At 42.8% G+C, this 143,475-nt stretch overlaps 4 protein-coding genes across 7 annotated transcripts; 2 read left to right on the top strand and 2 right to left on the bottom strand.

The window, feature by feature from the left end:
• The first annotated feature begins 64,097 nt into the window (after positions 1–64,097).
• On the top strand, positions 64,098–80,629 carry IVNS1ABP (influenza virus NS1A binding protein). 2 transcript variants are annotated; one of them, XM_062497871.1, is made up of 15 exons: positions 64,098–64,267; positions 69,773–70,000; positions 71,191–71,313; positions 71,608–71,777; positions 71,864–71,939; positions 72,676–72,849; positions 73,201–73,326; positions 74,704–74,811; positions 76,852–76,978; positions 77,514–77,738; positions 77,816–77,937; positions 78,107–78,233; positions 78,315–78,446; positions 78,584–78,757; positions 79,185–80,629. In XM_062497871.1, the coding sequence occupies exons 3-15, from the start codon at positions 71,203–71,205 to the stop codon at positions 79,436–79,438; spliced, it is 1,926 nt and encodes a 641-aa protein (XP_062353855.1). In that variant the 5' UTR covers positions 64,098–64,267; positions 69,773–70,000; positions 71,191–71,202; the 3' UTR covers positions 79,439–80,629. The 2 variants fall into 2 exon arrangements, with proteins under 2 accessions (XP_062353855.1, XP_062353854.1); XM_062497870.1 differs by having other exon boundaries at positions 71,187–71,313.
• A 776-nt stretch (positions 80,630–81,405) lies between these two features.
• Positions 81,406–108,047, bottom strand: SWT1 (SWT1 RNA endoribonuclease homolog). 2 transcript variants are annotated; one of them, XM_062497869.1, is made up of 19 exons: positions 108,025–108,047; positions 107,037–107,111; positions 104,854–104,912; positions 102,896–103,634; positions 101,824–101,895; positions 101,628–101,684; positions 100,902–101,031; positions 100,681–100,782; positions 98,946–99,134; positions 98,505–98,598; positions 97,192–97,328; positions 96,371–96,519; positions 94,989–95,127; positions 94,014–94,159; positions 92,704–92,912; positions 91,663–91,791; positions 84,460–84,526; positions 83,719–83,783; positions 81,406–82,448 (listed from the first exon to the last, which is right to left on the bottom strand). In XM_062497869.1, the coding sequence occupies exons 2-19, from the start codon at positions 107,100–107,102 to the stop codon at positions 82,343–82,345; spliced, it is 2,655 nt and encodes an 884-aa protein (XP_062353853.1). In that variant the 5' UTR covers positions 107,103–107,111; positions 108,025–108,047; the 3' UTR covers positions 81,406–82,342. The 2 variants fall into 2 exon arrangements, 1 of the variants encoding a protein (XP_062353853.1); XR_009933393.1 differs by lacking the exons at positions 81,406–82,448; positions 83,719–83,783; positions 84,460–84,526 and having other exon boundaries at positions 91,671–91,791; positions 92,704–92,860; positions 108,025–108,040.
• A 148-nt stretch (positions 108,048–108,195) lies between these two features.
• On the top strand, positions 108,196–122,468 carry TRMT1L (tRNA methyltransferase 1 like). 2 transcript variants are annotated; one of them, XM_062497868.1, is made up of 16 exons: positions 108,196–108,337; positions 110,763–110,915; positions 111,769–111,831; positions 112,631–112,744; positions 113,704–113,768; positions 114,091–114,220; positions 115,689–115,812; positions 116,237–116,316; positions 116,569–116,815; positions 117,457–117,669; positions 118,433–118,623; positions 119,904–119,982; positions 120,625–120,791; positions 120,989–121,048; positions 121,397–121,523; positions 121,646–122,468. In XM_062497868.1, the coding sequence occupies exons 1-16, from the start codon at positions 108,196–108,198 to the stop codon at positions 121,959–121,961; spliced, it is 2,271 nt and encodes a 756-aa protein (XP_062353852.1). In that variant the 3' UTR covers positions 121,962–122,468. The 2 variants fall into 2 exon arrangements, with proteins under 2 accessions (XP_062353852.1, XP_062353851.1); XM_062497867.1 differs by having other exon boundaries at positions 111,769–111,879.
• Positions 122,469–126,960: 4,492 nt separating this feature from the next.
• Positions 126,961–131,783, bottom strand: RNF2 (ring finger protein 2). The gene is made up of 6 exons (XM_062497671.1): positions 131,697–131,783; positions 130,929–131,089; positions 129,548–129,763; positions 128,517–128,789; positions 127,494–127,665; positions 126,961–127,062 (listed from the first exon to the last, which is right to left on the bottom strand). Exons 1-6 carry the CDS (start codon positions 131,781–131,783, stop codon positions 126,961–126,963), a joined length of 1,011 nt encoding a protein of 336 aa, XP_062353655.1.
• Positions 131,784–143,475: the final 11,692 nt, after the last annotated feature.

Here is a 143,475-nt window from a genome sequence, read left to right as displayed (position 1 = left end):
CCATTGCAGCTATAAGAGTTACAGCCTTACTCCTACCAGTGCTTTCAACCCTGGCTTACACAAACACCAGTACAATTCCACAACCCTCCAGGTACACTTCACCCCTCAAAAAGATCAGAGATTAATTTGGAGCTCCAAGACCAGAGGCAGATGTTGTTTGAGAGCATGTACATATAATACAAGGACAATCGGTGCTACAGAAATAGTCCTCAGAGCTTGTAGATTCATTTTCAAGAGTAGAGTAATGCTCCAGGTCACTGGCTTTATATCCAAAGATGGGCTATGTTTTAACTCCACAGCCTGTGGTAAACACCCAGCCAACACTCCCTGGGAAGACACTGCAAGCACAAAACTAAAACAGGGTAAACCCTGGTTTCAGTTCTCTGCTAAGCCATAGAGATATACATTGTGATGAGAAGATGCATTTAATAGCCTAGACCTTCCAAAAGTACATATCCAGATATCCACCTCAAGAAAACGATAGCCTAAAACATGAAAAATAGGACTCATTTACCCTGGGCAGGAAACATATACCTCTCTGGTGGAAGATGTCTCTGCCCATGGCAGGGGGCTGGAACAAGATGATCTTTAGGGTTCCTTACAGCTCAAATCAGTCTCTGATTCTGTGGTTTTATTAACACTGCGGATATAATCTTGAGGGACTCTGAGCTCAGGGACACTGGGACAGCTCTGACTTAGGCTGACTCCTTCCATTTCTGCTAAAAGGCTTTATTATGAGCACTTGGCTAATAAAATCATTTTGTATGATCTCAAAAAAAATTCCTAATTTGTTATTAGGTCAATGTCTTTGACCAGGTGTCTGCCAAGGAAAGCGGGAACTCCTCTTGGAATGGAGAACATGACACACACCCCCCCCCCCCCACTATTATAACTTTGAAATTAAGGGGCTTTCAGCCAAAGATATGGGAAAACGAATAACAGTTCTTTACTAGTATGCATGTGCACAATAAGGCAAACAAACAGCAACAATGGAAACAACAACAAACAAAATAAAGAGTAAACTCAGTGACCAGTCTCTTGCCACTCTTTAAGGAATTCCCTCCGGTGCAGTTCCGGTCCCAGCCAGCAGGGGCGCTGCTGGCTCCCGGCCGGGCAGGGCAGGTGCGATGGTTCCCCCGCGCCTGCAGGGGGCGCTGTGGCGATGGCGGCTGTGTCTGAGACGGGAGGGGATGGAAAAGAGAGGATTTGCTCCGTAAACCACTGGGGCAGGGTCGGTCCCGGTGCTCCAGCAGGACTCTTGGAAACAGCACACTGGAATGGCAGGAACGAGCAAAATCCCGGGGTGGTAGAGGGGATGTACCAGAAACTCCACGGCTGTGGCTGGAACCATCCTGGCAGGCAGAGGGTGCATGGCTACAGTGCAGTGAAAAACTCACAGCAGCAGCAGAGGAGGGACAAGGCCATCTGGGCAGCCACAGCCCAGTTCTGAACAGGGCAGAGAGAGGAGAGACTCCCTGAGAGGGGGAAGGGGCTTGGGGATGACAGGGTTTGCCCTGAGCCGCCCTGGCAGGTGGTGCAGGGTTCTTTGTTTGGTGTTTGCAAGTCCCCAGGGCAATGGCTGCCCTTAGGAGCAGAGCTCCATTCACGGCAGGAGGCAGCAGGTCACAGAACCCTGCAGCTGTGGTAAATTCTTCCCACAGAGTCTGCAGCCTCCTTCCCCTCCCAACGCTGAGAGCACAAGAGAAAAAGCTAGCAGCTGCCTAAGCCCCTTTTTTCCCAGCCCAATTCTCGAGGTATCTCTGAGAGAAACCCTCAGATAACAGAAGTGCAGCCAGAGGCCCTCCTCCCCTCACTTGGGCAACTTTTTTTTGTCTCTTAATTACGTGCGTGATCATTATTGTCTTCTAGCAACACTGGGAGAAAATTCCCTAAGAGAAAGAAAAAAAAGGAAGAATCTTCAATCCCAACAGTCACTAAAAGGAGAGAATTAGACCACTGGGTCCCAATTACCTTAACTGGTATCCAAGCAAATATCTCTTGAGTTATTTCATAAGTGGGTGTAGAATGGCTTCAGGTCACCTGAAAGCCAAGTTTGCAAACTTGTCCTGCACTCCCCCCCACTGACATCATGCCAACACTCAAGAGCTCAAAGCTGTGCCTCAAGCCATCCTTACTCAGCCCTTGAGTTGGGAGACAGTGGCAGCACAGAGGGAATTTCTCCAGACAAGGACTGGGGATGAAGTACTCAAGAGCATCTCCCAAGGGTTTCTCTGTTTCCCACAGGGAGCAGTTTTGCAGTTACTATTTTGTAAAAGCATTCAGGTTTTTCACCGGAGTGCTGAGTTCTTTATCTAACATTCTTTCTACAACCAGAATACAGAGAGCCACAGAGCAGAGGTTTTTACCCTGGCAGGACTGTTCAGCTGTGTTGGCTGTACCACACAGCCTCTCTCTCTCTTGCTCTCAGCAAGATACCAAGTCTTTCTCTTCCCCTTGAGTATCTCAACACCCTCCCCCTCACACCCTACAAGCAGTATTACAACACCCCAGTGTTATTACACCTTCTAGCTGCTGAAGACTTTCTTGCTTTTCACTTGTTTCCAGCTTTTTGAATACAGAATCTCTATTTTCATTGAAAAAAAAAAACCAAAAAACACATCAAAACCAACTGTAACTACATTGTTGAAAACCTGAGCTTTAAAATAAGAACATAAGATACAGGACTTAACACTGATGTTGACAGCAGCCAGCTCTCATTAAGCATCAGCACTGGGCTGCAGAAGTCCTTCTCTTCCATGTAGGGAATTGGCGATTGCAACTGCAAGAAGACCTTTTTCTGTGGTCATCCTTTAAAAAGAGTGAAAGTGAGAATGGGTGTGATAATTGCAAATGGCTTAAACCACTTTCAATTCTGGGCTGCAAAAGAAGGCATGTACCCACTTATGCTAACTTTTGTCCTCAAAGCAGGCCCAGGTCAGTAGATCCACCTGTCAACTACCAGAGAAAAACAAAGAAGAATTTTCCAGCCAGATTAACTGCGTCACCTGGCTGGCAGTGAAAGCAGCTAATAGTGCTGCTGACTCAAGGAGAGGCATAACCAGCAACTTTAGAGAGAACAGACCTAATAAGGTAATTGAAGGTGAGGCTCTTACTGTGCTTGAGCTTTGCTTGAAGAGTACAGAAAGAAACTGATCTCCCTCCCTTGAAAAATCAAGATATGTATTACCAGCATTGATGTCTCTGTGTGCCACTTGGAGATACAGGGGCAGGGAGTAGCTGGAAATAAGAAACTAAATATGACATGAACTAGAGAGAGAAGTGGGAGGAGAGGCCTTTGACCAGAGCCACAAAAGACCAATAAAGATTATGCCAAGAGAGAAAAACATCTGAAAACAGGCCCAGCAAAGACACTGGATAGAAAAGTGCTGTCCATGTAAGAGTATACTCCACCTCTCCTAATTAATTTCATTATGTAATTCTCACTTACTGCTTGAGAACACCTCATTCAATTTGAAAATGGCCTTTACCTGTCTTGGACTGAAATTGTCCACTCAAGCAACAAAAACATTTTATATCCTGTACAATTCTATTCTGTTTGTATTCTAGAACATGTCTTGGCCTCCCTTACAGGAGCACAGATTTCAGAAATACGCAGGCACAGCCCATATCCTGAGAAAACAAATAACAGTATTTTCCAGCATATATAGTGAGTATTACTGCCTGCCCTACAAACTCTGCTTTCTGCAACTTTAAAAAAACCCAACAGGCATGACACAAAATAGGAAAAAACAGAGGAAACCATAACTACACATAAACAGCCTGAACTTCCTCCTCCTTCCTCAGCAAGAGAGCTTTGTTTTTCCCCTCACAGCTGTTCAGATGTTAGGAGAGGTCACTTGAGTGCTCAGGCAGCTGAGGGTGATGAAACTCACTGCTCCTCTCTGTGTTAGGGACCAGGGAACTCCCTCTTTTTCAATCTGAATTTCACAAACCACAAAAATTGGGTGCTGAGAGCCTGAAGAGCTCTAGGCATGGTCCTTGTAGGTCAGGAGAAAACCTCCAGCTAGTTTCACTGGAGAAAGCTGTATCCAGAACAGTTTCATGTTCGCACCGTATTGCACGAGTGATGGTTTGGCTCAAAGCTGCCTTGTCCTCAGGAAGGGCAGCCAGAGCCATGGGCAGAGCTGAGTGAAGAAAACAGAAATCCTTGGGGGTGAGCAGGAAGGGGAGAAACAATTTCAAGTTACAGATTAGACAGGGAGAAAGAAATCCAGTGTATGATGTGTGCAGCTGTGACCATGTCCCATGTGACTGGTAGCACAGACCCCACACGTGACTGACAGGAGCTGTGGTTGTTCTTCTCCTTACCTTTTGTTACCTGTGCACACAGTAAATCCAGCTCAGAAGCAGAACTAAAAAAGAGTGCTACTGTATTTAAAAACAGTTTAATAACAGGCAGGCAACACCATAAGCATAAGCAAGATACAGTGGCAAATCTAGCTCTCTGTTGGAAAAGATTCCAAGCCCTTTCAAGGCTGGCATGTGTAACACTTGTCCTTGTCTTGCCATTGGTGCAAGGCACCCATAAATACTTGTGCAGGAGTAGCTGGGGGAAATAAATGTCAGAAAGCCCTGCAGGCCTCTGTGAGTCTGTTTGCAGATCTAAAGCTTGGGGGTGAGCTCTGTTGGGGACATGGATACAAGTGTTCATATCCAGAATCATGTCACACCTGTTGTGTGCAAGGCTGAGACGTACATGACAGAGGGAAGGGGCTGTGGAAGAAAAGCTTTGGGAATGAGGAGCTGAAGCCCTACACAGCCACAGATTGCCTGCAGTGTGACCTGAACAAGTGGCTGAACAGTGAGTTATGGATCAGTAAAACCATCTGAAAGAACGAACAAGCCAAGAAAATGAACCTCCAGTACTCTGGAATATGGGATTTTTATATACCTGGATGCAACCTTGCTACTGCATAATACAAGAATACAAAATACATGAGACTTGCTGGTCCACAGTATGTAATTTTATCACAAATCTCTCTAGACACATCAGCTAATTTGCAGGACCCCAAGCCCTGTCACTCACGCACACTCCACTGCATCAGTTCTACCTGTAGGACTTGAAGCATTGCAAACACCAGTATAGGTGCACTGATATGAGTAGGAACATTTAGCTGATTCTTCAGAGCCTGGTGCTTGTAGAAGTTCTTATCATGCTAAAAATACTGAATGTTTCACCTGCTTATACAGAAACACTGCAAGTAAATTAAATCAGCAGCAGGTGAGCAACACTTTCATTTCACCAACATAACCAACCCTCACCAAATTATGGATTTCTTGACCTGGGAAGCTGTATGGGCATAGCTAGGCCTGACACCCAGCTGCAGAGGATATATACAGATATATATCCCAGTAAAAACCAAGCCCACATGTCAGATGATTCCATCGCTTTTTCAGGATGCACAGAAACCTTTCAACACATTATGAACCAATATTTCTAATTTTGCATCAGAACAATGGGGGCACTGAGTTTGCCTACAGCAACTGATGATCCCCAGAGATTCCTGTGTGTGCAGAGCCTGTTCTTGCATTGTCCAAACACAGAGGGAAAACAGCCTGATGTGATTCCAGGCCCTGTCCCTTTCATCCCCAACCTAGAGTTCTTTGTGTATCCAAAGGAAGAGCATACAACGTGCACTCAACCAGACAGAGCCGAACTGCCTGCAGCCAAAATACAAAAGATTGGATATCTGACCTTTTTTTTTTTTTCTTTTTTGTAATATAATCATTCTGTCATGTATAATGGATGCACAGGCAGACTTTGGGCTTTTGAAAACCTAGAGCAAAGCTTTACTTTATTCCTGTAAATCTCATGGGCTTCAAATTGAAGCATTCTCTCCTGTCAGCAGCACAATGCTTAGCAATGAAAGTGCATGGTTCCAATAGGACACTGAGGATTTAATTACACTTGGAAAATAGAATGCTACCAATGGGTTTGCTATTTTGGGGACCTATAAGATTCATGAGCCTTAATAAAGCTGTAAACCCACCCATAAAGGGTGTGGGATGGAAGGGACCAAACAGATTACCCCAAAATTCTGTTTTCTTCACTTAAGACTGAAGATTACTGGAGGTCTCAAAGTGGAGGAAGCTAAAGGTTTTGCGGGTGTGGGTGGGAAGGGTCCAAACTTTTTGATGGGGAAGAAATTGGTGGGTATATTCTCCAGCCCTAAGGAATTAATTAGGCAATCCTCATCAGTCTGCTCCAGGAAAGAAGCAGTGAAAGGATGGAGAGTTGGGGCTTTTTGCTTAGTAGAGGTTGGAGAGGTGGGGGGACAGCACAGAGGTTACAAGATGGGATACTGTGAACCCTCCCTAACCAGAGCAAGCAAAATTAAGGTAACAAATATTTCATATGGAAATTTTTGCTTCTCTGTCTGACAAAGCTCTCAAAGGCTCATAATGCCAGACATAAAATTACCCCAGCTATGTTGCTCCATCTCTGGAAATGTCCAAGGCCAGGTTAGACAGGGCTTGGAAGAACCTGGGATACAGGACAATGACCCTGCCCGTGGCAGGGGATGGAATGGGAGGGGCTTTAAAGTCACTCCCAACCCAAACCATTCCATGATTCTATGATTTTACGTGGTTTCATTTTCCTCCCAGGATATCAGAAATGTCACCCGCCTTGTTTTACAGAAGGAGAGAGCAGATGATGTGCCTGGAATCAGACAGGGGCAGGAACAGGGCTGTGCCCTGTTTTCCATAGTGATGAGTCCGAGCTGCAGAGCCCAGATCGTGATCAAAGGTTTGGATGCCTGGCATGTAGGGCATTCAAGCCATTATTGCAGTGTGACTCATGCCAGTGGAAAAGGCTGGATCCAGATTTTCCGGTTTTGACATGGTCAGCACTGAAATGCTGTTCCTGAAAGCCCCTGCTCAGACTTGGTCAGGTACCCTTTGTGTTACCACAACCTCCATGCAGCTGATAACAACCCACAGAAACCCCAGGTGCCCCCAAAGCCCCTGTTGCTCACTGTGCCTCCCTGCTCCTGTTTGGGGCACCACAAAACAGGAGCAGTACTGTAACTTCAGCCCTGCCAGGCTTCTAGTCCCAGGGAGGAAATTCCACCAGCACAAGCACTTTGAGCTATCCAGAAGAGGGAGTGCACAGCATGCACACACGGGCATCAGGGGCTGCTATGCTGTCCTCACTGCCCAGCACAGGGGATGTGGGAATGTCCTGCCCCCATGAAACTGCTACCCACTCAGGGATCACCCCCTGCCTCTGCACAGCTCATCCACAGATACTGCTCCTCCTGGACGTGTGTCTGCTTGAGATTGTTGCTGGAAGGGATGGTGGGGGATGGTATAAGAAGTGTATTTTTGCTCTTTGATAAGCTTGCTTTACATATCATCTCTCTAGTCAAAATTAATTAAGTACATTTGGTTCCAAGTCCCTTGCTCCCTGATTTGATAAGTAACTTCTAGGCAATGTTGCAGAATGTAAACTCAGAGCTAATTTCTCAGACTTAGTCAAGAGTGAAGTTTAAAAATTCCCTTTCCATGAGCAAAAGAGTTTTTCCAAGTGGAACTTCCACTTGTGTTTACCTGGGTTTAAAGCAACAGCCCGAAACGGTGCCTGGACACTGCTGTAGGTGCCCTTGACAATTAAAATGCAGTCAAGTACAGGAACAAAGCCACAGGCAACCACCATGTGCAGTGTTTAACCAGTCACACTTACATTACGAAAAGGAAGCAAGAAATAGGCAGCAAGTTTATAAAGAAAATAATTCTGATAATGTTTCCATGTTTTTCTCCTTTCTCCACTGACACATCCTATTCCTACCCCAGCACATGCTATTCACTCTCCTGCTGAGTTACCTTCTTTTATGTTGGCCTAAATCACAGACCATAGTTTGACTTTTTTCCACTTTGCTTATCTTTGTCCTTCACTCTAGTTAAGAAAAACCCCACAAGACTTAGCTTTGAAAGGTTTGAAAGGCAATATTAACTCTGTTTAGCTCCCAGTAACAGTTTAAACAGAAATACCATTATTCTTTAATGATTGTTACCTGATTTTATGTGCCTTCCTTACCTAACGTTTCTCTTTTTTGTTTTTTTGATGTCTCTTACAGATTATCAAGAGCCAGTATTCTGTTGACTTTTGTTATTCATTAAAAATTAAGTTCAAGGTCAACTTATAAATACATGTTGGTATTACAGTTTTGAAAACAAATAACATCCATTGCAATGCAGTTAGAAAGATTTTGAAAAGGAAAAAAAAAAGGAAAGAAACTTCCTATCTGTGCTGCATTATTATGCAATTCTAAGTGGGTTAAAAAGAAATGCACCAATGTAATTTGAATTATCAGTACAATGCACTGCTTTATCTTGCTCAACTTGTACCATCTTTCTGCAGAAAAGTCAAAATAGTAAGTTCAGGTAATAACCTCTGGTTATCTCCAGCAAGGTAAATACCTGAGAAAGTAATTGGCATTAACTTGCAGTTTCTTAACAGTGGTTCAGCTCTGTTATCAAGCCCTGAAGAGGGTAAGGTCCAAGTGCAGCCCAGGCTCGCCTGATCCCTGACTGTGTGAGCAGCAAAGGCAGCCTGAGGAAGGCACAATCTGGGCAGCAGCAGAGCAGAGGCAGATCCTGTAATGGCCCTCAGTGCATGAGGCTAGGCTGGACAGGATTTGGGGCACCCTGGTTCAGTGGAAGGTGTCCCTGCCCATGGCAGGGGCTGGCACTGGGTGGGTTTGAAGTTCTGTCCCATCCCAGCCCATTCCATGAGAAGGGACAGCAATGGCTTCCCCTCTCCCCCACACCATGTGCCCTGGGAGGGATGCTGGCTGCACTGCTGCCAGCCTTGGGCAAAGGCTCCCTTGGCACAGGGCAGGGAGGTGCCTGCCTGCTGGGAGCCTGAAGGTCTCTGGCTGCCAGGGGCTGCAGGGCAATGCTCACAGCCCGACACAGGTGAGCACCAAGGGATAAGGAATTGAAACCACACTGGGGTTATTTCACAGCTCAGGCCCTGCAGGAACCAGCAAGATGTCCATGGACACCTGGAGAGCAGGAGATAAATGCCACTGTGTGCTCCTGTCCCTGCCCTTTATCAGGCCCAAGGCAGGGGCTGTGAGACCCTCCAAGGTGCCCTTTAGGAGCCAGACTGAGCCGTTCTGCTTACTGGTACAATGGGCATTCTGCCTTCTTTCCACAAAACTCCCAAGGCTTTTCCAGCATAAGGATGACTGGGCACACACAACAACTTGCACTACAAGGCTTGGCAAAGACACCAGCTTTTGTTTAGCAGGATGCAAACAATTAATAAACCACTTAATGATTTGGGTTCAAACACTAAGCAGAATTATTGACAGCAGCAGTCGGTGTTGGGGCTCCAGCAGTGGCTCAGCCCTTGGCTGGGCTGGGAGTTCAAAGCCTGGCTGTCAATAAGGGCTAGAAAAGATCTACTCCCTTATTTACGTGCATAGTTACTGGAACAAAAGAAGGAATGGCAGCAAATGACACCAGTGAACAACCAGGATCAATAAGAACAGTCACGGAGAGTGGAAAGTTATGACAGAGCTTAACTTGAGTGGAACAGAGTGCAATGGATTACCCTCACCTGACTTTGGTTTCTTCCAACCATGAGGGTATGTTGTTCCTTTCACGCCCTGCCCCAAGGACTGGTTGGTTGATTTTTTAGCAGCTGAACCTGTTTCCAAAAAACAAACAAACAAACAAACAAACAAAAGTTAATATTCTTATTTTACTTAGTGCTTGAGCTGTAAAAAACACCCCAAACATAAAATCTATGCCATGGTGGAACCCAGTGCTAGCTTTCCTATGGGAGCAGAAAAATTAGGAGAAAACAAATCCCTATTTATTGATCACACTTCTGGACTGAAGTACAGGAAGAACAAAACACCACAGAACATTTTGTTGGACAAACCAGCCATTCTTAGCTTAACACAGGAGCTGAAGCTCTCTGTATAATCATTCCAACCTTCTGAGTTACCCAAAGCATCCACATAGAGACTTCTCTCTGTCTACTGAGCCCAAAGGGTGTCCTTGTTCACAGGTTACAGCAATACCTTCCACAAATACTTATAAAATAGTTCTTTAGAACACCCTACAGTTCTGACCTCCTTTAGTTTCTTTACTCCTTGAGTTTTTGCAGGGATTTGCATAACCATGCTAAAAGCACGACTATTCACCTGCTTGATCTGATAAGAAAACTAATTTCCTGCTAGAGTAGGAATTTTATTTATTTTTAAACACAAATGCATGGTACTGGCAGAGTAGCCATCAAAGATAAGGAAGTATCCAGAAATTCGGAGCTGCTGACTTTAACCAGCAAGAAAATACTAACACTGACAGTCTGTATCTGTTGTTTTCAAAGTTGTCTAATAAATTTAATGTTTGCAAGGAGTTTAACAGCATACCTAGTGTCCTACAGGTTGTTTGAAAACAAAATTTCAATGTAACTTTTTTTTCCCTTTATAGTCTCCAAATAAGCACTACACAGAGAGGTAAATCCATTACAGGGAAGAAAGAAAATCAACAGAAATTCACATCATCTGCAAAATTGCCGTCCTACATGTTAAAGACCACAAATATTGGGTCAAATGAAGACAACAGGAAGCACTGCAAACTCCGGCAGCTTAAACACAAAACACAAATTAAAAATAAAACATTAAGGCAGGCCACAAGTAAGGTTTTGAAAAACAATTTGAAAAGGGCAAAGAAGCAGTTATTGACAAAGACAAAAATGAACTGTGACATGACACAAGGATCGTGTTCATCCACAGCCTGGGGGCAGATTCTGAAGTATTTTGGTGATCCATCCAGAGGACCTGAAGTCTTTTAGAAGTCAGTGTAAGGCACAAGGCTGCTGTGGTCCCACTGCTCTTGTGGTTTCACTCCAACATGGATGACTGGATTGAAACAGATAGGGTTTTTTGCTATTTTCTGGGAATTGCTCTCCTCTACAGCAATTTTACAGTACAGTCTCTATATGACAAGGGCATAAATTACTTTGAGTAGCTTGCTGGTCTCTGAAATAAAGAGTATTTTCTTCTTCTCCTTTCACTCAGCCTGCCAGTGTTACAGGTATTGACTTCAATGTTTGATTTTGGTGGCTTTAAGGTGACCACATACCAGAGCCATTCAGAGGGTTCATGTTTCTCCAGTTACTTTGGAATATCTATGGTTATGGGTTTGTTCTCTTCTTTCAAGAATTAAGCTCCTTCAGTACTGACACATGCATTCTGCCCCAGAACATTATTCAGAATTAGTTCTTCAAAATAGTTCTTCATGATTTGTGATGTGTAGAGCAACCAAATACCCTTAAAGAACCAGTATATTTCGCCTCCAATTTATCCTGGTTGGAGTCTTTTTCCCACAAGTTATAAGAAAGCATGGGGTCTTGTTCTGCCCTTTCTTCCAGCCAGGGTGACTGTAATCACCCAGAGAAAAGTCTCAAATCATCTCATACTGTTCCAGTGAAAGTATCCATCTGAATGTTACCAGCACAGTCTTAGACATTGTCCTGGGACCAAGGCCACTCAATAGTTATGTTGCAAATGCAGGCATAGTTATGTTATAACTATGCAGGCATAGTTATGTTATAACAACATAACTAAATAGTTATGTTGCACCCCCAGGCTGACACAGGCTGTCTGTAAACCAGATTCCTGCACAACAGAGACTGATCCAACTTCAGCAAGGCCTTCTCTGGTCCTTGGTTTAAAATTCACACCAAAACTGCTCCACAAAGGTCCCTTTGTAATTTTCCCGTCCTTATTAGTAGATCTTAGACATCAAGATGAGATCCCTCTCATTTATTCTGTCTAGTTACACTTGAGTTCTCTTGATTTCATATGGATGAACTGCAGTTAGTTTTGAGATGGAGAAAAAAGGACATAAACTTATTCAACAAGAAGTTCAGTTTTGCTCCATCCAGGATGTCGAGAGCACTTGGGGCCGTTGTCCCTGAGATCGTGTGCTTTTATGGAATGGTTTTAACAGTTGTTATCATTTAACAGCTCTTATAATATTGTAATTATATATATTTCACCTGCTATGTTGACCAAAATGGGTGTGGAAGCAGAAGTACAGGGTAAGTTACTCTTAATATTTGAAAATAATTTTTAAAAAGAAAGAAACAAACAAACAAAAAACTGAGAGAGACATTAAAGTAAATGTACAAACCCTTAGTCCTGTGAGTAATCCTTTCCCCTGCAAATCATCCACTGACGTCAGGTGACGTTCCGTATGTGAGACAGGATTATTTACTTGTCCAAGGGCTTGTGAGATTATGTCTGAACACTAGCCCAGAAAGAGTCCTCAGAGGTCTCCAGCATTATCTTCATTATTCTGCCCTCTGTAAAGCAGCCATTCAACTGAAATTCCCTCCAATAAATGCAATTTCTTCTCTGGGCTTTCTGTTACCTTTGTGTTGGGTTTTAGTTGTTTTCCTGCAGTCACAGTGACTGGAACAGTGTTCTAAGGCTGAATTTGGCAATGTAAGGCACTGCTGTTGCAGGAATAGTTTAGACTGGACTTCTGGTATAAAGTCTGGTTTTAGTTCATTACTATGAAGAGTCAGCGTTCATACACTGAAATATAAATATAATAGATACTGATACATACCCAGTCTTTCACTGAGTTCAAGCAATGCCAGTACACTACTGTTTCCTTTGAACTGCTTGATAGAAGATTCCAGTGTCAAATTACCTCATGATAGATGCAGAAACCTGGCTGATACAAAGCTTTAAAGCTTTTACTATACAAATGACAAAAAAGTCACCTTTTGCCATTTATTTTCATCTGTGTGACTCCACAGTAAAAAAGATGGTCTATACTGTAGTACATATTAGTAATGTATCATCACAATAAAGTCACATATCAGATTCATCCTTGTTCTAGTGAATTTTTAGTCTTGCTCCAATCCAACACTGTTTCATTAAGTTATATAGCAGCATATTTGGAATATCACCACCACAATCTAAGCTCAATAGTATCTATGGTTTTTATTACGCATCATGAAAAAAAAAAGAGTTTTTTTAGTTCAGAAGCTATCATCTGTGGCACGTTGAAATTGAATTGGCCCTTAAAATTGACTGTATTAAAATATTAATGTATCAGAATACTGTAAGGGAGAATGACATTGCTTCTTTTGTGGCACTTTGAATCTCTTCTCTTACGCAATACAGGGATCTGGACATGGCTCTGTGTTCCCATCTAGATCTGGACATGGAACACATGGATGAGCACATTTGTACCCTGTGCTGAGCACTCAAATGCACAGATTTTCCCAGAAATGGGGCAGTTTTCAGCTCTTCTGCCTCCTGCTGTAGTCCCAGCACTCAATCAAGTTCTGCACTGCTGGGTTTAAGATGAAGAGAAAACAGGAGCTCCTGCTCTGTGAGAGAGCAGAAGTGTGAAGTGTTCCCAGAGCCAGCGAGAAAGCATGGAAACAGGAAGTCCTGCTTAGGTGGGTCTTTAGAACACACTTCATGTGGCCTCAAAACAGAGAAGGCAGCAGAAGGTGGCCTTTAAGGGCCATTTTGTTTTAGCTTTGATACAGAAGTGTGTTCTGGCACTTAAGTCATTATGTGCTGTCCATTATCCCCCAGGGCCATACAAAAACTGTGGATCAAGTTTAGGATAAAGACAACCCTATCCAATTTCCAGAACAGCACCAATGGCAGGACTGATACAATTTAGGGTTGCAGGAGAGAAACTCAGACCAATCTGTGGGATAGATCTGAAGTCCAGATTTGCAAGATTACTGGAAGTAATTATGGTTATTAGGCTATACCTAACACTGTTTCTAGATTCAACATGCACACAGAGGTTCAGGAAAATCCTGCTGTTGTGGAAGTATTATACTGAGGAGGATTCAGCCTCCAGAGTTTTGTGGTGTCTATTGAAAGGGACAGAATTTGATCCATGGTTTTGGCCAATGGCCCATCAATCATTCCCACAAGGACTAAAGAACAGTTGATGCTGCACAGTCCTACCCAAGGGCAAAAAGGGATGAGTAACAGGGCATGTGACATCATTTTATTTTTCCTGAGGAATTTGAATTTAGAAGGAATTAATCTGGCACAAATTCTCATCAAATAAGTTTATAATTTATTGTACTACAACAATAATTATAAATTATTATAAATTATTGTTAATTACAAGTTTTCACCATGACAACACTGGATTGTAGCCTCAGCACAAGCAGCAGGAAAACCGTTCTCAATTCAGAGTCCATTCCCATATTAGCTTGTGCAATTGCAGGTTAACTTGGTGTCCTTAAACCAGATGGGATCCATAGCTTGATGGAACAGCTAGTTACCACTGTGTTGTGATGCTCAGATTCCGATTCTAGTGATTTTTTTTTTTTTAAAAAAAGATCCACTTTCTAAACAATTATTAGACTCTGTAACAGAGTTTCATGTACTCACAGCCTATCCATTTATAACTGGTGAAACACTGGTCTTAGTAGTGAAACATTTGCCTTAGTAGTAAAACTAAGATGTAGATGTCCAAGTGAGGAAGAGGCCCCTTAAAATGTAGGGATTTTTAATGGTTAGGAGGGGACAAAGAAATTCCCTCTTGCCCAGAATGCATCATGAAGGATCGTGGCACAGTTCATGGGCAGAGGATGGGGAGCAGGTGCAGAAGTCCTGCCCAACAAGCACCTCTGCCCAGCCCAGTCACTCTGCTGCAGGACTTATTTCTCCTGAGAACAGCAAAGCACCAGTACTGCCATTTTCCCCTGATGGGCTTCCCCTGAGAAACAGAGTGGAAGTGAGAGCTGCAGTTCTACTGAAGCATCCAGAACCACCTGCTTGACAGGAAGTGTTTTTATTCCTCGGATTCCTGCCACTGCCCTCTTCTCCAAAGATGGACTTCAGTGATAAGACCATAAACCATGACTCACATTTACACAAACCACTGTGTAACCACTGTGAACCCTAAAGGGAACACAACACAGCCCTTTGGGACAGTTAATGAATGTCACAGAATAAGCCTGCAAAGAAGCCAAAATTCAGGAGTATCACTTCCAATCTTAATGGGACTTGATTTCATTTTTTAGAGAATCATAGAATTATAGAATTTTTAAGGTTGAAAAAGACCTTTAACATCACCAAGTCCAACTGCCAGGCAGTACCACACCCTTGTCCAAAACTAAATCTTGTCCCCAGGTGCCACATGCATATGGTTTTTGAACAACTCCAGGGATGGGGACTCCACCACTGCCCTGGACAGCCTGTGCTGGGCTTTATGGTGGGGTTTTGGTCTTGTCTTGGTTTTTAAAGTACTAAAAGCTGTAATTCTGATCCAAATCACAACACTCTAGATGTGGATGAGAGGGGGGAAAATACCACCACAGGTTTAGGGACACTGAAATCCATTCTGTAACACTGCTGGAGTAGCTGGCCAAATAATCGAGCTATTGCATTTTAGCATGAGTCATTTGTTTGTTGTCAGCTTTAGCAGATGAATCAGTGACCCGGTGTGTCAAAGTCTCTAACGTTGATTTGTTTTGATATTTTCCTAAAATGTTAAATTGAACCATCTATTCCATTTGCCAGGTAATCTTGCAAATTATTAACGCTGCAATCCATAATAAAATAAATCATCAACAACAAAACAGAAAGGTCTTACCAGGACAAAAACAATCATATAATAAAGCCCTAGGCACTAAACATTAAATTATTTCTTTCTAATTTGAGTTGCTTGTATTGCTAGTTCAGAAAATGCAATTCCAAATGAAAAGCTCTCCTGGAAAAGATCAGCAGCAGCCTGCTCTCTAGCCAGCATCTTTAAAGTTTGAGCTTCTCTGGAAACTGCAAACTCCTACTGCAGGAAGAAGAGAGAAGAGCAGGACAACAAATCTCCCCCAAATCTGTGCTGTGTATATCCTCTCATCTCTAAGTAACTGATAGACAATGAATCACAATGTTCTTTGCCCTCCTCCCTCAATAACAGTGTTTAAATTCAACTAACATCTGTGGAGAGAAACTTCATAGACAATGTTTCTGGACCTGTACTTTAACTGCACTAAAAATTGGTCCCCAAAGCCAGCCTACTCTGTCTTATCAGCAGAGTAATTCCTTGAGAGATTGAACTGCACTGTTCTAAGAGAAACCATCAGACTCTTAAAATACTTTCCTTCTGGGACAAACATGGTCATTTATATCAATATAACAAAGAAAACATTTACTGTGAGAAAAAGCCTTCACTATATTATGAACAAAATAAATCAGGGCTGTTTGCTTGGGATTGTAGTTTCATTTAGGCCTCTAAAACAAACGGGCAAACATTTGCCTGAGCTCTATTTGTTCTTCCTCTGAGAACATTAGTGCTGTAAGATCTAAAACACCCACACATACCTCTGTTTCTTTCTATTTACCCTTTAAAAGTAGAAAAGGTCTGATCAGGAATGGCCTATGCTGGCCTTCCTCACTTTGTCAAGCTCCTTAGGGACAGACAAAAATCTTAAAAAGTCAAGATAAGGCTGCACACAGGATTTAAGTCCATGGTAGTTTTGATGCTGACTTCGGATCAAACACATCAAACAGATACTGTCAGTATCAAACAGATACTGACATCCAAGCCTCTTCTACCCTTTTTTAAAAAGTGCAGGCTTTTAAAATGAGATTTTCATCTGCCTCTGCTCAAAGTAGGTGCATAAATGCCACATTGTGCCATTTCAGTGGCACTGCTGCCAGGCTTAGACTGAATTTTCAGGCTCAAGGAATGCCCCAAAGGAGTGGGCCCCAAAACCCTTCCTTTTTGTTCTGTGAGGACTCACTTCCAATGTGGCCATTTGCATCCTGAGCTTGGTCTGCAGGAGAAGCCCATTGGAATTGTCAGTGTCTTGACTCCAAGTGAGTTCCTGACAGTGGTCTGCCTGATCCTCACTCCAGCCCCAGGCCAGGGCTCATTACCAGCATCTCTGCAGGCTAAGGCTGCCAGTAAATAGGAAATGTCTGGTACTGAGAATGAGTAGGATTCTTGGCAACAGGTCCAGAGGCTTTTAGGCCATCCTGCCCTACAAACCCTCAGGAAACACACACCAAGGCTGCTTTTCCATCTGTAGGACCACTGGCTATCAATGCCCACTGCCATGGGTTTGAACTCATGTCCAGCTGTGTCTCAGAAAGGGGAACAGTGAAGAAAACTTTTCATTAGGTGTTGTTAACATTTATGTACCACCAATGGAGATTTACTGTCAATGGATTTCCGTAACAGCTAAAACTGTCACCATGGTAAAGGCTCCATCTGCCAATTAAGGGATTTCCTCTATAAGGCTTAGAGTACTTTAGATTTGTACTTATTTAGTAAAAGGAATATCTTTATATAACCAGTTACATTTATATTTTTGCAACAGTTCACTTCCCCTCACAGAAATGAAAAGTTTTCTGAGTTGCTTTTCTTTAGCATGATGAATATTGCTGTATTTAATCAGCCTGAAATTCTCGTGTGTTTTGTCCTCCTGCCTTATCAGACTTGTACATGTGGCCTATATAATGTGTCATGTACTTTACAAAAGTAAATTTTTAATCCACTGCAGTCTAGGTGACCTCCTTTGGAGCATTCAAAGTACAATTCAGGCCTGGTTTACATATTGATAGCCACTCCAGAACATGATCAGTGAGCCACGGAGGTGTTTCCACATGAACTATGCTGGCAGCAGTTGGTCATACTAAAAGCCACCCTAAGCACACCAGCTAATGACTCCATGTCCTGGCAGAGCCTGGCACAGACCCCTCTGGTGCAGGCAGAGCCAGCTGAGCCTCACATGATTTTCTCTGTATCCAGCCTGACTCCGGTGCCTGCTCCTTCTCAAAGGATTTTCAGGCATGCCTGAACACAAGCCTCTTGTCCAAGAGCATTCTATAGATTATCTACTTGTAGTCAACTATAGGCTCCCAAAAAACGAGGGCTAAAACACCTCCACTGTACAGTAACAGACATGAAAATGCTGCTGACCTCTCCAGGCACCTGGCAGCAGGTGGGGTCATTGTTCCCAGTGGTATTACTTTGTCCTAGTAGATTTACTGATGTACATGAGGTACAGGTGAAAATGTTGGTGGAGCGGCTGCCTCACCTCCTGCCATCCCAAGAGGTGTGAAACACCAAGGAAGGGCAGTCAGGCTGTGGGACTGAAGGGAAGGAGGCAGGCAGAGAATATTCCAGGCAGCAGTGACACGCAGCACCATTTCCCAGCCCTGAGAAGCAGGAAGTTTCCGGGATAGCTGGAAATTGTTGCTTTTTGGCAGCCTGGAAGCCAGAACTGAGTGGCCCTAGGGACACTCCACAGCCCTCAGTGGGGAGAGGCTGCCTGGCTTGTCCTTAGGGAACTGTACCCTGGGGAGAAATGGAGAAGCCACACATACGAAAAGCATATAATAAACCCCATAAAAACACCTACATATTATAGCAAGCAGTGCTGTTAAATCAAGTGAGTAAGCATAAACAGATCTACACAAAGACAAGGGGGAATATGAGCACAGACTCCTCAGAGGAAAACAGACTTTTTCTCTTTCTGAGCAAATAGATTATCCCTGTTGCATACTTCTGTCTTGAGTGCAGCCTAAGCAGAAACATGGTCTCTTCTGTTTATTGGAAGAGCTTCCCCAAATCACTGGCCAGTTTATTTTATTTTATAGAAGTTTATATAAAGCTGCTGTCTAGGTAGGTAGAGTTATGTATGGAAATCTTGCATTTCCATGTTTTTAGGCAGTTTGTTGTTAGCTACTTGCAAAGTGTCCTGAAAATCTGATGAATGGAAAAAAATCTGGAGTACTAATTAAAATTGGATCTGCTTCAATGCCAGTTGCCCTGTGCTACCTACCTCCAGTTGTTTTGTATACAATAGATAAATAGAACCAAGAGTTTGGGGGTGTTACTAAGGGCTTGATTTTGTGACCCTTCTCAAGACTGCACAGAGTGTTCTCTCAGCCTCACACTTCACCTACTCCTTGTGCTAATATTGTGTTGATGTTTTTAACCACCTGAAATTGACTTGTTTGAATGACCCACATCCCGATGTCAACCTGGCTACAAAATCAGCAAGTTCCTAAGAAACTGGACAGAGAAGGTAGGAGTCCACAGACAGGAATTTCTGTCTCAGTGGCAGGCTTCCAGGGAGAGGTGGCTGTGTCTTGTTGACACAGAGCTGAGCAGAAACCTGTCCTCTGGAACAGAGTCAGGAGGACACCCAAACACTACCCTTCCTCCTCAGGATTTGTTTCCAGTCTGAATCAGGATTACATCCAGATGCACTCCCAGGACATACAAATACTCGTATTTCCTTTTAAATACTTACAGCAGAACAGGTTTTACTGCCTTTGCCTCAAAAGTGTGCACAACCACTGTGCAGTTACAACATTAGTGCAGTTTTTGACTCAGCTCCTTCCCACCTGGGACCTTTCTGAACCATTCCCTTATTTCATCAATCCAACCCAGTACAGCATGTGTTGTGTCCCTTCAGGGACATGGGCTGTTTACTTAAGCTTGATAAAACAGGATTTGACCTGCAGCATGCTGAGGAAATACACCACTGTCTTTAAAAAGAAAAGGTAGAAGGAAATCTGAGGTAATGTATTCCTCATTCACCCTTAATCCCTTGGAAGTTCATGCACAAATATGAGACAAGGCAGCAAGTTATGTCAAAGCCACGCATGTGCTTGGTGGGGCAAGTGGCCCAGCAGCAGGAGGAGAAGCCACAGAGGTTTCTTCCCTTCCCTTGGTGAGGCACATTGCCACAGGACATTCTGAGAATGAGCTATCACCTGGAGTGTAGCTACCAAATCACAAATGTGCGACTTCCTGGAAAAATTCCTCTCCAAATGCAGCCATCAGGAAAAGATTTACTGTCAGACCCCAAGGGTGTTGCAAGTGGTGGTGTATATTTAAGGTGAGCCTAATGGTTACATCTTAATGCAGTGACTGAATGAGAACAGAGAAACTCCATTTGCAAAATATGCAAAGCAATTGCAGATGCTCTGGAAGCCAGGATCAAAACTCAAAGTTGTCTTGACAAAATTAAACTTAGGTCAAAAAGCAAAGAAACAGGACCCTTGAGAGACTATCTTACCTACCCTCTGACCATAGGATCAGTTCTGTCAATAAAATTGCATCCAGTAACCTCCAAACATACTCTTAAAATCCTCTAGTGGTATTCCATGTGCTCCCTCTGTGTTTTGGGTTTGTTTCCAAGGTGCAAGTACATTTACTGCTTTTCTAAAATCAACCCGAATCTCCCTTAATGTAATTAGTCTTTTTTTTCATCTTGACCACTGTGGACATAGAAGACATACTGCTTTCTTTTTGCAGCAGCTCTTTAAGACCTTAAAATCTATGTCCCACTCTCCTTCTTTCACTTGCTTTTAAACAGAGAGAACTGGGGTTGTTTTAACCTTTCCCTGAGAACCATATTTTTTAGATCTCTGAGCACCTTCAGTGCTTTCCTCCCAGTGCTCTCATCAGCCCAAGTGTCTTCTGAAATGTAGCATCCAAAGATAGACCAGGTCCTACTAATGCTGACTAGAGCAAACACATTATGCTTTTTCAAATAATGCTCCTTCTTGCACACCCTCACATGATATTTACCTTCTCGGCCCCAGCAGACCATTATTGATCAGCACTTGATTATTAGGTTGGTGATTCTCTCTCCCATCCTCAATTCCTTCTCCTGAGAAGAGCTGCCTTGGGGCACAGGATCAAACTAAACCTCTTGGAATCAAAAAGAAGCCGAGGCTCCAAAGCCAGATATCCATGTCTCCATTTTTCCAGGGAAAGGCGAAATGACAGGGAAGTTATGAGTATGGCTGGTGGCACAGTTTGGATGTTTTACAGGATTAACAAATACTGTTGGGTTTTGGATGACAGTAGGCAGAACAAGTTCTATACTCATGGATCCATCACTGTGACATGGAGTTGATTTCCCAAAATACAGACAGTGCAAGACCAGCAAGATGCCCCCTCCCATCACCTTCTTGTGCCTGACATTTCCTTCTAGCACCTGCAGAAATGTGACTGATCTTGTTCCTTTTGAAATCAAAGTGACAAGTGACACTCTGCTCCCAAAGAACTTGAGTCAAACCCAATATGTCATCTCACTGCAGTCCACAACCTGTCTCCTGGGGTCCTGTAAGGGAGACCTTTGTGTAGGCAGTGCTTCCTTTAATCCCTGAGCTCTGGGCTTTGGCAAACCAGCTGTGTCACTGGGTCATCTGAGGTGATCTGAACCTTTAGATCTTCTTTGCTGTTGTTTACAAGAGCATTGTTTAGGAGGCTCCTTTTTAGGCACTGCACTGCTGGCTGGGACATTTCCTCCCTTTGCCCAGGCCCTGAGCAAGAAAGGAAATGCACAAGATGTTTCTCCCTACTTTGTCTTCCTTTTCTGTACTTCAATTCCTCTTTTCTACTCATCTCTCTCACTTTCTTCCTCTTTCCCTCTTCCTTCCTACACACACAATAATAGAACAGTTTTGGTTGGAAGGGACCTTAAAGAGAATCTCATTCCATCCCTGCCATGGTCAGGGACGCCTTCCACTATCCCAGCTTGCTCCAAACCCTGTCCAGCCTGGCCTTGGACACATCCAGGGATCCAGGCACAGCCACAGCTTCTCTGGGAACCTGTGGCCTCCCCATCCTCTCAGGGAACAATTCCTTCCTATGCACCGTGCCCATTTCCAGCACACATCCCAGCTACAGCTAACAATCCTAAACCCAGCCCATTAAAGACTCAATTATTCAGATATTCTCCATGCACCACAGCAAGCCAGCATGCATCCTGTTCCCAGTTTTCAGTGATGTCAGCAAGTCAATGCTTTTAAAGCCCACAGGCACTCTCAGTAAATACCATAATCCCATTACAGATGGTATTTCTATTTAATTGGAAATAAATAAGCAGGCGAAATAGCCCAACAGCCCTCCCCTACCCCCAAGCCACGCTGTCACCCACCACTATTCCAGTTTAAAATCCATATCCATTATTGAAGACACTTGGCAAGTGTGACCATGCAGGGCTCCAATCCTGCATTTATCCATGGCAAGGCGATGTGTAGGAACAAAACCTTTTCCTCATTGCTCTGCTATGATCACAGGTAGAGGAGCAAGCCAACCCCTGTCAGCTGGAGGTGACTGATAATTTGTCAGGGAGAGCACTAAAGGCAGTGCCAATGCTGCTGGAGAAGGAAGGCTGGGATCAGTCACTCCCAGTAATCTCCACTGAGCTCTGCTGGGCTGATGTCTATCATACTAAGCACTGATGGCTGAGGAGATGGAAATCATGCTGAAGCACCCATGGATGGGAACTCTGTCCAGCTGCCAAAGTGGAGAGAAAATAGCTTATGTAAACCACAGAAATAGCTGCTTCAGCTGGAAGCTTTCCAACAGAAAAGCAGGATTCCAGACACTGCGAAATACACTAAGTTTTGCATCAAATAAGATGTTAGCAAATCTTCTATTTAAACCTTTTCTTGCCCTCAAAGATAATAAAAATGTCAGTTTGCCACTTTTTCATTTCCCTCTCTATTCCAAAAAAGTCATTTTCCAACTGTCTTTCCAATACTTTCTGTAAAAGTAATGATGTCAAAAGGAAAACATGCAAAGGAAAATATGTAAAGGAGCTAAACATCATCCTGCAAGCCTCATCCAAAACAAATCAAAACAAAACAAATTAGAGGGAAGGCTAGGACAAATGCAAGAATGCAAGAAATGTAATATTTTAAAAGTCAGATATATGAATATAAGACACATAAGACAATCCAGTTCATTTTCACAGAGTTGTTTTATCATAGAAAACTACGCAGGAGAGTAAAAGATTCCACCAGGAGCACTTCATCCACACTTCTGCAGAAGGTTTTTCAGGCACCCTTAGCCACAAACTGCAATGTCCAAGAAGAGTACACATAATATATCCTCTCATCTTACTCCATCAAACACAATAAAGGTTTGAATTTGTTTCTTGGAAGCTTCCAGATCAGAATAGTTCTGCTTCTAATTGCAGAACTGCTATTGCTCAGGTTGAGTTACACAATCTGAAATCAACAGCAAACAGCCAGAAGCACTATTGTTTTTTTTAGATCTTCCTCTTTATTATAAGAAATCAGACAGTAAATAGAGCCTATAAAAGTCAAGCCAGGAGAATTCTGCAATTCTGTTTCACCTGAAGAAAGTCAGGGGCATCAGCTCACAGAGCATGTCACAGAAAACTTAGGGAAGAGTTGGGAGAGTAGTCAGAAAGCACAAATTGAGAAGCAGTTTTATAGCAACCTCCTTGCCAAATCTTTCACTTCCCCTTAAGTCTTTAGGCACTGGATCCTCTTTTCATCTATTTTATGATGCTCTTTTGGAACAGACCTAGTTTATTTAAGGAAAATGGGGACAGAAGCTGATTTTAGTCTTGGAACAGTCATTAAAATGACTAAAAATACTCTAGGAAAGGTTAAAAACAAACCAAAGGTTAAAATCAAACAAACAAAAATCATGAGATTATCTTAAACTGCAGATCAGCAAGTACTTGCCAAAGGTAAAATGTTTACAGGAGCTGAAATGGCAACAGTTCTAGAAGCCTTTGTTATTTTTACTAACTGACCAGGACTCACAAATATATTAGTTTAAAGTTGTATAAAAACTACTTACATATACGTGTATGTGTATAAAAACAAAACAAGTAGGACCTTTAGCAAGACCCTTATTACTGAGATGAGGAATAAGCAACAACGAAGACATCCTCTTCCTCAGCCTTTTGGTATTCTTATAATTAGAGCTTAAAATACTGTGAACCTGTCAAAAGACAAATATTTTGGGCAGTCATTTGAATTGCCTATCTATAATAAGAATACATTCAAACAACAGAACTGGTATTCTGCTAAGTGCATCTAGATTCCCATGAGAACTCAGCCCTTGCTCATGGGCAGCTTTCTCTGTGCTAGAATCAAACTACCTAAGGAATGGTTAAGAGTATCCACGTGGTAAATTATTTGTCTTACTGCTGAGTAACTTCCCACCTAGGCTTCACTTTGTTTATTCTTCCCTGTGTGAGTGGTTTCAGTGGGGCCTGAAAAGGTAACTGGAAGAAAAAACTGGTTTGTTTTATTTTATTGCTTGAGAATAGTTAAGATTTTGCTAGGGCAATTTATCCCTTGAATACATCTAACTCATTTTCTAAGCATGGCAGCTACTCTTTTCCTTATCTGTGTTGCCTTGGAAACACAGGCAAAGGTTAATTTTCTTAAGCACCCCATTAATTTCCTCTCCTGACTATACTTCCCCTATATCACAGCTACAAGAGATATGCTCTAGTGAAACTGAAAGCTTGCCTCAATGTCATCAAAACACTTGGTAGCAGTAGGTGCTACTGGTAGGATTCTTCCCTTCCTATGCTTCATCCATGCCTGGAATATTAGAACTAATTCTAATATTAGAATATTATAAAAATTTTAAATTAGAAAATTAGAAAAATATTTTTCTAATATTAGAATATTATAAAAAAAGAGCAATATACACATCCAAATCTTCACAAATTTGGGGGAAAGAATGCAGCTGAAAGAATTCAACTTCTTGATCCAGCCAGAATTTGCTGTTCCATTTGCCTTTTGCACTTTCTTCCTCTAAAACATACTATGAACATGAAAAATAGAACTATCCAACATTCAAGATTAAACTCCACACGGAGTTGACTGAATTGGATACTGAATCTGACCCAGCACAAGGAAGCAATTTGTGGATGACACTGACTATTTCGATTTGCAACAGAAGGAGTGAAAAGCCTGGAAAAGACCAATATTTCTAGTTTCTCAAGTACGTGCAAACAAAAGGTTCTTGTATGTTACCAGGTCAGCAAACATGACTGAGCAACAGCATTTCAGAAACCCTGATATCCATTCTCTGACTGCTGACAACTGGCCTGAAAAGGATTCCCAGGGTGTCTGCTCAGTGCAGTCCAGAGAAAAACCTCTGTGAAAAAGATGAGCATCTACATAAAACATCTGAACAACATCAGCATTTGTTCCTCCTCAGCACACTCAAGCCAGCAGAGTTAACCAAAAATTTGCACTGAAAATTTCCCAAAGATCACATCTTTAATTTCACAGGGCTTGCAGCAAAGAATCACAAAATCTGTTCATTGTATGCTCACAGCAAATACTGGGGACTAAAGACGAAAAAATGCTCTAGGAAAATGACTGAGACTTAGCCCCTAAGGGGCCAAAGAACACATGGAGTGCATGCAATCAAAATACAAACATTTTGCTACTGATTTAGGGAGAGTAATGTACAGATTTATATATATAGATTAAATATATAAATGTATAGATTTACACCAAGACCTGTGTGCAACCTATGTCTGATCAGGGATGCCTACAAGAATGAAGAGAAGCAAGGCAAACAAATAAACCCCACTGCAAATCTAGACCTATAATCTCGTAAAATGCAGGTTTAAGCCCATCAGTGGAGCTCAGGAAGTTCTAAGTCAGTTTGCTATTTTTAACCATCCAACACTAAACAGTGATAAGAGACAGCATTTCAAGGAAGGGTTTATCCATGGTAATAATTTCTCATGGAACCACTGACAATTTAGTAGGAAATAACAGTGCTATAGATACCTATGTGTTCACTCATTGCTCACCAGCAGGGACTCTAAGGGAAGCAAAGCAAAAATTGAAAATCATTGTGACATTATCAAATGGAATCAATGATTCTCTGATTTTTAAAACATATTAAACTCTGTGATTTTTGTGGGTCCCTTCCAACTCAGGATATTCTGTGATTATAAAATCCTTATATTAATGTGATACTCATTTAATGGTGACTGGTGTTTAACTGTAAAGGCACATGGAGAAACAGTGCTGCATTTTGGGCAAATAGGACTTCAGTCATCCAAGGGAGTTTCTTATGAATGGTATTAGGCACTTTGAGAATTAATCTACTCCAGGTCGCTGTTCATCCCCTGAACACACCCCATGCTCTGTACCAGCTCCCAGTATAGTTCCTGACATGACAGGCTCTCCAAGCCCCACGATGCCCCAGGGAACAGGGACACGGAAAATACCAGCGTGTTTTTATTGATTTAGAGTCAGCAGTGGCAAACCAGCATTGACAGCTGGAGATAAACGTAACCTACATCGGAAAAACAGAAGAAGTGGGACAACAAAAGGCCAATCTCAATTAGCTTTTATTGACCCTGTTGTATAAACAGGCCACACAGCAGCCTCAGTGCAGAGGTCTAGGTGCATTTTTTCCCTTCGGTTGTTTTCCAAAAGATCCAAGGATATTCCATTCTAACTAAATGTGGAGCACAGCACAGAGCCAACCTTAACACATTTGAACACAGAGCAGCCCAGAAAGTAGCTGAGTAACAGTCTGGCCACAGGGTTGAGCAACTTCTGGGGAAAAACAACAGCTACATACTCACAAAGTAATCAAGGGAGAAAAGTTTTCATCAGTTCCACAGTATTTTAGAACATAAATTCTATTTTTACCATGTGTTTCTTTACTATGCTTGCCAAAGTGAGAGTCCACCAACAATTCTGCTGACAATAAAAATGGCATTTCTAAGCTGTTCTGGGGACTATAGCAAATATTTTCTTTCAGAAGAGACTTACAAAAAATGGGTTTTAAAAGGCACAGAGAAGAGGCTGACATTCATAGAATCACAGAATCCTGGAACTATGGAATGGTTTGGGTTGGAAGGAACCATCTCATGTCCCCCTGCCATGAGCAGGGACATTTTCTACTACCCCAGCTTGCTCCAAGCCCCATCCAGCCTGGCCTTGGACACTTCCAGGGATCCGGGGACAGCCACAGCTCCTCTGGTCAACCTGTGCCAGGGTTTCCCCACCCTCATACAGAAGAACTTCTTCCCAGTATCCAATCTAACCCTGCCTTCTGGCAGTGAGAAGCCATTTCCCTTTGCCCTGGCTCTCCAGGCCCTTGTCCCAAGTTTCTGTCCAGCTCTCCTGGAGCCCCTCTAGGTACTGGAGGGATGCTAATTAAAACACTCGTAATTAAAAATAGCCCAAGAGGAGATGCAAACAGTGACTGGATGCTAAACTTATCATTATCTGAGCAAAAATTTCATGACCAGCACAGAGACACCATCAATTAATTTTACTGAGTGAGGGAATGATCATTAGTCAAAATTCATGCCAAACTGTCATCGAGACCCTCATCTGGCTAGGTTAAAAAGCCAGGTTAGTGAAAAAGCCAAGAGAAGAATGGGTGATGGTATTTACGGTTCTAAGTAGTGTCTGTAACAGATATTAAATAATAAAGCTTAACATGGAGGCCAGCAAGCAGAGCAGGGAAGAGCCATTGCCACTACCTTACAGACTTTCTGTTCCATTTATGGAGAGAGCAGCACCCTTCACCTTGTCCACAAGTTCTTTGAGGACACGAATTTTGCTTTTTAATTTTTTTAAGCATTCTTTTCCTGACCTTCCCCTCATATTTCATAGTGTTTTCACCCTGCTGGTAGGAGGTGCCTTTCTGCTGATGTCCATTCTGACTCATCCATCCCTGACTGTTACAGCACTGGCCATGTTTTAGCTCAGGCACAAAGCTTAAGGTGAGGTGTGTCACGTGTCCTGCAGCTTTTCCCAAGGAGAAACAGCCATTCCCAAAGTGCATTTTAAAGGACACCTCTTTTTCCAGCCTGGCAAGGAATACTCTTTGAAGCCAAGTTTTAAAAGAAAGATAAATTTTAGCCACATGACTATGGAAAATAAACATCTTTAGTAAACACACCTCACTGTTCTGACTGAGTTAAACCTGCCAACCAGCCTTTCATGGAGCTGCAGCACTGTCAGAACTTTGCTTCAGACAAAAGCTGGCCAATTCTACTTCCTTAATCATCTTAACTGAGATACTTCAAGCCTGAAGCACTGTTTTCTTGGCAATATTAGAATTTCTAGGCAATTACAGTAATGGGTATTTGGAAATCAAATACAGACTCACACTATATAGGAAGCAATTCTAGAGCATGATTTTGATGTTGTAGCAATAAAAATTATTCTGCTAATAACTCTTTAATGCTATTGACTGCTGGAGAACTGTAAATGACACACACAAAGGACAAGATCAGAATTTGAATCAATTTCATGATCAGCTGTAAGAAAATCACGTGTGTAGCAGAAAGGTGATGTTTTGGCTCTCTAAAGTGCTTGACATACACATTAGATAACAAATATCATCATCCTGTAAGCAGTAGGAGCATTGTCCATCATATATTACAAGTGTAGAAAACAAATTCAGCAGCAGAACCAAAGTTTACCCCAAAGTTTACTGGGATGGGAGAAGGGAAGCCAGTATTGGATGTCTGTGACCATCCAACTCTGGAAGACCCAGCTTTCCCAAATAAGAGCAAGTATAGAAACTAAAAGGCAAAACAAGTATAAAAAAAAGAGAGGGGGTTCCTCACAAGTACTGTGGTTATTATGCACCTGCTTACACATTGGGAAATGTCTTCCTGACTACCCCAGTTGCACAAAACCCAGGAAGATCTCTGTGGAACTTCCACAGATTCTTACAGAACTTTCCTTTTTTCAGTAGGCATTTCAGAAAAGGTCATAGTAAGATTTGTACTTGTACATCCAGTGTAGTAAGACACCAGATTAAGCTGTGCATTAATGCAATGTAGATGATGTGTGTCCATTGTTACAGCCAAAGAGGAACTGTGACATGCCCCACACATTTTTCTGCTGTGTGTCTCTGCCATAACATTAGAGGGGTTCATTAAGAGCCCATTTAAAAGCACATCACTTTCCATTAAACTCCTTGATTCTCACAGAAGCTCAATTGTTTCATCCTTATTAAATTCTTGAGATCTTGTCTGTGAGAGTATTCAAACAGAGACTGACAAACTGTCACGATTTCAAAGATATTCTAAGCATTAGATTATTTACATCCTTAAGAACACACGGCTCCAGATAGTGAAATTAATTCAAGCTGGCTTGCCCTAAATTTTTTCCAGTTCCTCAAGAGATTTTGCTACTGGGTTTAATAATATCAAGCTGGTAAAGAACAAAGTACCGCAAGATTTGAAATATAATCTGTAAATCGCATCTAGAATAAAAGTTCATGGAATTAGATCTTTTTTGAATTAAAGGAATTATAATTCAAACAATAAAGTGGAATAAAGAGTGATGTTCTTTCCACACAGTTAGTCCAGATATGTAATTGGGTTTTTTCTCTACAAAATATCTTTGGAAAGTATTATTTGACTATTTTTGCTAGCTACAGGTAAGGCTGGGAAAGAATATAGCAAAGAACACTCATACTCAAAATTGGATTGGCTTCACCCAGCATTTGCTATTGAAAGCCTGCAGAAGGGTGCCACAATATCAAATACATTTTAAATTTGCTGCTTTTTCACTAGGAAGAGCATATCAAAACTCTTTGACAGTGAGAGCTTCTCCTGGAGCAGCAGCAGCAGTCCTGGAGCCACAATTGCCACTGCAAGAACTAACAGGGTGTTAGTTCAGTTTCTGGAAGACAAGAGTATTCCAGGTGTGCTGAGCTCCCTACTGCACTTCTGACTCTCCAGCTGCTGCCTGGCCTCATAACAGGAATAGCAGACCTTTCTTTGCAGACCTCTGTGGTGAAGACATGGCAGTTGCCCAGAAAATCTGCTGCAAACTCATTTTATCATGAAATACACTACCCATTTCATTGACAGGGAAAACAAGGTAGTATCTTTGCCCTTACCACAGGTTTTTTGTCCTTAAAAACTTAGGTTCTTCTTCAGCCTCTTTTTCCATAAGCAACAGAATTTTCATGCTTTTCATCACAGAAAGGGTTGTAAAACATGGGCACAGGCTGCCCTGGGCAGTGGTGAAGTCCCCATACCTCAAGGTGTTCAAAAACCACGTGGATGTGGCACCTGGAGACAATGTTTAGTGGTAAACACAGTGGTGGTGCTGGGCTGATGGTTGACGATCTTAAAGGTTCATTTCCACCTTTAACAATTCCCTGATGCCTCAGACGCCTTTTTTTCTATATCCCTGATAACTCCCACCACTCACTTGGGGACTGCTGGCATCAGTCCTCCTCCATCTCATTCTTGCAAGGCACATTTCAAACATTGAAAACTGAACAACTTCCTTGACTGAAGGCCTTGCCAAAGACAAAAGCTCCTTCCTTGAGACCACAAAGGAAGATTTTGCTATGGGAAAAAGAGACTCAGACCTTTGGTTAGTGAGGCTGAAGTAAAGGTATTATGGTCAATTCTGTAGTGAGAGAATGACAAAAAAAAATGGTAATGTAGCATTTCAGCTGCAGATTTTGATGTTTAGTTGTAAGTGTATGAAGATGTTTTCAGTACTTGAAGGAACCTCGTTGATTATCCATTACAAAGCATATGGAAGTGCAGATGGCACAGCTCTGTTTCACATATTGTGGTACACAACTACGATTGGAGTGACCCCAAACTGCCACAACAAGACATGTTACCCTCACTTCAGGCCAAATGTAAAAAAGACATTCAGATGCCTAAAGATGCAGATTGAAATTACTCAAATGATTAAAGCTAATTAAATTCAGCATTCATATACAAGTATGATCTTGTAAATAGTTGTAATGAAAATAGCGTTCATTAGTTTGGGAGTTATTAAATCAACATTTTGAATAGCTTCAGGAAAACAGGCACAGCAAGAACTGGGCTTAGATGAAGACTTACATAAAATCATCACCTCAGTGGTTGGCAGCTGTCGAAAAGTAAAGTCTCAGAAATTGTTACAAAAGCAGTACAGCATGAAACAGGCAAGATTATACTATTACATACATCCATGGATCTTTCATACTGACTACTCTGGGAAGCTTTGGTGAAATACAAAACATGCAAAGTGGAAAAGGGTCAAAAGAGAACAAAGACAATGATGAAATGTATGGACTGACTTCCATATGGAGATTGACTGAGTGGAAACCCTGCAGCACAGGAAAGGTTTAACTTACAGGAGATATTTTAGAAGACTATGTATTCTTGAATAGCCTTGTGGAGGTGAGTAAAAATCAACTATCCCTCTCATGCACCAGTTTTTGTGCTGGAAGAGGAAGAGAAGTTAGCAGAAGTTGGGTTCTGAACAAACCAGGGCTGTTGGTCTTTCCAAAGCACTTGTTCAGCTCTTCCAAAATCCTGTAAATTTTGTGCATGTACAGCATCCTTTGGTGAAGAGCTGTTACAAGTCTGCCACAAGCTATATCTGTCCCTCTTTGTGTTTTGGCTGTGGAGTTCTGCCCATCACACCTCACATGGATGTTCTGCACCTTTATTGTCCTTTCAATTTACTGCCTTTTCCATTTTTAATAAGCAAAAAGCTTTCATGAGCTCCCAAAGCAACTGGACAAATGCTTAGCAAGAACTGTAGTTGGAATTATAAAAGTGACAAATCCCATCAGTCCTGCCTAAAAAAATGAGTTCACATGGGAATAGTCAGAGAGAAGAAAGAGAGAGGGAAAGGTATGATACACACCCTATTTTTACTTTTTTCTTGACATCCATCCCCTTCTGGCCACTTGTGTCAGAGTCAAAGCAGGGGCCAACTTGGTCCCAGTCAGCATGTGCATTCCTATGGTGGCTAAAATCAGAGTGAAATTTAAAAAACAAAATAATCTAATGGGCTTTTATCCAATAAAAAACTGAACCGTATTTGTTGTTCTGCCTTGAGCTATTTTTGGAGCACCATCAGCTAGGATTAATTAGTAGCAACTGGTAAACCCTTACTGTGAATCTTGCTGTAGAGTTTATGGCTTATCAAGATGTCTCATGATGATGTATTCTTATGACTCAGATGTGAGGATAATGTTTTCCTTCAGGACTCCTGCAGGTTCCCTGCCATGACTCTGTTATTTATTCTCCATGCTAAGGGAACAGCTGGAACAAGTGACCAGACTGATCTCATCATAACCAAAACCAGAGGAGATGGATGGCTTCAACCTCTCACAGTTTTAATGCTATCACACAAACTGCCCCTAAACTGAGCTGAAAGACACAAACAAGTCACTCCATATTTTGGAGTATGTCCAGCATTCTGAACACAGATGTTGTGAAAACATCTTACTCCTTATCTTTGATAGGGCAGATGCCAGAAATCTGTGATTTTGTGTTGCAAAAAGATGATAAGCACACACAGATGCTTCCTGCTTGATATTGCAGGGCTCAGCAGAGCCCTCAGTATCAGCAGACATTGGCAAACAAACTCTTTTATCTCTGTTGGTATTTTGAGTCCTTTGATGCTCTTATTTCAAATCTGGATCCAAAAATTCCCAATTTATCTTTATTTTAGCCTCCTGAGAGAGAAAACAATCCTTTTAAACCCATCAAACTCCTGAGTAGCGATGCAATAGTGTATTTTGAAAACATTTTTTAGTTCCAGCAGCATTCTTAGGGCAAGGCTGGGCTCAAGAACAGGACTACTGTTTCTAAAGAAGAGGTGGTTCTATATTGTATCAATACAGGCTCAAAGCTTGTTGATCTTTTTTACTTCCTTCCCTATGCAGAGAATGTTCACTTCAAGCACTAGGCAAACCTTGGGGCCCCCTGTTCACATTTACTCTGCCATTTACACACCAAAAATATCCACCTTCAAAAGAGGAGCATGAACCAGTGCTTTGGTGTTTTTCTATCAGGCACCTAAATAAAAGAAATTAGTGCTTATATTGGCAAAATCATTTGCTACATCAGATTACAACACAACATGCTTCATTTACAAATTCCTTTGCCTGGCAATATTTGGGGAGCAGCAGGAAGAAAACTTTCAGTAGACAAACAAGTGTGTAATCAGGAAATTGTAAACCCTGTTGTGGAACAGCAGCGTGAGCTGCATAGCACTTCTACATTTCATGACTGACAAACAAAACAGAATTCCTAGATTTAAAAAGGGAACAACTAACAGATCAAAGTGAAAGAAAAATGCATTTTCTGCCTGCCTTTTGGAAGTTCCCTGCCTGTGAGCCTGCAGGCACAGCCACCTGTGATCACACACAGCCAGCCAGGTGCCACTATGGACCAGGCAATGGCAGCACCTCAAAAACTGAGTAATTAAAATCTTACAAGGCTTCACAGATTCCTTTATTCATAAGGAGACTAAAGGAACTGAACCAAGCCTTAAACCCATGAGCAGCAAGACCTTATTTGGAGTATAAACATCAGTGAGTGACATCACGGAGAAGAGACTTCACCTTCAATCCAATTGTCTGATCTGCTCCAGAGACAAACGCTCTTAATTCCTGCAGGGTAACCTCGGAGCAGTTTCTCAGGCTGATCAGCTTCCTTTTGTAGGCCAGGCCAGCTCTGCTAGCCCCAGAGCTGTGATACTGACCTTAGCTGGGCATTTGGATCTCTCATGGTGATTTCACACACAGGAGCCCCACTGCAGCTCTCTCACAGGAGAGGAGCTGTAAAGCCTCTATGAAGGGCACTCAGTACTGAAGCTAGGCTGGCAACAGAACAGGCCTTAGCAGGAAAATTAATTGGATGGGTTGAGATTTTTTTCACAGAATGCATGAGTCTTTTTTTTCTCCTTTTTCCCCCCCCCCCCAAGTGCCATGTGCTATTATAGAACCGTTAAACCTTAAATCTGATTTTTTCCTGACCTGCAAACACATCATTTCCCCACCCTCTTTATTCAAACCACTCTAATCAAAACTGTCACTTGCTGTGGTCAGACACTTAGGAAACACAGCAATTCCCAAAAGTCTGTGGAAAAGTTTATTTTTTCTTTGTCTACTCAGACAGTATTTCCTTTTAGCCCTGTCATACTGCTCATTCCACCAGATGGTTTGCTGGTTCCTATTCTAGCTAAGAGGGATTTAACCAGCTTGAATTAATCCTTACAGTTGTCATCGACTAAGTGTTAATGCTCTGACACTGCTTTAATCCTTAGGGATTTCTTTTCCCTCTGCCCCCACCCTGGCGTATGGAAAAGGAGGGAGGGAGAAGGGCACTCAGGATGTTGAGCTGACAGAACAACCCCGTGCTCCAGTTCAGCAACAAGGTTACAGGCACTCACCTGGATAATCCATCCTGGGACATTCATATGGGAGATAAACGACCGCCAAGAAACTTCTGTTACTGAAGGAAAACTCGCTAATTTCAGTGATTATGTGTGAAGCAGGAGCACGTACACATTTAAGATTTGATTGTCACTTTTTAGCTTACTCAGGGTATTTTATGTCTTGCACACTGCCCAGTTTTTTAAATTTTCTGCTTTAATGTAGTCCCTGTTTTCTGAAAAGTAGAATCTGATATCAAGTAGCTTTCACCCTTGGGGGAGGTTTCCTTCTCGAGTCCGTATTTCCCGTTGTACTGCTAAACTCATGAACGCAGCACACCTGCATGCCCTCTGTGTGCATTCGGAACACCTCCTGGAATTTGGATCATTAGCATATCGCCAATCTCCACAAACTCATTATTATGCCCACACCTAATTCTCACTGACCTTTTCACCCAGCTGCACCAATGACAGACGTCCACTTTCCCCTTCCCGCTGTCCCTCAGGAAAGCAGGAATTACTGGGAGGTACAGGGATCACCTGGCAGGCATTTACCATTCTGGAAGACATGGCAACGTTTGTCATTTGTTTAGAAATAGAAGCAAATATTCTGGGGGAAAATTAATTCAACTGGAATTTAAGAAGTCTCTTTGCTGCTGCTGGAGCTCCTCTGTGGCAAACTTTGTCTCCAGGAAACATCTGAGCTGCTTCTGCAGGGCTACAGACAGCAATCTGGGAGGCATCCATTAAAAGCTGGCTGGTTATTCAAGGGGCACTGTTCCCACTGTCCTTGCAGGAAAGCTACACGTAACAAAGAAATTCTTTGGACTATTACATCAGAAACCATTTACTAGAGGAGAGATTTTAAACCACAAAGCATCAGGTCTGTTTAATTGCGACAAAACACACAGTCAGCCTGCCACCCCTAGATTTGAAAGCAGCTGTGTTTGAATTCTTTTGAAAAAATGCTTTGAGAGGCTTATAAATTGTCTCAGCAGCAACCAGACAGCCCTAGACATGCTACCTTCGGTAAACTAAATATGAAGTAATTAAGCAAAACTTAGACCATGATCTCACATCCATTGAGCTTAATAACCATTCACAAGTATCAAATTAATACCTTTAGATGTTTGCAGGAAAATGGTTTTAAATAAACATTTCCAGGTAGTGGATGACCAATTTCAAAACAAAATATTTCTTCCCTGGTTATGGCTGGGATCCCAAAGGGGCCATTCACAGTTACAATTTTGTCTTTTCTGTCAGCTGGTTTTCCACTTTTTGCATTAGCATTTTAAGGAGCGTAACCAAAGTGTTTTTACAATAGAAGTGTATATTTATTCTGCTTTATTCTACTTTTCTGCAGTGCTTTCAAGAAGCAGCAAAGGAATTTTTGCTCAGGTTTTCTAAGTTTATTCTTCAAGCAGCAACCTGGTATGCAGGAGTTCTACCCAAAAATGAAGCAGGTGGAAACATGTTGGTCTAATGGAAACCTTAGCAAGGTTGCAGCTGGCACAACCAGCCTCCAGTGTTAGAGTTTGGGTTATATTTATATTTCTCTGTGTATATAATTTCCAAAGTGCTTTCCTACTCCTCCACGTGTTTATACTCCTTGTGCATTCCCTTTTTGCCATATGCCCAGCTTTACCCAGACCACTTTTCTTCCCCACTGCACACCTGGGCTCTGGCCTCTCAATCCTTCCACAGAGAAGAAAATGAACAAACACAACTATTCAATCCAATTCTGTGAATTGTGGCTCCAGAATTTATACCGCACGTTAATTTTAAGCAAACGCTTGAACAGGGATACTGGAAGATGAAATTATATGTAAAATGCAATTAGAAATGGGGGAAGGTTTAGTGTGCTGGGACAGCTTTTATTATCCATTTTCACACTACACCAAAGCTTGTTGTGTACTTTTAACTGACTGGTTTTTTTTGTTCCTCCTGTTTCTCTGTTCCACATAATGATAGAAACAAGGAATTATAGAAAGGTTTGGCTTGGAAGGGGCCTTAAAGCTCATCTCTTTCCACCAACCTGGCCATGGACACTTCCAGGGATGGGGCAGCCACTGCTTCTCTAGGCACCCTGTGCCAGTGTCCCACCATAATATATAATTACATATATTATTAAATATGCTATAATATATGCAAATATCTACAAAAGTACAAGGGTCCCAGCACAGCAAAGCAGGGCTGATGACTGATATTAGTGTCTCAGAAGGCTCAGTTTAATCTGATTCACAGCACTGTGGGATGTCTGCGGTGTCTGCAAGAGGCATAGAAGTCTTGAGTCACCACCACTGCCCCTCCTCTCATCTCACTGATCCCCCTTTCCTAAAACTGAAAGTATAAATTGAAACATTAAAGGGGAGATTGGGGTTTCAGTCTGCCCTCGAATTTACACACACACAGAGTTCCCACTGTCCTGGGGACAGCATTGGCACTGCAGCACTGCCCGTCCTCACCTGCCTGCAGCAAGAAACCTTGTTTGACTCAAGATACTGCAAACTGATCCCAAGAAGGGAACCTTGTCCTTGGTATCAGGGCAGCCAGGCAAAGGAGTCCTGCTTTGGATCAGTTTAAAAACATTGCCATTCTGCTTGGACAAAGACACAGGGCCATGTGGGAATGTGAGTTTCACAGATATTCACTGTAGCTCCTGCCACAGTCCCTTCCCCTTGTCCATTAAACACTGTAAGACTCTAAATAAAAACTGAACAGTAGCAAATAATCACATTGTAAATAATCACAAGTATTGGCGCTCCAAAAGTTATCATTTCTGCATGAAACTCTTTTTAGAGGTCCCCAGCCAGCCAAAAAAAATCACAGGTAAAATTAAATGTGTGCTTATTCTATATCCCAATGCAGAAAGCCAGCTCAAGTCTTGGTGGCAATAGTTGTGTCTGATAAAAGTGTTGAACTACTGACTGATTTATGAGGATCTAATATTTAGGATTTCTCCAAAGTGGTGATGGGAAGACCTCCCATTTAGGAGGATTGTCCTTTTCTAAAAAGGACCCATCTCCTCAGGCTGAGTTCCTGACCCTTGTTCGTCTCTGCTGTGCTCCAGAGGTTGAGCAGATTTATTTTGATTATGTAAAATACCTTTGCTCACTTTCAAAATTATGGCCATGATTCTTATCCCCTAAAGATAGTTAATTTAAAAAAATCTGTTCATGGCAACATTATTTTGCATGATGTCAGTGATTACCTCTGCTCTTACTCAGGACAACATCTTGTGCAAACCTGTGCCCCACAATTAGTAAAGACAGTACTCCTGGTCAAAAAAAAAAAAAAGAAAAAAAAGGGGGGGGGAGGCAACAATTGTTTTAATCACATCCTTCAGTGAATTCAGTGAATTTAAGCCCTGACACGTACACCTGCTCATGCTAAATACCTCTGGTTATTGTCTCTCCTCAATTTAAGTATGAATGTCTGTTACTCTAACCAAACACAAAACTCTGAGTAGAACAACACGTAGCAATGAAGATTCTTGGTCATGTTGTGACCTGTAATGATGAGTCTGGTTTAATGTTTGCTTTGATGAATATTTTCCCCTCTGCTCACCAGTTAAAACATCAGGAGAGCTCCCCTGGCCCAGCCGGTGCACGTGGTCCGCACATTGCCTGTATTCCATGGAGAATTCCTGAATTCCATGGAGAGGCAAGAACAGGGACAAGGAAGCACACAGCAGGGCTGTTCTACAAAGAAAAGCTATTCCCCCGTGCTGCAGCCTCCCCATCGAGCAACCTCTGACAGACGGGAGGAGGAAAGGCTTCACAGAGCAGCTCCCTCCCCTGCAGAGACCACAGGGATAAAGCAAAAGCAGCAGCAGAGCTATTCTTGCTTGCACTGAGGGGACTTAAAGCCTGTTCCTCTCAGCTGGAATCTTGTAAATGAAAGTTCTGGAGGAGATAAGGGACAGCTGATGTCTTCTCCACTTAACCCACCAGCCTGACCTTTACATATTGATTTAATGGATGCTAGCAGAAAGGAAACAGGAATTCTGCACTTGGTATCATACACCCCTGTCTGGAAAATCCCTGTGCCTGGAGTTGCTGGCAGAGCTCCAGAGCAGCCCAGCACACCATCCCCTTCTGCTCAAAAAATTCCAGTGGACTTGGCCAATACTGTTTGATTCAAACCCTTCCCCAGACCTCTGTCCTTTCTCCTAAGGTTTCAAGGTCTCACAGCCCCAGGGTCTTGTTTGGGCTGGCAAGTCCCACCTGGCTCTGGACTAACCAGCCACAACTACCTAGAGCTCTTTTTGGAGGTCCCCAGCAAAAAAAAAAAAAAAAAAAAAAAAAAAAAAAAAAAAAAAAAAAAAAAATAAAATTTATATATATATATATATATATATAGGTAAATTAAAATGTATGGTTATTCTATATCCTACTGCAGGTACTGCTGGAGAACTGGAAATTTAATCTGGTTAAATGTGCTGCCATGAAATGCTACCAGATTCCTTGTTCTGTCAAGTTCATAACAATCCTTTCCATCCATGGCTGCTTTATTGCAGGAATTCAGAGCTCTGCTTTCAAAGGAAATAGGTTTAGGCTGCATCACATGTTTTACCTCCATATGGGGAATAGATATAAAACTATTTTTTTCAACAGATCCAGGAAAACTGAGTTGCTGTCAAGGCTGATATAGCAGTTTGCTTTATCTCCTCAGTGAATGAGCAGACTAAAATAGCCTTTTCCTCACAGAATGCTAACACAGTTTGGTTTCTATATATAATCCCATAGATTTATTGCAAATCTACTGATAAAACTAGCACTACAATAACTTATGCAGACTACTCTTTTCCTCTTTAGAAAATCTGAATACATTAGTATTTTTAAATTTCATTTTAAATCTTTTAAAAAGTTGCTTCAGGAAGACAACTTTATTTCAGTGCATTTCCTAATTTGACAAGCACCTCAGAAAGCAGACATGAACCAAGCAATGCTAACTCATGTCTTTGGGCTGCTGCCTCTGTCTTGGAAGGGACTTTGAAGGTAATCTCATCCCACCCCCCTTTATCACACCTTCCACCAGAGCAGGTGAAATTAAATATATGTCTTAATTTATCAAGTGTCTATAGAAATATTGTGGCCTGATGAATTCCAGCTTTGTCGGCAGTGGTAATGTCTGACCCTGCCTGCTCAGATCCGACCTGGTGGCCAGTTACTGGGAGGCTGCATTCCACTGCCAGTCACATGCACCCTGCCAGCTCCCAAACACCTTCCTGTCCTTTATGGTTTTGCCTGAAGCATTAGGAATTCTTCCCTTTAGATAAATGTTCTCTATACTGTTAGTAGCTGATGGTATGCCAGCCCCCTTCTCATCTATTTCCAGTTCTCCAAACAAACACTTATGCAAATCTTTTTTAGTAGCCTGAAAATGACCTTAAAGGTGTTTTCCACCATTGTGTGGAGTAGGTATATGAAACAAAAAAAGAAAACAAAATTGTTTTTTTAGGGTAAGCATTCAGCAGTTTTTCTTACACTTCCAAACTTCTTTCTCTCTGCTGTAGTTACTGGCAGGTTCCAAGTACTTGTGGATTGAAGTTCAAGACCTGATGTAATTCTGACAACAATAGACCACACCTTTTTAAGGTTTCTAACAAAGGTGTGGTCTAGACAGTTTCTAAACTGTGGTAACTATTTATGTGTCTTGTGCTCGGAGGAATGGGTAAAGGTGTGAAAGGCAGCTGCACTGGGAAGTGCTATTATATAATGCACCCAGCTTGAGCTCCAATTACTCAGTAATGCAGCTATTTTTTGTTTTCCTAAAGTTTCTCTTTTTTCTGCTGTTCAATCAACATGGGCTTTAAATGTGAGAGTTTTCCTTTAACACTTTTCAGCAACTGGTTTCCATCTCCTGGTAATTAGTAAGTGCTGGCCTAGATATGCCAGAGCTATAGGAGAACAAAGGAGAGAGAATCCTTGGATGAAGCCAGAGGGGAGCGGGGACTGGCTCTTTTATTCTAATGCAACAGCTTGTTCATGGTGCTCCCTTTTTTGCAGTTTCTAAGGGGGATTTAGGGCCCGTATTATTGTTCTTTTAATGACTTGATTTTCCCTAAATGTAGACGATCATGCAATGATATCCCATTGACAGGCAGCTATGCTGGCCATCAGCTCTCTATGCTCACAGCAGGTGTAAGCCTGCACAGAAATCCCGGGTGACCCAGACATCTGGAGCAGATGGAAATCCAGGGGGAGGTGGGGCGGGCAGGGTCACATCTGATACAGTGACACTTGCATCCTTCTTTATTACTCACTCACTGACTGTCTAGAAATCCTTTGTAAATGCAATAATTATACTGCTCTTCAGCTCTGGTGTTATCATTTAAATGCTATGTCTTGCTCACCTCCATTTACTGAGATGTCACTGTTTTTTTAAGAAGGGAAGTTAAAAAAGCTGTCACAGAAACTGAGGCACCCAGGAAAGTTCAAAATATTCCCTCCCCAGGAAACATGAAGCAGAACAAAAATGAAGAACAGATCTCGCAGCACAGTTTGTATTTCCCATTTCCATTATTATTATTTGCATTCTCTGTGTATTGGGTATTGCAAGGGAAAATAAACAGCTCTGAAACCTCTCTTCATTGCTCCTGAACAGTCTAGTTGGTTTCATTAGTCAGCCATACACTCCTACTATTTTCACCTCCTTGCTTTGTTTACCTATGATAGCATGATTGAATACATTTCTCCCTTACCATGCAAGTAAGGTGTTAAAATTTATGATTTGTTTTCTTAAATAACCTCCTACAACACACTCTTTCCTCTTCAAAATACGATCTCCTCTACACTTCTATTTTTTCACAGGCACTATCTGAGGTACCACTCACGTTGTTATTGCTGTAACCCCTGAAGTCTAATCCCAACACAAGAAGATGTGGACCCGTTGGAATGAGTCCAAAGCAGGCCACAAAGTTGATCCCAGGCCTGGAGCCCCTTTGCTCTGGAGCCAGGCTGGGAGAGCTGGGGGAGTTCACTGGAGAAGGCTCTGGGGAAAACTGCAAGCCCCTTCCAGAGCATAAAAGGGCTCCAAGAGAACAGGGGAGGGTCCTGGGACAAGGGATGGAGGGACAGAACACAGGACTTCCCACTTGATTTTCCCTTCCACTTCTCACTTCCAGAAGGCAGGGTCAGATGGGACACTGGGAAGGAATCCTTCCCTGTGAAGGTGCTGAGGCCCTGGGACAAGGTGCCCAGAGAAGCTGTGGCTGTCCTTGGATCCCTGAAGTGACCAAGGCCAGGTTGGACAGGGCTTGGAGCAACCCAGGATAGTGGAAGGTGTCCCAGCCCATGGCAGGAAGTGACACTGGATAGGTTTTAATGTCCCTTCCAACCCAAACCATCTTGTGATTCTGTGATTCCATCTATAAGTGAAGCAGCCTTGCTAGAACTGGGCAGGACTTACTCAGGACTCACTGAGAGTTGCCTGTCAGTCACAACACTGATATAACAAGCAGATTGAGGGGCTGTGGGGAGACAGGAAGAGTTCAGTCTTCAAACTCCTTCAACCCTTGTCCTTTTTATTGAACCTTTTGGGAGAAGAAATCCTTGTCTGTCTGGAATAGAACAGAAATCACATCTGTCTGCCAGCCCAAATTGTATGGTTTTTAGCCCATTCCAAACCTGAGTGTGCACTGACAAGTTTATATTTGAAAATAACAAAATTCATCCTTCAAATCAATGATTCTTTACCACTGAATGCTACATAGAATTAAATCCTTGTGTTCTGTACATATCTGCCCACATCAACTTCAGGTTGTAGCACTAATGCTGATCCATGATTCTACTGTTTTGCAAGTCAAAATTACAAAAAACTTCATTATACAGTACAAGAATTTCCAAACCAGCTAGAAATTATGGACCTTTGTAGAAGAAAAATGTTACTTCAAAAAAAAAAAAAAAAAAAGAAAAGAAAGAAAAAAGAAAAACAACAAAACTACTTTCTAGAGAATTAGGTCTGAATAAAGCAGAGTAAATAGAGGAGGCCCAGTACACCATATGGACTATTAGATACACACTCCTCAATCAGGTCTGCTATTTCCCAAATACATGGATAGTATTTACATTACAGATTAACTATCCTTGGAGTGAAAACATTATGAAACCTTGTCACTAGGTAAATATCTTTAAGCTAAATGTTCAAGTTAAATTTCAAACTCCTTTGTCCAGTTAATTATGTCCTACTGGGCAATGCTTTTCTGTTAAATATCTTTTTGAATTGGTTTTGCTCTGGTTCATTATTCCTAAACAATCTCTTGAGGAAGTTCATAGGATAAAGACTTAGCATGTCTTTCCAAATACAAATGCCTCTCTTAAACTGTGCTGTCATAACAGTCACAAGGTCTCCCAGCCCTGTTAGTGTGCATGTGGTGAGAAACAAGAAAAATATTGTACTTAAAAGTTTTGGAGCTAAAAAATAGAAGCACAGCTGATCACAGGCTTTCCTAATTCAATTACCTCACACAGTCTGCCTAGAAAGGACCTGCTCTGCCACAGGAAAGGGCAGTGACCTCTGTCAGAAGCAGACATAAAGTACCTTTAGTTTCCTTCATCTTCAGGTGAAGTCACTTGACCTCCTCAAGAGGCCATTTAATATTCCTTGTGTATAAAATATGCTCAGGTTTACATGGAGTTTGCTGTCTTGTAACATAGCCTCTTGAATGCATTCAGGGAATGAAGAAAATGTTGCCATAATAAGGCAGAATTCTTTTCCTCTAATAGAAAGATCTGGCAAGTTTAAATTGCTTCATCGATATAAGATACCCTGGACTCAGCTCAAACTTTTGTAACTCAATCTACTTTCATGGGGTTTCTTTGTCCTGAAATCTGACCCCTTCAGCCTGTCACAGAGCTGTTTTATCAACATAAAATGCCATTAATAATTAAATACCTCAGTCCTCCGACCATGGAAACTAAATTATGTGTTCCACATAACATCCTTATTTCTTCAGAAATCTTTTAATCTGTGTTAGTTATCTTTTCATCACTGTCATTATAAAAATGGATATGGATTTGAAAATGGGTCATGAACAAAGAAAATATTCCAGAAATGATGCTCAAGACATAATCAGAACCCTTACATCTTTATATTTCAGTGGGTTCGGTGGAGCTACAGTGACTTAAGTAATTCTTTTCATGGTGGCCAGTGATCAGAAAATACTTCTGCACATTCAGTAATGCTTCATCACTCATTCTTTACACACTATAGTAGTTTATTTTTCAATTTATACTTGCGAGTTTGGTCTCAGGAGGTTAGTGGTACTTTCATATCTTCATATAAGCTCTCAGTTTCATTAATGTAGTGTCATGTATAATTGTCATCATTCAAGAGGAATGTAAAGCCTACCAAGATTTATTTTAAAAAACTGAATACCCCTTACCTCACACCAGGGATTTCTTGGTTTTAAGTGTCTCCAATTAATTACTGCTGCCTTGTAGATTCATTAGCTATCAAATATTTCCTGGAGAGACATAGAGGCAAATTCCTTCATAGAAGCACATTCAGAAAATATCACTCTCTCACTAAAGAGAATGCTCCCAACTGACTGTGCTAACAGCTAATGTTTCCTACATCTTCAAAAGCTACAGTCTTGAAAATATTTACAACTTTTTTATCTTCCCTTCCTTCCCCCCCCTCCCCTTTCTCACGGTGTCATATGAGATCTGACTGTATATCATTAACTTTTTGAAATGTCCTGGATATCATTTGGAGCTGGGCTGTTCTCATGTGAAATCATTTAAATTGAATTTGAGTAAGAAGCTCTTACTCCATCTACTAAATCTGTTTTGTTTTAAGTTTCAGCTTTCAAGCTGCCCAAATGCACGATGTCTCCCAAAAACTTACAGTGTATATACTATGAGGTGATACCCAACTTAGTTCATGCTACGGAACTCTGATCAGTTCCCATAGAAATAAATTTAAAACATTGTGTTGACTCAGTGAAAACTGAATTTGACCCTAGAAGGGTGACACTCTGCTTATATGAACAGAGAGAATGAGGTATTTCTTTCACTGTTTAAAGAGAGAATGAAAATTCAGGAATCTCTTATTAGAGAGGAGAGAGATAAAGACATAATTCCAGTGAAGTCAGCAAAGATAAACTGATAAAACCACTTTCAGATGAAATCTGATGAATGATGCAAAACCAGAGTAGCTGTTACAGCCTCAGGTTAAAACCAAGACACAAAATAGAGATGTTTCACAAGATAGAGACACTGCTGTGTTTATGAACATAAGGACATATATTCAGCTCAGCATTTTCATCTTTTTCTTTTCATACTTGCATTTATGATCTCATCTGGGTTTCCTGCCCTTGATTTCTCAGCAGTCATAATCTGCAGTACTCTGAGTTTAGGGACTCTGAGTTGCTCTGGATGTGCTTGGAGAGAATACGTTTCCAGACCTCTGGGGCACTGCAGAAGCACTGTCACTTACACTTTTTAAACTCTTATGTTACAGCTTTCATATTTTCAAACCATACTTCATGTAGGGCTAAAGAGTTCCCTGAAAAACAAACTTGTCCACCTCAGTTGAGATTCAGAGGTCCTCCTGTGCTCTGCATAGTCTTCCTGATGCTTGGGCTACTTTGGATCTTCCACAGGGAAGGACAGCAGCTGAAAAAGCTGAATTAGTCTATGTGTGACTGGGCATTTTGGGGCTCCTGCAATGAGCTCTGAAACCGTTTCTGGAGTCTTTCACACAGCAGAGACCAGGCTGAAGCTGTTACCACCCGGTGCATCTGAAGTGAAGGGGCACCTCACTTACAGAGTAAGGTGCCCTTATCAAAAACTCCTTATCCCTCCTTATCTAACACTTGGTAGTATTCATCTCTAGTAGGATAATTCCTGTGTATCTACACCAGCCCTGGAACAGAGCTGGGCCTTCAGATGTGACAAATCACCACCGATAAAATGCTGAACTAGCATTTTTAAAAGCTTTAAATTCTTTTATACTTAAAAAAGAGCTATAAACTCATGCAGAATCTGGATTTTTGGAAAATTATAGTCATAGAGTGGTTTGTGTTGGAAGGTCACATCATTCCAGCCCCTGCCATGGGCAGGGACACATTCCATTATCACAGGTTGCTCTAAACCCTGTCTAATTTGGCCTGGGACACTTCCAGAGTTCCAGGGGCAGCCACAACTTCTCTGGTCAACCTGTAATTGTGCTTAAAGATGAGTAACCTCCACTACTGAAAATAAAGTTGCTGGCTCTCCAACCAGGTTAAATGCTTTGTCTGTTTAATTGATCTGGTTTTGCAAGTGAAAAAGTGTATTGGATGTTAAAGCCCAGCTGCTTTTTGGTGGAACAGCTTTCATAACTGGGAACAACAAAGAAAGAAAAAAATAAAGAATCCCAAGTTCATTTCAACTTGAGGTTCTTCATTAAAACAGAAAATACATTAAGCATGGAATATAAATATTAACTTTAGAAGAAAGGGCAAGTGAGGTACTGTTAGTAAAGACAGTAAGGAAACAAGCTGAGATGGATTTAATTAATGCATTAGGAATAACAAAATAACCCAAGCAATGTTCAGTTTCCCAGCATTAAGTAACCCTAATTACTTTCTACTTCTCTAATACATGTTTGCCATAGGGCATCTATCCACCATGTGGAACAGTAAATTTATGTATTTCTTTATGTAAGTTCCAGCCTCTTTTAAAAATCAAAGTTAAGGTCATGCAATGTTCTATATTTACAGTCTACAGCCCACTGGAGCCAGATTAAGTCTTCCACTGAATCCCCAGCCACCAGCCTGAGACTGGTTAATGTGAGATTCTTTTCCCCTGAGGAATGCAATTGTTGTCTGGTCTGTCTGCCACCCACTGAAACAGTGCCTTTACCACTTGCTTTAGGTGAGAAAGTGAGCACCAAAATTATTACTCACGGTCTCTACCAGGTTTTACAGCTGTATGTATTTTTATTTATGAATTTTACCTGCATTTTCCATGGGCAGGCAGTGATAGAATGAGGGATAATGACTTCAAACTGAATGAAGTAGATTTATATTGAATTCTTCCCTCTGAGTTTGGTGAGGCCCTGGCACAGGGTGCCCAGAGAAGCTGTGGCTGCACCCTGGATCCCTGGAAGTGTCCCAGGCCAGGTTGAACAGGGCTTGGAGCAATCTGGGCTAGTGGAAGGTGTCCCTGTCCATGGCAGGACGGGACTGGATGGGCCATAAGATCCCTTCCCACTCAAACCATTCTGGGATTCTGTGACATTGCCAGGAGAGAGAGTGGAGAGCAGCACTGACGAGGCAAGATTTGCTGCTGCCCAACTCTCATCAGTACAATCTCAGCCAAACCTGAAGCAAGGACAAAGTGCTCTGAATTCCCCCCCTTGCCTACGGCTGGCAATGATTTTTGTGCCTGTGGATGTCATGTGCAGAGCAGCCAAGGGCTGCACTGGTGCTCCCCAGCTGTGCTGTGTCTTTTCCCCCTTCCCAGGAGAAGGGTGGCCAGCCCAACACTGCTGTCAGAGCTTCTGCCATGGCTCTTTAGACACAGCCTTCTGCCAGGCAGCCAAAGACCCCTGAATGAACTCTGAAAGGATAAAGAAGAATAAAGAGTTAACATGAAACATCTGCAATCCCATCCCCCTATTTTCAAATTCTCCATGTATTTTTTTCAGTGTAAATTACCTGTGGATGGAAAGAGACAATGGCTGTTTATAGAAGTGGCACTATTTGTTATCACTATGAAATAAGAGCAAATTCTGAAAAAAGTAAAATTATCTAAATTATGAGATAGGTAGTTAAGCCTCACAGTGGTGACATTTCAAACTGTAAATATTGGAATGAAGCAAGCAAGTGAATATTCCCTTTCCATAAAGCATTGCTCATAATAGCTGACATTTACCAGGCCCTATTTTAGCACCTTGCTGTATGTCAAATACTACTGCCACATTAAAATATAAATTCCAACTTTGAAATGTTATGGAAATAACTCCTCACTAACCTGAGGAAGGATGTCACTGTCAAATCAAACCAAACTAATTCACTAGCATAAACCAGCTTGTCTTCTTGTATGAATGGACTGCAAAGAAATAAGATGACATTTGTACAGAGACAAACAGAATTGGAGTAGGGGGCCAGAGTAGCTTTCTGGAGGAATCTGATGGATTATTATTTTACATTAGATTTTGTCCATGTTGTATTGAGCCTATCAACTGCTGTGCATCCAGTTTTGGCCAGGGAACATCTGAGTTTTATTCATCAGAAGCACTTTCAATATTTACTCTGCGACAACCAAAAGCAATTTTGCATTTCAAAGGGATTCCTTGTATTTATTCCCTCATTAAACAACCTATTTTTCAGCTGGAGACACGTTTCATATAGTGAAGTGTTAATATTTAAAATTAACATCTTTTCATGTTGAGGATGTTACCTACTGATTAAACCAGGGATTCAGCTCAGCTGAGCAAGTTACTTCACATTTCTGAGATGTCAGGACTCATGGGATCAGATTGATAGCTGTCTCCTCCGTGGGAAGATGGGGCAAGGTTTATTAGTGTTTTGTAAAGTTTAAATCAAGAATATTGATCCTGAGATGTGAGGAAGATCTTGCTCTTCTTCCCTACTCAGCATAAAATTTAGGTTTCACAGTCTGAGCCTGGGGTGGCTGGGCTGTGGCCTATTGAGGCACTGATAAGCAGCATGTAGGTGATCATTTAAACATCAAACCCCTGACTGGGAAATGTGAGATGATCCAGGTTAAGCAGCTTCCATTAAGTTTAGCTTTTGGGCTGCACAATGCCCCTTACATATGAGACACAGCAGCTCAGTTGGGAGTTTGGGAGTAAAGGGTGGCTCCCTTCAGTCTGACACCGTGCTGAAAGTCAAGGTCCTGCTACTCTGATGCTTTTAGGGCCTAGGAGAATATTTTATTTTTACATTTCTTCTCAGGAAGTATTTGCACAGAAGTTCATGAGATGGAAGTGTACAAGATATGTCTGGATGTTGCACTCAGTGCTCTTGGCTGGTGACATGGTCGGGGATCAGTCGCAGATTGGACTCAATAACTTTGGAGGCCTTTTCCAACCTGAATGATTCTAGGATTCTGTGTTGTTTTCCACAGATGAGGTGTGTGAGTTTATTCTCACATTGTTTTGAACCTGGGAGACCTTTTCCTGCTCAACAGTTATATCTGAGCTACATTCCTGATCCCAAGCTCAAGCAGAACAAGCTAATTGCTAAGAGACTTGCTGTACAGAGAGGTACTAATTGCAATTAGAGTATAACACACAAGAAGGCTGACATTAAGTTTTGCCATCTGGCCTCCATCAGCTCACATGGACTGGGGTTGTACACTTGGTTTCCCATCACATCACTTTCCTGTGTATTCCATGGTAGTCAGCCCTGAAAGACACCAGTTATAATCTACAAGCCCCATTAAATTTTCAGAAATATTCAGCATTGGTGGTGATCTCCTGAACACCCTGTACTTGATGTTGTCTTACACTAGGGAATCATTTCTCTTGATAAACATTGATGAAAATGCAGCCAAAGTTAATTGATACCATTTCCATTTTTCACTCTGAGCATAGTTACTCTCAGGTTTGCTCTGTTTGCACATGACAAGGATCAGTTGTCTTAGAGAGGGACTTACTATGCCTGAGTGACTACAGCATGTTTCCACAGGCATTTGTGTGACAGTCTCCTCCAGTCAGCCAGAAGTCTTTTACCAGCCATTTTCAGACTCAAGGACAGCACCAATCTCGTGCTGGGAAACCTTATGAAACTGAAAGCTGCTGTCACCATCAGCAAACCAGACACCCTCCCTCCCTTTCACACATCTCCCTGAAGAGATGCTTCCCAGAAAACAGATGTTTCTGTTTGAACCAGAATTATTTTTAAAAGGTACTGTTTAAAAGTTTAATTTCTCTTTTAGGAGCAGTGGTATCAGGATGTCTCCTAAAGGGAACAGACAGCACTGAACAGCCTCTAACCAAAGCCCACTTGATATTTAGTGACAAAACCACCTTAACTTGCTTAAAAATGAGAGCACAAATTAGTCAAGGTTTTTACAACATTTGATATCATTACTTCAAAACAGGAAGATAAACAGCAAATGTAGATGTGGTTTTTTTATTGCCTGTTGCTTCTGATGGCAACAGAGTTGTCTAGTGTCTTCAGAGTGCTTTCTGCAGACATGCCTTCAGCTTACAGATCATTTCTTTGCTCAAAGCCCTCCAAAGATTAGTGACTATGTCAACATGGGTTTGTACAAGAGCAGCCTTCAGGGCCACAGCAGGACAGTTGCAAAGCTGGAAATGCTACAGCAAAAATGCCTTCAACATATGAACATGTCCCTCTGTTCTTAGTGGAAGTTAACAAGTACCATCATTATATTAAAAATTCCAAATGTTTTCTGTTCCCTGCTGTTTTACAGGAGAATCATCACCTAGCTCCTAAAGACTCAGCAATTTCCAAAAGCTTCTCTGCAAAATTTCCTGTTTTGTTATTGTCCATTTGCCAGGTACCTTTCCTGTTTCCCTTTTCCTGCTCTTGCTGTAGCTGGAGGAGCCAGCCCAGTTGCATTTACTTTGCATGAACAGGACTGTGCAGAGGTAATCAGACACACAAACCTGCTGGGGAGTGGGCAGAGTCAGAGAGAATCAGGAAGATCTGAGAATTCAGTCACCTGATCTCATTTTCCAGCTCATGGATTGCTGCAAGGCCAGCTCTGCTGAGCTCCTCCTGCTTTGGGAATTAGGATGTCTGGGCGCCCCATATCATTGGGCTCATCATGTGTAGCTTACCTGTGATCAAACTGTAAGGGAAATCATCCCTGAGGCACATAAATAAAAATAAATAAAAAAGACAAATAAATAAATTTTATTTGGGAAAATAAAATAAAAGGGAAATAAAAAGACAGTTTATCTTTTCATTCTTGTTACTGGAATTATACAGCAAACTAATCCATTCCCTATTCTCTGTTGTGAGTCTGGTGAGACCCCAGCACAGGGTGCCCAGAGAAGCTGTGGCTGCCCCTGGATCCCTGGAAGTGTCCAAGGCCAGGCTGGACATGGCTTGGAGCAACCTGAGATAGTAGAAGGTGTCCCTGCCCATGGCAGGGCAGCTGGGTGAGGTGATGTTTAAGATCCCTTCCAACCCAAACCAGTTTTGGATTCTGTGATTCTATTGATGGGATTTCAAAGCAGAGTCACAATTTTAGCATCCAAAATTGATTTATTTACAATTAAATCCTTAATACCAGGTGTTTGGAAGTACATAAGCCTTGAACAAAAGGAAAAGGTTCAGATGCTTGTGAAAGGACTCTGTTTTTCACAAATTGTCTATCAGCCTTTTTCATTGGAAAAGGCACAGAGTTCAGTCTCTTTGCCCTAAAATTTCCAGATCAGGATATGTTAATAGTGGGGTTTGGCTGTCTTGTTCATCATCTGGGGAGAACTTATGCTACTTTACATGGATAGTGGGCCAAGATGAGGTATATTACACTCAAAAAATATAGAGAGATGCATAAAGATCAGTCCCTAGGGATTCACCCCACAAACAGATTGAGATGTCAGTTAGATGCCTAATGGGATTTTCAAAACTACCTTCATAGGTTCAGCATCCAGTTGTGCTGAGATTTAAGCACCTCATTTTCTTTTCATTAGATTTTCCCTTGAAAATGTGATGACTAAGAGCCAGCTGCATTTCTAGGGACACAATGATTTCTGGAAACTGGGCTTTAAGCAATTTGCCAGGCAGCATATGGTATGTCAGTAAGCAATTACAAGAGCTCTCCAGGCTGCTAGCTGTGGCTCTGTCTAAAGCTCATCCTTGGCCATTAATGACATTTCAATACATGAGGACATCTGACTGACATGAAAAATTCCTGTGAATAAAGATACTGAAATATAACCTTATAGAGATATATTATGAAATAAATGTATATATATATATAATATAGATATACTGAAAAATATATTCCTGACCTCTCCATACCACATTAAGTTTTATGGAAGAAATAACATGTATTTGTAATTTCACCCATGGAGGAAAAAATAGGAAAATTTTAAAACAACTTAAATTTTGTCTCTAAAAGACTTAATTATTTTATATCTTCTGCAGATCTTATTTGTTTCCTATAGTGGCTGAACTCTTCCTGTGCATCATATTATTCCCTATTTACTTATTTTTAAATCCCTCCTTTAGGGCTCTGTGTCCTACACTCTCTCTTATTTTTCATGGAAATTTTTACCATGAAATAAGAGGAGCAGACAGAGTTAGGGTAAAGAATACTTTATTTAACTTGGCCTCTTCCTGGACCTACATATTTGTTTGTGATTTGCAAGGTTCCTGCTTTCATCCAGGCAGAAAATAGTTGCTAAGCAGCAGCATTGCTATATAAAAGGCAGAGCCAGGGCTTGATCCTGCCCTGACTTGTGCTTGTGACTACTCCCTCCCCAAGGGTGAGCTCTACCTCCCACCTATGCACTAATCTATGTCTCTGTACAGCTCACAGTGTCCTGGTTTGGGCTTTATCTCTGTATATACATGTGTGTGTATATATATATATATATATACACAGAGATAAAAAGAAATTATATTTGTGTTGTTGTGTGTATTTCTGGGTGCACTGGTACAAATCAACTTAAAACTTAGTGTCTGCCTTCTTAAATGCATGAATTTACCTAAACTGTGCTGGTGGTATGCACTGCTGGTCCACTGATTTTTTGCCTTGGAAAAATCCATCTTAAAAACCTTGCATCAGATTTTTTAGTTTCTTGCCAGATCTCAAACACAAAAGTGAAAAGCTTTGAAACAAAGCAGAGAGGTTTCTAATATATGCAAAAACTGCCAAGTCATGTCTCAGCTTTTCTTGTATTGTCATGCCTCTGCCATTATTTTTACTAGAAACAACTCTTTAGTTAAAATTTATACAAGTGTGTGAGGTGCATAAAACTCTGGAAATGTTTGGAGGTTTTGTTCATTAACTCTCACTGTATTTTTATATTTGCTCTTGGACACAGCAGCCAGTAGGTAGCTTGCTGCTTTTCAGCTCCTAAAACAGACCAAAATCCTTAGAGGAGATGAGTGCAAATATACCGAGTTTATACATTTATCATACAAATGTAATAGGATATGAAATGTGCATATCATCTAATCAGTGATGTGACTTCAGCAAATCCAATCTAAACTGCTGTAAAGCCACCATCCCACATAGACCCAGAACTTAGACTCACAGAATCCTTCAGGCTGGAAAAGCCTTTTAAGATCATCATTCCCCCAGCACAAAGCCACCACTAACCCGTGTCCCCATACACCACATTCACACATGTTCTGAACTCTCCCAGGGACAGTGACTCCACCACTTCCCAGGGCAGCCTGTTACAACACTTGATCAGCCTTTCCAGGAAGGAATTTTTCCTAAACTGGAGTGCTCTTACTCTTCAGAGCACTTTATACACATTACCTGATTCCCAGTATTGCTCCTGAAACAGTCCAGTACCTGGCTGGTGGAACCACATGTGGGAAGCCACCCAAAGCAGTGCAGTGGCTTCTTTAAATCCATAAGGGTGAGTTGGATTGAGGAGAGGTGCCATAAATTCCTGACTTGATAAGCCTGACGGTAAATAGGCTGGACTTCAACCCCTAAAACTAACTCCTGAAATTCCTCAGGTATGGCACAGATTGCCAGGTGACTTGGGGCAGTTTGCAGGGATTCTCCACACTGTGTGTGTTAATGCAGAGGTCTGGCTCCGCGGGGAGATGCTGCGATCACGAACGGGACAATACACACGTGCCCAACTGCCCCTCCCTGGGATCACGGCTGAGATCCAGGACAGGAATGAGAGGATGTTACTTCAGGAGAGCACAGAGTTCCCTTTGGAGGCACAGCCAGGCCAGGCTAGATCCCTGGCACCACAGTCAGAGCAAAAGAGAAGTCAGAGCAAGGTTCAAAAGCAAGTACATGGAGACCAGGTTGTTACAGTTCTGAAACACCACCGAGGGGCCGAGGAAAAACTGGATTTAGTCATCAGAGGTTGTTTTGCTGATCCAGCTGGGATTACACAAGGTACTTCAACAAGAATTTCAGTTGCACCCTCTACCTGTATTTATTATTTTTTTGGCTTACCCACTTTCATAGGCCTTAATATTTAATTGACTATAAATGAACACTGTGGTAAAAAAAGTGAGAGTGTAGCCTGCATTTCTCAATTTTTCCTACTGCTGCTAACATTAATTTGTTTCACTGTTGCTGAAATAAGACAATTCTAGTACCTTCAACATGAACTTTAGATGTATATAATCAGATATACATCTCCCATATTCTGTAACATCATGTCAGTACAGAGCTTCTCATGTCAATATAAAACTTTTCAGCACAACTTTCTTAGCATATGAAGACTTAATGTTTTGCCCAAATTTCCAGTTCTCATGAAAACTTACTGCTTTTTCTCTTTGGTGTTGAAAAGCAAAACTGATTGAAAGTGTATTTTTAAAAAGCCAGTGGGAAGTTAAAAAGACAAGTCACACGAATGACTCGTGGTCCTGGAAACAGCTGTGCTGCTTTTGGTGACAAAGGGCTGGGTTTAAGCCTTATATAACTCCAGGAAAATCAATATGCAGCAAACGTACTGAGCCAGAGAGGAATCTGAGCCTAAATTTTAAAAATCATACAGACTGTCTCCTCTCATCTTTAAATGGGGTTCTTTGTCCCACAAATACCTTATTTGCTGTCATGAGTGATGTGTTGGCAGTAGGTTGGGTCATTTGCAGGTGACAGGTTCAACATTAATCACTGCTGTATCTTGAATGCTTAATAAAATGAGGAGTATGTCGATCCGTAAAAGATTGCCAAAATCCAAGCTGCACTCTGCCTAACTGCAGGCATCTTTGGAAGAGATGAAAAGGGCTGCATGGTATAGCTGTACCATTCCCCTGGAAAGTCAGTCTCCAGAGATCTCTGCAAGTCCTCACAAAACTGTACCTCACCACACCTCAGAAACACCCAGGAAACCAGAGCAGAAATCCTGGCTGACTCTTTAAGGCACAAATTCTATTTTATACCAAAAATTCTGGACATTGAAAGAGTAAACTCCTCCTCAGCACGTACTTGAAATGGATATTGTTGTGCCTGGCTGTTTGTTTCCCAATATTCCTGACAATGTTTTGTCTGGCATTTATGTTCACAGTAGTCTATTCACAGATTTTTGTTTATGTACTACTCAAAGGTAAAGTAAATCCAAATGTTTCGAAACCCCAGGCCTATTTATATAGTGTCCTTAGGGCACTGGTCCACCTCACAGACAACTGAGAACAGAAAATGCTGTCTCAGGCACGCCCATGAGCCACTTCCTGTGGCCTCTCCTAATGCCCCCAGTGAGAGGATATATCTCTGTATCACTGCACAGAGCACTGTGGTCCTCACCCCACGGCCCATTGTCTGTTGGCTCTAGTAGCAAATGTAGGTGAAAGAATCACCATTCCCATGCAAAACCAATTTGCTGAATGCTTCAGGATGAAAGCAAGAAGACCTCCTCAGAAAGTTGATTCCTAGGTTAGGAGATTTCATTGTGTATTAGAGTATGTCCCAGCACATAACTGCAGTGGTGCAAGGGGTGATAAAAAGCATGGTGGAGCTGTAGCGGTTGCTCTTCCCAAACCTTTGTTTCTTCAGCTGGATTTGCAGAACTACAGTGAGAGTGTTAACATGTAGTGTCTGTCATATTTCTATTTTCATAGAAACAGATGTAGATCCCCCTGGAAAACTCTCTCCCTCTCTTTGTTATGAACAGAATTACAGGTGACTGTAGAATACATCCACTTTGCTCCCTTTGTACCCTAATTTGCAGAACCCTGTAAATCTGTGTCTAACTGAGGTGTGTGTTGAAATGCTTGTCTCATCAACCTTACAAAGTGCCTGCAGGTTTTGGATTTTTTTTCTCTGGTTCGGTTGGCTTGGCCTTTTCATTCTGAAATTCAAAATCCTGGAAAGCTTGAGAATGTTTCCTTCTTTCATTTGCTTCACCATACTTTTCATTATTACCATGCCATTACCCACTCTTTCCCCAAATATACAGTTTTCCTGTCCCAACATTGAATTTTTCAAAGAGGTGTCCAGGAAATATAGGAAGATACCTGCACAGAAATACCTGCAGCCAGCCAGTTATTTTGGCCTTCAGCTTCTATTGATGACTTTAAAAAGCTCAAGTTTTTAATCTTATCTAAATTATCATAATCTTTCTGGATATTTCCTCCCTAAGATCATATAGTAGATCATATGGTTAACCATACTCATAAAGTGGTCATCTTCTAAAGGGTCATGCAGAAAAGACATGTTACAGGCATAAGTCATATTGTTCTTTCCTTCACAACAGAAGAACTTTAGGGTGAAAATGTTAATACAGGACTTGGATGATTCCAATTTTAATTCACAGTTTTGCTCCATTCTTCCTCTGTAACTCAAATCAATGATGTGGCCTTTTTGAGCCTCAGCTTCTCAAGATGCAAAATGAGGCTTATAAATCTCTCCAAGTTGCTGCAGGACTACAATCATTCATTTTGGTGATGGGATCAGAGATTACAGTGGGGAAAACTTAAAAAAAGTAACTGTAGTAGAATTCCAAATAACAACAGGGCATAATCCTGATTCATTCAGAAAAAGAAAGCGACCACAAAACCATCAGGGATTCAGGTTTCACTTAGAGATTTTAAACTGGAGTTTATAAATGGTTCAACCATTTCCCCTTTCCCATCAAACACATTCAGATACCCTTCATGTATATGCAAAAGGAAAGATAAGGCATCCCACAAAAGTATCACAAGGCAAAGACACTGCAGATTTTTCTATCTACTGAAGAGTCAGTAATTTATCACCTTGGGGTTTGCTAAGTGGCATAAAAGCAGGCAATGGAAATTACTGAAGAGAGGACATTGAGAAGACAAGCCATAAATGAATCAGAGGCAAAAATTCAAGAGATTAATTCTTCATCCCTTGAATTTTCTCTCTTCATCTTCAAGACAGGAAGAGAGATTATCAATTTTGGGGGAAAGCAAGTCAACATTCTCAGTTTCTTATTAAAACTTTGTGTCTCAGCAATACAAAGTAGACTGATATAAAATGAGCAGCTGTTTTGTGTGCTCTAGTGCCTACCAGAATTGATAAAAGATGAATACATACTCTGTTTTTTGGAGTGGCTGTGTGACTTTTTGGGTCAGTATGTATTATCTGAACACAGTTGGTAGAAAACCCCTAATGGCTTTTTCTCTTCTCCCTAAATATATATCATTCCTAATATTGGAGACCTGCATGGTAATTAAGATTGTAAAACTGTAAGTAAAACATGCCGCAATTAGCTGAGAAATTTGGTTCAAATCAACTCAGAGATGAATGAAGTAAATGCTCCTGCAGTCAATTATTTCCCACAGCTCCACACTGGGCCAGGTCTTGCTCCAGCCAATTTCAAAAGTAAACATGCCTTTAACTCTGACAGGAGTAGGAACTTGCTGTTGAGTGGTAGGGATGGATGGCTGCAGAGCTTTGAAGCTGGAACACAACACTATCACACACCAGTAATTGTCTTGGCACCACAAACATTTACATATCAGCATGTTACACACCCTTCATTTTATGTGTGACAGTAAAATAATGGAGATCTTCATGTGAGGGTCAATGTAGAGTATTTCAGCTTATTAAAAATTGAGCTTATTGTTTAACTTCTTCTCCTGACTCTCCTGATATCTACAACATATTAGAAGGGCACAGTGAAATGCACAGATACATATATATATTTAAAGAAATAAGCTGGACATTTCCCCACAGTGTTTGGACAGCTAACAGCACTATTAATACTCCAGTGTAACACGAGGCAGTCTGTTGTGGTTCTCCCTCTCTATGCTAAAAGGATGGAGCCAGAAAGTGAGATGCATGACCTTATAGTGGAATTTGCAGTCCTCAGGAGAGCAGATGACATTGCATGTGTGTCAAATACTCTTGTTGCATCTAGTCCATCCCCACTGCCAGCCATCATGCTGAAATTTTAAATCTCTCCAGCCTTTTTGTCCCCTCTCAAGGCTGGGCAGTAATTCAAATACTGGAAGGGACACTGGTGCTGCAGGAAAAGTATTTCCCACTTCAAATGTGTTCCTTTACACTTCCCCCCTGTGCTGCCCTACCTTCCATAACCCTTCCAATGCCCATCCTGTTTGCACTCATGTGCATATCTTCAAAGTGCACAGCATCTTCATGAAGATGTTCTGTGACTGCATTACAAGGTGTTGCAACTTGGGGTTGCTTTTGTGCAATAACTGATTCCTAATGATACAAAATTATGCACAGACTAGCTCTTAAATAAAACTACTTTGTTCCTGTTTACTTGAATTTAAGTTTCTCCTTGTTAAGGAGAAACTTGCAATTACTCCTATCCTTTTATTTTAATGATGATGATATCCTCAGTATAAACAGGTCATACGACAGATATTATACATGAACCATTCCCACTTAAATTGCTCGAATTAGCATTGCAACCAGAAGCTCCCAGCAGAATATGAAACAGGAGCTGGAAGCAGCGACGTGCTCTGTTTTCAAAGCCAGCATGCACACAGAGCAGCCTCAGCTGCCCCAGCTCTCCTTTTACCCAACCATTAAAGTGAATCCTGCTGCAATAAGGAGTAAAATAAAGTTGTTCTCACATTCCTTACACAGCCCCTGTCCCCCATATCCCTTCTGGTAAGCCCTAGACTCTTCCAGGCTCCAAGAAGAGCAGGCACAGGCAGTTACCTCCCTGCACCGAGGGGGAGAGGCAGGCACTGAAGATCCAGCCCCCATACAGATTTTGTGAGGGAGCACTTGAGTTGAAGCAGTTCAGCTAAAAATCTGGTAATTCTGTAACCTGCCCTTGAGTAGCATTCACATTATATGCTTTCTGCTGCACCTCTGTCTCTTTACTCCCTCCCAGGTATCATGGATCATCCCACATATCAGACCATATACTACACTTGCAAAGTCCCCCAAAAATTCTGCTAAGTGCAGACTGCCCTAATCTTCCTTTTGCTGTATTCTCTCTAAATTCAAGAGCTGGAAACTTTATACCTGTCAGCAATGCCAGTCCTTGCACTTGGGTGGTGTTGGTCAGGTAAGACAGCTCTCTCCATGCAGTCCACTCAGCCGAGGAAATAAACACCACTGAAAACTGAAAAATAAATACGAAATAGCTATCTTCTCCTAAGCATTTCTATGCTGCAAAATTAATTTACATATAGCACTGAGGTCTTCAAACAGAAAGTGTTACAGAAATGCAATGTATTGTGAGTTATGTGAAATAAATAATATCAACACAAACTCTACCTTCAGTTGAAAGATCTCATTTCCATGGAAGCTCTCCTCAACCCTATCAAAACCTACAACCTATGACAAGCTGGGTGTGGCACTCACCAATGCATCTGGAAAAAAATCACACCAATAAAAGACACCTGTCCAAATGTTAAACATAACCCCTTCCCAGTGCTGAATGTTCTCCTGATATGGGTGAAATCAGAGGATCCATATGTCAGAAGGTTGTTTTTTCAGACACTGTCAAGCTGCAGCATAATACAGAGTGAGCACACAGTTTCAATAAATTTCTGTGTTCTTTGGAATAAATTATGAGGTTGAAGATTAATTAATTTCTCTTGATCAAGAAGCAGCACAGTTCATCTTTGGCTTTCTCCTGTGCTCATCGGAAAACCAACTCTCAAGGTGGGGTTCTCATTAACCTGCCTTCATGCTAGCAGGGTTATACAGTGGGAACAGCTTTCCTTTCATGGGACATAAAGATTCTTCTAACATTTTTCTTCTCTTTTTAAAATTAAATTACTCTTAACATTACTATGGCTGGAACACATAAGCAGAGTTTAAGTGACATCAAATCTATTCTGCTTGTGCAGAGATTACAAATGCACAGTCCAACTCTTAAATAATTTTGTCCTCATATCTTATGATGTTAGTATTAATTTAAAAAGCAAAATTTAAGGATGCTAGGTTCTTCTGCAAAAGCAGAAGCAGGAGTTTTGTTTGAAATAAAAAGCCCTGCAACAGGAGCTATGGACCTCTCAGTATAAATTTTCAGTCATCTTCTGGAACACTTTCTGAGCAGATGATAGAACAGATTGTTTCATTCTCTTTTACTTTCCCAGCAGAGCACTAAATCCCTACATGGTCACCCTTTACGTTATTTTAGAAGTTCACCTGTCTCACAGCAGGGAGGACAAGCAGTATATCCATCACAGCCATGGGATGTGTGGGAGCAGGCCTGTCCCCCAGGCTGTTGGTGCCCTCAGCTGCTGCTGCTGCTATGTTCTGATGTTCCTAATTACAGCCATCCCTTAATGACCACAGCAGGGATACAGGAGGCTGAAGAACACACTGTTGGCAAGGAGCAGCCTCTCCTAGCTGTGGTGGCCTAACAGCAATCCCCATCACAAGAGGCTGGGATTTACACATCTCCCTTTCCTTCTCTGGCCTGACCCAGCACAGCTCTTCTTTGGGATAGAGGCAATCAGGTGTCTGTTCATTTGTCTTCCAGAGATTTCCCACTGTTACCATTCTTAATTAACATTCTGATTTTTCACTAGGACCATGAGTGAAAGTCATGATGCAGCTTCAGAGGGAGAAAATTGAAAAGAAGAAAAAACAAACTGGGAGCTACCCAGCTCCAGCAGAGCCAGCAAACTCATAGTGAATGCAGCCCCAAGGACAAATAGTACAAAGCTCTTACTTACATGCACAGTCAGAAGCTGGCAGAAAGCTGAGGGGTCAGGAAGGAAACAATTCAAGTGCAAAGTGTTTTATTGTAACCCTCTGCACAGGATGTTTCAGCCAAAGAAACTACTGTCCTTGTGGAAGCAAGAAAGACATGCTGGTATATGAAACGAGTCAGCGTTTTTGTAATGTACCACTAGAATATATTTGCAAATGTCCCTGCCCAGCAACCATAAATTAATATAGCTGAAAAGCTTTTAATTTTAACTAGGCTTCCAGACCTAAGGAACCAATGACAAAATTTCAAGTTGTATAGGAAAGCCACAAACTAGAGAATTTATAAAAGGCTTTTTCCTGATCAGGAGCTCTTGAACATATGTGCAAAGTCAAAAGGATCAGACTTTAGTCCAGGCTCCTTAAAATCATAGAATCCCAGAATGGTTTGGATTGGAAGGGACCTTAAAACTCATCCAGTTCCACCTCCTGCCATGGGCAGGGATATCTTCCACTATTCCAGGTTACTCCAAGCCCTCTCCAACCTTGGCCTTGGACACTTCCAGGGATGGGGCATTCACAAATGTGCCGCCACAAAACTTTGGAATCAGATCTGAATATCAGCTCTGGATTTGTTTTCTCCAAGAATAACAGGACAGGTACTGCTTTGTGAACACACCCATACTTCTGAACTGATGTTACATCTGGGTTAAATACTGTCCCGGGCCAAGGAAAAACAACTTGTAATATAAATAAAAGTAGTATCTCCATTCCCAGAATGAATCTGCTGACAGTTGCCTGGGGAGAATTATCTTGAAGGAGTTACAAAAGCTGTAATTTTTCTAAAATTGTAACTGTTTTCTCTGTGCAATATATATCTGCAACTGGGAGTTCACATGAGTCTTCATCCCAAAAGCTGTGTCTTTGAGAAGGAAAGATTTATCCTTCAAGGACAGGTAGTCAGAAGAAGGAAGTTTTTTATGACCTTAACTAGTGGCTCTATCAGAATCCTCTGAATGTTTCCTATGGATTTCATCCAATTGAATTAATTAAGGAGATTTCTGTTTGCTCAATGGAAATGAGACAAGACATAATTTATAGCCTTGGTGTGGCAGACAGTTTCTGACTTTCTGTCCAACAGAAATCAAAGATTGTGACTGTGGTGGAAGAATGGTGCCTCCTGAAATGAAGGATGGAAGTTGTTTACATTGTTCAAGAGAGATGAGCAGAGAGTTGATAGAGAGCCTGTCATTAAAATGTCAGGCCATGGCTGTTAAACCCGTGTCTTTAAATACTCCTTCAAGGTGTTTATAAATGTCCTACATTCCTTGCTCCTGTGTAGAGAATTTATCCAAGACTATCACTGCTTTGCCACGGGGAAGGAAAGGACATGAATTGCCCTGCTCAGAGTAGCTCTTATCAGCCAGCCAGACAGCAAATGATGTGCCAGAACGTACAGGGAAGAGTCCAACGTGGACCATTAATCCCAACCCAGCCCAAACACCATTAAAATGTCACTGCTAAGGACTCTTTGAGCCAAGACACTGACAAAACCTGTTCTGCACAAGTACTTCTGCAACCGGAATGAATTCTCGAAACCCTTCCAAAGTGCAGGAAGCAAAAGATATGGAATAAGTTCATTGGTGTAAGTGATAATTACACAGAACACAAGCAAACTTCAACTGCCATACATATCTCTCTATATATATACACTTCAAATATATACATGATAAAGGATATTGAACTAAACTGTATTCAGTTTCACAAAGCATTCTGTTCATTCATAAAAACAATTTTCTACTTAAAACAAGAGCAGGGACTGGATTCTCTGGCTGGTGGTGCTGCACTGCACTGAGCTGTGCTAATCTGTATCCACAGAGAAACACTACATGACTCTGAATCTAAAGACATTTTGTAGAGCAGCTTATGAAAAAAAAAATGGCCTTATTCTCAGTTCTAGGAGTGACATATTTTTTCTATACTTCCTCCATTTTTAGTGCAGCAATCCAAGCCATATATTTTGCTCTACCCAAACACAGTATTTTCCTCTCTCAAGTGGTTTTAATGGCAAAGCTCTACAGGAAGCAGTTTGATGTTTGAACATTAAGTCTTTGCAATACCCAGAGACATCAGATCCTTGGATGGACATGGTGGAGACCAGCAGAAGAGCCACATCAAGGACACCTACAAACACCTGACTTAGGGGGAACACACCATTTGGATGACAAGAGGGCTTTCCAGGCATTAGACTGTATTTTCCATGCCAGGAGACAACAGGATGCAGAACATCCAGAGCCTACAAAAGCATAACAATTAGTTCTGGTTCAGCTCACGGTAACTCAATAACTTGGTATCAACTCAATCCACCAGTCCCTTTCCATAACATGTTTTTCTTTACAAATTAATTAAGATTTAACACAAGTTGTATTGGGAAGTGTTGCAAAGTTTCTAGCCATTTGAAATGAAGGCTTTTGCATGTCACAGAAGTACTTCCATGATCATAAGATCTCACCCAGAGTAAGGGTGTTTTAATTATTTAAATTAATTTCATGTTATTTGCACAGCAAGGAGCTGAGGAAAAAAAATACCTTTTTTTCAGTGGGAGTGAGTTTGTGTGATCAGAACACAATTGGGCCAAGGAGAATTGAGCTCCCGGCCCAGCAAAATCCCAAAAGTGTTCCCCTGTCACAGGGGTCCATGGGAAAAGAACTGGGAACACTCATCTGCTAACTGTGCTGTAGGGAAGCTGCTGCTCCTGCTCTCTGATGTCACATGTGGTGGCTGACAATGAAAACTCATGGTGATTCATAAAGGCATCTCCATCCCTAAGAAAACTGGAAGAGCAGCTTGCGGAATCTTGAGATTTACTTAATTAAGTAACTTCCCAGCACCGTTCTATTTGATCATCACTCCTCTACGTCCCTCTCCCTCCTACAGCTTTGCCTTTGATTAACACAGCCCTGATAATAAACTTCATTCAAAAAGAAATCAGAGAGTGGGATGACAGTCCTAAGGTGTGGCTGGTGATTTAAAAACTGAAAAGAGTCAGTAAGAATGTGTCAGAGAGGTGGGAAGTTGGGATTGTCATTTGCTGCAGGCAAGGTGAGAAGCTGGAGAGGGCTCAGCTGCAGCTGAGATATATGTGCGGGTGAGGTTTATACCAAGAGCTTAATGTCTCTGCCTGCTTCTGATAATTATTTTCAGTATTTTAAAGCAATTTCTGCGTGAAATCTCAGAATGGCCCAACTACAGTGTTTTGAGATATGCTTCTCCACTGAGGTTCTTTAAGAGTGTTGGAGAAATGGATAAATTTTTATATTAACAAAATATCACTTACATTGCACAGCTGAGACACTGAAGGTGTATCTGATGTAATCAACAGGTTTCCTATTTCCTGACTAAGGCAGCCTCTGAATGCGGAGGAGGCACTCAGGGAAGTTGCACGGGGAGGTGTACGCTGCCTTCCAGGTGACCTTGGCTCTTTAAATCAGGAAGCAGACATGGATCTTCAGACTTCACCCGGCCCATGGATTATTTATGATGATTTTGCAGCAGCTCTCAGGCCCAGCCATGAATCAGAAGCTTGCATGCAAACACATGGGCTTTAACAGACAGGGCTTCAAATACCCGTTGCTTATCAGCAGGGATATTTAAAAATTAATTTCCCTGAAAAAACAGAATTTATCCTGAAGAGTGTCTGGGTATATTTCTCATCCAGCTGGGAAAATGCTGTTCCCAGAAGGATTCCAGGGTGATGAGGTGAGGTGGGATGGAGCTGTCATGGCCTCACACAGAGGGCAAGCTGCCACAGAGAGTTTCCAACATTAAGCACGGTATTTTTCGGTCAAACAGGTATGATGCCTTGAACTACAGCCCAGATTGATGAGGAGTCATGGCTGAGGGAGTGTTATGGCTGAGGGAGTGTTATGGCTGAGGGTGTCAAACGGGTGAGGGAGAGTCGTGGCTGAGGGGGTGTTATGGCTGAGGAGGAATATTGACCGAGGGAGACCTGTAGCTTGAGGTGCTGACATGGCTGAGGGGGAGTCACGGCTGAGGGGGAGTCACGGCAGGGCGGATCTCACGGCTGAAGGGGTGTCGTGGCTCAGGAGAACTCACAGGGCCAGGTCTGAAAAACAAACGCTACTGAACCAGTTGTACTCGTGGCTCTGCACTGCGAGCAATGCTCGCTGAGACAACCGGTACCGTACCGTACCGGCCCCTCAAACCCCCGGGGACGGCGCCGCTTCCCGCCGGCCCTGAGGCGGAGGGGCCGCGGAGGGCGGGGCGGCCGGACTCGTTTCGCCGCCGAGCGGAGCCGATCGCGGCCGCCCCTGCACCGCCTCCTCCCCTCCCCGCTCTCCTCCCTCCTTGGGGAGGCGGAGGGTCAGGGCTGTGACGCTGTGCGTGTTCCCGCAGCTCCCGTGGCCGCGTTTCCGCGCTCTGCTCCCGCCGCCTTCTCTCGGCAGCGCCGCGCTCTCCGCTCCCTCTGTTCTTCCGCTGCTCCTTCCCGGCCAGCCGGAGCTGCGCCTGCGAATCTTCTTCCCCCGCATTCTGGAGGCTCCCAATATGTTCAGCGCCGTCCGCGCTCAGAGGCACCAGGTACGGCGGGCGGGGGCCGAGCAGGGGCCGTGCGGCCGCGCTTTGTTCGGCTCTGGGGAGCGGGTGGAGGCGGCGGCCCGGGAGGGCGCTCGGAGTACCGGAGCTCCTGCGGTCCCGAGGAGCTTTGTTGCTTGTTCGGGGCCCGTTTTCTTGGGCCGCGGAGTTGCCCGCATGGCCTAAAGGGCGTGAGGCCGTACCCTCCATGCCGGGTGGGCGCGGTGTAGCCCCCGGCCGGGAATTCCCGGGTTCTCCGTGTGTTCGGGTGCGGTGCCAAGGTCAGATGCTCCCTCTCCAAGCGCCACGCTGCAGCTGCGGAGCGGCATCTTCCTAAACCCGTACCGTGAGGGTGGGGGTTGGGAGGGAAGTAAAAGAGAATCGCGGGAATCCTGGACTTTGAAGGAAATAGCCTCTCGGGAATGAGCAACGTGTGCTGATAGCTGGTTGCCAATGTCGTGACCCTCCTTGTCATCTATACCAGTTCTAGGAGGTGGGAGGTAATAAAGCGAAAAATAGTATCTATCAGCCCACATTAGTGCTTCTGGGGAAAGCTGGTGAGGGTCAATGACCAGAGCGGTTTGATTTTTGTTTTTTAGTTTTTTTTTTTGTTTGCAGGGTGGTTGGGGAGGTGTACGGTGTTTTCTGCCTGAGTGCACCAATTTCCAGAGCTTTTTAGAATTTTCAGAGGCGCTTCAAGGTAGAAAATGCCTTTGCATTGGCACTTTTGCTGTTCCTTCATCCAGCATTCCCACAGACAATAAAACCTGAATTGAGTATAATTTCATGCAGGGTATTAAAATATTGACAGTAAGAGGCGAAGCATCCGAGTTATTTCCTAAAAAGATGGGTGGTGGTAGACTAATGGAAATACAGTTTCATGTCGCTCCTTATTTGTGCGGTTTGCGAAGGAAGGACTTTTTTTTTGTTTTTTTGCAGTGATGGGTGTGTAGACATATTTATTCTCTTCTGTCAGCAAGCTAGAAGATAAGAAAGCAAGCAGGATGTGGTGCTTTGATGGTGAGATTGGTTTAATTTTAGAAAGCAGATTTGGTAGCCACAAGCCTGACTCCTGGAGTACAGGATGCAACAGTCAGGGAATATTTTCCAGTTAGGAAGACGTGTTTTAGCTGCTGTAATTAAGTCTAATTTTGTTTTCATCATCTTGAGTTCTTATGGAGCAGGAGATGGTATAAAAGGCAAAAACTGTCCAGAATGGGGGTGGAAGGCAAGGAGGACATACAAACAAAAATCACTGGTTTGGTTGTGTGACAGATGTTTGGAGAACTGTGGGAGGTGTGTGTTAGTAGACAAAAATAAGCCCAGGCGGTGGGGAAATGGGAGGAAAGAACTAAGAATTTAGTAGAGTGAATGTGAGGCAGAAGGTTGGAAAAGAGATGTAGATAAAGACTGTGACAAGAGCAAAAGTATAACGTGGGAAAGGCAGAACCAGTGAGAAAAGGGAACTAATGACCAGAGCTAGGGCTTAGAAGTGTGGGACGCCAGTCCTGAAAGCCAGTGCTGAATGGGCAGCCAGAGTGTTAGAGCTGAGGGCTGTCGCTGGAACACCAGTGACATTCAAGCATGAAGCCTGCTGCTTATAAATTTTTAAAGTCTGCATGCATAAATGTGTTCGGAAGAGCTCTCTGGGCTTGCTCTCTGTAGGGGGCAGTCCAAGCATTCTGTCTTCGGGGCTGCATATAGGAGATTTTGGAAAATGTCCACAGTCTTTCCTCTTCAGTTCCTAACCAGTGATAGCAAATATTCCATCTTCCTTCTCTCTCTGTCCTCACTGCTGGCATGGGAGCAGGAATGAGGTTGATGTGCAGTGAAATTGTCACAGTTATTAGTGAGACTAAATCTTTAGTTAACTGAAAAGTGAATAAGCAAAACAAAATTGTTGCAGATTTTGAGTCTTACTTTAGATTACTGGTATAAAGAGATTGAGCCTCTTTAGTGGTGTAAAGTATGTTGGTAAATGTTTTGGTCTTTGGTGTTTTGTCCAAATGCAGACTCAGACATGAAAAGATGATGTATTCTTATCATAAATAAATGCTAATGTATGAAAAATGTTTTGAGGCCGTTTACTTTTATCTTCTGATACAAATAATGGACTGTGAGCAGTCGTAGGTGTGACCTATATTTCTTCTGAGCTGGGTTGTCACAAGTCAGAAAGCTCTGACTAGGTGTTAAATTCCATTTTTGTTTCACATGTGTCAATCAAGTGTGTCATTATATCAGCAAGTATTGACTTTAAATCAAAAGATTATCAAGTATCTCCCCCGAAATAGTGCTTTACCTGTGAGTTGAAGAATACCTTAATTTGACTAAAAGGTTTGTGCAGAATTGGCACAGCAAATACTGCACATGGAAAATGGGCTGTATTAAAGATGAGAGGTAAAATAGATGGTCCCTTTGTTGTTAGGTCATGAGCAAGGTGACTTCTGCCTCTGGGGCTTGTTGTTTTGGTGGTCACCTGAGACCACAGCTCCTGCAAGAGGCTCTGCTGGGGAGAGGCCTAAGACAGCACTGAGGATCACTGTGTATCCGTGTCATTGCTGTTTAGGTGAGTTTTCTTAAATGTACCTTTAAACGGGCATACAGTGAAATAGAGAGTTTAAGAGGAGGGAATATCCCTTCTGGAACTCAGGATGCGCAGCTGGTTCATCTCTGTGTATTATGTATTAGGTGTATTATGAGCTGGGATTTGCTCATGGCCCAGTGGTACATGTACATAGCAAAGGAAAATCTCAGTCTGTGCACAACAGGAGGTGTTCAGGAAAAACGATTACTACAACAAGGCTGTGTTTAAAATTGAGCAGCTGGGCAGACATTTGAGTCCTGGTATTCCTGTGCCTGGGAACAGCCAGGGTGCCAGAACACACCATGCAGATGTTCCGTGACTTCAGGCCTGACTGTGCCCAGTGTGATTAGCTCTTGATCCAAGGGAGTCTCCAGCCCCAACACCAATACCAGTCCTTACCCAAAACTGCAACAAAAAAAACAGAGTTTACGGATTGATCTTTATTTTTCTTAATCATTTTAAAAGTAAGTGCAGCGAGTAGCTGCTCTCAAGTCAGAATTTTCTCCAGTGGAATGTGTTGTTTCCATTCTGGAATGATAATTCTGTAGCTTTAATGTCTTTAAAGAAGTGCATTTGGATAGAGTTTGGAAAGTCGTGTCGGGCACCAGGATTTACCTGGCTGACAGTCATCTGGGAACATCTCACTTGTCTTAAAAAAATTGAAAATCCTATAAAAAAAGTCACTGAGTTCTTGATGTGCTGAGCTAAAAGGGAATATAAGCAAGCAGGGGAAGGTACAAAAGACAAAGTGATTTCAATTTTTAAAAATAATTTAAAGGAAAGAGTTTGTTTACCGTACGTGTTCGTAACCTTTAATGTAGAAGAGGCAGCGTTCTTGGCTTTGCAGTGAATTTTGGCTGATAGTTTGGGTTGTGTTCTAGCAGTAATACTCTAAACAAAAATATGGAAAGTTGTGAATCTTTTTGTTCTTTCTAATGCTGTTTTGAGTAATAATATTAGTCAGGACACACACAACAGCATTGAAACTCTGTGGCAGTAATTAAGATGTTCAAGTTCCTAAGTATTCAGATTGGACCAAGCCATTAGGGACACAAATGCATCTGCATGGGATTGGTGTCCCACACAAAGGAGGACTTTAACAGACAAATCTTCCATTTCAATCCGGAACTATTTTGGATGACCTCCTTAGGTCTTCAAGGTCCCCAGCAAGTACATGTGGCAGAGTTAGAACATTGGAAATAAAACTGATGTGTTACAGCAGAATGTGGCGACACATGCCCAGAGATGTAAACTGAGCGAGGCAGATTGTGGCATTTAGTTAGAATACTTTGTCTAGCTGCCCTATGACTTTAAGTGTTTTGGTTGTGGTGAATCTTTAGGGAATATGTGGACATGAGGCTGTTGGGTTCTGTTTTGAGAAGTTTGCTTGCTTTAAAAATTGCAGTGATTGTGCCAGTTGTACCAATGGAGGGAGTGTTAACTGCCAAATGCCTAATTAAACAATGTTTGCTGTCAGCTTCTTAACTTGCCTGTAGGATTACAAAGAGAATACACCTTGATTTATTATTATTTAATCTCACCTATATGTGAGATTTCTTTTCCCAGCAAAGCAGACTGGCATTGCCGTGTGTTGAAGGAAGTTGTGTCCAGGGGTGCTGCCCCTGCAGTGCCCCAGCATTCCAGGGTGCTGCGTTCCTGGCGGACGCTGCTGCGTTCAGGAGCAGGTGTTCCCTTCTCCTGGCTGTGAGGCTGTGCCTGCTCCAGCAGCCAAGCTCAGGGAGAGCTCGCTGTGCTGGCTGGAATATTCTGTGTGCCCGGCTGTGGGAATGGAGGCAGTGTCCCTTGCAGCTGGTGCGTGGTGGGATAATGCCCCCTGCCGCTCCCGGGAATCCCTGCTGGGCTGCCTGGGCACCAGGCAGGTACCGCTCCTGCCAAAGTGCCCCCTGGGCTGAGCGCTGCCAGTGCACCAGGGTCACAAGGTTCTCTTCCCTGCAACTGAGGGGCACTTTTAGTTTTTGACAAGGAGAAATGACCTGCACCTATTTTTAGGAAATGCAGTTCCCAACGTGGCATTTATTCTGTAGATACAAATATAGTGTTGGAACTGAAGTGATTGATGTTTTCCTGAGGTGGCACCAGGGTCATGGAAAGTTCCAGAGTGAGTGTTTGTTGCCTGTTCCTGCTGCTGCTGCTCCTCCTCTTCTCCCCTCCCCAGAAAATCCTGGCATAAAGAGCCCACCAGCATGTGAATTCCTAGCAAAGCCATCCCAGTCTGCGCTGCCAGTGCAGAGCTCATCCAGAGCTCAACGGATTCTGTTCCCAGCTTGGCAGAGAGACTTTTTACCAAAGCAAGCTGTCATACAGCTAGCGATTCCTGACTTTATAAATCTTTCTGGAAGTCGCAGAGACTGGAGACATGCCCAGTCATTTCAGACATGTCCTTAATCCGTCTTCTTCAGACAAATTTAGGCATTCGGTAGAAGAAGGCTATAAGTAGACAGGCACAAGAAGATCCAAAGGTAGGAGATTTGTGGACTGGGTGCTTTTAGAAAATGGAGTAATTTCTGTTGTGTTAAGTTTGAGTTACCTACCTGTGGAAGCAATAATGATAATAGGACATGCTAAAGGTCTGAGTTGGTAAGGGATTGGCTAAAAATGGGATTCAGCTCTTCTGATTTTTTCTCTAAGCACTATTTTAGCTCTTTTCTTGTCTCTGAGGGTATAATGATGATATGCTTGGTCTCGTATTAGGCGTGGAGATATGTTGGTGTCAATATGGAATTTTTCAGGCTGCTTGCTTTTTGTGGGAAACAAACAAAACAAAAATAAAACAACAAACAAAAAAGCCAAACTTGTTTGTGAAGAAAAACTTGTTTGTTTGGGTCAGGACCATGAATCAAATTTTATGTGAAATACATGGCAGTGCTATCTGTTGTCCTTACTTGGTACCTTCTCCTTTATTGCAGGTTATGATGCATGATTATCACAGAAGAAATTCATGTCTATAGCTCATAAGGACTATATTACATCATCTTCAAGCCTGATAGTTTTGGAATCCATATTGCAGCTGCAAACACCCATCTGCTTTTGCATTTCCACAAACATCTTCCCTGTCAGGAGATCCTGAAATTCAAGTGCTCTATTCTAACACAGTGATACCATTTGGCTATTTTAAATTTAGTCATATTTGCTTGGTAAGTTGTACCATTAATTGTATATGCAGTAGTTAATACTTCTGCTGAGATTATGTAAATCTAAAATCTTGTTGTCTTTTTTTTTAAATAAAACACAACAAATGGATGTTCATAAGTATGGTTATTGTTGCCAGTTTAGGGTTGGATACTCCCAGTAGTAAGTGAATTTAAAATTGATGGATTAACACTGGAAGTATTTTGTGGGAGCCTTGGTATTTTTGTTACTGATTTTTGCAATCCCCTTTTTCTGGTTCAGAGTTTTCTTATTTAGTCTGATCTTCAGAATTTTCTTAAACTTGAGATTGAAATGTACATTGTTGCTGGTAACATTAATAGAATCTCACGTATACTCTAAGACTTTTAAGGTACTTCTGTGTATGTTTGCAACTCAAACTTACAAATCTGATTTTTTTAAATACTGTTTCAAATTCATTAGGTCACCTAAGGGTAACAGTTTTGTATTCTTAATTAGCTTCTTATTTGGAAAGTGATGAACTAAAAAAGAATCAATTAAAGGAGTTATAGAATAGCTTCCACATAAAAAAAAGTTAAAGCTTCCTGAAGTTATTTTTCCAGTCTTGGACTCTCCCTGAGGTGGTATCTTTGTATATCGCTGAAGTCTTCAGAAGAAGTTGTTCCAGCTTTGAGATGATTTAAAATACATGATTGTTGTTCAGAATTTACCAAATTCTGTCTGTTTTGTTAGTCATAATGTTCTTTCATGACTTCCAGCTGCTCTAAAATACTGAGTCATTACACATAAAATCAAACAGAAAATGTTTCTGTATGTATTCTATTTCACAAGCTACTTTAAATTCTCAGTTCTTATTTTTCAGTGTAGCTGGGTTTCATGTCTGCAAAAAATACAGCTGGACCAGGATGGTAGGGAGTGGAAAGTGGTGATGAATAATGTTAGCTGGGGATGGATCTACCGAAAGAGATCTTTAGGGAGGGGAGTCCGTGTAATCCAGCTTGCTCCCACAGAGCTGGCATAGATTCAGCCTGTGGTTTTGAACCCAGTACCTGCTGAAATGATGTGGATGCATTAAAAGTTGTGGCCTGAATCCCTGAAAATTATTAAATCCATTAATGCCCCCTGCATCTTTGTTTGCAAACAGTGTGTTGCCTGTACTGCTGTACTGAAGCAAAATGCTGTATGTGTAACCTTTGCCCATTGCATGTGCAGCCAGACCAACTCCAAAATGATTCCCAACGGGTATTTGATGTTTGAGGATGAGAACTTCATCGAGTCATCTGTTGCCAAACTCAATGCCTTACGAAAGAGCGGCCAGTTCTGCGACGTCCGCCTCCAGGTACCTGTGCCTGGGGGGATGTGGGGGTTACACTATGTGGAGCTGTTGCCTCACTGACTGGGAGATGTGAGATTTTTAGAAGCCCATTTTTCTGAAAAATGCATGCTGAAGAAAAAGCTAAATGGGATGCACTTTGAGGGAAGTGATGTTAGCTTTCACTTGGAGACTGTTGATTTGAAAAATTGCTTTGAACTGTGGCACTTACGTGAGTAAGCCTTCATATTGTGAAAATACAAAAGGTAATTATAAAAAATCCTCACCAGCACATGCTTCTTGTTTGTGTTTGATGTAAAGGTATGTGGACACGAGATGCTGGCGCACCGAGCCGTGCTGGCATGCTGCAGTCCCTACCTGTTTGAAATCTTCAACACTGACAGCGACTGTCATGGGGTTTCCCATGTGAAATTTGATGATCTCAACCCAGAAGCCGTTGAAGTTCTGTTGAATTATGCCTATACTGCTCAGTAAGTAGTTTTCACAGTAACTAGAGGGAGGGTAGACTTTGATTTGAGGAGTCAGAATAATAGAGGTAAATTTCTCTCTTTAATAGGTTAAAAGCTGATAAAGAGCTGGTGAAAGATGTGTACTCTGCAGCAAAGAAGTTGAAGATGGAGAGGGTTAAGCAGGTACAGTTCTCAGCTCTTCTGGAAGTCCATTCTGTCTTCCCAGGCTGACATCATTGCACCTTTTGGTGTTAGTGAGCCAAAACGTGATGTTTCTGTGGAAGAAGTGCTCAGCATAAAGCTTCTGTGGATGTTTCTTAGCACTGTATTAATTTAGTGGCAGCTGGATGTGTTGCTTCCACTTGAGCTGTCTTGGTGCCAGGGTGTTTCCCAAATTTACGTTTTGTATTTGTGCACCTGTGTGAGAAAACCAGCTTTGAATCTTGGCTGATTCCTTACCTTCAGATCTGTGGCAGCAGTGCTGTGCTTGGTTTTGTTGGGAGTGTGAACAAACCTGTAAATCTCTCAGAAAAAGAATAATTCACACACTCCAGAATATAAATTTGGTAGTGCTTGACTTTGGAAATACCCTTAGCCACAAATAAGGGTACCCTTTACAAGGGAGTTGGGATTATTAGCTCACCTGACTGAGTAGTTTTGAATAGGTGTTCAGTAGAAAAGCATGGGGTCAGTGTAGATGTAATGTGGATGTCAGTAGCTTCTAAATGTCTGACTTTTTAATTTAAGATGTGCATATTCTTGTGGAAGGCAACATTCCCTTTACAGCACTGGCATGGGGATGGCAGCAGAGTCAGTACTCTGCAGTTAGAAAACAGCTGCTGCTGTACGTGGGGATAGGTAATTTAAATGTACAAAAACTGTCTGCTTGGACACTGAGCTGCAGCTCTTTCGTTGCCAGGTTTGTGGTGACTATTTGCTTTCCAAGATGGACGCGCAGAGCTGCATCTCGTACCGGAACTTTGCCAGCTGCATGGGAGACTCTCGGTTGTTGAACAAGATCGATGGCTACATTCAGGAACACCTTGTAGAGATTTCAGAACAGGAAGAATTTCTCAAGCTCCCACGGTTAAAGGTTAGCTTTAGTTTGTATCCTTCTGGGAAGGGATTTCCAAGAAGCAACCTGAGGAGCAACCTTCTGGGGGCAGGAAAGCTTGGTGCACTGACTGCTGTCAACAATGTGACAGTTGTGGATCTGTGTCCTGTTCTTTCTGCTATGAACCTTAACTGTAAGGAATAGATGCTGTCCCCCTTTCCAGGTGTAAAAGGTGATTGCATTTAAATATGCTTCCTAGTTCCATAGGCTGAAAGCTCCTTGTGGTGTTTTCTGGTTCCATGGTAAAGAGAGAGTTATGCTTACTATGTAAAGAACAGCATGCTACAGGGTAATTCCTAGAGACTAAACAATAATCTTCTCTCCCTCAAGCTTGAAATAATGCTGGAAGACAATGTTGGCCTACCCAGCAATGGCAAATTGTACACAAAGGTAATCAACTGGGTACAGCGCAGCATCTGGGAGAATGGAGGCAGCCTGGAAGATCTAATGGAAGAGGTTAGTCTTTAAGAAAATGAGATTTTGGGATTAAATATTTTAAAAACCCAAAAAAGCCAATATGAAGGATGATCCCTTTTTTCTTTTTTTTCTTTTTTTTTTTCCGTTCCCTTTTTTAACTATGACCCTAAAGAATTTAAATTTTGCTGTAGGTACCCCTAAGCTGAGAAACTGGGGGGGTGTTCAGGTGAGCTGAATGCACTGTTCAGTCTGGTCTTCACTTTCCTTTTTGCTCCCTGTTGCTGTATAGTAGCCTCAGAGTGGCCTGTATCTGCTTTAGTTTGGGGAGGTGGTACTGAGACTTGCCATAGATTGGTGATGTTTTCCTTTGCAGGTTTTGCTTGTAAATGCGCAGTAGGTAAAAGCTTCTAATGGTTGTTCCTCCCCGTTGGTTTATCTCCCCATAGGTTTATTAACAAAACTAGGATACCAAGGCTGAAGAACCAAGAAGAGCCTCAAGTGTATTGACACGTACAGAAGCAGCAGTCCTGCCCCAGTGCTCCTAAGAAAATCCGCTGTGGGCAGAGAACGATCATGATGATTTAATGGTGTTTACTTACTCCTTTACAGGATGCATTATTTTGAAACTTGTGTGTTGTTAAATGGCTTTTCTCATGAATACTAATGGTAGATGTAGCCTGGGCAGTGTTTAATGACAAAATTAGTGGGGACACAAAATTTTTAATTGGCTCCAGCAAATGGACTTTACCAAATCTTGTGAAATTCTTCAAAATTTTCAAAGTCTGCTATTACAAGCATGAAAAATCCCCAGAAACGCTTGTCTAGGCAAAAGTACATGTTGATGCTGTCATATAATCTCAAGTGTGTATTTCCTCTTGGAGAAACTCATTTAAAAGCTTTGTTCATGTTGAAATTAAGATGCATTTCATTGAAACAGCTGCATCTGATTTCAGTGGTGGACAACAGTTCCTTCCAGAACTTAAATTTGTGTTGTCTTCCCTCATTCCCATACCTTTCTTTTAGAATCCACTGTTGGCTTCTCTTGGCCTTTTTTGATGGAGATAAGTATGTGTATTTTTTATAGCAGAAAACTTGTGTGCAGGGATAAGGAAAATGCTTGCATGAGATTGTGAATTTGTGTAACTGCAAATTAATGTGCCTTTTGCTTGTCTAATGTTTCTGTGCTGGGAAAACAGCAGAAGCCCATGGAAAATGAAGATTTCTCTCAAGCTGAGAAAGTAAGGAACCTTCACCCCCTGTTTGAAGATTGCCACCATGACATCTACTTCCTTTTAGTTTTGCCACTGTACGAGCTTGAGATGAGCTGACGAGCAGTGTGGTGTCTGGGGTAATGTGCCTGTAGCTGAGGAGCACAGAGACAGCAGCCACATGGGTGTTCTGTTGTTGTTTTTGCAGGTGCAAACGCTGTACTACTCAGCTGATCACAAGCTGCTTGATGGAAATCTGCTAGATGGACAGGCTGAGGTGTATGGCAGTGATGATGACCACATTCAGTTTGTGCAGGTACAAATTGCAGTCAGTCTCAGGTAACCCCAGGTAGACTGGAGCAGTTTACAGCACACCTGAAGTCCTGTGTTCTGCTGGCACAGAAGGCAGCAGGTGCTGTAGTGGAGAAATGCACCACAAGAAGGTGGCTGACCGGGAGCTGCTGCAGGCCATGGATGTGCTCTTAGCCTCTGTCTCTTTGGCAGGCTGGGCTGACTCTCAGCCTGTGCAAACAGAGTGCTCTAATTCTGACTTCAATCCTGGCTGTTAGAAGAAAGAGGCAGACAAGCACTCAGCTGTAGGAAGTAATGTGAGATTTTGTAGAGTTCCCAGAGACTGTAGGGAAACGTGGACTGCTGGGCTTGCAGTGAGGAATGTGTCTGGTAAATTTGGGCCCAGAAAAGGTTTCCAGATCCAAGTTCTAATCCTTCAGCTGCCAGCGTCTGCTTCTTTTGGTCAGCTGCACTGGTGGTGTAGCTGCCAAATCTCTCTGATACTTTGAGTGCAGATCACTCCTGTGCTTTTTGAGAGTTTTTGGTATGTTGGTTTTTTTTTATTTCTTACCCAGTGTAATCCTTCTGAACTCCAGAAAACCACATGGCTTAGCACAAGCGCAGGCTAAGATAGAAAGAATAAAAAAAGGTTAGCAATTGTAAATTAACAGTTGCTTTATACAAATGCATATGGTTTAAATTTATGATTTTGAAGTAAATACATTGTAATATTTTATAACAGTGAAATACATTCATACAAGAAGTTTCCTTCATGAAATTTTTAGCTGTCACTATCCATCAAAGAATGTGGATTTTAGAAGTAAAATGAGAGGAAAAAGAAAAGCCAGCTAATTTTCCAGTTTCTTAATCGTTTTTAGAAAATCTTCATGGGGTTTTCCACCTCTGGATACCACTTGTAATGCTTAGAAGCAGAGAGGTGAACCTTAAGAAAGTTGATTTTCAGAAATAAGACCAGGACTTCTCAACGTTTTTCTACAAATCGTTTCTGTTAAGAAAAATCACCAACTTCAAGCATCCTGAACAGTTGAGAGAGCTAACACCAGAAGACCCCTAGATGCCAGTCCTGAAGAAATTGTAACTTTTACCTTTTTAAATTACAAAACTTTTTATTTTCTGTCGAGGCAATTTAAAGATAAGAGCATAAGTTGTTAATTGGATGAAGTTTCAGAAACAACAAAAATGCTCTCTACAAGTGTGCTGGTTGTCTCGGTGAGCTGAGCTTAGCAATCCAGTTTCTCTGTGTGAGGTTATCTGAGTTAGGTGCTGTGTTTCAGAAGTCTTGTGACAGTTTCCATGGAGATCAGGCTCCAGGGAACTCTGCAAGCATTGCAGACCTGGGACTGTGGTCATAAACTCTGCTGCTGAACAGAATAGACAGCATGGTAACCTTCCTGTGCTTCAGGAAGAGCCTCGACAACCCAACCAACTGTGCTGAAGCTGGACACTTTGAGTTTTTTCTTAATAGAGCAAAATAATGTAAGCTACAGTATAAATTTAATTTGAGATGGAAAGAAAGCAGAAATCTTTTGTTAGTGGGAAGTATCAAGGGAGTAAAATTCAAGAAACAGCTAATCTGAGCACAGAGAAGAACTGAGGTGAAATTAGTTTTTCTACAGGAAATGAATAGTTAATTCACTGGCAAACAGCATTATATGATTAACTCAGGTTCCAGAAGCAGAGGTTGGGAATGAGACTCCTGTGTGGTAGCTCAGTTCTCTCCAGCTGCACGTAGGTCTTTCCTTACGTTTATAAATTCTGCTAGAAATGCACACTCACTTCAGGGATCTGCAGTCCAGCACCAGCAGTATAAAGCTGCAGTCACAGGATAAAGTGAGTTCCAGGAGAAAGGTGTAGGGTGGTTTTCGGCCACTGTTGCTGGGCAGGCAAGATGTTCTGCTGAAAATATAGGTGTGCTATAAATGCTGCTCTGCAGAGGTGGTGGAGGAGTGTGCTCTGGAGTAGCTACACAGTATCTCAGAGAAGCAGAGGTAGAAGGAGCTGTAGTCTCTGGCTAGGTCTCTGTAGCTGCCTTTTGATTTTGCAGAAGAGGCCACCACGTGAGAATGATCACAAGCAGATCAGTAGCAGCTCCTCTGGAAGTCTTTCACCAAATGCTACTGTTCAGAGTCCTAAACACGAGTGGAAAATCATTGCTTCAGAGAAGACTTCGAGTGAGTAACAGGGGCAGGGGTTGTCCAACCAATGTGTCTGGTCTAGGGTACCTGCCACCTTCTGCTCCCTGGGGATTTCCTTCACACACCTCTGAGGAATGCTGAGGTGTTTTTTCTTACTGATGATACAAGTCAAGTAATTTGTAGGGTGCTTCTGATATACCCGGGCCAAACTGGGGTCACACATCTCAGTTCCTTATCAAATAAATCCATGGTGTGTCACCATTATCCCAGAAAATCTAAAGGAGACAGGCAGTCTGGAGTTAATTAACAGAGCAGTTTGCTCTCTGTGTGCAAGGAGACTCCCAGCACCTGTTCAAGTTGCTGTCATATGTCCTTTGAGCAGCCTTTTAGTATCTAAAGCTTAGTTGTCAATAACTAACGCTTCTTCTAACACTTGGAAACAGTAACCTTAAAAAAGGAAGCTTCTGCACTGCCACGGGGAGTGGCGCAACCAGCAGAGCCCATTTGGCATCCAGCTCAGTCCCCCTTGAGGTGGCGCTGTGTTTGAGGCGGCGCTGTGCTGTCCCCGCAGGTAACACGTACCTGTGCCTGGCCGTGCTGGACGGCGTGCTGTGCGTGATCTTCCTGCACGGCCGCAACAGCCCCCAGAGCTCCCCCTCGAGCACCCCGCGGCTGCTGAAGAGCCTGAGCTTCGAGCTGCAGCCCAGCAACCTCATCGAGAAGCCCATGTCCCCCATGCGGTACGCGCGCTCGGGCCTGGGCACGGCCGAGCTGCACGGCAAGCTCATCGCTGCGGGTGAGCCGGGGCAGGGGCGCTGCGCTGGGGGCGCGCTGGCACCTCTGAATGTGAGGCCACTAACCTCTCGTTTGCAGGGGGCTACAACAGGGAGGAGTGCCTGCGCACCGTGGAGTGCTACGACCCCGAGAAGGACGCCTGGACGTTCATCGCACCCATGAGGACGCCGAGGGCCCGGTTCCAGATGGCGGTGCTGATGGTGTGTGGGGTGGGGAGCGAGCCTGTGGGACCCCAGCTGGGTTGAGCTGAACAGCGCACGCTGAACAGGATGGCTCTAGAAGTTGTTTCTCTGTAGTTCGCGGTTACCTGAGCGCTCACGAGCTGACTGGTGCGCTGGGAGGTGACGGGTGTGGGTTTGTTCCTCTCAGGGGCAGCTGTATGTCGTGGGTGGGTCAAACGGCCACTCGGATGACTTGAGCTGTGGAGAGATGTACGAGCCCGAGATTGATGACTGGACCCCTGTTCCGGAGCTGCGGACAAACCGCTGCAACGCAGGTGAGGCCTCTGCAGCACCCAGACTAGGGGGTGGAGACTCAGCCGGTTCTTATTCACTCGCATTCTTTCCTGTATCAACAGGAGTGTGTGCCCTGAACGGAAAGCTGTACATTGTGGGTGGTTCTGATCCCTATGGCCAGAAGGGACTGAAGAACTGTGATGTGTTTGATCCTGTAACAAAGGCTTGGACGAGCTGTGCTCCCCTTAACATCCGTAAGTTTGTGGAGCAGCTGGGCAGGGATGGGGAGAAAAGGGCAACTGCAGAGCAGCACTAAACCAGAAACGACACCAGAGCAAAGCCCCTCTGAGTTGCTGTTGCTGGTGACTGACTGTGGTGGCTTTGGTTGCAGGGAGGCACCAGTCGGCTGTGTGTGAGCTGGGGGGGTACCTGTACATCATCGGTGGGGCCGAGTCATGGAACTGCCTCAACAGCGTGGAGCGCTATAACCCCGAGAACAACACCTGGACCCTGATGGCGCCCATGAACGTGGCGCGGCGTGGCGCCGGCGTGGCTGTTCGTGATGGTAGGGCTGGGGCTGCTGCTGCTGCCTCGGGGCCTTTTCATGTTTGCTCTGATGGGAGTAGAGTACTAAGCTGTGCTCCTTTTTGGGCAGGAAACAATACAGTAGGAGCCTGGCTAAATGGCCAGTTTTAATTAAAAAGCAAAAGTCTCTTGGTTGCGGGGCATTCACCCCACCTCTTCTCAAAATGTCACTGTGCAGCTTCTAGAGCTGCACCTGTTGAATTTGGGCTTCGCCCTTACTGAGACTCAAATTCCCATCAGCTGTCGTGGGCAGGAGACCCAAAGCACAAGGGCTGTAATTGCAGACCTTGACTAGGCCAAGGTCTGTGACAACACCTGGCGTCCCTCTGGGCTTTGTCCAAGCTCCTGGTGGGAGCACAGGGCCAGCTGCTGCGGAGCAGTGAGCGCAGCTCCTTTTCCTCACCCAGGAAAGCTCTTTGTGGCTGGAGGATTTGACGGCACGCACGCGGTGAACTGCGTGGAGATGTACGACCCTGCCAGGAACGAGTGGAAGATGATGGGCAGCATGACCACGCCCAGGAGCAACGCTGGCATCACTACCGTGGCCAACACCATTTATGCAGTGGGGGGCTTTGATGGCAATGAGTTCTTGAACACACTTGAGGTCTACAATCCAGAGTCGAACGAGTGGAGTCCCTACACCAAAATTTACAAGTTTTAAGTGAATTAAATTCCCTTTTCAAACTAACAGGCTTAGTGATGTAATTGTGTTTCAGTAGAGGTACACCTGTGAATAGGGGTGGGGAGGGCATAGATGTTGCCAACAGCAACACAGAGCTTTTGCATATTGCATATTAATGTGCTGTATATATTTGTTTTGGAAAAAATATTCAGATGAAGGGTTTTTTGTGTATTTTAGATCTTTAAAGGTTTTGGTTCTGTTTTAAGGTTTTGATGATAATGCAAGAGAAACTAGACTGGGCATATCATTTCAGGAGCTTCCCCCAGTGTTTGTCGCTTTGCACAGTGGACGATTTCCCGGACGTGTGTTCTTGGGGCAGGAAGGGTAACTTTTGTGGGGGATAATGTTATTTTTTTCTTTCATCAGGCCTTGGTTTCCTTTGGTAACTGGAACAATCTGTAACAAGAAGCCTTATTTAAATAGATATAATGGCTATTTTTTTTATTAAAAAAAGCTGACATGCCTCTGCTAATACCTTATCTTTTACAATTGCCTTTTTATAACAGTTTTTATATACTCAGCAGAGTATTGTGTCTGTTGAAATGCAAATGGCAGATAAATGGCTATTGAAACAAAGAGACAGCCTTGGAGTTTCTAGAGCCCCAGTGGGACAGTGGCTTGCCCCCACAGGTAAGCTGGTGCCTCTGCTGCAATAATGTGATATATAATAATCACATCATAATAATAGAATAATGCACCACCTTCCTTAGAGCCGCACAGGGTTTCTGGACGTGACACACCCAGACTTTCTAAGGTGGGAAAAGGATTCTGGCTCCAAGTATTTTGAAGAGAATGCAGAGTGTACTTTCTGTACAGCAGTTTTGTTACTCTGGGTGAGCTGATCTTTGTACAACAACAAGTTTGGGGAGGGGGGTTCTCACGGGTTTTAAACTCTTGCCAGCTGGCAAAATGTGTTGTAGTACCTGTCTTAAGTTTATTTTTCTAATAATACCAGCTGGAAGTGTGATAGAACACAAATAACTTGATTTTGTATGTGCTCATAGTCCTGATTTAGTTCACTTTCTCTATTCCTATGGATCAAATGTTGGGGTGGGATGACTTGGTGTCTAATGTGTAGTGCTGCACATCTAATTCTAGGTGCCAAAACTAGCACTGACTGCTTGCTACTGTTGCAAACACATTAAAGGTACCTTTTGGGAAACCCTTGTACCACAGGCGTGGCCTGACCTGGCTCTGTGTCCTTTCCTTCAAGGAGGTGTCCAGAGAGGAGTCCGTGATACTGAAGTGACATTTCAGACCCGGTGCAGGCACAGGAGAGGGGCAGGGGATGGAGTGTCCCATGTCCCTCATGCCTGCAGGGGGTAGAGTCAGGCTGGCTGCTGGAGGACTGGGGTCTCAGAGCACCACAGCCCCTGGGGAGTGTCTGGGCCAGGGCTTTCCCTGCTCAGGGGCTGTGTACAGAAACCTCGCTGCAGGGTTGGGCGGTGCCCCTCAGGGCCAGGGGCCAGGCAAACGTGCAAATGCACAACGCGGGTGCAAAGCTGCACCTGGAGCTACTCCTTCACCTGGGCGGCTTTCGGGATGAGGCACACCGGTGCTGGCACTAGGCCAGATCCTGTGCAGGGGGGCAGGAGCCGGCTGCTCCAGCTTCCCAGGAACGTCACTGGCCGCCCTGCAGGGTGTGAAACTGGTCCAGCTGAGCAGGGAGAGCCAGAGAGAGGGGAACAAAAGACTTGTCCTCCACAACAGCCCCCCAGAGCACGGCCAGCATACGCTGCAGCTGGGCCAGGGTCGGGACACAGCGTGCCCCCATCAGCCCCTTGGAGCCAATGTCTCCACCCTGCTCCCGGGGCTGGAGAATGCCCAGGGAAACAGGCACTGTGCTTCAACAGGAATTCCACCCCACTCCCTGGCAGGGGCGCCTGGGCAGAGAACTGCGCTGCCGTTGCATCCACAGGGCCTGGGCGGAGCCAGCACAGAGCCACTCAGAATTAAACACTGTTTAATATAACAATAAATTACATTTTTACAATCAAGAATTTACAAATACATCCAAAAGTTAATATCAAAATAGACACTTTCAGGGCTTTGCCAGTCAGCTCATCTCTGTACAAATACATACAAGAAGAGGTAGCGTTAAAGGCCTTAGAAAATGGCTTTTGGAAAGTTTCATGGACTTAAAGCAGTTCTGAAAAACAACCACCAGCGCAGCCAGAGAGGGATGGCACCTGGAGAGCAGGCCCACCTTCCAGGAGGATGGGGCAAGAGCAGGATAAGGAGTTTTCCCAAGAGCACTGCTAGCAGCTTTCCATTGCATGAAGATAAAATGCCTGCTTAAACAAAGGAGAAACGCCCTTTTCCTCTGGAAATGCCGTTTTCCACCTGTGGGGGGGGAATCTGTTTTGTCCTTAAGGAAAAACAAGCATCTGCTCCTTTGCCCATTCTACATCCTCTCTTAAGCCTTCACTGCACAGGACACACACACGTGTCTGTGGGCCAGTTCTTCATTCCTGGCCTTGCACTCAGCTATTTCTTGACCTCTGAGTCCCAGGTGACATAACAGATTCCCTTCTCTCACTTGTGACTTGTGAAGTACCAGCAAAACAAACAGAGGGGTTTTCCTAAACAACTGTTAACACCTCAGCTTCTCACAGCAGCACAGCACAGGGGCTGCATCTCAAACCAGCCCTGCTTCTCCTGGGTATCCATGGCTAGCCACCCTCCCTCAAGACAGAACATTCTAGTACTGAATAGAATTCTCAGCAGAAATCCCGACATTTAATGTCCACGTGGACCGGTGTTTTCTCTTCAACTCCAACCCAAACCAGCACCTTTGAGAAAGCAAAGCCGGCAGGTTTTTGGCTCCTGCAGCACTTCCCTCTCCTCCCCATGAGGAGGAGGAGCTCGCGCGGCTGAGCCCGGTCAGAGCCAGCCCCGGCTCTCGGCCTCCCTGTGCACGGACACCTGGCACTGCTCCAGCATCTGCTCCAGCTGTGCCAGCTGGCAGCAGCCCACTTCCAGCCTCTCCCTGGGAGACAGGAGACAAAGGTTAGCAGGACACAGCACAACAGGAATCTTTACAAATACTTAAATTTTCAAGGACATTTCCATGAAACTCAAGCACGGAGTCCTACACTGCAAAAGCAGTGACTTCTGCACTACAGCTGTTAAATCTGAGGATTTCACGTGAGCTCCCACCAACAGCCAACCCACAGCTGCCACAGCAGCGCTCCTGCTCCCTCTAGGGCAGGTAAAGTGGAACAATTGGCAGGAGAGGTCACTGACATCGACTTTCTGGAGTGGTTTGTGATTATGGAAGGTTCAGTTCAAACCATGCTTCACACATTGACACATCCTGTACTCACAACTCAAAACAAGGATCTGGATGTACCCCCTTATGACTTAGACCCTTTCAAAAGGGTTATCTCAACCTGATCACATATAAACGCCCTAATTTAGGTTTCAAAAGGATTCTTTCTTAAAAGACCATTTAAAAGCTGCTCCTCAAAAAAGGAAGAAATCCCCTATCACTGAGTTTCCCAAACACAGCCTGAGGGCTGCCAGTACTTGTTTTACTCTGTTAAGCACAGATTTCCACACACTGTTTTCTTTATGCCTTTATCATTACAGGTCTAGAGCCATCAACCTATGGGAGTGAAGCTTTTAAACTGCTTTTTATTACTGATACAAATATTGAATGTCTCCCTCCCTGAGTAACTGCCCCCTTATCTTGGAATCTGTACATTGAACTTCACAGAAGATTCAAGGACCCAGAATCAATCCAGGCAAAGGGAAGCTTTTTAGAGTAATTCACCCTCCAGCCTTTCACTCAGCTGGTCCTGGCCAGTGACAGCTCATTCACATTCACACAACAGCACAAATCAGTTACCTGTCCCTTATTAGCCAGCTCAGCATTATTAAAAATCCATGATTGTATTTTAGAAACCTCCTAGAGCCTGGATTCATACACCTTCAGTGACACAAATTCATAAAGAAATGAGCCAGAAACCACTGGCAGAGGAAGAGGGCTTAACACCTCACCTCTAACAGCTGAAAAACCACCATGTAGGCACTGATGTCTTATCTCCAATTTAATTTCTGTCCTCTCTGGCTCTTTGTTAATTGGGCATTAAAATTAAAAAGGGAATTTTAAAAACTCCCCATTTATTTTCCCTATACTGTTCCTACAGAGTGGGATTTTTATTGACCCAGATGATTCCTCTCATGGTACCTTGGTTAATACAGGTGAAAAAGCTGCCTCAACCCCCCTCCCCTCGATGGGGGCAGTAATGACTCACCTGTACAGCTCCTGTGAAACACACTCATACAGCTCCTCAGCAGTGAATTTCAGACTGTTACTGATCTAAAACAAAGAAGAAATAATTAATATAATAACTTCCCAAGTATCACATGTCTGCTATGATTATACAGTAGGAATAGCAGATATACAGCTCATGTATTCCCTAACAGGCTCTCAAGCTGAGACAGTACATTAATAAAGAAGTTGTCCTGTATCTTGCAGTAAAATCTAATATTACAAATTACAGCTCCATTTGCTAACCACTTCTTCACAAATCTAAAAGACCTTCAATAATTCTTCCTCCCCTCTTAAATCACCCTATAGTTCTATTTAGATACACATTGTTGAGTTGTGTATCTCAAATGAAATAAGCTCTGACTTGCATCAATTCCAAAAATATATGTGAAGGCCCAAACCCCAAATATACTTCCCTACACAGCAGACCACTGCAAGCCTGAAATATGTAACATATTGAACAGAAATATTCTACTAAAGACATTAATTTCAAGGCTTTTTACTCTTACCAGCAAATCATTCACACCAAGTGAGCACTCAGCAAATCACACAACTCAAATATCTGTTGAAATCCAATCAAAATCTATCTTTATGTTCAACAATTAATAAATAAGAGCAAAGAATCAAAATTCTTAATGGAAATACAATGATGAGACTTGACCTCAGAGTTACTTAAAATAAAAACTGTAAGTGAAGAGATCAAGCACCAAAGAAAATGTCATACCTCATGTCTTCTGAGGAAGCTATAAAGGGTCCAAGTATCTTGGAAACTGCTGGTTGGGGTCAAAATTCTGAAAAAGAAAAGTTTGGGGAGGCTTTCAAGCAAGTAGAAAAAGAGTCTATCAAAGAGTTAAAAATTAAGTCAGAAATCTTCAAGGGAAAAAAAAATACTTGAACAAAAAGGAATTAAAGAACTTTGAAGAATTTTCCCTTCTACTACTCTAACAGAATTAAAGAGCTTATTATTTCTGTGAGGACTTTTTTTGAGGCTTTTTCTAATTAAAAATTCCCTCCATGTTTTTGTGAGCCATTTCTGTATGAGAAGGGAGGAAACCCAGCACTAATTGAAAGCCCTTTGTTGCCCACCAGCAAGGCCCATGGGCTCACACAGAACCACAGCAAAGCTTCCCAGGATACACAACATTCCCCCCCAGCTTTAACTCATTCCCTCCAGATTCCCACGTGCGGCCCAAATGCTGCAACTCACTTCCACTCTTAGCTACTTCTAATAACCACAAATTCCCACCCAATACTGCCAAGGGCCACTGGGATGTGGCAGCTCAAGAGAAGTGGCTTTAATGAAGCACCTTGTTGGACACCCTTTCCCATAAGGCTCCGAACCCCATCCAATAAAAAGCTGTTTTTTAACAAAATTAATTATCCTCATCTATTTAGGCAGATATGATTCAGTTCCACCTCAGTGTAACTTCATTTGCATTTATCAGGAAAAGCAGAACCCTCCTAAATGCTGAAAAAATATACCATAAATTCAACATTTAAACACAAGTAACACCTTATACATATTAAGAGATACTGGTAAAATTCTGATTTTAAGTATTACGTAGTTAAATCATGATTAAGATAATGACTGGACTGGGAAAAAGACAAAAACCTTTTGGGGAAAGCTCCATTCACTTTCCCATGGGAAAGTGCCCAAATTCTCCTCTCCCTCCTCTTGCAAGCTGTAAGCTTCATTTATAAATGAATTAATTAGGGACCGAAAAAACCCAGGAAAGTAAGAGAGTAAGTTTAAAAATCCCAGTTAAAGGACCTTGTGTTTGAAGCAGGCTGGAAGACCATGACACAGCACAGGATTTATTGTAACTGGAGCATCTACTGCTCTTTCTCATCATCTTTCATGGGAATTATTGCCAAAAATTAGTCACACATTCTTGCCCCCCTTCCTAAGAAGCAGTACCCCAAATGTTTGCCTTAAACCTGCCAACTATGAGTCAGGAAGGGAACCAACTGGCTGTTCTACCTAAAGACACCTCAGAGCCTTCCTCAGCGACCATCGGCTGTGACAGAGGAAAACCCCGCAGGGAAAAGCTGCGAGGAACACTCCATGGAAACGCTGAGAATCCTGGGAGCTGGAGCTGCACATTCCCCCAGCGGTTCCCATTCCCACCCAGCAGCTCCAGGCTGTCCAGCCCTGCCTATCACACCCAGCACCTGCATCAGCAGGAGCGGAGCATCCCAAGGCCGGGAGAGGATGATTCCTCACAGAATCATTCCCTCCAGTCCAGGGATGACTGCTGCCATCAGCCTGGATGCACAAGTGGACACAACATAAAAGCTAAGGTGTTGCAAATAACCTCACCCCAAGGCCATCATAAAATGCTGGGGAAAAATCTGTCCATCCCCCTTCTTCCTGCTGTGCCAAGGACACACATGGATAAGTGAGGGAGCTGCTGGTGGAAAACCTGGCCATGGGAGCTCTCCAGAAGGACGGAGGGAACACGCTCAAGTGCATCCCTGCAGGACCTCAGGTGGATGGACAAACCCACTGTGCCTCCAGCTCTTCGGGGAAACAACCCAAATTGTGTAATTAATCATCCAAGTAACTTAATGTTAAATCCTGTACCTCATTTTATGGCCTTTGCTTGGATGTTGCCAATATTTTCTGGGTTTGTACCATGGAATGAGAAGTCTGATGTTTGGCTCCAAGTTTTTCAGGCAGCTCCAAATAAAAGAGATTTGTTGTTTTGAGGAGAGAGCCCTCGCTCCACACAGAGCTCTGGGAAGCTGCTGAGGGAAGAGCCTGCACCATAACTTCCCCCACAGATTCCCAACAGATCAGCATTTATGAGACAGCCCAGTGCTGTCTGCAGCTAAATAGGGGCTGCAATACCAGCTCCAGTCTGGGAATATATTCTCCTGTACAAAACTGACACATTCCTGCCTGCACAGCAATTGATTTCTCAGCACCACTGCTCCCTGCTGCTTTCAATCACTTCATGCTCCTTTCTTTCATCGCCTGTACCACCACCCTGTGCTATGAAAAATGGACATTTTAAGGGAAGTCATACACTGGGAAATCTGGACTTGTCTGTATGAGCATTGACTCTGCCTCTATTGCTTCATTTAATCAAGTTGCTTCATTCAATGGAAGCTCTTCAGTGATAAATAGTCTGCCTCAACTACAGGACTGTGTCTGGAGAACTTCCTCTAAATCAGTAATCCATAAAGCAAAGGGCTTTTACATCACACTGTTCTAAGCAGCCATGTGAACCTCAGTATTGTGACCACTACAGCACTAACCCCTGCTGCTGCTGCTCCTCTCTCCACACCGGTTCAAAAGCAGAGGGTGGAAATCCATGGAATCATTTGGCCTTTCCATCAGCACAGCCTTGCAGAACCACGCTACAACACCCCCCATTCTTTACTTCAGCTTCAACCTAAGAACTCTGGTGTGGTTCTACACAGTTTTCTGAAAATATTGAGCATGTGAAATAAAGAAGGGAATGTCACAGAAAGACCCAAGAAATTCTTATGGATACCTGTCACCAACTGGAGGTTAAATGCTGTCTTGGGGGCAAGGAGGGAGAAAGCAGACTGTCAGACTTGCTGATTTTATCTCAAGTGCCTCCCAAACCACTCCCAATGTTTCTTTATCTCCTATCCTGTCACTCCTCTGATGCCAAACACAAGGTGTAAGATACAACAATAAACAGAAAGGGATAGGAAACAGCTCAAAAGGTGGTTCCATACTTGTGGACAGAGAAGATCTGGGAGAAAGCAGAGCCTATCTGGACCAGAAATGAACTTATCAAGTAGAAATTAAAAAGCCCAGCCCACAACCCAAGTGGCAGTGAAAGCAGGCCAGCCTTCCAGCTGCTCCAAGACCTCCTGAGGGCAGGAACAAGGGAGGTCTGGTGGGACCGTGTGCAAGCCCCTGTCACACCCGGGGGAAGCTCTGTCCCACTCAGCTGTCCCTCTGCCACAGCTCAGGCTGGCAGGGGTGGCACAAGAGCATTAACCAGCTAACAAATCCAGAGCTCCATCTAAAAGGCCGGGATCTGATGGGAGAAGAGGCAGCCTCACCTATTAACAGCCCCTTTTAACCTCATTGCCTGGATACCAAGGAAGCAAAGGAGGTGGGAAACGGACACCCCCAAGTTTCCCTGTGGTTCACGACCAATTCCTCACCGTGCTGCACGGAGGGGCTCGGGGGGGGGGGGGGGGGTTACAGCCAACAGCACAGGCCAGGGTTTGCTTCCAGAGCAGCCAGCTGGGAAATTCCCCAAAGCCAAGCTCGTGCTTGCTGTCACTGCAGAAGTGCCTCAGCTGTCAGCCCCTGCTGGCACCTCTGGCTCTAGATGCTCAAAGCACCAGGGCTTTTACAACCCCGGGTTTGAAAGCTTTCTGCTTCTCAGACTGCTCTAAAGGCACCACCTCTGCCCTGCCCCTCGGGGAGCACTTCCAGCTCTATTTGAGCTCTATTTCTTACAGCTGTCATTAAAATTGGCACAGCAGAACATTTCAATTTGGGCCTGGCAGCAGAGAAGGCTGCAGGTAAGTTCAGTTTCAGGTTTCACCTAAATGCATAAAATCACAAAGATCAAACAAGCAGTGATTGCAATGTCTGATACTTTCTCAACAGGGAGCTAATCTCCATTTTACTTCCAGAAAGAGACTGCGTGCAGAGTAAGATTAAAGGCAGAGCTCTTCCTCTAGAGACTTTATTGGGACTTTATGGCAGAAATTATTAACTGCCACAGGAGCCTAAGGGAATGAAGACAATTCTCTAATGAGACACCAAGGAAAAGAAAGCTCAATTCCTCCACTGACCAGCTGAAAAAATGAAGAGGACACAGTTTCTCTACATCTGTACTAAAACTAGTAAAACTGCAGAATTATTTTTAATTTATTTAAATTCAGTGATCAGTTCTGATAGAATAATACTCTTCTGCACTACTGAAATCATAAGAAATTACACTTTTAATTTACAAATGTTTATGCAGCCCTTGACTAAACCACATTTTTCCAAACTATTGGAAGTGTGAGAGAAATTCTATTTAGATAAAATATTAGAAAACCAGAATTCAGGCTCCTTATGCAGTCAGTAACAGACATATATTTTTACAGGTGACAGCATATTAGTATAAATATTTAGGAGGCCTGTATCTAAGTGTATATGCTATAAGCTGTGAGTGATTTTAAAGTTGGCATATGAACAAAAAAAAAAATCATTTTTATCCAACAGATGAAAAGAAAAAATCCAACTTGAAATAACTGCATCAATTCACCAAAGACTGAATTTTTTTCTTTTCTATGATCAAGGATTTCTTATCTAAAAGAAACTTGGCAGGAAACATGAAGACAACGTCCAGTTCCCTAGGGCTGCATATAAAAGCTTGGAATCTCAAGTTCTATTCAGCTGAGAGCAAACATCAGCTAATCCAAACCCCTATTTTATTTTAAAGAGTTAATTTAAGAGACCTTAAATAAGGTGCCCCAGTTAACTGGCTCCAAATACCCAGCCCAAATACCAATATAAAACAGCAGTGAGATCACTCACAAATCCTCAATTCAAAATGATTTAAAATCATATAATGGTTTCACAATCTTACTGGACGCTTAAATTTCAGAAGTCTCATATGCTTTGCTCATTAACAACAGTAAAGGTATATAGTTAGAACATGCTAACTGTGCTGATTATTCTTCATTTCAGAGCTGAAGGCTGTCATTGCTGGCATGCACAATTATGCAATACAAACATCACTCAGCTACCAATGCTGTTAGAGGAAGAAGCAAAGATAAAATAAAAAAACCTGCATGGTGTTACCAAAGTTACCAGAACAGGGTAAGGTGCCAAAAGCTGTTACTGACACATCTTCAATGAAACAGCTATTTTTTTTTTCCTTTTCTACATCTGTATTTGTCATTAACATGTTCTGGCCATCAAGCCTGAATAGCTGGGTTAGTACCACTGGTGTAGTATTTTTTTATTATTAAGGTTATAATTACATTTATCTCAAAAAGCATCATTATGTTTCTCTAATTTTTTTTAGCAATCTGAAAATCTAAACTTTTAATGCAGTTGAACTTTCAATATAATTTACAGGTAAAGCTTCCAAACTTCCACAAGGTATTTTCTCTCTTCTTTGCTCTGGACAGCAGGGACCAAAGGTACCACAGAATCAGTTCTATTTTATCACTAAAAGTTGTGTTACCTCCAAATATTCAAGACAGAGCTTTCTCACTATTTTCTCTCCAGTGCCTCCTTTTCTCCAATCATGCCATTAGATTAAGTCACTGAGCGGCAATTTTTCCAAAAATCAAGAAAAATAAATATGCTGAAAGGTCAGTTTTAGAGCAAAATAAAGGGAAGCATTTCTGCCCATGGCAGGGGATGGAACAAGATGAGCTTTAAGGGTCCCTTCCAACCCCAACCATTCCATTAAAACTTCTGAATTTTTGCTTTAATACTCTGTAATGTCCATAAAACTGCTATGAGACATTAACCTGGCTCTTGGCTCTCTGGAAAAGCTCCTCAGAATTCTTAAACTCCCTTAAATCCCTCCACTCAAGGCCAATGCAGTGAATGTTTGGTGCAAATTCTCTCCATTTCTTGCTCCACGATGCCACCTACTGCAAACCTGCACATCAGAGCAGGCATTTCCAAAGTGTCCAGGAAAACTACTCCATTCCAACAATCAGCCTGTGTATTTGAGGAGTTTTTATTTTCACAGAGCACTCCCACACAAAGAAAACGAACAGTGTTCAATAAAACACCTCTGCAACAGAAAAATAACCATGCTGAATATTCCACATTCCCATTTAATCTCATCCACCACATCTATAAATGGATAGTCCAGTAGGTGTTGCAAAAACTTAAGCATTGGTATGAAGAGAGCAAAGCTGAGCAGCAACCTGCTTTATTGAAACAATTTCCTTAGAGGGAAAAAACCCACCAACAATAAATTGAATCCATCAGCACTCAGCTGCTCAAGCTTACATTTCTACCCATATTTTTCTGCTTCTAATTTCATAATATTTTGATCATTTATATCTGAAAGAGAGACTACAATTCCTAGAATGGATTTGTATTTCACTGCTATGAAAAAAATACTAAGCAAAGACAACACAGGAGATTCCTTATTCTTCCTGAAGCTTCCAATTTTTTGTGCTGTAAAACAGTGCAGAGGGATGGGGCTCTCCCTGCCAGAAAGCAGGGTTAGATGGAATACTGGGAAAGAATTGGTCCCTGTGAGGGTAGGAAGGCCCTGGCACAGGGTGCTCAGAGAAGCTGTGGCTGCCCCTGGATCCCTGGAATTGTCCAAGGCCAGGTTGGATGGGGCTTGGAGCAGCCTGGGCTGGTGGAAGGCTGTCCCAGCCGTTGACAGGGGTGGCACTGCATGGGCTTTAAGGTCCCTCCCAACTCAAACCATTCTGGGATTCTGTGATTCTATGAAGACAAAGGGAACGTTATCCTGCCTAAAGAGAGAGCACAGCTGATTGTCATTGTTACAGCTGTCATGAAGACCACTCAAACTCAGAATAACAAAGCCCCAAAACTTTACATCCTTCACTCTATTGGAATTTTGCCCCTATCTGAGTGGGCCTCACATTTGAAACACAAATGCCCTGAATTATTCAAAGTTCCTGCCATCAGAACTGATGTATTAATCATAATCATTAATTATTAATAGCTCTAGTTACACCTGAGCAGAGGCAACACTGGTCTAACACTGGAAAACAAATCCCAGACACAGAAGGCAATTACCTACAAGAGATCTCCACATCTCCAATACTTTCATGATCTTCTGCTACCAGTGGTTCAAGGAGGCCTTGACAGCAGGATTTTAACTGCAAATCATGTCACCAAGTACACAGAATAAAGCATGGTTTGGTACTGAAGTACTTCAGACTTTTGTGAATTCAGGAGCCTGTCACACAGTTTGTGCCCAGCTGCAGTGCTCACCTGCCAATGCCCTCATGGATTTCCTTCACTGCTGCCAACAGCTTCTGCAGGCCCAAAAAAGCCTCCTCAAACGAGGCCTTGGCAGCCATGGTCACTGCACTGGGGTCCAGATTCTGGAATAGCTCAACACTGAAATTCAAAAGAAATAAAGAAGAGACAGAAAAGCCGTTAATAAAAAAAGCTCAGAATTCAGAGAAACCCAGTGTCTGTTTTGTGCTTGTATTTTGTCTATTAAAACAGAAAGGTCAAATATAAACCACTCTATCTAAAACAGTCTCAGAGTAAATGGCAATGCAGAAATGGAGTTATTATTGCTGATGAGCTGAGTTCTTACAGACCAACAGAAATGGAGCTCCTTTGTGCTTGGCTGGCTCAGAGCCAATCTTTTCCTTGGAAAAGATTCCAGACTAAGACAACAAAAAGAAAACACAGTACCTATTAGGATTTTATCAAAAGATATGGCATTGCAGTGAGTTTACATCAGATTTTTCAAAAATAACCAAAATAATGGTTAAAGATCTAGAAGAAGAATAGGTAAGAAGAGGTAATTTCCTGCAATTCTGAGTCTACATGAGAAAGGAAATTCAATAGATTCTGCATTTCAGAATGTGAAGAATTTTGCTTAATAACAAAATTTTCTATTTTAAATTTATTTTCAAGTTTTAAAATAGGACACAATTTTGCATAAGCCAGTAAGACCTCCACTGGGTTTGGAAAGAAAATAACCATAAAAAATTAGGATCTCAGATGCTATTTTATGGAAAAATACAAGATGTTCATGAATGTCTCACACTTGGGGAGTTTTCAACTTTACTTTCCAGGGCAACTCATTTCAGCTGATGCACAGAAAAAGAGTAGCAGACTGACTTAAAATTTCGCAATGCTCCCAACTTTTGTGTGACAGGTTATATGGATTTTTTGTGGGTTTTTTGGGTCAATTTAGATTAATTATGGAGTAAAAAAGCACAGTCACTAAAATGTGCTTGTTAGAAAGTTTTCTAAGGTTATGTGTCAGTTCTGAGCCCCTTTAGCAAGCTGTACCTGTACAAGTTCATGGTGTTCCAAACACCTTCCAGGACCGACCAGATTTCCTGGTGTCTGTTTTCCTGAGTCACATGAAAGCTGGGATGCAGCTCTTTTTCCTCAATGCTCTGCAGATTGGGCAGTGTGGCTTCCATTTTTTCACACGCAGCATTTTCTGAAAGAACCATGATGTCTTCTGATAAATCCTGCTCACTCTCTGCCCTCACCTTATAAAACAGTTCAGCAAACAAATAATCAATGTATTTGGTTCCTAACTACGGAAAACCAGAATCTACACACTTCTACAGAGTTTTTTAAGTCAATGCTCAAGGAATCAAAGCTGAACTCTTTGAGTTACCTCACCCAAAGTCTCTCTTGATAGTTTGGGCTGGAAGAAATCGTAAAGCCCTTCCAGTCCCATCCCTTGCCATGGGCAGGGACACCTTCCACTATCCCAGGTTGCTCCAAGCCCCATCCAACCTGGCCTTGGACACTTCCAGGGATCCTGGGGCAGCCACAGCTTCTCTGGGCATCCTGTGCCAGCACCTTAGCACCCCGACAGGGAAGAATTTCCCTCCTGACAAACTTTCAGAGAGAGCCTGATTCTCGTGACAGCAGACTGGTTCCAGGGCTGACTGCATCACACAGAGGTCCCTGCACAGGTGATTCCTGACCTTCTTTCCCCTTCAGCCTTTTCCAAAGACACCAAGAACTCTTTACAGTTGTTCTGACCTATCTTCTTCCCCATAAATCCAAATATTTCATCCATGCTCATGACTCCAATTTTTAAACAATTACATACAGAACTGACAGTAACCATAAACCAAAATGATTGTAATTTCCTCCACAGCAACTCAAGAGTTGAGCTGGGAGTGAAGACCAACTTCTGAGAATACAAAAGGTGTCAGGACAACCCCCAGTAAACATCACAAATCATGTGATAGATGGGAGTCCTTTCTTCAGCTACAAAGACAATGAAAGCTGAAATAACATACTTAAGAATGCACTATGGGACACATGTCAGAAGGAGACACAGCAAGTTTAATCTCTAAGGCCCATACAAATGTAATGGAAAACTAAGACAAAATAATGGTTTTCAGTCACCCTTCCAATACTAACACATTTATATTAGAGAAAAAATGTATCAGCAGATATTCACTGCATGAAAATAAAAGTTAAAAGTTGGGGTCTCTTCATTTAGAAAACACCCCAGCAACATTTCCTGGAGTAATTAGTGGAAATGATGGGAATAATTAAGAAATCTAGGTTTGGAACATGGAACAATTTGAGGGTGGGGGGAGGTGGACAAATACCATAGCTGCCCTTACCTCCCCAAAGGTCTCACACAGCTTTGTCACTTCAGCATAAGCCCGGGGCAGGACACCGTTGTAGTCTGACCTGCAGCTGAAAGCATGGAGCAGGTTTTTGGATTCCTGGAGCAGGATATGAACTGTTGAGGAGTCTAATGGTTTATCTGATGTTTGGACATTAATGTAAGAGGGAGAAAAAATAAGTTAGGATTTAACAGTTTTGGCAGGCAAATTTAATACTCAAATAGCTAATTCAACAGAAACCCATGAAAAGCTTAGAAAAATGGTTCAGAAGCATCAGATACAACAATCTCAGAGAAACATGCATGAGATTGCTCACTCCTTAACCAAGTCTTCCAAATTTATCCTGGGATCTTGCACAAGGATCAACTGGCATATCTAAAAAAATTCTGCAGAACAGCAGTATCCCAAAGAGATAGAACCAAGAAATCACAGGATATCCTGAGTGGGAAGAGACCCACCAGGATCACAGAGTCCAACCCTGTCCCTGCCCAGACACCCCAACAATCCCACCCTGTGCATCCCTGGGAGCATTGTCCAAACACCCCTGGAGCTCTGGCAGCTTTAGGGCTGTGCCCATTCCCTGGGGAGCCTGGGCAGTGCCCACCACCCTCTGGGGGAGTACACCAGGTCTATCTGTTAAAATCAAATGCTCCGAGACATCCTTAAACAAATGGAAGGTTTGGGGGTTTTTTTCTTTTTTTTTTTTTGTTTTTGCTTGGCTTCTTTTTAAAACAAACCTTCCTGCCCTCACATACCACATTAAATATCCTTTGTTCCTCCATAATTTTTTGGCAAATGCAGATCATTTAGTCACACATAACATGGGGGAAAAGCAGGGAAAAAGGATTATTTAATTTTAAAAAATAATTCAGAGACTTTGGTGACTATTAATACACACAGTTCTGTAACTCAAACCAAAACAGGGAGGCTTTTTACAAGTTTACAATTAGCTTTCTCAGGGACTGTTACCTGCATAAAGGTGTTTAGAAAGACATTCAATGGTTGACAGTAAACTCCTTGGCACCACATAACCAAAAACAGCCATCCAGTGTTTTTTATAACATTTCAGCAGGTTTGCTAAGGACCATGGTGGCTTCAGATATAAGATCTGGAAGAGAGTATGTTATAAATTCAAAGGCTGATTTTCATTTAGACATATTCCTATACATTCCACAGCTATTCTGTTCTTCAAAAATGTGATGATTTGTGACTGCTGAAGAAGAATTTCAGTGATTCCTCAGAAATAAGACCATGTCCAGATTTAAACACATTTATCTATTAATAAAGATTTGATTCAGCAGCACCATGGGTTAAACAGTGATGCTCATTCAGAAGCAATGCACAATCAGCCTCATGATTTGTGGTTGCCCATTCCTCAAAAACTCTTAATACTTTTGATTTATCTCAAAATTGATCTGATCAGTTACTTGTGCACAAAAGCCAACAGTAACAAGAACAAAAAGAACAACAGTAAATATGCCTCTGATTTTCCAGTACTGTTACAAAGTAAAAATAAACACTGTGACTATTCATGCATGAAAACACGCTTGTAGAACAAAATTTGAGAATTCACTACTATGAAGTTAAACCAAGTGTTTGAAGAGATGTTGAAAGAAATTAACTAAGTGAATAGAGAAGTCAGTAAAAGCTTAGCAGCTAATCAGGGCAACTTGGGAAACAACAGTCACCCTATGATTTTGGGGGATTTTTAAAGCCACAGAGGCTTATCTGCATTAAATTTAAATGTTTAACAACCCCCCAGCAGCTATAAAATGGAATCTAAAGTAAAGAATGGACGATTTGGAAGTGCCTTGTACATGGGTATTTCTCTTCTGCAAACAGTACTTTTGCAAGCGTGTTTAGAGGTTCTCATTAGTACCACTGTCCTCCTGCATCTACACTGAAATCAATTTCGCTGTGAACAGTTTTATCCACATCTGTTCTGGTGGGGAAGAAATGCCTGCAACAAATTCCACAGTATTATCCAGAACATGATGGAATTATTTCTTGCAGGATGCATTTATAGTGTAGGGATTTACTTGACTAGAAAAGCTGAAATAGAATTTTAATGCCACTGATAAAAAGAATTCTTAAACTTCACACTGAGAAACCAGCACCCCTGTTACTATATCATTAAAATACTGCACGTGCTGCACACTAGTGATCAAACAGGATAATCTTGCTATAAAATGAAGTATTAGAAGTGGGCACTGAGCTGTTCCCTGCCAGCTCAGTCAGAGACCTGGATGACTTGTGTTTGGCTTGGCACAGGTATAAATAGCAATAAAATATCAAGGACATTCAAACCTCTAAATAACCAAAATATCAAGCAAGATGATGTAAGAAACCACCTCCATCCACAGGTTTCCAAATGCAAGTTTCATTTCAGTCTCCAAAATACAAGACAAAGCTTCTCCTAAGTTCCTTTCAAGGTCTGGAAGCACAACTGGGAATTGTCCAGTAAAACCAGCACTGCCTCTTGTCTTCCCAAATTCTGCATCTGTCAAACCAATGGCATAGAAGGCATTTATTGAAACTGAGTTTATATCTAATTCATGTTGATGAACCTGGAGAACTTGTCCCCATAAAAAAAGACAGACTGCACTTATAAAGCTTATAAAGGAGATGGGCTACACCTAATTAAGTTTCAAGTATTTCTAGTTATACCCACTTGTACTGTGTGTATTTTTAATTAAGAGCTACTAACCAAGAAGGTTAATTACCCCAGAGTATTACTCATTAGTGATCTTACTCCACATTTCTTTTTTCCTTAAATAACGTAGATCATATACAGCCAGCAGAGTTATCAGCAAGCACAAGAGGATCACTTCTGAGCTCTGGGAGCTGTACCTGTATCTTTGGAAAAATGAAAAGACCTCCCTCAGTCCCAAAAATCCCAGGGCACCTTTAAAATTACTCTAAACACAGGAAATTAATGAGTGTTACTTTCCTATAAAATAAAAATACATTGTAATTGAATTTCCTAGAACTCAGATAGATGGCTTAATTAATGCCCTGAACTTTCAGAAAACTTTTGAAAAAAACCTTCCCCAGACCAGAAACATTCCCAAGGATTCAAAGCATAGGAAAACTGAAGGTATAGTAGCAACTGCTCTTCCTTTGCCCCACTGATTTTTACACACTCACAAACCAGCATGTTTCACAGACTCACCCTGCTTTGACTGCTGCAGCTCCTCAGGATTCTGGGGCCTGTTTGCACTCACATTCTGCAGAGCAATGATCAGATCAGCTTTGCAGAATGCCTTGACCTCACTCACAATGGCTTTATTACACAAATTTTTATCATCCCTAGAAAAGAATTACGTGTTTTCAAAGAAAGAATAAAAGCAGCACACTGAAAAAAATCTGTATTTGGAGAACTTAATTTGTGAACTTCATTATATAGACAAAGTTCTCTTTCTCAAACAATTGGAAGCAGTTCAAAAAATTACACTGGAAAATTAAGTGAAAATGAGAAACATACTGAAAAGTGTCTCAGGGTCTAGGATAGCTGTAATTACTACTGCAGTGATGCTTAGTTGCTATGATCTCAGAAAGCAAACCAGGCAATAATTCCAAGACAGTACTATCTTATTTGATGGCTACAGTTGATTCTCCTTGTTGAGATCCTTTTTAACTATTCTGCTGGCCAAATCACTACCCAAATTCCACTCTGAGGTTCAGCTCTAGCAGAACCACTTTTAAAATCCAAGACAAAGTTGCATCCCAGTATTTTCTAAAAATTCCCACTGTTTGTCTTGGTAAAGGATAAAGGGATTTTTTGATTAAAATTAGTTCTGAAGTCATGCCGTTTTGATCAGTGAAACCTAAAATCTATGAACCTATGAGTATTGTGACTGAAACAGCATTTTTAGCAGCCACTGTGTCAACTTGAACAACCCAAATGGTGCCCAGAGTTTTAACCTCACTCACTAAAGTGAGTGCAGGAATTGGCTCTAGCCAAGACCAGGCCAAGCAGAGCCAAAGAGTATTAGTCCTTCAAGGTGGCTTCACCTGCTCATATCAAATTCAGAATCAATGCCCAGAGGTCAGCCTTTATCCTCACAAACAGGAACAACAGCAAATCCATCCCCTGCTTCCCCCTAAGATTAACCCCTTGTTTGCTTATGCTTGCCTGGCTGAGAACAGGGATAAAGCCTCTAATTGGATCTCAATCCTTAATTCCCATTATTTTTTCTATTTTGTAACATCAGTAATATTTTTTATGAGAAATCAGAATAAAATATGAGAAACCTGTGCTTTAACAAGTTTTAAAATTGAATATTGAGTAAGCTGCATTCTATTTCAGGCCTCAAGCTCATGAAGGTGATTCCATCTCCAATTGCAGCAGTTTATTATATCCTCCTACTCTAGCTTTTAAGAGGGTGATTGCCCTTCCAAGAGCTTACTTCAGAAACTGCTCTTTCTTTAAGCCCTGATTTGAAAGCAGTGTGGCAGGAGAGCTAAAGGCAGCCAGGAACTCACGTGCAGAGGATGACAAGAGCTTGTGGGAAGAACTTTTGGTACTGCAGGCAGCACTGCAGGACGCGGTCGTCGTTGTTCTCGTCGCTCAGCCCATCTGCAAAGGCAGTGCACACAGCTGAGGGATGTGGGCACAACTCAGCCTCACAAACACCTCAGTGCACTTGTGGGGCTCTCTGTACATTTAACACTCCCCACACAAGAACACAAGTGTAAGGTGAAAGTGCCAAACAACTGGTAAAACAACAGACAGTGAAGACATTTACATGCCACAGGCTTGGATAGGCTCTGAAGGCTGCTCTAAGAAATTAGCTCGTTTTAATTAGCAAACAGCAGAATGAAGAAGTCTCCATTAAAATCAGAATTCTAAGGTTGCCACTAGGTGAAGTGCAAGGATGAAATGTGAATGTAAATCCAGCACAAACGGATTGCACGTGTATTTACACATTTTTTGAGAAGCCAGCTGCATGGATTGTCCCCACAGTTTGAAATCCTGGTTCTTGAGACACTTGTAGATGAACTGCACTGCAGGGATAGCTTTGTCCCGAACATGCTGCAACATTTTCCCCTTCTTCAAGTTGTCCAGCTCTTGTAGGACAACCCAGGGAATTATTAATGCAAGTCTGTCAACTCCTGGAAGCAAAAAAAACCACCACCAATAAACAAAGGCTTTTGCAGGAGCAACACTACTACAGAGAACTTTCAAGTATCATATTTATGCAAGTTCACACCTTTTTGCCAACAGTTTCCATAGTCCTTGCTCCAGAGAATCTAGCATTTGAAAAAGAGCTGAAAAAGGCTGACTTCCCTCTTTCTAATCTAACCTCAATCTGGTACTACACTGATTACACAGAAAAGTGACAATATTAGGCAAACAAAAGGGAGACACAATTTTAATCAGCAGAATACTTTGAAAGCATTGTAACACATATTTGCAGCAAGTATCATGGCACACACCTGCTGTAAGGTGTTGCAGCAAGGTGAGACAGCAGCTGGAATACCAAGCTGCACACACCTGAGTGACCACAGCAGTCATTATGTCAAAACAAGCACCAAAAAACAACAAAAAAAAGCAGCAAGGGCTTGTGTTCATTGCCAACCAGCGCTCCTAAACAAGGAACAGGAAATGTGGATACTGGACTATGGTTTTATTTGTAAGTAAGTATGGGCTGAACTTTAAAGCTTTTCTATGAAATACAGGGTAAATCAGAAGTTTAATGACTGCTCTCTTGGTCCCCCCATGACAAATACCTCAACCATTTTCTTTCTCATTCACACTATGAGAACAGAATTTTGAAAAAATACACTAATAACCATCCACTTTGTAATAAATAGGCCAGGAATCAGCAGTCTTCTCAACATAGTGGGTGGGTCTGGTGCAGGACAAGAAACTGGAAGTTGCACTATTCTAAAAGGGCATCTCAGTATACAAAAGACAACAGCATTCCTAACCTGGGAGAAGAAATAGTCTGACAGTCTGACACACTCCTGAAAATCATTCAGGCCCTAAAAAAAGGTATTTTGCAGGTGGCTGGAATAAGTATATTCATTAGCTGAAAGCACCAAAGCACCCTAAGCATTCTGACAGATTCTAGATACACCTACCAAGAACTGACATGCACAATCCTAATCCTGCAAACATTAAATAACCAACAGCTTTCCAGCATATCAGAGGCAGATATTAAAGCCAGGGTCTGCATTCTGAATTTCTGAGAAATTTCTCTGTTCTGCCACATTTACCAGGACAGTAACAGAGCACTGACTGACTGCTCAACACTTTTTAGATTGTTTTATATTTCTAGAAAAATAAATGCTAAAAGGAGACTAGAAAACAGTTATCGCTAGTAAGATCTTAAATGCTTAAATTATGTTCTTAGAAAGGGTTAAGACTTATTTACTGCTAAGAATTCAAGCATGCTCCTGGGAATATCTGCCATGATTCTCTGCAGGTACATGGGCTATAAACACAGGAGGTTCTGCTTCCTCAGCTGAGGCTTCCCCAGGATGCAGCTTGTTTGGGTTCACAGCACTAGGCTCTCAAGTGTGTGCCTTCTGCCTCTGCACGAAACCTGCTGCCTTTTTAAGGAGCCCAGGGCTTGGTTTCCTCCAGGTAGCCTGAAACTCTTATAACATCTGTTTTTTCTTACATTGTCTTACTCATCAGAACATATTTACATACCTGGTATATCCTCAGATTTCAGTGATCTCACAAACTCAAGGTGACTAATCATTATATTTGTGTCTATCACCACCAGGATGTTCAGACCAGAACTAAAAGCCCCTAGGGGAAAAGAAGACAAAACAGTAGAAATAATCAGCTGTGTGCTCCCTACTCAGACTGTCAATAACTGTAATTACTTGTTGCAACTATAAAGCAAAGCAGATCCAATCATGACATACCAGCAGAAGTATTTAAATCCTGTTCTGGAAGATCTATTTCCATGCTTGTAAGTTCTCCACAGGTCTGTACTACAGGCAGGGCCATCCTCTTCTCTACACGAGCAATGTGCAAGTCTTCAACTATTTGCATCTACAGTGAGAAAATGTGCATGTGTGCAATCCCTTGGAAGGAATCACTTCAGAATGATTCCCCAAAAAGATACTTTTGCATTAAAGCTGTTAAAATTGCATCAAAATTATGTCTGAAAAATTTTAAGTCAGTACAGGAAATGTAAGTCCATGAGAACTTCTGCATAGGCTCCACTAAAGAGATCCAAAATACGGCCTAGAAAGATTTATGACCTTTCTACATGGTATTCCAAAACTTTGCTGTATTACTTTGTTACACACACTGCAAGCTTCCTAACAGGCACTTCTTAAAAAATATGTCTCTCTTCCAACTAAAAAGTTAGAGGATGAAAAAATGAGATAGCTGGGGAGCATGCGAGCAACTATGAAGGCCCTTTTATTACACATGGTAACAGAAAGACACCCTTTATCTCAGAAAGTTCCTGATTAGCAGCACTTCAACAAGTTGCTTAGTTTTTTTAATAAATGCTCCACAGTTGAGTGCAGATCATGAGTCAACAATGCCAAATACTAGGAAAGGTCATGGATTTGTTACACAACCTTGATGCCCTTGGTCATTAAGACAACAGAGAAGTGTTAAATGAAAGTATTACCAACCTCTTGGTCTGTTTCTGTGTTCTGACTGTCTTGAAGGGGTGAAAAGTCTTCAGAACTCTGTAGGGAAAATTAAAAACACCACAGACACAGACCCCACCAACATCACAAAATATCAAGGAATACTGAGGTACAAGGGATCCCCACATCAGGAGTTTTGGAATACAACCCTACAGTGTTAAGCAAGTCCCTCACTCACCTTTGGGACAGGCACAGGCTTTCTGACCTGACCTCCCTGGCAGGAGTCAGATGTGCATGGGATTTCAACGCTCTAGAAACAAGCGGAACAGAAGAACACGACATGTCTTAGAGGGCTTTTTAGAGAACATAGGGTATTCCCAAGTGAACAGGGAACATAAACTACAGTTACTAGCATCTATACCATCATTTTAATAGGGCTTAGATGCATGGCTTTCTTTTAAATAAATAACAGTGGATTACACAGCAAATTCCATCTGAACATTAACCCACCCACTTTGTTTTACATTGAAGGTGCTTGACCAGGCTACTCAGAGAGGTTGTGGAATCTCTATCCTATGTCCTGGGCAACCAGCTCTGGCTGACTCTGCCTGAGCAAGGGAGCAGGACTGGATAACCTCCAGAGGTGCCTTCCAACCTCAGTGACTCCCCAGCTTCGCATGTAATAACTCTTAGCATACACACAAAATGCTCGCACTACAGTAACACAAACTGGAATCTCCAAAGATGCTGGGCATTTACACCAGAATAGCAAAAAAACCCCATGCTCAAGATCCAGCTTCTGTTTGGCTCTGCACTTCAAGCTGAGCTTAGAAACAAACCTGTCATAGATAAAAGGGAAGTTCTGCAGCACACATACCAATTTAGTCCCACATCCACCCCAAGCTTTCCTGGAATCACTCCACTAGCAATGCTCTGCCTGGCAGCAAGTTTTCGTTGGTTCAGTTTATTCATTCCAAAAAAAATGAAATAACCGTAACAGCTCAAAATAAAAAAAAAAAAGCTGATTTATACTTAAACTGAAGTATTCCACACCCCCAGCAGCACAGCAAAGCCATGGAAGCATCTGTGTAGACACAGTCCCAACATACAAGACCTTTACTCTTTTGGTCTGTTTAACCTTTAGCTGAGGAACATGGAAACAACGTTTACATTGGGATCAGAAAAATCCACCTAGTTAACTATGAAACCTGGTTGGATTCTGTAAGAAGACAGTCTGCTCATGCAAATGTCTGCCGTTAAGAAACCATCCTGAAGCATCTACCTAATACAAAGAACGGGGTTCTCATTACCTGCTTAAAACACATTGCTGTGGTTTCCAAGTCTCCTTCTTTAGTTCCTGAGCACTCAGGAGCTTTAGGAGAATCAGCACCACGTTTTCTGTGCTTCCGAGAGTCCCATCGTGGTGGAGTTTCAGACGAGGAGTGTGATGATCTGTGTTTACTCCTGTACCTCTTTTTCACAGCCAAGTCCTTATATTCTTCTTCCTCCTCTTCTTCCCAGAAGCTAGATAATACACTTGGCTCCTTATTTGCAGGCCTATCACTATGCCCAGTCCTTGAAGAGCTCTCAGGTGGCTTTTTGGGAATTCTGACATCTTCACTATGCTTTTTTGAGCCCTCTGCCTTTTTATGTGGTACCTCATACACAGACGACTTAAACTTTTCTATCATAGCTTTCTCTGCTTTTAGCTTCAGTTTACAGAATTCAGCTTTCTCTCTCTTTTTCTTCAGTGCCTTGCTCCTCTGAAGTTCAAAGCTGTGCCAGAGCCTTCTTCCTTCTATTCCATCAAAGTGACTTCTTTCCTTGCTGGCAGCCACAACATCAGGAGTGAGGATGGTTTTGCCATGTTTGATTTCTTTGGCTTTAAACTGGATCACGATTTTCTTATGCTTTTCAGTTTGAATTGAAGAACCACCCGGGGTTTTGCTTCTCTTTGGAGATTTCTCCTGGGATCTTCCACCTGCACTGTGAAAAGCATGAGACCTTTGGTGCCGCTTCTTCTCTTGCCCATCTTTCTCTGGTTTGGATCTACAGAAACGTTATGAAGAAAGTAATGTTATTAGCTCAGTTAATGGAAAAGAGCAACAAAAAAGGCACCTGAATTTGACTAAGACAGAGCTAAGCATTTATGAGCACCATATTCTTAAATATGAACTTGAAGCAACAGTTGTCCTTTAAAATAGTTTGATACGGCACTTTTTGGATCTACTTTCCCTACTTACAGCCATTTTAGCTTTAAGAAAATGGAGAAAAAGCTTTTTCTGCATTCACTGTTGGTTTGAGAGAAACCTTACACAGCTGAGTTTCTTCTCATCACACATTAAGTTTTAATAGCAGTTCAGTGATAAAGGAGGTGTGTCACCTAAAAGGTCAGCTTGGTCACTGTAAGAGACAGTCCCAAGCTTCCCTCCTTTGCCTCATGACAGTCACAAGAAGACCCTGGTGAACCTCACTCACTTCAGGCCTGGTTGGCTTTGAACAGGAGCTCTGGCCCACCCAAGGTAGATGCTTGCCAGGTGACTGCAGGCGCACTGTGCCGTGCGGTGCTGTCACAAGTGGCAGCCCAGACAGGTCGGCGCCTGCTTCTCCAGGCACACAGTGGTCCCTACATCTCCCTACCTCATGGCCAGACGTCACCCACTTTGAGAAAAGACTATAAAAGACTCTTTGAAGAAACCCCTTGAGATCTCCCCAAGAAAGGAAGACCTGTCTCTTGGCTGATGACAACAAGGACCTCTTCCCATCCATTGGCAGCTATTTCCCACCCCTTCTTTTTCTCTCTCTCTCAACTCTCCCCTCTATCACATAACTGAGCAGTTAGCACCAAACAAAAGTGCTCTGCTGTGAGTATACTGAAGTATACTGTGGTCCCCTGCTGTGTCTTTTGTACCTCGAGATCAAACAAATCATCACCACCCCAGCCTGTACTGACAGTCACATAGTGCCAAAACACACACAGCTTTCAAACCGTTTATCCTGCACTGACTGGGGAACTTGGAAAAGGAACAACGGAAGGGAATATAGCAACATTCTACAGAAATCGTGAATTATATGAAAAATTATTAGGAAACTTTCTTGTAAGAGCAGAGAAAATACTCAGTAATTTTATTTACTGTACATAAACAGCTAGGTTTAAAACATCCAAAGAAAGATACGGTGAACAGGTTGAAAAAAATCTTCTGCATTAAGTGGTGTATGATTGTTATATTTTTAAATAGTTCTCTTTAATGACAGATTGAGAATTTACCTCTGAAGTTCTGTTTCTCCTTTCACAGTGTGCTTGTAAGGTCTTGTGTCTTCAGAGTTCTGAAAGAAAAAAAAAAATCAGGGTTTACAGAAGAAACTGTTTAAAAAAACCCCTTCATAATGTAACATCAAAACTGGGTGGCTTGGCTGCTTAGAGAAACACTGTCAAAAGATGGTAAGGATTTAAGGATTTGCATGTGAAAATAGGGGTGCAAATGGTTCAGTAGCACTTAATGATTTAATCAGGGAGCACTTTAATGTTTACAATGTGATTCAACAGAGTCCACTACAACAGTGACAGCTACAGATCTGAGTAAAATTCCTACCACGATCAATTCACAGGCACTCAGGTAAAACCATGTGTCCCACATGTAGTTCTTATACACCTCTGAGATATACGACTCAAGTTTTCCCAAAACCCCAGCAGGATGCAGGAAGTTACAACAGAGAATGGTAACACATGGATTATTCTGGATAAGGAAGCTCTGGACAGTTCATCCCCTCACAAATAATTCACTCCTTCAATAACTGGGGCGTGCTGACTCAGTGAGGCCATTAGGTCACTGCTGCAATGACTGTTCCTACCTAGGGAGGCCCTAGCTGGTTTACTTCCACATTAGAGAGCACTTAATGCAAAATCAAAGGCTTGCAGAAACCAGGGGAGTCCTAAATTAAGGCAGTTCTGAGAACTTCTGCCTGTGGTTGGTTCTGGAGCTGTAGGACCAATACCAGCAATGCAACAGAAAAAACAGAATGACAGACAATTCCAAAGGCTCTCCCCAAGGTCACATGCACCCCCTTGCTGTCCCCACAAGCTGGAAAGAAGTGAAGGAGCTCCCCTGGGGTAGGTGGAGCTCATGATGCTGCTGGGACAACTTCTGGTGATAACAAACTCATTTCCAGCTGCTCAGTTACTAACTTCTCTCTTCAAGGCCTACTCCCCGACAACCATGAGTTTTCATGACATTTTGAATATTTCTTTTCAACCTATCTCCTCCTTTTCTCAAAAGTTTTCACTTAATTTAATCATCATAAGCAAATTTTCTTACTGTTCCTCTCCTCCCAGCACTATCAGTTTGGGGTATAAGACACCTCCCACCCAGTGGGATCACACTGCGTGACCCTTGCTCCTATTAGAGATTTCCTTTTTTTTTTTTTTTTTTTTTTTTTTGCTGTTAAAGCTATATTCTTCAAACTGGTGAGGCATTAGCAATGGCAATACACTACAGTATGAGGTATTAAGCCAAGTGTTTACCCTCTGTATTACAGAAGTTAAAAAACCCCAAAACAATAAAGCACCTTAGGATAAGTTAATTTTAAAGGACAAATTGAGTAATAGCAAGGAATTCAGGGGAAGAAACAATAGCTACAAACATTTGACTTTGAACAATGTTTTCTCTATGATCAGAAAGCTTCCAACATGAATGATTCAGTTTATAAGGCCATAATCATGCTCATTTCTTAACAACTGCAAAAAACTTTTGAGAAGACAGGTAAAAGCTCTCTTGCTTTTTACATATTCCTTGCAAAATCCAATGGAAAATCTAGCTAATTTAAGTGTGCATATACTAAACTACTGATTTATCAACTATGTATTGCACTTCCGAGAGTAAATAACTTGTCAGAAGTGGACATATAAACAATATATAAACAATAAAGAATATTAGGAAGTTACACATGAGTATGACCAGAAAGATGACAACTCCTGCAGCACCTGCGTTTTACAAGTGATTCAGGAAAGCTGACTCACTAGATACAAGTATGTACTAGAATATGCTGAGAATTTTGGTCATTAATTTATGTCTCAGTGCCTACAAGAAAATATTTGAGAGTCACTCGCCAAAATGCTGTGAAATGCAACTTGTGGTTAATCAGAAAATTAGGCTATATGATCCAAGGTACAGACCAAGAAAACAGCTCTGGTTTTAGTACCAGTATTAAACCCAACCTTCCCCAAACAGAAAGATACACTAAAATAAAAAGTCCCTTATTTTCTGATGCCCACACTACTCACAGCCTCTGAAGAAAAACACATTTATCTGCCCAACTCAACCATCCTGCTGTTCTTTATGGCCCTGTATTTAAATTGGATTCATCTTTCTACCACAAGGCTTCTAAACAATTCATGTTCTCTCGAACATAGGAGTTTGTATTAAGATAATAAAGTAATATTTCTGCTCCTACTTTGTCATCCTGGCCATCCAAAGACACTTCCTTTCCAGCTAGTTTCTTCAGCTTCTTTTTAGACATCTTCAAATCCTACCAAAAAAAAAGCAAGTCGTCTTTATTACTTGTGTCAAGTTGCTAGGTCCAGATGAAATAAAAGTATGTTTTAAGTAAGTTTTAACTGCATAGAGAAAAATACTTGAATAATCTCATTTTTTCTTATTACAGAGCCACAGCAGAACTCAGCAGGATTAATTATTCACATCTGAGGGAACACTAGAGCAGAAAGGACAGCAATTGCACCTCCCCAGCAACACCTATTTTGTACCAGCAAACAAACAGAAACTAGCATCTTTTAACATTGAGTCGTATAACCAAGTTTTAAAACCATGGGACACTGGAAGGTGTCCAGGGAGTGCTGGAATCCCCATCCCCGGAGGTGTCCAAGGAGGGCCTGGACGTGGCACTCAGTGCTCGGGCTGGTGACACGGCGGAGATCGGGAACAGCTTGGACTCGTTGGGCTTGGAGGGCGTTCCCAGCCAGTTAAAGCTGCGACTCTCTAAGGCAGTCCCGACTGCGTGACAGTCGCCTTCGGCCCCTCCCGAGGAGGATGGAGGAATTACAGTGACATCCCGCAGCAGCCCCGCCACCCTCCCACACAAACAGCGCGCACCAAGAGGAGGTTCCGGGGAGCTGTGAAAAGCTTCACCCGGAGCTCCCAGCGAGCCGATTCCCAGATCCCAGACCCGAGCAGGGGAGCCCGGGACCGGGACCGGGACCGGGACCGGCTCCGCCCTGAGGCGCGGGCAGCACGGGGCTCTGAAGGAGCCCCTCTATGGAAGGCTGACGGGGGGCAGCCTCCTGCCTCACTCCCTCCGAGGGGACAGCCCAGGGGCCCATAAGGCACCCGGGGCGCTGCCAACACACCTTCCTTTCCTCTCCCTTCCTTACGTCCATTTCCCTTCCCCCCTTCTCCTCACAGGACGCCGAACGGCGCCGCCTCACCCCGCTCGGCCGCTCCCCGGCGGGCCCGCGGCGGCTGTCGGGGCCGGGCGGCTCGGGCCGTGCCCGGCGCGGCTCCTCCTCCGCCGCGGTGCGCGCCGGGCCGGGCCGGGCGCGGCTGGGAAGTGTAGGCGGAGCGGGCCGCGCTCAGCGTGCGGGCTCCGCGGCGGGAACATGGCAGCGCTAGAGGCGGTGGAGGCCGCGCTGGGGCGGCGGCAGGAGCGGCAGCAGCAGGGAGGGGAGGAAGACGAGGAGGAAAACCGCGACCGTGACCGTGGCCGTGACCACGAAGGCGGCGGCGAGCCGGCGGCGCTGAGTGAGAGCGGGCGGGATCTGGCGGGCGGGGAGCCGGGCCCTCTGTGCCGGGGCTGAGGACGGGCGGGCGCCATGCGGAGCCCGGGCGGGTTTGAATTTGCACCCTGGGGCCGCTTCCCGTCTCCGTCCGCCCGTGCCGGGGAGCCTTGGGAGGCGCAGGTTCTCGGTTCTCCCGTTCTCCCAGCCCGGCGCGGGACCACACGTGTTCCTGCCGGCCTCGCTACGCTTGAACCGGTGCTCCTGTCGCTTCTTTCTTCCCCAAACTTAGCGGTACTTTGTCTTTGGTGATCGTTCATTATTCCATGAGGTCCCGCGGGGGGCCCGAAGTTCGGCGTGGGCCGCGCGGGCTCAGCCGCGCATCTTTCCTCGGGATTTTTTAAACCAAACCGTGTTTGCACCATGTGCTCAAAGGTGAGCCTGCTGGAGCAGGGAAGTTGGACCGCCGTGGTCCTTCCGACCTGACCCGCTCTGGGATTCTGTAAATTGGTTTTGCTGGACCTCTAGCTCCCCAAGTGAGCCCTTGCTGCCAGCCCATTGCTGCTGCACTCTTAAGGTTCGAGTGAACCGACTCTTCTGATTAATTCATTTTCTTCTGTAAGTGTATTTTAGGCTCTCTAAAGCGTTACTTTGTTTGTGCATAATCATTGATTCCTGGTGGGCATTTAAAAAATCCTGAGGTCTTGGTTCGGTAGCAGTCTTCTTTTCTTCATCGTTCAGTGTGAAAGTTTACATCTCTCCTTGTACATTTACATATTAACTAGTTTTTTGGTTTTTTTTACATATATGCATACGTTATCCTTTTCAACCATTTTAAACTCTCCCCGTGCTCTGAAGATGCAGACTGTCCAGCTCTCTTGGTTTTTTATCACTGCTGTGCTCTCACAATGCATTTTTACAACTGTTTCCACTTCTCCCGCAACTAATCAATAGCTGTTAGGGATTTCTTACCAAACATGCTTTTACTTACTCATTTTCTTTCTATATTAATAAAGCATTAAAAACTATCACCACGAATCCTGCAATTTTTTACTGGAGCAGTAGGCTCCATGCAAATCTTTCTCAGGCGAGTCTTTAGCTTAAAACAGATCTGTGAGGAACACAGCAACAATCTCTGCATAGCAGTGCACCTCCTGATAGATTTTAAGGTAGGTAGAAAAATTTTACTCTATGCTTCTGCTTTTCAGTTTCTTGGGTCCCCGTCTTGAGGTATTCCTTCAATTTCTTTTTCTGTTAGATTTCATAATAAGAGATATTCGTACCCAACAGGAATGTTTAAAAGAAAACAAACAAAAGTAGCCTGGGGGAATGTGAAGAACTGCTGCAAGATCCTTCTAGCCTGTCTTAAGTTGTGTTAAGGAATAGGTGGATAGGGAACACCAGTGAAATCAGAGAATCGTGGAATGGTTTGAGTTGGAAGTGACCTTAAAGCCCATCTTCCACTATCCCAGATTGCTCCCTGCTGCATCCAGAGAACAACCATACATGCGTGCATCCTCTGGAAATAACTTCCAACACAAACCAGTTTGCAGGTCCATGAGGTGCATCCCAGTTTCTGTGTTGGGATAGACAGTGCATGGTTGCCTTTTGTGCTCTGCCTGCTCCTCTCTGTCCCATCCAGGCTGAAAAGCCTTGGCCTGCTCTGTTGCTTCTTGGTAGTTGCAAAGTGATGCCAGTGTTTTATTTCTTGTTATCCGTGGTTGAAATTTCACTAGTCCCACCTGTCCCCTGGAATCTTGCTGGGAGGAGGACAATAGTTACAGATTTAGGTGGCTTTCTGAATCCTTTCCTAGTGCTCCCTTATGTCCCTTGGAGAGGAGTTGGCCAACAGGACCACACCTTCTGGGGATTTCTACCTCTTCCTTCAGTTATTTTCCCCGGGTTTCACTATTCTCATCATTTTATTGTCTCATCTCTCAGCCTCTTAAAGCAAGCACTTGAAATATTTTACCAGGCCCATTATGTGCTGCCCCAGGAAGTAATTCATTTGCAAATGCTGATGGCACCATCACTTAGCCTCATCACTGTCTCTGCTGGTAGCAAATTCCTCCTTAGCCCCTTTGGTATTGTTTGAGTAATGAACTAAGCTGTTAGCAAACATTTTTAGCTGACAGTAAATTGTCAGGAGAATTTGGAGCTCCTCCTTGGCTGCTTTGCCTTGCTTCGGTGCATCCTGCCAGAATGTAACATGTTATTTTGTTCACCTTAAACATCTGATGCTGATGTGTGTGTAGTCATTTCAGCTGTTGTTATTCCACAGTGGTTTCCAAGGACAACTGAAGTGAAAATTCCCCACATACTATTCTCCTACATAATTTTTTTCCTCCTTCATCCTTGTAGTCAGTACCAGATTATTGGGAAAAAAAATGAACATGCTTGTGTAGTTCAGTTACATCAGTGACACTTACTGTGTTTTTGTTGATTTTAAGATGGTTTGGTGGTCTCCGAAAAAGTGAAAAGCAACAACATTGATGTAAAAATTCCCAAGTCAGAATTGGAAGCTGAAGAAAAAGGAGTGGAGGAAGAGCGCCCAAGGGAATCTGATAGCAACATTTTGGATGTATCAGCTGATTACCCAAGAGGTTTGTTAATCAACTCTTAGTATTTGTGTCATGTGCTGGAGGAAAGGTAGAAATACTGGGGAGGAAAGGTAAAGGGAATGTGTGAAATCTCATTTTAAAACTCACCTCTGTATCCTGACCATCTGGATCAGTTGCTTTGTCTGGCCTAAGAAAGCCTGAAGATTGATCCTTGTAAAAACATTGTAAAGCTTGAAGTTGCTGCAGAATTTGTTTTACATTGGACTGGGATGTTTTGTGTGCTGGAATAAATAAAGCAGATTTCAACCTAATTTTCTTGGTATTGGCAAATTCTGACCAATAAGTTGACAAATCAGGTGGTAGATTTAAAAGTTATACTGTTTACTAAGGAAAATAAAAAAAATGGTAGAATTTAATATATCCTGGCTCCACAGTGAATAATTGTTCTTAAATTTGCTCCACTTACAGTTGATACTGAGTTTTTCTAGTCTGTTCATATGGTGGTTTTGCACTGCTTTTGACATGATTTGCATTCACTTACAGTGCTGAGCAGTAAAAAATCAGGTGTGAAGGGAATGTGGCTTGAACTTTTCAGCTGTTTTTTTTTTTTCAAATGAGGGTCTTTCTATCTTAGAAAATTTGTGTGTCAGTATTAAAAGGAAGTAGGAATATATGAAAATATATGGATCTTACTAAACACCTATTCTGGGGATAATTTTTGCAGTCATTCCTGCTGCTGTGGAAGTGAAGGGACAAAAGCAAATATTCCAGTTGCTACTGCAATCATTCTCTTAACAGTGCTAGATTTGAAATGTTACATAGAAAAGTAGCAGTAAACTAAGAGCCATTTTTAAACTAGGAATATTTAACTTCTAATATTTTTGGGTTTTTTTAGACAAACATATTTCAATTCAGAGACACCTTGCTGATCTAGAGAAACTGGCTGACTTGAGAGAAGGTAAGTTTTCCACAGCAGTGTCCCAGAACACAAATCATTGTGTTCCAGGTGTTTACATTTTCCTTTAGATTTTATCTTTAGCACACTACATATATATACACGATGTTTAAGGTGAGGGGTTTTGTAAAAAAGAGCTTTATGATTTATTCTCTTACTCTGCTAAATTCTGCTTGAGCGGTTGTTTGACATTCAGCTACTTTTTATTTAGCTTAGTACTTCGAGGGCTTCAACACCTTTGTTACACAGCCTTGCATTTGCTTTTTGTGTCTCATATGTAGGATTTCCAAGAATTGTTTTATATTTTTCAAAATTATTTTATATAGGGTACATGGTGGTGTTTTGCAGCTAAATTAGGTAGCAGCTTCTTGTTTTGTCCAAAAGATCCAGGAGTTGAAACAACAAAGTCTTGTTCTAACCTGATTTGTTGGGGCTTTTGGTTTGGTGTTTTTTGAACATTTCAAGTCTTTGCATGTGATGTATAAAGTTCTGTTGTTCCTCAGTATTTCTCAGAAGTTTCATTAGCCTCATCTTGCTGGAGTGAAAAATACTAGAAACCAAAACCCGAAGGTTTTAGAAGTTAATGAGTTTTAAAGTTACAGTGATTTGATAAAGTTACAGCAGAAAGAGGCAGCCCATAAATGTGGAGTTTGTGCATGAAATAGGATGTTCCCTGAGGATTTAATCTCTTTACTCATGTTGATTTTGTGTTCAGCCTTTTTTCTCTTGGCCTGCATCTCATCTAGCACAAGTGGTAAGTGCATTTTTTAATTGTAACCATAGTTTTTAATTGTATTTTCAGATGAAAGGAAGCCTTGTCCATTGTGTCCTGAGGAGAAATTCAAAGCTTGCTATAGCCACAAACTCCATCGTCACTTGCAGAATTTGCACTGGAAGGTTTCTGTTGAATTTGAAGGTAATGGCAATTGGGTTTGAATAGTAAATACTAGAAGAAATCGTGGGTATGTTCTGTGTTTCATCTTTCAACATTTCTCTTGACTTAAGCATTTTGTTACCAGCCTTGAATTAGAAGCATATTTTGACAGAATGAATTTTGAGGTGGGATGTAAAATGTGAATGTGAAATAACTCTATTCTTCTCCAGCCAAAATGGTTACAATTGTGCATTTTCTCTTTAGAAAAACACCAATAGCTGCTTGGCAGTTGAAAATGACCATAAAATTTAAAATATGTGTGTAATGAAAACTACTTCAATAAAAGTTTTGGTTATGTATTAATGATAGTCAGACAGACTGGTGGTCAGTTTTGGTGGATCATAAAGATTCCGTGGGTTCTGAAGAACACTTGAAATCTTTATGTAGTTTTCAATATTTATTAGCTTTAACTGTTTTTTAATAAACTCTGTGATCTGCTTGTAAGATGCATTAAAATCCCTGCAAGAAGTTCAGGAAGGAAAGTAAAGTGAGCAGTGTGTGTTTTTTAAAAAATCTAGGTGTGTGGGTTTGTGGGAAAAATGGGCAAGATAAAGTTTTACTACAGATGTTCTAACTGGAGTATCAGGTATCTCATTTTGGTTTTCTTTAACTGTGGAACATATGTTTATAGAGTCTTCACACAAGTGTTTTAACCAGGTAACAATGTTTTTGTGAACGACTCACAGGTACTTTTCGAACTGGAGACTTGGTATAGCTTTGTAAGATGCTCAGAGACTTTCTTAAGTAAACTTAAAATTCTTGGCATTTTAAAGTTTAGAATGTATAATTAGCTGATACATTTCCCTGTGCAGAGAATTAATGTACCAGATAATTGGTGATGTTCTCTTGTTGCTGTCTTGTGAAATCTGAAGCGAGAGCATGTGGTGCAGACTACAGACATGCTGTTAATTTACTGTTCTGGGATGGCATTTGTTTTCCAGGGTACAGAATGTGCATCTGTCACTTATCTTGTCGACCAGTAAAACCCAACCTTGTTGGAGACCAGGTAAAAATGTTGAATCACAGAAATTGTGCATGACTGAGGGGAACTTTTGAGATCTGTTTAGTTGCCAAACACATCTTGTTTCTCTGTGTGTGATGCCAAAGGCTTGTTGGTCTAGGATGTGTGATAGAACCCTTGGGTAACTGCATGTGGTTGTACCCCTCTTGTTGTGGGGGGCAGCTGCCTAGATCAGCTCTAGCTGTAGATTACAGATATTTTGAGTGATCTAGAGATAAGACAGATGACTTCTCATGTGCCTGTGTTGAGTTCTACTTCAGCCATGTTTTATGTATTCTGAAACTACGTAAAAGACCCTATCTTACAGACATTGTCAAAGATGGGAGCTCATTACCACTGTATCATCTGCTCAGCGACTATAGTACGAAGAACTGACATGATAGGTCACATTAATCGTCATGTGAATAAAGGAGAGACTGAGTCAAGGTTTATCACAGGTGAGCTCTGACTGGCATGAAACATTCAGTGTTTTTCTGTCATATACCATGTGCAGTAACTGTGATAAAGGGTGGCAGACACAGGAAAAATACAGAAGCAGTTAGCCTTTCTAATGAAAAATACGCCCTTAATATTTCAGAACTTATGTTTCGTCAGAAGTGTAGCAGAGTTGTGGTTTAGTCTTGCATTGACCAGTTCCTGTGTTCTTATTGAGATAACTAGTACTAGCCTCACCCTTAATGTTGTAAATACCAGCTTGTGTATCTCCAAAAGAGTGAGGGACATGGTATCCGCAGGAAAAAAAAAAAGGTCTGGAGTAAATCTTTCTTGAAATCCTTTGTTTTTTATCCAGACTGCACCAGCCTGTGTTCCCCAAAACAAGTGAAGTTTTTTCAGTTCCAGGGAGTCGTGATAGAGGTGTCAGTAGTTCTTCAGTACATTACAATTCTACCTGACTTTGTACAGAATGAGACTTTGGTTTCTAAACTTGCTTAAACTAGGTGAAAAACATTTGAAATAATTAGAATGCAAGTAGTTTGATGACTAGGCATCAGTTTGCATGTCTGCAAACTGACAGTAGTACCATATTCCATATCTTTATAGATTTTGTGCTGTGAAATACATTGATCACTGTGTGCTTCCCTTGAGAGCTGTGAGCAAAGAATAGCCCATTTAGCATTTTTTAACAAAATGGGTGAGGCGATTTTTCCTCATAGCAGGAGGAGAAATCCAGAGGTTTTGTGATTTGTAGGCTCTTGGAGCCCCTGAAGGTGGAGCAGGTACACCACATGTGTGTTTGAATGGCCTGGGTGAGGACTGGAAGGTATCCAGTTGATGCAAATTTTTCCTGGTTGTTCCTAGGTACATTTTAGACTGGGGATGAATTGCTCAGAGGAATGGTGGCCTGTGTGTACAGCTGTCAGATCTGAAAGCTTGTTTTGCCACAGAAGGTTTACACAGAGCTGTGGTGCTGGAATTGTCCATGTGCTTGTGCTGTTTATGCACGTTTCATGGGGCTGTTCAATAACTTAAAACAGATCAAGGATTTTCAGGGATTTTTACAGTGCATTGAGACACGTTCAGGACTATGTTAACAGGCTCTTAATTAATTAGCAATGTATTATGTTTAGACTTGCAAAACAAATGTGCTAAGCCTCAGGCTCAGAGGCGGGCTTTCTTAAAATGGTGTGGATACATAAGAGCCCAACTGAGGAATGGATCTGATGTTTTATGAGGAAAAAAGACTGGGAGAGCATGATCCTTATTTGCTGCTTTTGAGATTAGAAGATAAATTGTTGCCTGTTTCCCCCCTCATCCTTGTAAACTGGTCCATGTGCTGGATGGATTGCGGCATAACCCAGACTTCCTGTTTTATGGAAGCAGTTTTTCAGTGTAATTTACCAACTGTGTTAATATGAATTTCAGTTCTCACTGATTCTTTCCTTCTGCCTCAATTACTTGTTTCAGTTCGTGCTCCCAAGTCGTCATACGAAGTGGTGAAAGAGTCAGCCACAGATGTGCAGGTTCTTCCCAACCACTCCACGCCCCAGAAAACAGATTCCTATTTTAATCCTAAAATGAAACTCAACAGGTGAGAGAGCAGGGAGCAGGAGGATGCATCGGGGGGGGTGAGGAGTTTGTAGTGAAAAATGTGTTTTGAAAAGCAACCCTGTGAAACTTCTGTTCAGAGGCCAGGAGAGAGGAGTTTCTCGTCAGAAAACTTCTTAACAAATAATATTTATACCAAGAACACTGTATGTTAAATAGTGTAATTTCTGAAGTAATTAAGTATTTTCCTATAATTATTAGATCTTTCCTTAAGAATACTCAGCTGTAGAATTCAACTTGTCAACGTAGCTGAGGTTTTTGATTTACAGTTCTTACCTGTAAAAGGTGGAGCTAAGCTTAAATATTCCATTATTCCACTAAGCAATAGGTTAAAGGAAAACAAATCAGGAAAAGGAGGTAAAAAAGTTCTCACAACTTACAGACTATGGCTGTTTTTTATCTTCCAGGCAGTTGATATTCTGTGCACTGGCCGTGCTTGCTGGGGAACGCAAACCCATTGAATGTTTGGATGCTTTTGGTGCCACTGGTAAAGTTCATTTCTTTATTATTTTGGTTAATATCTAATAGAAGGAAGTGGCAGAATTTCATAACTGGCATCGCATACTCAAAAATAATGTAAGGTACACAATAATTTTCTTAGGTAGGGAATCATGAGCTCCATACAAAAAGCTGTCAAAAGCTGTATTAAGGCTTTTAAAAAGGCTGTAATTAATATTAAAGTTCAGTGGTCTTCTGAAAATCAGTTGTCTTAATGTCCTTAAATTCTGTTTTTCCTCAGGTATCATGGGATTGCAGTGGGCAAAGCACCTCAGAAGTTCTGTGAAAGTTACAATTAATGATTGTAATGAAAATTCTGTGACAATGATTAAGGAAAATTGTCATTTAAACAAAATGAAGGTGAAACTGAACATTAGGGAAGAAGACAATGATGAAACTGTGGGAAATGGAGAAGAAAATAGTGACACCATTGAGGTGACAAAAATGGATGCCAATGTTGTCATGCATTTGAGATCATTTGATTTTATGTAAGTATTGAATATTTCTGTCAGTTTTCTGGTTTGGTAGTGACACACCCCACCCCACTTCCCAGTATGATTATTTGGAGAAGTTGGAAAAATAAAAGAATCAACCGACAGTCACTTGAAATGTAATTTTGTTACATAAATGGTGTGGGGACAGAACTTTAATGTTTTGGAGAGTGCTGGAAAAATACTAGTATGTCTGACATTCAGAATGGATTTTAAATAGAAATGAAAATTTTAACCCCGGCTGGGTTTTTTTAATAACTTAATTGTCTGTTTGCTGAAGGGAAATCCCAAATCAGTTTTGGGGGTTTTTTTTAACTTCTTTTAGTTCAAAATGCTGTTTGTTGCATCTCTTGTTTTTATCCATTTTGCAGCGTGTTAACTCTGAACTAAAGCAGGCTGATTCTTCCAGGTTGGGTATATAGATTCATACATTCAAACCCTATACAGATATCAGAATAAGTGATGGGGGGTTTTTTGTGTTATTAATGACTAACTTCCAGTTCTAAGCAGTGCTGGAAGTTTTAGTCCTGTTCCTTCTTTCTGTTTTAAATGTGATGATAGGTGAAAGTTATAAAACAGTGTAAAGCTAGACTCTGGAAACATTTATAGACACTGAGTGGTACATTCTCTCTTTTCAGCCATTTGGACCCCTTTGGAACTTCTGTGAATTACCTGGACTCTGCCTTTAGAAACGTGAGAAACCTTGGGATTGTGTCATTGACATCTACAGACATCAGCTCCCTCTATGCCAAGGCTCAGCATGTAACCCAGCGTCACTATGGCTGCAATATTGTCAGAACAGAGTACTACAAGGAGTTGGCAGCCAGGACTGTAATTGCTGCTGTTACAAGGTACTGCTTTTCCAATTAGGCTAAAAAATTCTTAGGTAATTATTAGCAATTAGTGACTGGGCGAGGTGAAAATGCATCAGTGGGGTAGGGGGGTGGGATGGTAATGTAAAAATAAAAAAAATACCCAGACTTGCAAACTCTATTTCTCCAGTAATTTTGTCATTTTAGAGCTCCATGGGACTTTCTAAATACAAAATAAACTGGATGAATGGCTTCTAGCTAAGCATTTAGTTACACTTGCTTCAGTGGAACCTGATGTTCACTGCAGATCTTCATACTTGAGGCTGAAAAGATGGATGTGTTTGCTGACTTGTGAAATGAGTTATTTGCATATAGATACTCTCAGTAAACTCAGTCCCTTAAATAAATGAAGACCTAAAACCTAATTGGAGAAAAAAGATACAGGCAAGAGGATGGGACAACTGCTTGGGGAAGATGAGGGGGAAATGACATCACCAGAGGTTTTGAGAATGCCAGAGCACAAATGCTGATCTGAACATGTTTAGATTTCCCTTTCCTTTCCCTGCACATTTGATGCTGCAGGTGGCAGCTATTCCTAGCTATGACAAAAAGAAGTAAAATTGCCTTGGCCTGCCAGGAAAGCCACAAGATGAGGCACTTCAGAAGGAAGACTTCCTCCTGATCTCTCAAATCTTCAGTACCTCTTTCTGGGAAGGATGAGCGCAGCCGGTTCAGGTGTCCATGGCAGTGTTTGCTTGCTGAATTGAGTACAGTTTGGTTTTTGTGGCTGTTTCTCCCCCAGAGCTGCAGCTCGCTGTAACAAAGGCATTGAAGTGCTGCTGGCAGTGGCTCTGGAGCACTTTGTTCTGGTGGTGGTCAGAGTTCTACGGGGCCCAACCCCTGCGGATGATTCAGCAAGGAAGGTCAGATACCTCATCCACTGCCAGTGGTGTGAAGAGAGGGTTTTTCAGAAAGAGGGCAATATGGTGGAAGGTAAATGGCTTTTCTTTTGCACTTTGTCTCTCTGTTCTGTGCCTTGTTTATATTTACATCCCCTTAGTAGCAGTTCCCTTGTGTGTGAGTGGTATGTGTGAGGTGGAGGGGGCACTGTGCTTCATGGCCATGGGCTGGATCAGTTGTCTGCATGGATTTTCCGGTAAATGGGACTGGATTTTTGGCACAAATTGCTCAGGTTTTGGCTGCCCCATCCCTGGAGGTGTCTAAGGCCAGGTTGGACAGGGCTTGGAGCAGCCTGGACTAGTGGAAGGTCCCTGCCCATGGCAAGGGGTGGCACTGGATGGGTTTTAAGGTCCCTTCCAACCCAAATCATTCTGAGATTTGTTTCGACACAGAACATCCTCCCAGCCTGCTGGAGCTGCCAGGATGCCTGGTATGTCCATGGTTCTGCCACTTCAGGAAAAGCCCTTAGTGTTGGGTAGCCTTTGATGCTGTTGGGTTCCTCCAGACAGCAGCAGCTGGATAGCTTTTGGAATGCTGGAATGCTTTTCTGCATTTCAGTTCCTTAAAATGCAGTGGACTGAGCAGTCTGGTTTTCCCCTGCTGTTGTTAATGGGCTGTCTCCACAGACAGGTTAGCAGAGGCAGGAGACAAAAATTGCACTCCTGGAGATGCTGGCTTGAATGAATATAAACCCTAAAACCTTGTTTCCAAGTTAGAGGCTCTTGGATAGCTTGCTGTCCCCTCATAGTGTCTTGGTCCTGCTCAGAGTTCAATGCACGAGCATGCAATGAGCCTGATATTAAAACGTTGTTAAAAAATCAGATAAAAGTTTGAAGGATGGGGATGCATAGCTGAGTACAGTGTTATGGTAGAGATCTTAATTTGTAAATTGTTTGCTTAATGCCTTAGTTGCACAGGGCTTACTAGACTCGTGGGCGGACTGTGTTTTGCAGATGTAACTGGCTGATGTTTCTGATTCACTGGCACTTACTGTTAATCTGGACAGTTGCTTATGTAATGGTAGGAAGGCAGATATTTTCCTTGTTACTTGAAAGAAACATAGGGAAGTTACATTGGGTTTTTTTTTTTCCTTCAGGGTTTTATCACTGCTTACAGATCAAGTCGTCCATCACTAAATCTCACTATTATTATAAATAAATGAGCTGCTTGGCAGAAGTTGTGTGTCACACTTCTGTTGTTGCCCTTCCAAATTCCTCACTGGAGTGAGCTCCCACTGCATCTCTCTGTCTCTGCAGTAACACAGTCATGGCTGGCTATTTCCAAATAATTTAAATGCTGTTTTTCTGCTGCAGAAAACCCTTACCAGCAGCTGCCCTGTGACTGCCACGGCAGCATGCCTGGGAAGACAGCAGTGCTTCTTGGTCCTCTCTGGTAAGTTCACATCACAGGACACATTTGGAGAATCACTCTGGGTCCAGGAGCTCTGAAGCTCAGCTGTTAAACCATAACAGTTTTTATGTTACAAAAGGAGGTACAGCAATCAGGAGGAGCTCAGGAAACCGAGTGTGGATTTGAATTTAGCAGGGTATTCAGTTTTCCCTTCATTCAAACCAGTTAATAAATAGTAACACCTTTTAAATTTCACATTTAGTGCACCTATGGAATATGTCCTGCACAGGAGAACCTGCCTCTGTGTTCCTCTAATTGCCAAATACTAAGTAACTCTTGTTACTCTATATTTGTGGAGAATTTATTGATTAAATCATTACATGTGCTGATGGTAACAAAGACTACATTGCTTGTTAATCAATATTAAAAATGGTTGGCAATCGACAGTACCTTTCTTGTGGGGGTTGAATGACTTTCTCAACATCATAAGACAGAAATAAAATTACTGTTCTTGAGAACTTGCTGCTATTTTTTTTTTTTTTTTTTTTTTAGCAAGACCAGTGTTGTTGTCATTGCAGAATAATCAGTTCAGTGTAACATAATTGGTGATCAGTTTGGGCAAGAGAATTTTGGAGCAGCTTCCATTAAGAAGCCATAACTTTTAACTTCCCTTGCATTTCATAGGTCAGGAGCTCTCTTTAACACTGGATTCCTCAGGAGGATGCTGCTGGAGGCTGTGCAGTATGGCTTGGATGAAGTTCAGCCACTGCTGAAGACATTAGTTTGTGAATCAGAGTGCACAACTCTCAAACATTTTTCTACCCACGGTCCTGGTGACGAGAACAAACAAGGTAAGGAAAGGGGCAGCTTGTTCACAGAGAGGACTGGCTTTGTGGTGATGTATAGACATGCTGATCTGTGGTAAGTTACTTAACAGCAGTGTACCCATAGAGTTGACTGCATTATCCAATAATTATTTCCTTCTGTGTAATTAAAGCATCTGGCCACTTTACAGTAGAATTAATTTTGCCTTCTAATTGTATTCTAGAAGAGTGTGGCGTCTATATTAGAACACCAAATACTTCTGCAGAATCCTACTTGGTACATGGTAAGTGGAGCATTTTGGCATAGCTTTTTTATATTTAGCAGTATTGCACTCCGGAGGTTTTTTTCCCCACCTATTACAGATTTTATTTTATCTTTACCCAGAATCATATTTGCTGGTAAAAGCAGAATGCCAAATACTCTGTGAAGGCCACTTTAATTTACTTGTTACAACCGGCCTGCTCGTTAAATTCAGGCCAGATTTTACCTCTGCAAACACTGGCTTACAAAAGCAGGCGCACAGCTGAAGTTGCTGCGTGGCTTTGTTTTCTGTGTACTATCTGAGGCTTCGCTGGCATTTTTGGAGTGCCTGTGAGCGCTGAGGGTTTCCGTGGCCTTGTTGTTGGTGCAGGGAAGAGGAAAAGCGAGGAGGCGTTGCGCGGCGCGGCGAAGCGGCAGCGGGCCGAGCACAGCACCGAGCACCCCCCGTTCTACTACAACATCCACCGGCACAGCATCAAGGGCATGAACATGCCAAAGTAAGTGTGGGCTCACCTTCCAGCCCGGTCTGACACTGACACACAGCTTGTTCTGAGTCAGCCCTGTCAGCACCACGTCTGTTCTAAACGCGGGGGTTTGGTTTTGCTGCGTCTTTTCCCAGGTTAAATAAGTTCCTGAACTATCTGTCAGAGGCTGGATACCGCGTGAGCCGAACCCACTTCGACCCCATGGGAGTGCGCACCAATGCGCCCCTGGCGCAGTTCAAGACTGTTCTCGTGAAGTACAGCATTCCCACCTATGTGGGGGCACAGGCAGAAGGCCCCGTGCACCTCCCTGCAGAGATCCAGGTGGGAGAGGAGGTTCCAGCTGCTGCAGCAGTTAAGGTAGAGGAGGCCGAGTTAGCGGAAGATGATAAATGTGAAGTATCCGCCGCCATGTTCACACAGCCCTACCCCACTCACTGTGCTGCTGATTAATGAGGATGGGTTTGTTCATCAGGATGTTACAGACTTCCAGCACACCCTGTTCCAGTAAGCCACTCCTTCCTCCCAAGCTGGAGTTTGACCATTTTGAGCTGCCTGTTGTACTTCGAAGGGACAGTTTAGACTTAGGTAGCAGAACTTTGCCCTGATCCCGTCATAGCTGTGGTCACAAAACCAGCACTGTGGGAAGGCTGTGGAGTTACCTGCTGTTACGCTCACCTCCTTTTCACACTGAGGCATGGAGGCTGCTTCCCAGTCTGTCCAAGCCTTACTGCCAGCATAGCATCCTGGAAGGGGGACAGGTCCAAAAGTGTTCAGCATTTTGGAATATGAGATTATTGTAAAACAGCCTATTCCTAAAATGCATCATTCCTAAAACCTGGCCAGCTACGATCCAGAGAGAGGGCATGTTAAGGTAAGAAAACACAAGATGAAGTGCCCTCTGAGTTAAAGCCAGGCAGCCCTGCCTGGGTGCAGCTGTAGCTCCAGGCTGCACATTACTCTGCATTCAGGTCTGTGTCCAGGGTTCCGCCTCCAGGCAGGAGCTGATCCCAGGGAGAATGGGCTGCTACCAAACTTTCATTTGTTACTGAACCATAGTGAATTGTGTAGTCACTCTAGGTAGTTGTCTGCTCAGAGCTTACAGTGATTGTGTACTGCAGAAGGGTACAGGCACAAGGGACTAGAGTGGGTGTTCAGGTGAAGTTTTGTGATGACTTGTCAATAGTAACTGAGCTAAGATCTCTTCTGTGAACGAGCAAAGCTGCCAGGTGTTGGCAGTTCTGGTTTCCTTAAATACATGGCAGCATTCCAGCCAAACAAGCTTGCCTTTGTCCTTCCTTTCCCTCACACATAGTTCTGATATGTCTGTATTCTACTTGAACAGTTGTCACAGTGGTGGCTGTTTCTCACAAGTTTGGTGTTCAGCCTAGCCCCCAGTGTTAGTAGGAGCAGAATATGAGGGGTTGTTACCCATCTCTGAAACTTTACAATAGAAGTAACATGACTAATACACTCCTGATGATGCAAAACATCCTATGCTGCTGTCAGACCAGAAGTTGATGCCTCTTCCACTCTTTTCAATTCCAGATTGCTTTGGTGGAGTTATTCTCTAACTTAAAAAAGAACCACTGAAGGGTTCTTGAATCAGTGGTACAGTAACAAGGTTTCCTTCAAAAATGTAGTGCTTACAGTTCTTTTCCAAAGATCACCTGGGAGTACATTGGAAAGCTAAATGAAGGAGAGAATTTCATGTTCCCTAGTGGTGTTTTTTGGGTTTTTAAGTGGATAAAGAATTGGCAGATGTTGCTTGCAGGTAACACACTTCAATGTTAGTAGGATAAAAGCAGTCCTAAAGTCAGTTACCTGGGGCAAAGGATTGTTCTGATTACAGTGAAGTAGGTTAAAAAGGAAGTATAACTGAAGCCCCTTGTGGGAAATACTTTTGATTACTCTTACAGCACCTTTTAAGGAGCTGAAGGTTATTGAATACCTTTTCCAAGTCAAGGCAACTATGTGCAGGGGCAAAAAAAGTGTAATTCAGAGTTGTCTGTACAGTCTGGGCTCTTCTCCTCTGCCAGACAAGCAGAAGCTGTTGCAATCTGGGGTGGGGGGGTCCTGTTGTCAGGGACCAGCTGAAGGGGTGTTTGTAGCTCAGGCCTCTGAGAATTCTCTTCCTCTTCAGTAGTTGTCTCTGCTGTTGACCAGGTAGGGTCAGTCCTGCCATAATCAGCTGACAGAAGATTACTGTTGGTTTCAGTCTGGAGCCTGAGACATCTTGTTCCTCCTTGAACTGCTCCACATGGCCAGGTTGGCTGTTACACTGGGAGAGCGGGAAGTAGGTGAGGATAATGCAGGAGGTGGTGGCAAGGTCACAGCTCATTCCCTGTCACTTCTTGGAGCAGCCAGTACTCAGTGCTGTGCCAGGCACCAGTGAGACCTTCAGCAGATCTTTGTTGGACCAAGGTGTTTTTGACAAGTGGCTTGTCCTGATTAGAAAATCACAACTGATCAACTGCTGGAAGCCTGGAGGGAAATCAGTGCAAGGCCATCAGCTGAACAGCAGGCTGGGGAATAAATGCCAGAGGACAGACTAAAATTATGCTATAGTATGATCCAGTTACCCATATGGGCAGTACAGTGTCACCTCTACTCCTCAGTACCTGAAGGCCATATCCTCCTACCCATGGGGTGTTTCCTGTTTTGCTGCGATTAAAGGAAGCTTTCTGGGAGTTAAAGCTCTTCAGAGGCAATTTGGGTAACCAAAGGTGACCCAGAGAGCAGCAGGATCTCCTCAGTCAGTGCTCATGTTCAGTCCATCCCAAGAAACCCTACTCAGGGCATACTCCAGCATTGCTGGGTTTAACCAGAGTGCTGTGAAAATCCTTCATCCCCTTCCTCAGGCTGCAGGATCTGATTGGAACAGCAGCATCTGTGACAGGTCAGTGGAAGAGCTGATACCTTCTTGTGTGCCCCTATTTCTCACTGAAGGCTCAGGAGCTGAGCTGCTCTCAGGGGACTACAGCCACCACTGGTGGAGCTGAGTGGCATCTGCACAGCCCCAAGGCATGGCAGCAGCAACACAGACACTGCCCAAAGGAGGTCCTTTATCAACCACAAGAGGAAGCAGCACTGCAATTCCCAACAGGTTGTTGGTAACACTTTTGCTTTTATTGTCAATTTGAGCATTTCAGTGGGACTTCAGTTGGACAGGAGATACTTTAGTTGGATATTAGGCTTACCCGTACGTAACACACATCATATACTTATAAAAGAACATGGCTTTAAAAGGGGAAGGAGTAATGGCGTTTTGGAAATAAAATAGTTTATAGCACTAAAGAGTCACAGTGCAATCAATGGTTTAATCAAACAGCTACATTATATATATAATATTTAAAGAACATAAATATTCAGGAAATTCACTACAACATGAAAATAAAAGCTTCACATTCTCCCACGCTTTTCAAAAGAACTGGAGACAAAGTGACAGCTCCTAGACAGACTGCTCAGCTTCACAACACCTCTCTTGCTTAAGGGAACTGTCCCTCCCCTCAGCTCTCCCTCGGAGGGATGCTGGCACTAATTTAGAGGTTTCCCCAGTAACTTTAAAGCATTTAGCACAGCCACTCCCCCACCCCCCCTTATATTCCGTGGACATGCACTACAGTCTATACAGCAACGCTTCACAAAGTCAGCAAAAACAGGTCCCTAATAGCTGCCCCTTTGTGCTCTGGGGCCTGAACACTTCCATTTCATGTCACAAAAGCCCAAAGCTCTCCAGTCGGAGGAAATAATTAAGTTACCCAGAGAAGCCTGTGCAGTTTCCACAGTGGGATAAAGCTGATCTGAACAGCAGCCAAAAGGGACACTATTTACAAGTGCTAGGAAAGCCCAGAGCCAGAGAAGGGCAAATCCTTCCCAGGAGAATCCCCGAGCAGCAGAATACTTTTGTATCACATGCCAAAGCCAGTGGGAGTCCAGGCAGGACACAGGAGGAGTGTAAACCACACCGTGTGTGGAGCAAAGCCTGGTGCTTCCGACCTACCATCAACTCATTTTGCTTTGAGCCACAGGGGAGGGTTCATCAGCAAGTCTTAGAGCAAAGGGAACCTTGTGGTGACAGCTTCCCTTCAGACAGGACATGGGACAGGCAAAGCCACAGAGCCCTCAGAGCCACAGCAAGGTCCAGAGCCAGGGAACGGGGGCTGCACATTCAAATGACCAGCAGATACTGGGCCTTACAGCACAGCCCACTGCCACGTTGGGAAACCTAGGCCTAAAGGTAAGACACTAAATGGTAAACTTAGTCAAGTACTGAAGTTGTCTTCCAAAGTGCTAAGCCATGTTTGTTAAAGCTATGGCAAAGTAAAAAAAGTAGAATCTTGAAGCAGCTTACAGTCAAAGTCTTCCCTACTCACATTGACTGGGAAAAGGTCCCTGCTGAGGTGGCACAATTCCCCAAAGCAAAACATTTTGATGGCCTTGTGCTGGAATTTGGGCGATTTGCTTTAACCAGAAGTTTTCTGGACAGTTCCTTTATAGCACATTCAAAACAGGGATCCTGCTCTAGGGAACAGAGCAGGGCTATGAAACATCCAGGTTTCCTTCAGTTCAGCTGTGAGGACAGGGAAACATTGCAGGAGGGGCCAGGCAGGAATCAAGACTGGCATGTCCTGCATGGTGAAGAGTTATGGGTTTGGGGTGTTTGGGTATTTTTTGACTGAAATAGCCATTAAAACCAACCCAATGTGATGAACCACCTTGCACTGAAGTATTAAATTAAGCCCAGTAAACAGCAAGGTTTTAAAGTGTCAGTTTTCTCACTGCAGCTCTCTTTGGAATCCCAGAATCCCAGGATGGCTGGACTTGGAAGGAACTTTAAACTCCCTCTTAGTCCAAGCCCCTGCCATGGGCAGTAATACCTCTCACAAGATGCAAAATTCACCTTCATTCACAAGAAAATGTCTTAATGAACCTTTCCTAGAGAATCAGATTACCTCTTGCTGCAAGACTATCCCAAATCCATTTTCCACCAATCAATTCTTCAGATGGATAACAGTCACCAAATTCCAACATTTAACACATTCCTTGGCATATGCTACTATTAAACAGACTTCCTTGGCCACCCAGCACTCCACACTTCACAGAGGCTACTGTGTCCAATGGAGCAGAAATCCAGATTTACCTGGAAAAAACAAAGCCATTCCAAACTGGAACACTGGATCAGGTATCATGCATTAGGAACAAAAAAGCATCTCAAACACTGGAATGCACTGGAGAAGGTCATTTAGTCTCCTAGGGAAAAACCAAAAAACCCAACCCAAAGACTAAATTAAATACGGCCCAGAATACTGTCTAGTCATATTACTGAGTTTACTGAGAGTGCCTGAAGGCACCATGTATGTTGTCCATGAAGATACTGGTGGTGCCTTATTTTAATATTAAAGAAGTTGTAGCTATAAAAAGAGTTAGTTCCATCCCAGTTTCCCAGCCCTTATTTGTGCTCCTTGGTGGGGGCATAGTACAGTTCCATGGGTTTGTTCACTTTCCAGTACTTCTCACTGACCAGCTCCAGGGAAAAGGACCCATTTAGCACCTAGAAGAGAACAGGAAGACAGGAGCAGATGAGGTGATCTGATGTCATGCTGTGAAACAGGCTACTTAAATCAATACTTAAATGTGTTGACTTGCAGGAGTCACCAATAATGTGGCACAAGTTACAAGCTAAAAACCACAAAGGAGTGCAGTAATTATTCCAGTGAAGTAATATTTTTCCCTCTTCAACTGTAATTGGAAAACAACTGCATAAGCCAGATCATGGTTGGTGCCATCACCGCATTTTTCCCAAGTAATTTCTACGCCTCCTTTTCTACCAACCAAGCTTTTGCCAAAAAGCAACTGATCTGCTGCTAAATAAGGTGACGCCATGAATTTTACCCTGAGCCAGCTGGGGAAGAGCCCAGCTGAGTGGGCTTGGAGCAGATGTGCATGCAGGGCTGGGCTCTGCCGGGGCAGCGCGGTGCTTACGGTGAACTGGCCGGCAGCGGTGGCGATGTAGATGGTGTACTGCTTCTCACTGGCCGTGTCCAGGTTCATCTGGTTGGACTCGCCCTTGCTCCGCAGCTCCTCCAGGGCCAGCCTCACTGCCAGGTACTTGGACAGGTGATCAACCGTGGCATTGCCCGAGGTCTTGATGTACCTGTGACAGCAGCCACACAGATCATCAATCATGACTGAGCAGCAGCGCGGGAAAAGCCATCTGCAACATCCCAAATATTAAACGTCAGCTGTGAAAAGGCCTTCAGAGATAGCTCCCAGCTGAAGCTTCGCACAGATTTACACACATCACAGAGACATGTCTCAGCAGCAGAGAAAGCCAAGAAAAGACCTGAGGAAACACCACAAATCTACTCTCTGCTGTGAGCCAGAACTTGCAATCTGTGCTTGGACTGGATTATGAACAAAAAAATGTCAGGACAAGCTGCCAGCTTGCAAATCCTGCTGACACGAAGCTGCTCTGAAAACTGCTGACGCTTATACAAGGTTTGTTTATTCCCAAAGAATCTTACGGTAAGTACAAAAGGGCTGATATAACACCATCATGCCACTAGTGAACTACAATGCTAGAAAACCTTAAAAACATCTTTATTTGTGATAAAAGGCTTAAAACAGCTTATGACTGTTATTTTTGTAATAGTTGAGGAATACCATCTACCTAACTTGGAACAGAAAGAAGGGAAGAGTTCTTATTTGCATGTGGCCTTGGCACAGGTTGCCCAGAGAAGTTGTGGCTGCTCTGGTGTGTCCAAGGCCAGGCTGGATGGGGCTTGGAGCAACCTGGGGCTGGGGGAAGGTATCCCTGCCCATGGCAGGGGTTAGCACCGGATGGGCATTAAGGTTCCTCCCACCTCAAACCATCCTGTGGTACAGTTAAACAGGATGTGGTATGACTGAAGTAAATTGATGTTTAGAAGCCCCAAGAAGTGATGGGAAAACGAAAGCACCAGGAAATAGCAGGAGTGTATCTGGAGATGGCCAGGGGCCACTGACCTGGTCTGCGCGCTGTCATCGTTCTCCATGAGGGTGGGGTGAGGCCTGAACACCAGCTCGATCTCGCTGGCCCCGTCCATCACGGGATCTATGGCCACAGTGGTGTTGTTGTTGTCCAGCTCCAGCCCAGAGTCATCCGAGGTTTTGGTCCTCTTGTTGCTGGGCCCTGCTTCCTGGTTGCTGTGTGTGGAGGCATTGCTGCAGTGGGAGCTGTCGCCGTTGTCCTCGGCCCCGCTGCCATTCTCAATCTGCTGCTTCTTGCCCCGCTGCAACCTGGCCACGGGGAGACAGAGATACACCCTGACCTATCCAGGATCCACCCAGGTCACAACACACCTCCTCCCCAAGTGGGGCATGTGCACATGCAAGCACCGAACATTTCAGAGAGATTTAAAATCTAAAAAACTACTAATATTAATTTTTTTGTACAAAAAGATACTCATAGACAGAACTATTCATTTATTAATGTCCCTCAAAAACCTTTTAGCTATGTTTCAAGACTATTTTAACTTCACACAGTTGTTTTTCAGGTAATTGCAGGCCTTTATTTTCATCCCAACATGGATCCACATGTGATTAGAATTATTGAATCACACCATGCTTTATCATGCAAAGTTTGGGGTCTCTCCCAGCTGGCTCTCTTAGGTTTAAAGGCATATCTGGAATTTCACCACGGTGTAAACACCACATATTCCAGCCTGTGAATTAAGTCACAACTAAACCTCATGTCTTGATATTCTGTGCATTTATCGGCACGTAAGGGTAGCATTTTGGTACAGAATTCATGGTGCTTTGGTTTCTTATCTAAGACATGACAGCCATAATTTGGTAAAGCTATCAGGCTGCCACAGCAGTCGCAGGTGAGTGATACAGAGATTTCTGACAGTACACAAAAGGTTAAAAATTCTTTTGCTAAAGGTTAAAAATTGTTTTGGCAGATATCGGAGGAGAGGAGAAGATTCTCAAGCTCCACAGAGCTTGAGGACAGGCATTGTATTTTTAGCCTAAAGGCAAATGAGGTGATTATGTACCTGTTCATAGCCTGAATCTTTAATCCCTCCTCGATGCTGTGACTCAGGGCTTGCTGGTTGTTGTGCTTGCTGATCCTGGCCAGCACCCTCTCCTGATGAGCTTCGTACTCATCCCGGCTCGGGTAAATCTTACTGATGAGAGCGTCGAAATTGGGGTCTGGCCGCAGGGACCTTTTTGAAACGAGCTTTTTGCGACATGTGGGACATTCCTTGTTGCTGGACATGGACAAGAAGGAAGCAGACAACACTTAACTCTCCAGCAGTAACAAAACTCTGCCCCGTTGCTTCCATTCGTGGTCAAAGTGCTCACTAAGACTCAGTATTTATAGTAAATCTGGAAAGGGGCTTCTGTCTCTTGACAGATCAGGTAGTTGCAGATATTTAAACAAAGATCCCAAACATATCTCTCCCTGCTGCTCTTTTATTTTAAAGTATGTTTGAGCAAACTATTTAGACTGAAGAGATCAAAAGTTCCATGTTCCCTTCTTCTCTTCATTTCCCGGATGGATTTTTACCTATAAAAAATTGATGTCTAGTGGAAATTATACTGAGGCGTAGTCTTAGGAGGAAATTCTTCCCTGTGAGGATGGTGAGGCCCTGGCACAGGTTGCTCAGAGAAGCTGTGGCTGGCCCTGAACCCCTGGAAGTGTCCAAAGACAGGCTGGACAGGGCTTGGAGCAACCTGGGCTAGTGGAAGGTGTCCCTACCCATGGCAAGGGTGGGATTGGATGGGCTTTAAAGTTTCTTCCAAGGAAAACCATTCTGAGATTCCATGACTTCTAACACTCGCAAGACACATAATTTGAAATAGCTGAAGGCCACATAATTTGAAATGTATTATTAGGAAAAGGAAGAATAAGGGAAATGAAACCCATTTTTGTCCGTGATGTCACTATTACTTTATTTTGTCAGTATTTTGTTTTACTGTTACTGTTTTGTCAAATTACTTTGTCAGTATTTCTGTTTTACTGTTACTGGATCTAAGGGAAGAAAAGAACACAAGAGTACTTCAACTCCTTGCAAGAAACAGAATTATGAAATTATTTTTCATGATGAGGCAATATGATCTATAGCTGAACATGGAAAAACAGGATTTGCAAGGTGTGCTGCACATTCAGAAACTCCCAGTGCACAGTGACAGTCCCACATCAACCCCCTGCTAAGGACTCTTCCACCCCAAGTGCAATGGACTGTCTAAACCCTCTTACCTCCACAGTGTTCATCCCTGCCTCTGGCAGCATCCCATCCCTCTTCCCCGTCAGTGTCCCCTCCCCATGCCTTGGCAGTGTCATCCCCCCTGCATCCTGGCAGTGTCCCCTTCTCATGCCCTGCAGTATCCCCTCCCTGTCCCTGGCAGTGTCCCCTGGCAGTGCTCACGTACCCGCTCCGGAGGGCAGTGATGATGCAGTCAGCACAGAAACGATGCAGACACTCCTTCGTGGTCATGGTGTTCTTGAGCATGTCCAGGCAGATGGGACACATGAGCTCGCTGTGCAGGCTTCGTGGGGACACCACGATCTCCAGTCCATCTGTGATGGCTTCCTGGCAGCAAAGAAGGGAAAGGTTCTTTCCTGGGACTGAGTCCCTTCCTCGTGGAGACAGCACGTTTTACCCAAGGAAACACAGCAAAGAGACACGACACAAACACATCAAGCACACAAAGGCCCAGTGCTGCCAGTCCTGCAGCACACAATAAAAACAAGGAGCTGCTGGAGAAGGTCCAGGGGAGGCCATGAAGCTGATGAGGGGTCTGGAGCATCTCTCTGATGAGGAGAGACTGTGGAAGTTGGGCCTGATCAGTCTGGAGAAGAGGGGACTGAGAGGGGAATCTCATTAATCCGTGCCAAGTATCTCCAAGTGGTGTCACAGAACAGTGCCAGACTGTTCAGCAGTGACAGGACAAGAAGCAATGGCCATAAACTAAAACACAACAAGTTCCACCTCACCATGAGGAAGAACTTCTTTCCTTGGAGGGTGCAGAGCCCTGGAACAGCTGCCTGGGGAGGGCGTGGAGTCTCCCTCTCTGGAGACATCCCAAACCCCCTGGATGTGTCCCTGTGTCACCTGCTCTGGGTGACCTGCCTGGGCAGGGGTTGGACTGGGTGATCTCCAGAAGTGCCTCCCGAGCCCAGCAGGGTTCTGTGATTACCTGGGGTGTTCTCTGCAGCTCGTACAGACTGAGCTCCCAGGTCTTGCTCAGAGGCTGCGTCCCGTTGGTCTGCACGGCCTGAGACATGGCTGGGGAAAGAAGGGACACAGGCTGAGCTCACAGCTGTGTCTGGCTCAGGATCCTCTCCTCTTCCAAGCCACAGCAAGCAGAGGCTCCAGGGAACACCCGTCCCCCCTCTGCTGTGTCACACGTGGATAATCTCCTGCTTGTACCCCTCCAGGAGAACTGGGGGAGCTGCTCAGCCGTGAACACTTGGCAAAAATCAATTCAGTTGTTAAACAAAAGTGACACAGAACTGAAGGCCAGAGAACGTGGGCCACAAATGCCACTGATGTGGAAAATATTCCTAAAACATCCACTTCCAAACATGCACATGGGTCAGGCAGGGTCTGCCTCCTAAACTGAGGGGAAGGGTAAAATGAGACAGGACACAGCACACCAGTCAAATGTGCTCACTGGAGCACACCACGAGGGTTTTTCCTTCTTCCTTAAAACACATCCCATGGGTTTTCCCATCAGAGGTCTGAAGGATACCGAAAGATCAAGAGAAACACAGTCGCTGCATAATTTAAATAATAATAATAATTTTAACAACACAGAGAAACTACACTGCTGTTCCATCAAAATTTTAGCATTATTGTATGAGATGAGGCAAAATTACACATAGAGTCACTGCAGATGTGAAAAAAGTCTGGTCAAAGCAACAGAAGAAAATTATGTCTCTGAACAGAAAATACTTTTATGCTGGGGGAGATGAGGCGTCGCTTCCCATGACTCCAAAAACACCTGTCTTGAGCAGGAAAACTTATCTCAGAGAGTGGTATGTTTTAAAAAATAACTGTAACTGTACAAATGGCAAGACTGCAGTTGCAGACCTTTTTTCTAAGTGGAAGAAGTAGAAGTGTTTTCTTTTATTCTTTTTTTAAATCTGGGTTTCCAGACCCTTCAATTCAGCAGCTAAATGTATTTTTTACTGGTATCTACCACATACATTATAATCCATTTTCCAGCTCATTAAGTTCTTTATGAAAAGGCCCAAACTCTCTGGAGAACAAGGTTACTATATAAGCTTTAACTAACTGTGAAGGGGAAAGCAAGATAAGCTGTGCAGAGTATTAGATCTAGTTTCATCCAGGCACAGACATCAGAGTTTTCTGACTTGGTATTTTTCTTCTTTTTGAGGAAGGAGGGGAAAAAAAAGCTGACATAAAATAGCCACATCCACTGTAATGTCTATTAAGTAGAAATACAGAATCCTGGAATAGTTTGGGTTTGAGGGGAGCTTTAATATCATTCAGTTCCAACCCCCTGCCATGGGCAGGGACACCTTCCCCTATCCTGGGTTGCTCCAAGCCCCATCCAACCTGGCCCTGGTCACTGCCAGGGATCCAGGGACAGCCACAGCTTCTCTGGGCACCCACCCTGTGCCAGGGCCTCCCCACCCTCACAGGGAACAATTTCTTCCAATATCCAATGCAAACGTACCTTCTGACAGTCTGAGGCACTTCCCCCTTTTTCTGTCACTCCAATTCCTCTCAGAGTCCATCTCCAATTCCAATTTTACTGTGTTAATACTGTGCCCTAAACCCACAGTTTACTTGTCCCAAGGGACATGTTCCTCTGTGGGGATCAGAGAAGCCCCATGTCCAGCTAAGACCCCACCAGCCCAGCAGAGGTGAGAAGCCACCACATTCCCAGTTGCACACTGAAGCACTGGGCTGTCCTGCCAGGACTCTTGAGTGTTTTATTTCAGTTATTCAGTGGTACGAATTTAATGATGGTCTTAAGTGACACATCTCAGCAAAGAAAGGAAACACTGTTTCTCTGTGTTCTAACTTCCACTAATATTTAAGGCAATTCCAAGTGTACAGGAAGCTAAGTGCTCCAGGATGAGGATTTTTTTATATGTTGTTCTAATAGAGGCCAAACATCCTTCTGTGTCCGCACTGGATACCACTCTTGTGTGCTTTCAAAGCTGATACATTTGATTAACCATCATTTCAGCTGCTGAAAGAAATTCATGAAGCTGCTAATCACAACCCTTCCAAAACCTGCTGGAGCACATGGACCAAGACAGCAGAGTCCCAGAGGATCCAGCCAGTGCTAGCCAAGAACCTGCTCTCTACACCCTACATCCCAGCAGCCCCTGTGTGTACAGGTAATTCCTCACCTGAACTCCCATGTTGGCACCTGCTGACACAGAACAGCAACTCTGGGGGCCAGGCCATCACCAAACCCATCCATCTGCTAAACAACCACATTAACACCCGCATTTCTTCCTGGAAAGGGTGGGCAGGTGTTGGAAGGGGTTGCCCAGGGAGGTTTGGAGTCCCCATCCCTGGAGGTGCCCAAGGAAGGCCTGGACGTGGCACTCAGTGTTTGGGCTGGTGACACGGTGGGGATCAGGCACAGCTTGGACTTGATGATCTCAGAAGTCTTTTCCAGCCTCAGTGAGTCTCGAGCTTTACTCGAAATCCTTCTCATCTGAGACACCCAGTGACTCACTCTCACCCTAAGGGATGCAGTGTACTTTCACACTTCAAGAGGAAAAACAGTGGCCTTAAAGCCAGCTGAAAGCTGCAGAGATCCACACGGCCCATTCTGTCATTACCAAACACCTCCTCTGCCTCTGGCAAGGGAAATCTGAGGAGCAGTGGAAATATGGTCAATTCAAGCATGCTGGATCAACAACAAAAACAATCAAATTATACTCCATGAAGTTTCTACTCTTCTTGATGATTAATAAATAAGCCTGCTTAGCTTTATCCCGATCTCCTAAAATTTCCGTATCTAAATCTTTCCTGAAAAATGTGTGTGCACGAGGTCTGACTTCTCAGATTGGATTGTGTTTCCTCACACTGCTGCAATCTAACCCAGCAACATCCACAGCTGGCACCAGGATCAAACATCCATCTCCACAGTCAGGAGAGGCATTTTGACCCAGAATTGCACTGACCATGTAACAGCCACCAAGTACCAACCAGCAGAACCAGTGAACCATCTTCAGATGCTGCATCAATGAATGACCTCCTCCATTTATTTGGGGAAGTGAGGTGAGAAACACCTCTACATTTAGCTGACATTTCAGTTTCCTTTTAGGACAGACCACTGCTACCAGGTTTGAAGCAGGAAATGATATGTGGCTCAGGTCACAATGGCTGATTCCTTCTAGAGCTACAGAAGTACGAAGTTTTTCATGAGCTGAAGGAAGATTATCTTCCTGTCCTTGATACTGTGTTCAGATGGAAAAATATGAAGTGTGAAGTTTCTAGACTGAAGGTACAACATATTTTTTTATTAACTGCTACTGGCAAAGGGACAGAAGATAGAGAAAAAATCTTGAACCTCACATTTGTTCTTCAGTCTGAAAATTTAGTCCAGTGAAATTTCCCAATCCTAAAATCACTGGCATAGTTCACTGTTCCTCTGCATCCCTTTTGGCATTGTTTTTCAAAAAAAGTCTTGCATGACAGGTTTCTCCCACTCATTTTCCCAGCTCACAGTATGAGACACATTTCACCTCAGCAACACCCACTTTTCACCTGTTCAACATGTCACATCTTTTCTGCTTTATAACGAGGGTGGGATCTCTCCTTCACAGGTCACACATGCCAGCACCAGGAACGTGAAGTCAGACATCCCTATGAGCCTTTCTTGAAAAAACTAACACATCTCAACCTTAGACCTTTTATCATCTTTTTACCTTTATGACTCGTCTGTTCCCTCTGAACAGGAAGGCATATAAGAGGAAAGCATCCAGCCACACTGTCCTGGTTTGAAAGACAGGTGTTTACTAAGAAAGGCAGAAGCCTCCACACCAACAAGTTAACTGGGGTGAAACCACATATACAGAATCACAAAACAATTTGGACTGGAAGAGATCTTAATGATCATCCAGTTTCAATCTCCTGACATAGGCAGGGACACTTTCCACTATCCCAGGTTGCTCCAAGCCCCATCCAACCTGGCCTTGGGCACTTCCAGGGGTTCAGGGGCAGCCACAGCTTCCCTGGGCACCCTGTGCCAGGCCTTCCCTACCCTCACAGGCAGAAATTTCTTCCCAATATTCCATCTAATTCTACCCCCTGGCAGATCAAACCTCTCTCTCAGAGCCAACAACAAGTAGCAGTTGTTGGGGTTAATCCTGGGGCCAGAGGGCCATTCTTGTCAATCATTAAGAAAAACACCTTAATCAATATTATATGAACCCCTGCAACCCTTCAGACCGACTCAGTCTTCAGGCACAGCAAAACCCCAAAGTACAAACTCCATAATTACAGGGTAGACACATCTGTCACTATCAAAGCCAGTGCTGACTGATAAACCAATGTATCACACCTCAATAAATTTGAAGAAATCCAGCTGGGATTTAAAAATTTAAGAAAGTAAGTCTTGTTCCTGAAGTGCTGGGAAACAGGCAGGTACAGGAAAAAAATAACAGTAAGGAACACACTGTCTGAAAGACCCTTGTATCTCCTGCCTGTTCACAGACTGGGGAATTGCTGCTGAGATGTCCTTCTTCCAAATGTGCTTGGACAAAAAACTCTACCAGACTAATATGCACACTTGTCACACACCCCATCCACTTTAGAACCTCTTACACTGAAGTACACTTAATTATTTACTCCAACATAGTCATGACTGAAGCAGGGGGGGCATTTGGATATCCCACTCCTGAAGCAGTCCACTAAAAATAAAATCCAGCTGGCAGCACTCAGAACAGACCAGTCAGATCTGCAGGCAGCCAAAGGAGGAGCTCAACACCACCATTTCTCTGCTCCTGCCCTTCCCAGATTACCTTTCACAGGTTTCCACCCTCAGATCCACCAATGAGTAACAGCTCCTTAGTGCTATTGCTGGGAACATGTCAGTTCTGAATATGTAACATTTCCTGAGCTCTAGCCCAGCACTGACTTTCATGGTGGTCCTGCTTTAAACAGGGAGCAGGGGATGCCATCAGGGATCCCTCACAACCTGGATTATGCTCCAAAATGCTTTGCAGGGCCTGTTTTAGCCCAGGCAAAGGCTAAAGAGCATCTGCAGTGTGGTTGTGTCAGCACACCTTGAGATGACAAAAAGGCTGGAATGGTACCGAGCAGCTGGAGAGAGAACCCACAAACCCAGATCAGGTGTGACCATAATCATACCACCCCCATTCAACTTTCTGTAATACTTCCCTGAAAAACAAAAACACTTATGTGGAAAAAAATTACATCAGGCTCTTTTAGAAAAAATATTACACATATTTTTAGAGAGTATTAAAATCTTAGAAATAATTCATTTCTGTTCCAAGTTGTAAAAGGTAAATATTTAGACTTAAAACAGTAAGAGAGTTAGACCTCTATTCAGTGTGCCAAATTCAACAGCACATTCAACCATTTTGGGTTTTTCTTCCTAAGGATTAATTCCTTTAAAAACAGGTATTCATAGTGTAGTTACTTGGAAGTTTAACAGGTTTAGAGCTTTAAGTTTTACTCTCTCTCACACTATGACCAGTATTGGGAACAGACTGCACATTTCACAGAGCACTCAATTCCATCATTCATTTGAAATTATTCAATTAAAACATTCTGAAATTTAAGGGTTTCTTCTGGTTTTACTCACTAGCTTAGAGCTTGATTTGAAAAAAAAAAAATCCACACAATCTGGAAGACACTATTTGAAGGAATTAACCTTCCCTGCAGTTCCCTGGCAGTTCAGGTATCTTTACACCCAGTTGTAATCTATGACTACTGGTACTAGACAATAATATGCTATGTTTAGTATTCACTCTGAAGTTACGTTCCTCTCTGGATCAAAAATCCCCCAGGAAACAGCCAAATCAGGTTCTGCCTGGAGCTCCTTTAGTTCCCTGCCCTGGAAATCCCTCCTCAGTGACCCTGAACAAGGATGTCACCGCATCCAGCTCCCTTCCCTACTTACTGTCACCACTCCTCGAACTGTCTCTTCCTGAGTTTATATTGCACTTACTCTAGTTATACCCTCATCCTTGAAGGGGCTAAACTCCAGAGAGGAAGGTCCTACTGAACTGGGTTTAATTCATCAAGCCATCAAATCAACTTCAATGTCACAACATCCCTTACCAGAAAGTTTTCACTTGTATTTGCGAACTGAATTCAATATTCCATGAGCCATGTGCAGAGCCATCTTCTCTTGACACAATCACACCTGATCTATGCTGAAAACAAATCCAACCTCAGGGACTGATGTTCAGAGCTGCAACCAAAGCACACTGGCTCTGTGGGGCAGCTCCATATGCAAGGTTCAAGTTGTCAGCCTTGCAGACATCCAAGAGATAAGGTATGACATGGTATACATCAGATCAACTGTTACAGGCACCAAAAAAACCTCCATTTAAAATCCTGAGGTGCTGTGGGGTCCCACCATGAGCCAGATATAAAGCAACAATTACTTAATGCAATAAATCCAAAATGAGAAAATATTTCCCATGCCAAAAGGCATATGGACAGAGAGATGAAGTCTGTTGGCTAAGAAGCACTGAGCAGTAGAATCCACAGGGTAAACTAATTCTACCTGAAAGCAGAAAGCTGCAGCCAAGGGGTCACCCACAACAGGTCACTTGAGAGGGGCTGTGGGATGCCCACTCTGGGACACAGCCACACTCACCTGGATGTGGTGGTGACCAATCTGACCAACTGGCCCTGCTTTTGCCAGGGGGTTGTACTGGATGGTAGCTGGAAGTATCTTCCAACCCAAACTATCCTATGGGGTTATCTCACCATCAAAGATCTTTATCCTTAGTTTTGCTGTGTAGACAGCGACAGACAAGAGAAGCAAACAGCAAGTGACACTAACCAGCCAATAAACCACTGCCACAACAAAGAGGTGAAGAAAGGTGAACATGACCTTCTCCTCTCCACACACTTTTAACAACCCAGGTGGGCAAACATCATCCAAGGAGCATCCTCCTTACCCACAAAAGAAACATCAGAAGGCTTTTTGGGGGCAGTAACCACCAGATTTATACAAAGCAGAATCCATTTGTTTGAACTGTGCAGAAACAGCAACGAGGGACTGAGCCCTCAGACACCTGATATGATACAAAGAATATCCAGCTTAAAAATGGGAGTTTCCTTCACAAACTCATTACATAGACACACATTTAAGAAAAAGAGCACTTAAAATAGAGCTGTAAATGGTGCAGATTAGCTGTCAAACTGCAAATTCACGAGGCTCAGATGGAGTTTAAACATGAGTGTTATCAAGTAAACAGTTCCAGTTATTCATGGAACACCTAAAAGCACATTGGTAGGCTAATTTCAAAATGATTACCAAACACTTTATTAGTTAAAACTGATGGAAATGTGAGCTCCTTTGTAAACACTTGCTATGGTTAAAATTGAGTAGCCTGCAGCGCTTCCACAGAGCCAGCATGGCAAATATTTTATACATATTAACTAGAAGTCTATCACACGCAAAGCACAATCACCACCAATTACAAGACTGCTAAAGATGGCAAATTAATAAAAACCATGAAGCTGAAACGTCATATACCAATTACAAGCTTCAGAAACCGAATCTGGTAACAAGTGTTTACCTTCTGTTTTCTACCCCTACAGCTCACAAGCAAACACCCTCAGACTGCATGTGGGACAAAAACTCTGAATCAGATAAAAAAAATGAAAGAGATATAGAATCAAATCATCACAGAATCATGGAATGGTTTGGGTTGGAAAGAACTTTAAAGCCCATCTAGTGCCACCCCTTGCCATGGGCAGGGACACCTTCCACTAGCCCAGGTTGCTCCAAGCCCCATCCAGCCTGGCCTTGGACACTTCCAGGGATCCAGGGACAGCCACAGCTTCTCTGGGAACCCTGTGCCAGAGTCTCCCCACCCTCAAAAGGAACAATTCCTTCCCAATAGCCCATCTAAACCTACTCTGCCAGCTTTAAAATAACGTGGCCCTGGTCTCTTATGTACCATGGATCAATATCTTGTTAATCCATGCTCTGTGAGAGAAAGAAACCATTCCACCAGCCACTCCTGGGCACCAGCGTGGCTGGCAAGTAAGACAGGGATAAGATTCATGTCAGGCCATGACCATGTCAGGGATCCCTGAGCTGGCTTTGGTAAGCAGTGTTTAAAAGCACCTGCATCATTTACAACCCTGACCACCAGCAATGACTTTGTATCATTCCAACTCCAGTTACAAATGAAGTGATGCTCACTGAAAATTAAACAGGTGAAAACAACTCTGACAATCCCATTTATCAGTGTTTGCACCTGGCTCCCTGCCATCCTATTTTCCTACTTTATTTACAAAAGGAAATTAAGATATTAACATTCAAATGTTTTGATTAATTGTATCAATATGGCCCCACTATGGCCAAGAAAACAATTTAACTACAATAAAACCAGAAAAATAATATTAAAACTCAAATTTTACATTTGGATAGGTAAACTCTCACTCAGTGTCAGATACTGGGTGACTAGCACAATGGAGAAATAACTAATGCAATAAAAAACTGTAAATGCATGAGTGACAAATGCTCCCCATTCTCAAGACTGAGCCAAGTTCTACATTTAAAATACTGAGAAATCCAAGGTTCATCACTCTATAAAGAGCAGTTAGCAAAGAGACAACCTCAGTGCTGCCCTAGAGCACTCCCAGCCAGGAGGAAAAGATGTATAATTAATTCAAGACCACAGACTCAAAAATGTCCCAAAGCAGCCAATAAAAAAGGAATGCAGAGAAATCAGAGGCACCAGTACAGTTTAACAGCCCCAGCAGTTGGTAATACTAACTTTAGTTAGACATGACTGTCCCTCTCACTTATACCACAGCAGAGGTTTTTTTTTCCTGGTAGCTAGTCACAAACTCCCATTTTCCCATAAACTTAACAGTATTTCTCTTCAACATCAAAAAAATCCTCCCCCAAAAAGCAAGTAACAACATTTAATGCTGTGTTTATGGAATGTCTGGAAGGCTGCTGGACAGATGACATCTGACTGAGGGAAAAAATAATACCAGCATTTCTGAAACCCGTGGGCTTGAAAGCACATGGTCTTTTATAGCTTCTTGGCTGTATTTATTCTCCTCAGAAAGTGTTTTGCCTTTGAGATATGGAATCTTCCAGCTAACAGCCAGTCACAATTCCCTGGCCCTGAGATGGATCAATCCATGGAGGTGGGCAACGTTTCCAATCTGGCTGTCAAGCTGCTCCTCCTGTCTGGGAGACAATTGGAGTGTGACCTCACACAAACCATCTGCTGTGCATCTGGACACCTCTGGAAGGGCTCCATGAATCCAACGCTGACAGAAGTGTCCAAAGAGAAATAATCCTCCTGGCTTAGACGTCAAGGGCAACAGGAAAAAATGAAGTACCAAATTAAACTGTTGATCAGACTCCAAGATGTTTCATGACAGTGCTGAGAACAGCCATATAATTCTGGACATGACACAAAGATGTGATTTTAGGTTGGTGCTTCTCTGTGTATTTCTAGCAGGAAGGTATAGCAGCATTTAAGCACCCTGAGTCCAGGTACATCCCTCCTGTGGAGCTGAGGCTCAAATTTCAGTTTTTTCTAACAAGGTCTGTACTCTGTATGCATCAGTGGCCTTTCCACAGCACCTCCCAGATCACTCCATCCTTGTCAATAACCTTCAGTCCTCAGTGCCAGCTCCCCATTCCTAGTATTCCTATGCTCCTTCTGTATTCTACCCTCCTGGACCTCTCCTCAGCTAGAAAAACTGGAATACATGAAAATACCATGACAGTTCCAGAGCACTGTCTGTATCATCAGCTGCCTCTAAGGAGTCCAGAATTCACCTGCACAAACACATCACACATCAAACCCAGGCTATTTCTAAACTATAAAGCTTAGATTTTTGATTTTTTTTTTAATCTTGAAGGATTAATTTGAAAACCTCTCCGGCTTTAGTAGACACACAAAAGCAAACATTGTCCACTGTTCTAATGCATCACACAGTAAGATTATTTTAATCATTAAAGCTCAAATCCTGGGACTTAGCCTTTCACACCACCTATATCTCATCCAAAGTAATATTAAAATATGTTGCAACATGAATGCCTTTGGCCAGGAGTAGAAACAAAACCCAAAACTGTTACAGGAACAGCAACTTTTCACTGCTGATGTGGGTCAATAGATCAGGCAAACACTTGACCTCAAATGTGCCAAAGACCTTTGCCAAGAACCCATATAAAAAGGAAAATGGCCATTATCAAGCTGTAATTTAGCCCTGTGAAGCAACGATATTAAACAGAACTCTGGGGGAGTGAGTAAACTGTGATTTTATCTGCCACTTGTTAAATTTTATGTCAAGTTTCTCATATTATGAAGCATGCTACTGTATTGTTATGTGTGTGACTACCCAGGTGAGTTTCAAAAATGAAATTCTTAATCTCTTAAGTTAACCTTGGACTTCAGAATTAATAACCAGCTGGGAAGGAGAAAAGCGACAGTTCCTTTCTAAAATTCATTTCAGTAACAGTAACAGTAATAGACCAAAGCAGGAGGGATAAAAGACTGAAAACTTTTGGGAGCTAACTAAAGTAAAGCTTCAAACTCCAGAAGAGTTGAATCTGTCACAGCAACTAAGCGGTACAAACAATTCAAGATATGTGTTGCCTTAGGATATTTTTAATGAGATTTAGTTTATAGTTTTTCCTTGCCCTGCTCTGCTGGCACATTTTTGAGGCTAACCACTCTCTTGCTGTGTCCTTGAAGGAACAGCTGTCGAAAGCAAGACCTGAGCACTTCAATCAGTATGGTGAAGTTTGAACATTTCAGTACCTTTGTCGTGGCCTTTAAATTTTCTGTACATTTTAACAAAAATTCTGTGAACGTCCATGCACTACAATTCAGAATCTTTTGCATCTTCACAGATGCTGTGACTGGTTCATCCAGAGGTACACACAGCATTTCCAGGTTCCTTCCAACACAGTTTAAAACCAAAGGCATGTTGAAATAACCACACCAGACCCTGAACTTCAGTGCCTGAGGCGCCAGCACGTATCTTCACTGGGAAACCAACATGGGTTTGTTATTTTTCATTCCGCCAGCAAAAAAACCATGAAAACCTGCTCATCACCTTCTTGGACTGCTGCTTTGGTACAGGGCCAAAAGAGGCTTCTCAGCATTTTTGTAGAAGTTGAAGCCAAACATGCTGAAATTCAAGTGCACTGCTCTCCCCAGGCTATCGGGATGACATCAAGCAAGCCACTTGCCCTGCTCTTCAGCACACAGCATACCTACTGCCCATCCCATTTAGTAACAGAAATGTCAATAAGCAGCAGCATTCTATAGCACTGATATTGTAGGAGAAATTCGGAGATGTCAGACCAGCAAATATGCCTGGGTGTCCAGCTTTTCCAGAGCTATGTTAGAGAGACAAAAGGACTTCTCTCCCACTTGGCAGTGAAGCCACAACCAACAGTGACAGAATTTTGTTAAGGAGAACAAAAAGACAGCTTGGTTATTAATAAGCAGAAAATAAACTCCCCCACAACACTTGAGAGACCAAAAGACTCAAGCCATTTTATGTCTGATTGACTTCATAGCTACAGTAAATATATAAAAGCAAAAGTGAATTTGGCAAGCAGGCAGCTCTCACCTAAATCTGGGCAACAGCAAAGAACAATTTGTGTTTCAAGGACTCCTTCACAAGTAAGACTGTCCATTTTGTAGAGTACTAGGGGAGAAACACTTAACACAGTTTAACCCAATAAGTACACAAACCAGTTCAATGTCATCCCCAAGAAGGGAAGCATAAAG

The sequence above is a fragment of the Cinclus cinclus genome, chromosome 8 (genome assembly GCF_963662255.1).
Source record: "Cinclus cinclus chromosome 8, bCinCin1.1, whole genome shotgun sequence".
NCBI lineage: Eukaryota > Metazoa > Chordata > Aves > Passeriformes > Cinclidae > Cinclus > Cinclus cinclus.
The sequence above is the reverse complement of the archived record's forward strand: the minus strand, read 5'-3'. Positions and strand labels throughout refer to the sequence as shown.

Bases quoted from the DNA above. Each gene is read 5' to 3' on its own strand.
- IVNS1ABP (XM_062497871.1), top strand. From the start codon at position 71,203: ATGATTCCCAACGGGTATTTGATGTTTGAGGATGAGAACTTCATCGAG. The intron at 71,778-71,863 runs GTAAGTAGTTTT...TCTCTTTAATAG, and splicing joins AATTATGCCTATACTGCTCA to GTTAAAAGCTGATAAAGAGC. The intron at 77,938-78,106 runs GTGTGTGGGGTG...TGTTCCTCTCAG, and splicing joins TCCAGATGGCGGTGCTGATG to GGGCAGCTGTATGTCGTGGG.
- SWT1 (XM_062497869.1), bottom strand. From the start codon at position 107,102: ATGTCTAAAAAGAAGCTGAAGAAACTAGCTGGAAAGGAAGTGTCTTTG. The intron at 104,913-107,036 runs GTAGGAGCAGAA...TTTTTCTTTCAG, and splicing joins TGGATGGCCAGGATGACAAA to AACTCTGAAGACACAAGACC. The intron at 84,527-91,662 runs GTGAGCACTGCA...TTTCTTTTTCAG, and splicing joins ATCCATGAGGGCATTGGCAG to AATTTTGACCCCAACCAGCA.
- TRMT1L (XM_062497867.1), top strand. From the start codon at position 108,196: ATGGCAGCGCTAGAGGCGGTGGAGGCCGCGCTGGGGCGGCGGCAGGAG. The intron at 110,916-111,768 runs GTTTGTTAATCA...GGGTTTTTTTAG, and splicing joins ATCAGCTGATTACCCAAGAG to ACAAACATATTTCAATTCAG. The intron at 117,670-118,432 runs GTACTGCTTTTC...TTTCTCCCCCAG, and splicing joins GTAATTGCTGCTGTTACAAG to AGCTGCAGCTCGCTGTAACA.
- RNF2 (XM_062497671.1), bottom strand. From the start codon at position 131,783: ATGTCTCAGGCCGTGCAGACCAACGGGACGCAGCCTCTGAGCAAGACC. The intron at 129,764-130,928 runs GTACGTGAGCAC...GTCCATGTCCAG, and splicing joins ATCACTGCCCTCCGGAGCGG to CAACAAGGAATGTCCCACAT. The intron at 127,063-127,493 runs GTAAGCACCGCG...GTTCTCTTCTAG, and splicing joins CCGCTGCCGGCCAGTTCACC to GTGCTAAATGGGTCCTTTTC.